This window comes from Hyperolius riggenbachi, chromosome 9 (genome assembly GCF_040937935.1).
Source record: "Hyperolius riggenbachi isolate aHypRig1 chromosome 9, aHypRig1.pri, whole genome shotgun sequence".
Taxonomy (NCBI): Eukaryota; Metazoa; Chordata; class Amphibia; order Anura; family Hyperoliidae; genus Hyperolius; species Hyperolius riggenbachi.
Window position 1 is genome coordinate 19,639,064 of NC_090654.1, and position 132,843 is coordinate 19,771,906.

Below are 132,843 nucleotides of genomic sequence, written 5' to 3' on the forward strand. Positions count from 1 at the left end.
CATGAAATGAAACAAATCTGATTCACTGTTTGTGGCTCTGTCCCCTTTTCTGAATTTGAACGCCAGTGACCCAATGACCAACTGTACCAGGTTTGAGGCTTGTGCCATTAACAGTGCAAGAATGGCAGCAATTTTAATATTCTCCTTGAAAAGTGACATGTGATTTTTGATTGGCATTTTTAGGCTCCACACACTTTTCTGAATATTAATCCCAGTCACCCAGTAACCAGCTAAGTTTGAGAATCCTGCCATTAACAGTGAAGAAGGGCTGCAGTTTACAATTTCCCAGAAAAATCTGTTTTTAACTCCACCCACTTTTTGTAACCTGGACACACAGTCACTACTCAATGACCAAGTTTGTGAGCTTTTGGGTTCCTGGCATCAAAATTGTGCTAATGGAAGCAGTTTATACAGCAAATAAATCTGGCTGTTTTTGGCTCCGCCCCTTTTCTGAATTTGAACCCCAGACACTTAACGACCGACTGCAGCAGGTTTGAGGCCTCTGCTATTAACAGTGTGAGAATGGCTGCAGTTTCAATATTCCCCTTGAAAATCAATAGGTGAATTTTGATTGGCTCTTGTAGGCTCCACCTACTTTTCCGAATATTAATCCTAGTCACCTAGTGACCAACTGTGTGAAGTTTGAGAACCCTGCCATTAACAGTGTAAAAAAAGCTGCAGTTTACATTTTCCCATGTAAAAAGTTAGTTGTTTTTGGCTCCGCCCACTATTTCTAATCTTGACATACAGTCACTTAATGACCAACTTTATGAGCTTTGGTGTCCTTGGCATCAATAAGTTGCATTTTACCACTGAAATTAAACAAATCTGATTGGCTGTTTTTAGCCCGCTTCCTTCAGAATTTAAACCCCAGTCTCCCAGTGACTGACTGTAGCAGATTTTAGGCCTCTGCCATTAAGAGTGCATGAATGGCAGCAATGTAAATATTCCCCTTGAAAATCAAAAGGTGAATTTTGATTGGCTGCTGTAAGCTCCACCCACTTTTCTGAATATTAGTCCCAGTCACCCAGTGGCCAACTGTGTCACGTTTGAGAACCCTGCCAATAACAGAATGGCTGAAATCAATCTAACAAATCTGATTGGCTGTTTGTGGCTCCACCCCTTTAGTGAATTTGGACCCCAGTTACCCAGTGACTGACTGTATCAGGTTTGAGGCCTCTGACACTAACAGTGTAAAAATGGTAGCAGTGTGAATATTCCCCTTGAAAATCAATAGGTACATTTTGATTGGCTGTTGTAGGCTCAACCCACATTTCTGAATATTCATCCCAGTCACCCAGTGGCCAATTGTGTAAAGTTTGGGAACCCTGCCATGTTAAAAATGTAGTTGTTGGCACCGCCCACTTTTTCAAACCTTGACATACAGTCACTCAATTATCAAGTTTATCAGCTTTGGGGTCCTTGGTATCAATACTTTGTATATTCCCATTGAAAAATAAACAAATCTGGCTGTTTGTGGCTCCGGCCCCTTTCTGAATTTGGACCCTAATCACCCAGTGACCAACTGTACCAGGTTTGAGGTGTCTGCTTTTAACAGTAAAAGAGAATGGTAGCAGATGAAATATTCCCTTTGAAAATCAAAAGGTGAATTTTTATTGGCTGTTGTAGGCTCCACCCACCTTCCAAAATCTTAATCTCAGTCACCCAATGACCAACTGTGCAAAGTTTGAGAACCCTGACATTAACGGTGTAAGAATGGCTGCAGTTTATATTATCCCAGTAAAAGTTGTTTTGGCTCCGCCCACTTTTTGTAACATTGACACACAGTCACTCAATGGCCAAGTGTGTGAGCTTTCAGGTTCCTGGCATCAAAAATGTGTGAATGGAAGCAGTTTATCCACCAAGGAAATCTGATTGGCTGTATGTGGCCCCGCCCCTTTAGTGAATTTGGACCCCAGTCACCCAATGACCGACTGTAGCAAGTTTGAAGCCTCTGCCATTAAAAGTGTAAGAAGAGCAGCAATTTAAATATTCCCCTTGAAAATCAATAGGTGAATTTTGATTGGCTGTTGTAGGCTCCACCCATTTTCTTGAATCTTAATCGCATTCACCCAGTGACCAAATGTGCCAAGTTTGAGAACCCTGCGATTAACAATGGCTGCAGTTTACATTTTCCCATTTAAAATGAACGGCTGAAATTTGATTGGCTGATTTATGCTCCGCCCACTTTTCCTGGATTTGTAACCTCGGTCACCAAGTGACCAACTGTGCCAAGTGTGGGGACTCTAGCTTGATTACTGTGAGAATGGCAGCCTTTTACATTTTTTCCATTGACATGAATGGGTGAAATCTGATATGCTGTTTGTAGCTCCGCCCAGGTGTGCAGGGGGGCCGCGAGACCCCCAGAACATATCATCCCAGGTAGTAAGGGATCTGTGTACCAAGTTTCGTTCAAATCGGTCAAGCCGTTTTCGAGTGATCGCGGCACATACATACACACACACACACACACATCCGATTTTATATATATAGATATACGTTTTAATTATTAGATGATCTGACTCAAAACTCGTCTCAGTATCTCTGAATACATTGAGAAGCTGGTTGTCCCCAAAAGCCCTATATGCCAATGTCAAGATTAGCATCTTATGACGGCTAAAAGGGACATACCTATATGTAACCTCATTGGTAGCAGGAAAAAGGGCGCCAGCTGAGGGTGGGCGAAATGGGCGCCCCCATAGACTCCAATATAATTATCGTTAATGCGGCAAAAAAAGCAGAAAAAGGGTGCCAGATAAATATTGTTAATAACATTAGAACATTACAGTTTTTGAAGCATGTTATTGTTTTAGAAGCTTGCAACATTATAGTTTTTGTCAAATTATTTCGCTTGTATGTACAGATTTCACGTTATCAAAGATATATCGTTTTTATGTGTAAAAGGGTGTTTCTGCAGAGGGAGTGGTTAGTGTTAGGCACCACCAGGGGGAGTGGTTAGGGTTAGGCACCACCAGGGGGAGTGGTTAGGGTTAGGCACCACCAGGGGGAGTGGTTAGGGTTAGGCACCACTCGGGCGGAAGTTAGTTTTAGACAACACGGGGGGGGTGATTAGGGTTAGACACCGCCAGGTGGGTGGTTAGGCGCCACTGGGGGGATTAGGGTTAGGTACCATCGGTGGGGTTAAGGTTAGGCACCACCAGGGGAGAGTTCAGTGTGAGGGTAGGGTTGGGTTAAGTTGTATTGTTGAATTATGTAACAATTTTTAACATTAATATCTTCTCGTTATCTCCCATCTGGTTTTAAAACTGTATTTATCGTTAACCAACTTTGACAATGTTTATCGTTATAAGATTTCTTTATCCACCGGCGCCACTTCGTTATCCAGCCAGGCCTTTTTTTTTCTGGCGCTCTTTTTTCATGCATGCACTTCATTGGATAATATTGTTAACTAGGACCTGTTGGTCCATCTGTACTTAGGGCATCTGAATCAGAAAGGATCAATGTGGTTTGAATTATGTGCCTGATATTATTCATTTGTCCTGTTTGAAAGTGGGTGGGTAAAGGATTAGGCATTGGTAAACGGTGGATTAAGCATTGGTAGATGGTGGGTTACTGCGGCTGCGCAGCTCTAGGGCCAACCCTCCGATCCACGCTGCCTGTTACAGTAGCGGCTATGCGGACTGCGCAGCCGTGGCCAGCTCCGGCGGCCATCTTTATGCAGGCTGCAGATACCGACCCGGACCGTGGGGTCGCAGCCTTTCGGGGGGCTATTGAGCAGAGGGGACCAGGCGGAACGGCACGGAGGGCGCGGACGGTGTCCTCCGTGCCTTACAAAGTCATGCAGGTAGTTAACTTTTTTTACGTTTTGGGGGCAGATTTTGGCCTCGGAAGTCCTTTAAGGGTTTGGCATTGGTAGTTGCGGTAGGTGGCGGGTTCTGTGTGAGAGTAGGGTTAGGTTAGGTCATAATAAAAAATTTGTAAAGATTACCAATATTTTACTAGCGGCAATACCCTGTGCCCTTTATTCCAGGGTCATTTATTACATGTGCTCAATTGAACGTTCAACATTTTAAAAGTAATAAATAGCACCATCTAGTGGCTTTCAGACATAATGCATCACGCCATTTCAGAAGCTGTTGACAGACCCGTGGGCATTCAGGCTGTCTGATGTGGCTTCATGGAAATCCCGGCACTGGACACGGCCTGCTTGCAAGTCTTTATACTCTCCCTCCTATAAGGAGGACTCCGGAACCAGTAGTGCAGCAATAAGGGTTGCAGAGGTGGCATCTGCCCCTGGGCCCCTGGAACAGGAGTGTCCAACTAGCAGCAACTGATTGCTCCAGGCTGTGTACAGCCAATTGAATAAAAAGTTCATGAGCTGGAATCTCTCCATTTGAACAAGATGTATTTTGTATGGCTCATTACTATAAAATACTTTTAAAGAGGACCTGTAGTGAAAATGACAAAATTAATAAAACTGCTTAATTTTTTTCACAACATTCATTTATAAATGATTTAGTCAGCGTTTGCCCATTGTAGAATTTTCCTCTCCCCGATTTACATTCTGACAAGTATCGCTGGTGGTGACAACTTTAGTCTGTCAGGTGATCTCTGCGGAAAGTTTGTTTCTGAGAATCCTGAAGCCAGTGAATATAATGCCTGGTCTCCCAGAATGCTCTGGGAGGAGCATTCCAGATAGCTAAACAGCCTAGCCTAAGCATCATGGGGGGCGGGGCTACACACCAATATTCAGCAAAATATAGATATAGGAGGTGTTTTTGATACTGAAACCAGGAAAATTACAGTAAAAGTGGTTACCCTGAATAATTTACTGTATTCTACTGTATATCACTACAGAGCCTCTTTAAATGTCGATCAATTAAAAAAACTCATCAATTTTCTCTTTTCTTTCTTTTTTTTTTTTTTTTGGAGGGACGGTGGGGACACACCCTCAGACGGATCATACAGTGAGATAAAAATGGCAACTGTCCTGTCTCCCTGAGTTCAGGTATCCTTCCTTACATTTAAAAGTAAAAAAACAAACAAAACTTATTACAAACTTTCTCAGCTGTTGCAATTTTTAGAAATCTGATTTCACCAGATGAACAAATCCCGATGAGTTTGTGAAGTGAGGCGCAAGCAGGGGGAGGGGAATAGTTTCTTCATGGGTACCACAAACCAGGGCTCTTGAGTCAGTGGTTTCGATAAAGTAAGGAGTTGGGTGATTTGTAACAACTTCACAGACCTGGCAAGAATTAGACACAGGGCCCTTTCGCACTGTGGCGGTGCAGTAAATTGCCGCACTGCTACCGCAGTGTAGCGTGGCGTCAGAAGTCCTCAATCTGACGTGCTTCCAAAACTACGTTACCGCCCGTGTCGCTCTGCATCAGACTAGAAGTCATGTCAGTCTACAGTGAGTACAAAAAGGGACACCGAGAGCCCAATATAGTGTAGTATGTATAATAAAGAGTATTGGAAAGTAAGTAAAACAATACTCACAAACCAGGGTCACCGTATAGGTAACCACTGTAGAAGCAGGTGAGGAGATTAAGACCTGTCCTCACTCAGGATTAAGATGTCGCTCTCTGTAGATTGGTAGATAAAGGGTATATCACCCCTCCACCCGGGGTGGACACAGGTATCGCAGAAAAGGAAACAGAGGCGCCAGCAGGTTAAAATATGCAAAAAACTTTAACATTTCTTGGGGGGCAGTGGTGGATTTTCAAACAAATTAAATGTATTCACATACTCCAGAATGCAAAGCAGCACGTTTCGCAGGTATATTAGATTGTAAGCCTTTGGGCAGGGTCCTCCTCCTTTTGTGTCCTACCTGATCATGCAGCTCCATTACTGTGCACCTATCCTATGGATCTGAGTGAACCTAACTTGCCTAATCTCTCCATGCTCCCATCCAGTGACTGACTAAGCATTACCTGGTACTCATACTGTGCTGTGTGATTTCCATGCTCCATCTAGTGACTAAGCATTACCTTGTACTCATACTGTGCTGTGTGATCTCCATGCTCCCCTCCAGTGACTAAGCATTACCTTGTACTCATACTGTGCTGTGTGATTTCCATGCTCCATCTAGTGACTAAGCATTACCTTGTACTCATACTGTGCTGTGTGATCTCCATGCTCCCATCCAGTGACTAAGCATTACCTTGTACTCATACTGTGCTGTGTGATCTCCATGCTCCATCCAGTGACTGACTAAGCATTACCTGGTACTCATACTGTGCTGTGTGATCTCCATGCTCCCATCCAGTGACTAAGCATTACCTTGTACTCATACTGTGCTGTGTGATCTCCATGCTCCATCCAGTGACTAAGCATTACCTGGTACTCATACTGTGCTGTGTGATCTCCATGCTCCCATCCAGTGACTAAGCATTACCTTGTACTCATACTGTGCTGTGTGATCTCCATGCTCCATCCAGTGACTAAGCATTACCGTGTACTCATACTGTGCTGTGTGATCTCCATGCTCCATCCAGTGACTAAGCATTACCTTTTACTCATACTGTGCTGTATGATCTCCATGCTCCATCCAGTGACTAAGCATTACCTTGTACTCATACTGTGCTGTGTGATCTCCATGCTCCATCCAGTGACTAAGCATTACCGTGTACTCATACTGTGCTGTGTGATCTCCATGCTCCCATCCAGTGACTAAGCATTACCTTGTACTCATACTGTGCTGTGTGTTCCCCATGCTCCCATCCAGTGACTGACTAAGCATTACCTGGTACTCATACTGTGCTGTGTGATCTCCATGCTCCCCTCCAGTGACTAAGCATTACCTTGTACTCATACTGTGCTGTGTGATCTCCATGCTCCATCCAGTGACTGACTAAGCATTACCTTGTACTCATACTGTGCTGTGTGATCTCCATGCTCCCATCCAGTGACTAAGCATTACCTTGTACTCATACTGTGCTGTGTGATCTCCATGCTCCCATCCAGTGACTAAGCATTACCTTGTACTCATACTGTGCTGTGTGATCTCCATGCTCCCCTCCAGTTACTAAGCATTACCTTGTACTCATACTGTGCTGTGTGATCTCCATGCTCCATCCAGTGACTAAGCATTACCTTGTACTCATACTGTACTGTGTGATCTCCATGCTCCATCCAGTGACTAAGCATTACCTTGTACTCATACTGTGCTGTGTGATCTCCATGCTCCCATCCAGTGACTAAGCATTACCTTGTACTCATACTGTACTGTGTGATCTCCATGCTCCCATCCAGTGACAAAGCATTACCTTGTACTCATACTGTGCTGTGTGTTCCCCATGCTCCCATCCAGTGACTGACTAAGCATTACCTGGTACTCATACTGTGCTGTGTGATCTCCATGCTCCCCTCCAGTGACTAAGCATTACCTTGTACTCATACTGTGCTGTGTGATCTCCATGCTCCATCCAGTGACTGACTAAGCATTACCTTGTACTCATACTGTGCTGTGTGATCTCCATGCTCCCATCCAGTGACTAAGCATTACCTTGTACTCATACTGTGCTGTGTGATCTCCATGCTCCCATCCAGTGACTAAGCATTACCTTGTACTCATACTGTGCTGTGTGATCTCCATGCTCCCATCCAGTGACTAAGCATTACCTTGTACTCATACTGTGCTGTGTGATCTCCATGCTCCCATCCAGTGACTAAGCATTACCTTGTACTCATACTGTGCTGTGTGATCTCCATGCTCCATCCAGTGACTAAGCATTACCTTGTACTCATACTGTACTGTGTGATCTCCATGCTCCATCCAGTGACTAAGCATTACCTTGTACTCATACTGTGCTGTGTGATCTCCATGCTCCCATCCAGTGACTAAGCATTACCTTGTACTCATACTGTACTGTGTGATCTCCATGCTCCATCCAGTGACTGACTAAGCATTACCTTGTACTCATACTGTGCTGTGTGATCTCCATGCTCCCATCCAGTGACTGAGCATTACCTTGTACTCATACTGTGCTGTGTGATCTCCATGCTCCCCTCCAGTGACTAAGCATTACCTTGTACTCATACTGTACTGTGTGATCTCCATGCTCCCCTCCAGTGACTGACTAAGGATTGCCTTGTACTCATACTGTGCTGTGTGATCTCCATGCTCCCCTCCAGTGACTAAGCATTACCTTGTACTCGTGCTGTGTGATCTCCATGCTCCCATCCAGTGACTGAGCATTACCTTGTACTCATACTGTGCTGTGTGATCTCCATGCTCCCCTCCAGTGACTAAGCATTACCTTGTACTCATACTGTACTGTGTGATCTCCATGCTCCATCCAGTGACTAAGCATTACCTTGTACTCATACTGTACTGTGTGATCTCCATGCTCCCCTCCAGTGACTGACTAAGGATTGCCTTGTACTCATACTGTGCTGTGTGATCTCCATGCTCCATCCAGTGACTAAGCATTACCTTGTACTCATACTGTGCTGTGTGATCTCCATGCTCCCCTCCAGTGACTGACTAAGGATTGCCTTGTACTCATACTGTGCTGTGTGATCTGGTCTTTCTTGTATTCAGGTATTGTCATTTTGCTGTGTGTCACTCCTAAATATTGTCTGTAACCCTAACTAATGTCCAGCACTGCGTAATATGTTGGCGCTTTATAAATACAATAAATAAATAAAATAAATAAATAAATATTCTGGCTTCCTCAGACAATAACAAGGAGTAATATAAAACAGTATAGTCTCGGGATAATGCTAGGCGCCTCTGTTATCCCGAGACTACACTGTTTTTTTTTTATTCCTCTTTGTTATTGTCTGAGGAAGCAGAATTATACCTGTGAAATGCGTTGCTTTGTATTCTGGAGTATGTGAATAAATTTAATTTGTTTGAAAATAGACAGTTTCACATCTGCATCGGGGAGGTAAGCCCACCACTGCCCCCCAAGAAATTTTAAGGTTTTTAGCATGTTTTATCCTGTTGGCGCCTCTGTTTCCTTTTCTGCAAGTCTATGGTGAGGTGTGTAAACACCTGCCCAGGTTTTACGCATCACGCATGCACGGAAGCATATTTTTTGCAATGCACTTCCGCGCAAGTGATCGCTTAGCGGGCAGGAAGTGAGCGTCAGTTTCTGCTTGGCCGGATTCCACACAGGGAATACCCCAGAGTAACTCAGTATTCCCTGAAGGCCTATTTCTGGCGGAGGGTGTGGCGTCTCTGCAGCAACGCACCGCCAATATGTAGTGTGAAACCGGCCTAAGGAGTTGGAGCAATTTTGGGTTCCTATATGTACAGTGTGCACACAGTGAACCCCGGACCCTGTCTAACTAAGCTAACTAACTAATATACATACATACATATACACAGGATAATTATACAATCAAGTTCAGGATACAATACAGCAGGCAAGTGGGTAGTCGTACAGGCAGAGATCATATACCAGAAAGTCAAACAGCAGAACGATAAACAAACAAATGATCAGGCAATGCACATGTCATACACAAAGGAATCAGGCAAACAAGAATCAGATACAGGTTACAGGAACAGGAATCAAACAACTAGAGGCAAACAATCAAGAATGACCAGAACACAGGCTCTAGGGCTATCCACATCAATGAACTAGCAACCTTGTACTGCTAGAGCTGGCCTTATATTCTGTGCAGGATGGTCATGTGACAGCCTCTAAGGCTGCAGAGACACAGTTCCACAGTACAGAGACCTCTGCTGGTGGGCAGAGGGAACTTCAGGAGGATTGCAAAATGTTCTTGATGTGAGAGGGGACATCTGCTGGTGAACAGAGGAAGTCCATGCAACAGTTCACAAATGTCACCAGCAGGAACAGATCATGACACGCTGTAAGGCGAGAGCGCTAACCCCTGCACCACCATGCTGCCTGTGTCTTACCCAATATCCTTAGGAGAGTGTGGAGAGCACTTACATCCCTTACGTGACCCCCTTGTCACTTAATGGGAGGGAAGTCCCTTCCTCCTTAAATTGTATGTCTGCCCACCATATCTAATCAATTTCCGCCCACTTGCGCTAGAGTAAACTTCCGCCCTTTGGCGGCACGTATGTGCGTGGCCCTGCACAGGACATCATTGAGCATGCTGTCGTCATATGTGCGCGGTGACGTCATGTGCGTGGCCACACACATGTGCGCTGCTGAAAGGCGGAAGTTTACTAGGTAGCTGCATTGGGCAGGCCCGCCGCTGGGTGGAAAATCAATTAGATATGGTGGGTGGACAAACGATTTTAATCTTTTTTGTTTGTTGTCATGGTATGTTTGGGATACGTTCCGTACGTTATGGACATATTGAGGTTCTGTGAATGTATATTATTGCCTATATGGATATTTTTTCTCTTTGTTATTTGATTAGTTTGTCCATGGCAATCACCCAAGTAAGGTGTCTTTTGCTCTTTCACTTTTTCTGTAAAAAACAATGTAGTATTGATAAAAAGAAAAACGAAACTGCTATGAACCTCAAATGAATTTAGATACATTTTGTTATCAATATTTTATTTACAAATCTGTTTAATTACATGCTACCGGCACATACGTAATTTACATGATTTCTGCTGACAACAAAAAAGTTTTACAGCACCGATGACGTCATTCACAAAAAATCAACACTGACATCAGGTCTGAAAACCAATATATACAATCAATGGATTAGCTAATATAAATTAACAGTGAGTGCAATGCCTGTCTGCAGCCATTGAATACATATACAGCGCCTGTCCTAAAGCAGTGAATACATATACAATGCCTGTCTGAAAGCAGTGAATACATATACATTGCCTTTCCGCAGCCAGTGAATACATATACATTGCCTTTCCGCAGCCAGTGAATACATATACATTGCCTTTCCGCAGCCAGTGAATACATATACAATGCCTGTCCGCAGCCAGTTAATGCATATAAAATGCCTGTCCGCAGCCAGTGAATACATATACAATGCCTGTCCGCAGCCAGTGAATGCATATAAAATGCCTGTCCGCAGCCAGTGAATACATATACAATGCCTGTCCGCAGCCAGTGAATGCATATAAAATGCCTGTCCGCAGCCAGTGAATGCATATGCAATGCCTGTCAGCAGCCAGTGAATACATATACATGTACAGAACTGCGTTTCAGATTTGTGGTACCCCGACAGCTTGGTTGGATTTATTTGCTTCCCTGGCTCCGCCTCCGAGCCGTTGTTGGATGGGGGAGGTGCTCAACGCAAGCTGCGTACGCGTTCTTCAGGATTCATCGGATGATTGGAGCAGAGCGATCGTCGGTTACAGTTGGACGAAGTTTAACAGTTGCAAATGGATTTGTTCCCCTATAAGAAAAAAAAATAAAATTAAATTAATGTGTCATTCACTCATTCCATCAAACTCAGGCACCCAAAATATACACTGGGCAATGCTAATTAATTGCAGGATTAACATTGTATCCACATTATCAGCAGGGCGCAGGAACCCACATTTTCTGCGTCCATTATTTGCATCTTGCTGTTGCAAGAAGCCAACCTTTGGAGCCAATAGGAGCGGTGGCGTAACAAAACTGGCTGCAGCCCCTAGGCCAGGGCCATTTTTGGGGGCAGGAGGGGTCGCAGCATGAGGGGAGCGCATAGCCACCTACATCGGTGGGGAGGGGGGCCACTCCCCCCCTCACCTCGGACTCTCCCCTCAGAGCTCCCCCTCCAGCATTAAATAGGTGGCAGAAGCGCCGTGTAGGAACACAGGCATACCTCTGTGTTCCACCACCGGAGGTTCCACTCTCTAAGCCTCTGACGCTACTTCCTGTTTATCAGGAAGTAGCGTGTGGCACTTAGAGATCGGACCTCCGTGGTGGAACACAGAGGTATGCCTGTGTTCCGGCCCGCAGCTGCTGCCACCTATTAATGCTTGAGGGGAGAGCCTGAGGTGAGGGGGGAGTGGCCTCCCTCTCCGCCGAAATAGGTGGCCATGCTCTCCCCTCATGCTGCGATCCCACCTGCCCCCAAAACGCCCCAGAGCGGGCCCCAGGGGCAATTTTCGAAGGGGAGCCTGTGATTTCTAGTTACGCCCCTGAATAGGAGCCCTTTATCAAGGCAACATGACTAGTAAATTACAGATCCTGGAGGCACCCAGTAGTGGGCACCACCATGCCCCCAAATTCCTCTGCTTTGCTGCAAATTGCAACTTTTCAAATAGGCGCCCATGGCAGTGTCCTTTTTTCGGTAAGCAGTGTACCCCCTCTTTTTCTTATTTGGCCTACTATACCTTATGTGTATACTCTACAATTGAGTTCTTGGTATGATTGCCTACCCACAGCTACTACCTTAAAGTCATAGGGTGGTGACCCTTCCACCAACTATAAAAAAAAATATATACATATATCCAGGCACATCACCTCTAGTTAGGACATTAAATAAGTTATTAAGGAAAGGGAGGTGCTAAAGGGGGTGTGGCTAGAAAACATCTTATGCTGGTGTATGCGCATGGTGCACATGGACACATAACGTTAGCTCCCTTGTGCGATTAATAAGATGCACTGTCTGTCCCAGGAGATGACGTCAGGATGTGTTCTCCTAATCCATTGATAGGTTTGATGCAATGAATGTGTTTGCATGTCTGCACTATGCATGTTACAGGGCCAGAGTTAGGACACCTATGTTTACCTGGGTACTTCTGCGCAGTATAGGTGACTAGGCATAAGAATGCATTCTTCTGTGAACTAAAACCCCGGCTTTTAACTTAGCTGTAGGGATAACAGTTGTGCCTGGATGAGTGAATCTGTGAATGCATTTGTTTGAACATTTGCATGCGAGAGTGCGAAGGGTTAATAGATTTTTGCTTCCACCAACTATGTCCATTGTGCGATATGAGGGTTGCAAACATTAATGGACAATTTTTAATCATTCTAGTCCAGGTCTTTAGCGTCCCCCAATGTTCCCCAACACAAGAAGATCTTAGCAAACCAGGGACATACTTGACACAGCTGAATCTCTAAAATCACTAAAGAGAAATTTCAGTTTGTGAAGTCACAGCTCATCAAGAACTCTACAGAACATTAAAAAAACATTCCCAAGTTATATCAGCTCTTCAAATTCATTTTACTAAAATATTTTTTTTCATAACCCTTTTTAGGAAATGACATACATTTGCCTCATCTGTCCCTGAAAAAAAAATGTATCTGAGACTCAACTTAAATGTCAGAGTCCCACCAGTGCTTTCTGTACGCCTTCGGATCGCCTAAGACGCCTAGGACAGTGAATCCCTATGGGGGTGATTTAACTACAGTTTTGAGATTTGTATTAAAGCGCAAAAGTGCTGCTGCAGCATTTTCTGAGCGATTGCGCTTGAAGAATGCTGCAAATTTGCATATGCCTTTAAAATCGCTCGGAAAACCGTTTTCCAAAATGTGAACAAATCGTAATTACAAATGCTTAGCTAGTTACTTGTTAGTGGGACGCAGTCCAAAGGCTTTACCAGACGGCATTTACATATCTCCTGCTGTGCTAACAAACATAACCACTGTCACACAGTCCATTGTTCCTGAAGGTGTCTCTGTTCACTTTGGATCCGTCAATCAAGCCGTCTGACTCTCCAAACTCATTAACGGCGGACTGAAGACTGAATTACTGTCACAGTCATTTCTGCTACTGAGGCTTGTGGAATCATACTGTAAAAATGCTGGTGGTAGAGTGTGAATATCACCCAGGAGACAATACAATAAAAAGAGAATCTGTAATGAAAAATAACTGCCCCTGGGGGGTACTTACCTCGGGAAGGGGAAGCCTTTTCAGTAGTGGGCGTGGCTAAACAACGAACAAACCCTGCATTTTCTGCCACAAAAGATCAGTTTTTAAACACTTATTCACGCTACCCTCTTATCAGGGCCGTTTCTTGGGCAGTGCAGGCAGGGCGACCGTCAAATAGAAGAAGGGAGGCGCAGGCAGAAGGACATAACCGCTAGGGAGCTGGTCACGCGTGGTGCAGCCAAATGGAAGATTACCAGCACAATCACCTTCCTTGACTCCTCCTACTGCCTGCGTCAGACGTCAAGTCATCATCACGTCACCACCGCGTGATGACCCCTGATGTCCTGTAGCGGTACTGCAGGCTGTCAGTGCGCGGCGCTCATGGAGGAGTCGGCTTTCCGGGCTCTCTTTGCCTGTGTGATTTCCTGGTCCCTGCTTCCTCCTGGATGACCGGCTGGTCTTTAGTAAGTTGGCTGATCTACTTGTGACCTGTGGCTGTGAGACTGTCCCTAACGGGTAAGGGTTCGTGAGTCCACGGGGGTGGAGGGGAAGGGAGCGCAACTTTTACACCCTCGTCCTGGGTGAAATTTAGCCTAGAAACTGCGCCGCCTATTATAACTTCTGTGGACTGTGTAGACAGTGTGGGATTTAGTTCTACACTTTAGGCCCCCTTTAATCAGTACACTACCCTTCCATTTCATTGACTGAGCTTGTTATTTTCTTTTCTGAACAGTGGCTCGGCTGTTATAAATTAATTTTTGTGTACCTGCTGTAGTTCCTGCCCCGTCGCCCTGTATAGACCTGATATTCCATGCTGTACGTGCTGCTGTATAAATTCGGCTCAGTGGCTGGCCCCCCTACAATCAGCATAAATACAAAATCCACCATGGTTGGTTAGTGCTATGTTTGTACCAATTTGTGCTGCAAAAATAAATATTTGTGCTGCTTTTCCTGAAGAAAATAGTCATTTTTTTCCCGACAATAACATCACCCAGCCCCTGTACAGCAGCCTAAGGACATACATCCAGTATGTTTGGGTAGTGCTGTGCTTGTGCCCATTTGAGCTGCAAAAAACAATTTTATCTTTCGTTGTTTCCAAGATATTCAAGTTTGTTTTTGTTTTTACAAAGGTTTAAGGTTCACTCAGCCCCTCTGCAGCAGAGAAAACTCTGAGTGAACTTTTGACCTTTATAGAAACTTGAATCTCTCAAAAATGTTAAAAGCTAGAATGATGATTTTTCCAGCACAAATGAGCACAAACGCAGCACTACCCGACCATACGAGTTTTATGTCCGTAGACTGTTGTACGGTTGCTGGGTGATACAATTGTCTTGAAAGAAATATTATTTTCAAAATGAAAGCAGCACAAACGTTAATTTTTACAGCACAAATGGGCACTAACCAAACATGATGGATTTTTTTTTGTGCTGATTTGGAGGGGGGGGGGGGGGGGGGGGCATCTTGGAGCTATATATTTCCTATGCTGTCCTGCCTTCAGTCATATCGCATCCTCGTGGGTCTGCATAGATAGTCTCAGATCTCAGTCTGGTATATATGTCAGGCCCGGGGCCGAGTACAATCACGTTTGCGGTGTTTGACAATCACCGGCGATCAGCAAAGTGATATGGCAGCGGAACCCTATGAGAGTGGCTCCACTGCCCAAATCTCCAGTGCTTGCGATCACAGCATCGAGTGCATTACATCAAAGGAATGCAGGCAAAATCGCATTCCCACAAAAAATACTCTGGAACTTGCTGCCAAAATCGCATTGTAAAATCATGATCGATTGCGATTTGTAGTGGGCCCCAGTCCTAATGCAAGCTATGTAGCTGAACCAGTATTTTCATAACACATTCAGTAATTGACTCTCACTTTGGGAAGAGCTCTGCTCGCAGTCCGACCGGAGTTCTTTCCTGGAAATAGAAAATAAAGTGTAAATAAACAGGCAAAAGAATGAAGACAAATCACAAACCAAAAAAATTATAAAGTGGAACCCCCTGTACAACATTCACACTTATTAGACACATATGTTCCATCCAATAGGGCTTACAGCAGTGGGTGGTTACTAGATACTCGATATAAAACACAACTTTCACCTATGCAGCTCCAAACGTGCACAATCTCCCCAAAAACCTAGCGTTTAAAGGAACCTCATCATGTACTGAACTTAATTACATTTCGTGATGACACAAGTCTGTCTCAGGTTTCGGGAAGCCCTTTATCAAGCAAAACACTTTAAAGTGGGATTCTACTCCCTAAACTAAAACTTCATTAAACTACTCTTAGTTACATGAAAGGATTTCCAAGTATTCCCTGTGTGTAAAAAAGCTTACTTTTACTGTAGAGAGCAGCAGAAGCCTGCTTATTGCTTGTCATTGGCAAAGCCAAGATTCTCACTGTACCTGTCTCTCCATTCTGTCCCCTTCCTTTTCTGCTGAAGGAATTTCCCTGTTGCCAGGGCAATTTGTCTGTTCAGCAGCAAGGGGGGCAGAGTGAAGACACAGGCACAGGGAGATTCTTGCCTTTGCCAATGACCCAGAGATAAGCAAGCATCTACTGCTTTCTGCAGCAAAAATACACACAGGGAATACTAGGGAATGCTTTCAAATCTTCTTTTATATAACTAAGAGTATTTACTGAAATTTTAGTTTTGGGAGTATAATTCCACTTAAAGTAGGGCCTATACAATGCAATAGCTTTGGAACGATATGCCTAATTTCCAGTGAATATAATTCAAACAGGTTCAAGGGATATTTTGGGGGTGAGGAACGGTTCCAAACACATCAGGGATTTTCCACGTTGTGCACATTTGGAGGTGGTATGATTGGATTTGTTTTTCCTTACAAACAAATAAAGATTTTCAATATATTATATACACTATTTGCTTCATTCTTGTTGATGGTGGGGTGATCATCATTTGAATTTATATCTACAACTCCCATCTTTATTTTACTGGTCTGGTGTCACTGGGACAGAGGGGCGGATAACCATTCTACAGGTAGCCACACACAATACAGTTTTTGAATGTTTATTTTCAATTTGAGAATAACATTCAATGTTTAGGAAAAAAAATTCCACCAATTATGAAAAAAAAGAATTTTTGAAAACTTGGAAAAAATTGCTTGAGGTTATAAATTGGCAATCTATCCTACAACATTCAATTTCATAATAATTGATCAGAAGAATGAGCCGCTCCTGATCGACTTATATGGATAAAAAACTTAAAATTTTATATAAAAAACAGCTTTTTCTGGACAATTGTTTCATCAAATGATTGTTTTATCACATTTCCATGAAATCAAATCTTTTTCTCGTATTCTGTGTGGCCACCTTTAGACAGATGGCAGGAACAACACTCGGGGACAAGATAAAACTTGTGTCAGGGTTTTCTTTACCTGTAGAGTTTTGAGTAGAGTTTCACTTTAATAAAAACACATGCAACTTAGAGAATAGCAGAATGTAAAGAACGCACCACTGCAAATAGCTGTATAGTCCTAGGAAGGTAACAAAGCGTCATGCAGACACAGGAATGTACTTTAAAGGGAACCTAAACGGAGAAGGATATGGATTTTTCCTTTTAAAATAATACCAGTTGCCTGACTCTCCTGCTGATCCTGTGTCTCTAATACACTTAGCAACAGCCCCTGAACAAGCATGCAGATCAGGTGCCCTGACTGAAGTCAGACTGGATTAGCTGCATGCTTGTTTCAGGTATGTGATTCAGCCACTACTGAAGCCAAAGAGATCAGCAGGACTGACTGACCATCAACTGGTACAGTGGCTGGATAGTGTGCTGGTTAAGGGCTCTGCCTCTAACACAGGAGACCAGGGTTCAGTAGGAGACCTTGGGCAAGAATCCCTAACACTGCTACTGCCTATAGAGCGCACCCTAGTGGCTGCAGCTCTGGCGCTTTGAGTCCGCCAGGAAAGAAACAAAACAAGCAAGCAGCGAAAATTGGGTGAAACATCTGATCTGCTGCATGCTTGTTCAGGGCCCATGCATAAAAACATTAGAGGCAGAGGATCAGCAGGACAGCCAGGCAATGTGCATTTTTAAAAGGAAATAAACATGTCAGCCCCATATACCTCTCACTACAGGTGTGCTTTAGCATTATTGATGTATTTAGTGCTATAATCTTCCACTGTGCTGTACAAAGTAAGTATTAGGGATCATTTGACTATCTATATGTATTTGTCTCTTTGTATTTGTCCCAGTGGGAAATACAATAACAAAAGTTTGCTTTCCTAAAACAGAAAGAATTTGCAATAATTCAGGTTGGAGTGAGCTTGAGATGTCTCCCAGGCACCACTGCTGAATATATGCAAATCAACCATTGTTACCCTTAGAAGCTAAACACACCTCCAGAACCGCTGGAATGCAATGATGTGTCAGCTTGTTAATTTGTACAGAGCCATAATAATCCAACATGCATACAGACTGTTTCAGATTGTTTGATCCTCATCAGTGCATAGCATGGATTAATTTGGCTCTATGGAGTAGGGCTTGTAAATCCGAGAGGCACAGACTAACCAGCAAGCTCATGGTGACCCAGAACTCATTGGAGTGTGTAAGGGACTACAATGGTCCTAAAAGCCCCCTTACTAAGATGTTAAGAAAAGCAAAAGTTTGCTTTCCTAAAACAGAAAGAATTTGCGATAATTCAGGTTGGAGTGAGCTTGAGATGTCTCCCAGGCACCACTGCTGAATATATGCAAATTAACCATTGTACCCTTAGAAGCTAAACACAATACAATGGTGGTGAAAAATGCTAAATAAAAATATTGGCATGCTTGGAAGATCAGATTCTATTCTAGTCAGGCCCGGATTTACCTCACAGGAGCCTGTAGGCACAGATGTCCTGGCACCCCAGACTCCGCCCTCCATGTACCTACAGACCACCACCGAACCGCACTGCAAGCGTGCTGGCTGGTCCAGCTGTCACTTCTCCCTTACTTCCCTTGCCCGTCATAGGTAGCTACAGGTGCTTCTTAAAGGATACCCGAAGTGACATGTGACATGATAAGATAGACATGTGTATGTACAGTCCCTAGCACACAAATAACTAGGCTGTGTTCCTTTTTTTCTTTCTCTGCCTGATAGAGTTAAATATCAGGTATGTAAGTGGCTGACTTAGTCCTGACTCAGACAGGAAGTGACTACAGTGTGACCCTCACTGATAAGAAATCCCCTTTTTATCTCTTTCTTGCTCTCAGAAGCCATTTTCTGCTAGGAAAGTGTTTTATAGTTGGAATTTCTTATCAGTGGCGGGGCACACTGTAGTCACTTCCTGTCTGAGTCAGGACTGAGTCAGCCACTTACATACCTGATATTTAACTCTTTCAAGCAGAGAAAGAAAAAAAAGGAACACAGCCTAGTTATTGTTGTGCTAGGCACTGTACATACCCATGTCTATCTCATCATGTCACATGTCACTTCGGGTATCCTTTAATATATAGGGTAGTTCTGGCTACCTAATACTAAGTGGCTGGAGGTGCCCCAACTATAAGGTAGCTAGAGGTACCCCTGACAGAAGGGAGATCTCGTTAGTGGAATGCCGAGAGCTGGGTGAGTAACCCCTCATTTACACTCTTATTAGGACTCTGCATAGGGAAGCAGGAAGGAAGGCACTAGGGGAGGGGAGTGATCCGCCTTTCCATCATCAAGCGCCTGTAGGCACATGCCTACAGTGCCTTAAATCCGTCCCTGATTCTAGTTATGTTTCTTCATCTGTTGCGGTGAAAGTATCGCTGAAATAAAGGATTTATGTGTTATGAAGATGGGACACTCCTCCTCCCTTTTAAAGCCTGGTACACACTTTCTATAATGATTGGCCAATCCCTGACCAATTTTACGACCTCCATCTAGTATGAGGGTCAACAGATACTGAATACTATGAGCAGATTGTGTAGGTAAACCTCTTATACAACCTGAAGGTGGTAAAATTGGTCAGTGATTGAAAGTGTGCTCCAGTCTTTATGTGGGTGTAACACACTACACAGCACTGTTTATGGTGTCTACGCACATCCAATTTTGATTGGCCAATGATTGCCAATGTTACCACTTCTATGTAGAATGAGACTTCACCTACACAATCTGATCATAGTATTCAAACTCTGTTGGGCCTCCTACTACATGGCAGTGGTAAAATTGGCCAATCACTGACCAATCAAAATTGGATGTGTGTATACACCCTTAGATGCAGAGATAGTAAATGAGTTGCTAATTGGTCTGACTTGCATGCACATTTATTGCAAACTGTATGCAGCTTGGAATCTGGCCAATCAGATGCAGCCCCTGACGATTTTGATTGTCCCCGCGTCCAGTCTGCCTACAATCGGCATCAAATTTGCACAACTTAGCATCACGTCGACCATCTCTCGATGGTCCTAAGGCCCTCACACGGCCCTACGTAAAAACACAGCACACAGCTAACGCCCACACTCTGCAGTGAGTTTTTCCATACACTGTGGTCTGTGTTAGTGGCTTGAAGGGTACCTGAAGTGAAATTTATATTAAAGTCTAATAATATGGTGATGTACCCTTGAGGTTAACTTACCTTCCTACGCTCTTGATTTGCTCCAGCGTCACACTGGTTCTCTGTCCTGCACAATTGTCTGAAAGTCCCTCTGTTTTCAGCCTCGTTCCTGCAGCACAGGCTGTGAATGAGCACACTTTTATCGAGCATGCGTGAGATCACATGCCCAGTAAAAGGAATTGCTTGTGCACAAAGGAGAGAAGGCGTGCACGATCAGCTACTGACGTACATGGATCGTGATCTTGCGAATGCTCAGTAAATGTACGCTCATTCACAGCCAAGTCTGTCTGAGTAACTACGCCTGAAGGGGTCCCATGAAACAAATTTGGGGGGCCCCCTTTCTACAATCATACTCCTGTGCCCAGCAAGGAAGAGGGCCCCAGACTTCTCCCTTCTTACACCAGGTCCTCCGTCCTGTGCTTCCCTGGCACTCAGACCTACAGATCAGTGCAACAGCAGTGAAGAAGCTTACCTATTCTCTGTCAGGTCTCTCCAATGCTCCCGCCACTAGGTGTCCTCTCACCCTTCCTCTCAATCAGTATCAGACTGAGAGGAAGGCAGAGAGGATAGTGACATCTAGTGGCTGCAGTGGGAGCGCCGGAGAGATCGGGCAGAGATGCGGCTGCAATGGCATATTTTACCTATGCCCCACAAGTGAGCGGCCCCACCATTGCTGCCTCGCTGATCTCCATCCAGATCTAAGTGGCATAGCCAGGGGACCACAGAAGGTGTAGGAACAAAGGAAGAAGACTGGCCCCCTCCTCCCCACCACACCCCCCTCGGGAATCACAGGTGCTGCTCCCCCATAAGTACCCCAGTGGTGCCTGTGCTGTGGGAGTTTGTCTGAAGACCTAGGGACTTCTGGAATAATAAGTGAGAAATAGTCCAAACAATGGAGAACTGGAGCTACACTGGAGCAATCCAGGAGTGTACGAAGGTAAGTTAATCTGAAGGGGACACCAACATTTTATTAGACTTTGACCTGAATTATCGATGCAGGCTTGTGTTAAAACCACTCAGTTTTGGCCCTGCATGGGACCCCCAAATGTGTATTGGGGTCTTTTTTAGCTGCTCATTTCCTTGCGCCTCATAATATTTGAGCTCATAACATCGACTTCAGAAGAGTGGTTCAGTGCATTTTGACCAACTGGAACCATTTTTTTAGGACATCTTGGTCCTTGAACCTTCCCCCTCCCCCACATCCACAGTGTGAGGATCCACCATGCAGGGCCTGGTAACGAGGATAACACAGGTCATACTGTTCAACAGTCAGAGCTCTCGTTCTGCATCCACCAGAAGGTTGGCTCTGGGGTCATGGACGTGAGAATGGAGCTAAAGGGACCCTGCTGGGGAGAGAGAGAAGAGGGAGGATGAGCAAGTCCTTCTGGCACACAGGAAGGACAGAGGGAAGGAAAAGGAAGTCAAGATAAAAGGGTTAGTTTACTTAGTTTACATCAGGACTATTCAACTCCAGGTCCAGAGGAGCATATCCATGCCAGGGTTTTTCTAGAGGAGCATATCCATGCCAGGGTTTTGGGTTGACAGAAAAACGGAGAAATGTATTCTACTCCAAAACGTACATGTTGTCTAAATGACTATAGGCCAGTTGCCCTGACATCACTGGTCATGAAAGCATTTGAAAAAAAACGATAATGGCTTATCTAAAATCCATCACAGATCCCCTGCTGGACTCTGTAATTTGCCTATCGGTTTAACAGGTCTGCAGACAATGCTGTACACATGTGTATGCATTATGGACTAGAGCCCCTAGACTCCCCGGGAACCTATGCCAGAATTTTATTTGTGGATTTCAGCTCTGCACTCAATACCATAATACCATCGCTGCTACACAGTAAACTCTCCTGATACCATCTACAAATTGATAACCAATTTCTTGACCGACAGGAGACAGCAGGTTAGATTTGGTGAACACACATCAAGCTCTTTGACAGTCAGGGCGGGTGCACCCAAGGGCTGTGTGCTCTCCCCACTGTTCTACTCACTATACACCAATGACTGCATCTCCACAGATCCATCTGTTAAGGTTTTGAAGTTTGCAGATGATACAACAGAAGTTGGTCTCATACAAAATGGGGGCAAGTCAGCCTACAAGATTTCTTCCTGGTGCAGCAACAACAACAACCTGGAACTTAATCCTCTTAAAACCATGGGGATAATAGTAGACTTTAGGAGATCTTCATCCCAGCACCTCCCCCTAATCATAAATGGATCTACAGTGACACAAACAGAGTCATTAACATTTCTTGGGTCCATAATCTCCAACAACCTAAAATGGGTTAACAATACTGTCCCCATCATCAAGAAAGCACAACAGAGGATGTACCACCTACAGCAGCTGAAAAAGTTTGGTCTACCACAAAAATAAATGGTGCAGTTCTATACTGCAATCATCGAATCCATCATGACATCAACTATGACAGCCTGGTTTGGCTCACTCTCCATATGAGAAAAGGTGAGACTGCAGCGCATCATCATATCAGAAGAAAGATTAATTGGCTGTAGCTTAAATTCCCTGCAGGACCTTTACACTAGCAGGTGCAGAAAGAGAGAAACCAAGATTGCCTCTGAGCTCTCTCACCCTGCTCACTCCATCTTCCAGCGCATGCCTTCAGGACTGAGATATTGGTCAGTTGCAACAAAAACTTTCAGGCACAGGAACAGTTTCTTCCCTTCAGTGGTAGTCATGCTTAAAGCAGAACCACGCTAGAGCAGTTAGGACTGGTACTGGGCACTCTAACCAAAACTGGGGGAAGAAGGGGAGGAAGAGGTACCCCACTTGATTACCTGGTCTCTCCCTGATTGGTATCACCCCTTGGGACTTGGTATGATCTGAAAACCATTCCTCATTGTAAAACAAGTTATACCATCTGCTCAGCAAAGTTTTGGCTTTGAGGTGACTCAGAGAGCTCAGACTATGAGTGGTGTGGGATGAATACCATAACAGCTCGAGATAATGATATGCAGTACTCTCCGCTTTTTAAAGAGCAGGCTAATGCATCCTAACAAAAATTAGCAAATCAGCCACATTTTGCTGTTTCTTATCCCATGGCTGGTGGGAACAGTAATCACAACAATGGAGTAGAAGGAACATGCCTAACATAACACAAGTGCCATAACTATAGGAAACAAAGTAGAGAAAGTGGTGGGGGTAAACAGCTGAGTAGTTCGTAATTAGAAAACGTGGACCGGAGACATATTTTAGTGACTACAGTTAGGGATGGTCAATGGCATGCAAATAATTCACTTAGTTTACATTTTGCTTGCAAATTTCAAACAAACTGTTTGCAGCTAGGAAATGGATCACTCAAACTGGACAGAGCGTTCATGTGATTGGAATAATCAGCAACTCACTGGCCATCTCCGGTAATAGGTCATGGTGGATCATCTTAGAAGGGTCAAGGGTCACTTGCTAGTGTTGAGAGACGCATAGTAGACAAACCCAACAAGATGATTTCTTGGAGGCCTACCTTCACGTTGTTGCCGCTGGGTGGAGGAGGTGGAGGGGCTGGAGCTGGGCCATTTCTTCTTTGGCTGTGTCTGTTGGCGGGTGGCTGGGCATTGTCATCCAGAAGGTCGCTGGCGCTGTGGGCACTCCGTAGCGTTCCAGGCCTACTGCGGAAGGAGCCACAAAGAAACCGTCAATTGCCAAACCAATACACAATGCACTAGTGCTGTTTTTTTCTTTAGCCCAACATGTTTAATTTAACAAGGCCCATAACTTGAAGAATTATTATCTACATAATATTAGTCATGAGATTATTACTGAGGCGCCAGGAAGATTAAAATACACTAAAAAAGTTTTAAAATGGGAGGTAGTGGTGGCCTTACCTACCCAGTGAAGACTCGAATTATCTGGGAAAAAAAAAACTTTATTGTAAACTCTGCAAACAATGCGATGCATTTCGCAGGTGTTTCACCTGCTTCCTCGGGTTAATACCAGGAGTAACTAATACGACCTTTCGGCAGCCACAGCACCTCCGTTACTTATTACTGGAGTTTAATCTGCCTTGGTAAGCCCCACATTTACTGAATTAGGTATGTAGTAAGCTGTGTTACCCATATTTGTTACAAATTGTATATGTGGCTACAAATACCGCTAACAACTGACCACATTGATATATCTATTTACAAATCGTTATAACAGCATCCTTCTCTGATTTCCAAAAATAATTTAAATCTTGCCTAGAACTTTGGGTGGCATCGAACGGCACTACATAAGCTTCTGGGAACCAGCCGGTCCTGTGAAGACAATTAAAAATGGAACATTTAAAGATAATTTTTCATAATTTTTCATCTACAAACAGTGGCAATTTTACCTCTGGTTGGTTGGGGGGTGGTTGGTTGGGGGGTGGAGGGGATGGAGCAGGGCTGGAGGGGGTGGAGGAGGGGTTGGAAGGGGTGGAGGAGGGGTTGGAGGGGAGGGCAGGATGAGTAATGTTGAGGTCAATATGTGCTTTTGATTCTCTGGATTTATAGGGGTTAGCAACCCTAGTTTCACCTCTAAATGAGATAGCTTCACTCTGGGGCCCATATGCAATACACTTTTCTCTTGCGTTCTCTCCCAGGAGATAATTTTTCAAGTTCTTTTTCAAAATAACTTTACTACGCTATGTGAAAAAGTACCAAACAGTAGATGAAAAAGTACTATCAAAATTATATTTAGTATTTTCTCGCTTGCTGGTGGTTTAAAGAGAACCCAAGGTGGGTTTGAAGAATGTTATCTGCATACAGAGGCTGGATCTGCCTATACAGCCCAGCCTCTGTTGCTATCCCAAACCCCCCTAAGGTCCCCCTGCACTCTGCAATCCCTCATAAATCACAGCCACGCTGTGCAAGCTGTGTTTACATCTGTAGTGTCAGTCTCAGCTGCTCCCCCGCCTCCTGCATAGCTCCGGTCCCTGCCCCCGTCCCTTCCCTCCAATCAGCAGGGAGGGAAGGGACGCAGGCAGGGACCGGAGTTCTGCAGGAGGCGGGGAGAGCAGCAGACTGACACTATAGAGATAAACACAGCCCGCTCTGACAAGCTGCTTGTCAGCAGCGCTGGCTGTGATTTATGAGGGATTGCAGAGTGCAGGGGGACCTTAGGGGGGTTTGGGATAGCAACAGAGGCTGGGCTGTATAGGCAGATCCAGCCTCTGTATGCAGATAACATTCTTCAAGCCCACCTCGGGTTCTCTTTAAAGAGACACTGAAACAAAAATATGATATAATGATTAGTATGTGTAGTACAGCTAAGAAATAAAACATTAGGACACAAGTTTAATATTGTTTCCAGTACAGGAAGAGTTAAGAAACACCAGTTGTTATCTATGCAAAAGAGCCATTGAGCTCCACGACTTTCAAAGTCACAGAGAGCTCTGTCTTCTGAAGCCTGTTATCTCAGTATTTTCTTTTTCTCTCCAGAAGACAGGTCAATAGTTCACTGGCCTGCTCTGTAAAATCATTTAGAAGGCTGTGTATTATGTAAACTGCAAATATTAGAGAATGACCACTATAACTGAAAATAAAAATATGAGAATATTTTCTTTGCTACTAATGTTCTAGTAATTATCCGTACTACACAACCAATTTATTATATCATATTTTTTTCTCTTCAGTGTCTCTTTAATAGGCATTTTATTGACAAGGTGTAAAATCAGCACCAAGGAGAAAACTCAGGAGAGAAAGTTACCATAATTACATATAGGCCAGGGACCTTGCCTGCTGCTGCTGAATCACCAGGGGCCCATATGCAATTTACTTGTTCTCCTGAGTTTTCGCTTATGAGATCATTTTTCATCTTATATCTATATATATAATAGACTAAGTGCCTCAACCTTCGAGCAAGAAGAAGAAGTACTTTGCATGAGAAAATGTATGCGTGCTCAAACACCAAGTTTAAGGCCTCTTTTCCACGGACTGTTGAGCTGTGTGCTCAGCAAGCAGTTACCAGGCAGCAGCAAGCAGTTACCGAGCAGCAGCAAGCTGTTACCGGGCAGCAGCAAGCTGTTACCGGGCAGCAGCAAGCCGCAAGCTGTTACCGGGCAGCAGCAAGCTGTTACCGGGCAGCAGCAAGCTGTTACCGGGCAGCAGCAAGCTGTTACCGGGCAGCAGCAAGCAGTTACCGGGCAGCAGCAAGCAGTTACCGGGCAGTAGTGAGCAGTTGTAAGAGTTTGAGAGGCATTTTACTGCCTATCAACTGTCCATGGAAAAGAGGCCTACCCTAGCAAGTCTGGCTTTGCAAATCTGACTTAATTGGCTATTCATGAGGCAATGCTGACGCAAATTTGCTTTTGCGTGCCAAACTATGCAGGGTCAAAAAACCAATACCGCAAAGCGGTCGCCCTGCTACATGCCAGTGATGAGCAAAAATGCAAAAATTTGTTCGGACAATTTTTTGCCAAATTTTCCATCTAATTTTTTCGCGTTCATTTTCGCCTAATGCCAGTCATTTTCACGTTACTTGCGTATTATTGCTGACATTTTCCGCATGAGGGCATTAGCGTCCGCATTCAGAGAAGTTTCTTGCGCATTATTGCGGACATTTTTCCGTATAAACGTCCGCATAGACTGAATTTCCATGCGGATTATTGTGGACATTTTTCCGCATAAGGGCATAAGCATCCGCATACAATGAATTTTCAATGCTGGTCAAAAACGCAAATATTTCTGAAGATTTTCGTGAAAATTCGCCAAAAATGAAAATGGGATTTTCGATGCGAAACTGCTACATGCTACATTAGCACTATCCAGGAGCACCACAGGGAGGATTCCCAATGCCCCCCTTTTTATACAACCGGGGGGACCGCGGGTCCCAGGCTCTCTCACTGCCTGGGAACCACAGCGGCACCCCGGAGGGGGAGGCTAGGTAGTGCAGGCGACCCCCCCCCCCAAGCGTGGCCAGCGCCGGGAGAGCCGTCTGCACCCACCTCCCAATATTAGAAACAGGCACTTACCTTAACGTCCATTGCGTTCTGCTACATGCGCATTAACTTGGGGGCACCACATGAGAAAGGAGTGAAGCATGGGTCACCCCGAGCTTTAGAGCTCAGGGCTGGCTCACATACAACACTCCGGGGGGGGGGGGGGGGGGGGAGGACAAGCACAGACAACTAACTCCAGGGCTCACACCGCCGGAGCAAGCCATCCACCACCTGCCTCCAAAGGATACAAACTGCAAAAAATGCTTTCCATGAGAAAATTAATGCGCATGTAGCAGGACGCAATGGACGTTAAGGTAAGTGCCTGTTTTTGGGAGGTGGGTGCGGACGGCTCTCCCTGGCGCTGGCCACACTTGGGGGGAACAGCTGCGCCACCCATCCTCCTCCTCCGGGGTGCCGCTGTGGTTCCTAGGCAGTGAGAGAGCCTGGGACCCTGCGGTCCCCCCGGTTGTATAAAAAGGGGGGCATTGGGAATCCTCCCCGTGGCGCTCCTGGATAGTGCTAATGTAGCATGAACTTATTCCCGCAGGGCGACCGCTTTGCAGTATTGGTTTTTTGACCCTGCATAGTTTGGCATGCGAAAGCAAATGCATATTTGCATGAGCATTGCCTCATGAATAGCCAATTAGGCCAGATTTGGAAAGCCAGACTTGCTAGGGTTAAACTTGGTGTTTGAGCACGCATACATTTTCTAATGGAAAGCCTAAAGGTGGGTACACCCATCAGATAAAAGTCTTTGGAAAATGAAAGATCACAAACCAATGTTACCCCCTTCCATGTAGTATGAGAGCCATACCTACACAGTCTATTCTATTGAGCTGAACTCCCCATCAGATAAATTTTTTTGCAAGATGCTGCACACAAAGATGCTGTACACATGCAACAGATCAGTATCTGCAAAAGATCTGTTCATGCAAAATATCAGTTTCTGCAAAATGCATTCATAGTCTATGATATCTGCAGATCTCATGCTGGGCATACACGGTATGTTTTCTACCATGTAATCGAGCCGCTGATGGCTCGATTGATAATTTCCGGCGTGCCCAATACCCCGCCGGATCGATTCTGCGCTCGATACCGGCGGGCAGGACAAAAGAAGAAACGAGTGGAAAATAAGAAAGTGCTCGCGGGGACGAGCGGGAATTGATCCGGGAGCCCGCGGGGACGAGCGGGAATCGAGCCAGCGGCTCGATTTACACGGTAGAAAACCTACCATGTATGCCCAGCATAATACACACCTTGTTTGACGGACATTCATCTGCAGATCACACAATCATCTGCAGATCCAAAGATCCATCCTGGTTGATCTGATCTGCAGATGATTGTCCGTTAAACAAGGTGTGTATGAGATCTGCAGATATAGACTATGAATGTATTTTGTAGGTACTGATCTTTTGCAGGAACAGATCTTTTGCAGATACTGATCTGTTGCATGTGTGCAGCATCTTTGTGTGCAGCATCTTGCAAAGATTTCTGTCTGATGGGGAGTGCAGCTCCATAGAATAGACTGTGTAGGTATGGCTCTCATACTACATGGAAGGGGGTAACATTGGTCTGTGATCTTTGATTTTCCAAAGACTTTTATCTGATGTGTGTACCCACCTTTATTCTTCTTGCTTCAAGGTTGAGGCACGTACTCTATTAGATAGATAGAAGATGCGGCGTATGCTACGACGCGGGTCGGCTAGTAAATACATAATAATAATATGGTAGGACATTAGACTATGACTATGGTAGGATTAGAGTGTGAGCTCCTCTGGGGACAGTCAGTGACATGACTATGTAATCTGTAATGTGCTGCAGGAGATGTCAGTGCTATATAAATACATAATAATAATATGGTAGGACATTAGACTATGACTATGGTAGGATTAGATTGTGAGCTCCTCTGGGGACAGTCAGTGACATGACTATGTACTCTGTAATGTGCTGCAGATGTAAGTGCTATATAAATACATAATAATAATATGGTAGGACATTAGACTATGACTATGGTAGGATTAGATTGTGAGCTCCTCTGGGGACAGTCAGTGACATGACTATGTACTCTGTAATGTGCTGCAGGAGATGTCAGTGCTATATAAATACATAATAATAATATGGTAGGACATTAGACTATGACTATGGTAGGATTAGAGTGTGAGCTCCTCTGAGGACAGTCAGTGACATTACTATGTGCTCTGTAATGTGCTGCAGAAGATGTCAGTGCTATATAAACACATAATAATAATATGATAGGACATTAGACTATGACTATGGTAGGATTAGAGTGTGAGCTCCTCTGAGGACAGTCAGTGACATTACTATGTGCAATGTGCTGCAGAAGATGTCAGTGCTATATAAATACATAATAATAATAATATGGTAGGACATTAGACTATGACTATGGATTGTGAGCTCCTCTGAGGACAGTCAGTAAAATCACACGCACATTCTCTGTCGCTGTTAATGATGATTCATGACTTATTAGGGTGACAGTTTTGGGGAGGAGCTCTGTACAGACTCTCTCTATAAGTAACATAGAATTACATTGCTAAGCCTCCTGCAGCCAGTATAACTGAGACCCCTGACCGCCTCTCTCCCCACTATTCACACCCTGACAGAAAGCATGGCCAAGCGAGGGGAGGAGGAAGCAAGAGAGAGAATCTCCTACTATATGCTGGTCACTGCAGCCATGGCCTGGGTCATATCCGGACATAGCAAAGGCTGGAGAATGGTGTAACATAACTGACTACACAGCAGTACCTCCTGCTATGTTGTGGTGATAATTGCCTGGGTCACATTATTAAAGGACATCCAAGGTGAAAATAAACTGATGAGAAAAATAATTGTATGTAGCCTCTTTTTTAAGATAGCTCACAGTTTTATTTTATATTTAAATCTGGTTTTTAAGTTTTTACCATTTTATTGTCTCTGCTCAATGACGCCTTCATTGAGCTCAAATATATAAAATATTGACCCTTTTTATCTCTTTTCGGCTCTCAAGATAAGATACACACATCCAACTTTTTCAAACAACTTGTCGTTCGACTCCAACTGTCATTCAGACGACTGTCGTGCTGGGCATACACGGCTCAATTTTGCCGCTCGATTCTCCCGCTCGATCGATTACCCGCTCGATTCCGCAGGCAATTCTCTTATCTTCCCCTCTCCTTTTTCTTATCTTTCAATGCATAGTCGAGCAGCGAAACAATCGGGCGGGAGATCGGATGTGTCGGACATTATCTATTGAGCCATCTAAATGGCACAGAATCGAGCTGTGTATTCCCAGCATTAGGTCCGTACATGTGTACAAACCACTCTTAACCACATAACGACCGCCCCCAGCCGATGGGCGGCGGCAAAGTCTGGGCCCAAACGACCGCAATACGCCCATCGGCGGGGGCGGCTGCGGGAGTGGCTATGCGGCGATCGCGTCATTCGTGACGCGATCAGCCGCCGGGGACTGGCTCCGCCCCCCGTTCGCCGTAACCCGCCGGCCGTTCGGAAGCGCCGGCGGGTTACTGGCATCCGGATCGCCGCTGCAACAGTGTATAATAGGCTTTGTAATGTATACAAAGCCTATTATACTGGCTGCCTCCTGCCCTGGTGGTCCCAGTGTCCGAGGGACCACCAGGGCAGGCTGCAGCCACCCTAGTCTGCACCCAAGCACACTGATTTCCCCCCCCCCTGCCCCCTGATCGCCCACAGCACCCCTCAGACCCCCCCCTGCCCACCCCCCAGACCACTGTTTGCACCCAGTCACCCTCCTAATCACCCATCAATCACTCCCTGTCACTATCTGTCAACGCTATTTTTTTTTTAAGTCCCTAATCTGCCCCCTACTCCCTCCTGATCACCCCCCCACCCCTCAGATTCTCCCCAGACCCCCCCCAGACCCCCCCCCCCCCCGTGTACTGTATGCATCTATCCCCCCTGATCACCTGTCAATCACCTGTCAATCACCTGTCAATCACCTGTCAATCACCCGTCAATCACCCCCTGTCACTGCCACCCATCAATCAGCCCCTGATCTGCCCCTTGCGGGCAATCTGATCACCCCCCCACACCAATAGATCGCCCGCAGATCCGACATCAGATCACCTCCCAAATCCATTGTTTACATCTATTCTCTCCTCTAAACACCCACTAATTACCCATCAATCACCCCCTATCACCACCTGTCACTGTTACCCATCAGATTAGACCCTAATCTGCCCCTTGCGGGCACCCAATCACCTGCCCACACGCTCAGATTGCCCTCAGACCCCCCCCTTATCAATTCGCCCGTGCAATATTTACATCTGTTCTCCCCTGTAATAACCCACTGATTACCTGTCAATCACCCATCAATCACCCCCTGTCACTGCCACCCATCAATCACCCCCTGTCACTGCCACCCATCAATCAGCCCCTAACCTGCCCCTTGCGGGCAATCTGATCACCCACCCACACCAATAGATCGCCCGCAGATCCGACATCAGATCACCTCCCAAATCCATTGTTTACATCTATTCTCTCCTCTAAACACCCACTAATTACCCATCAATCACCCCCTATCACCACCTGTCACTGTTACCCATCAGATTAGACCCTAATCTGCCCCTTGCGGGCACCCAATCACCTGCCCACACGCTCAGATTGCCCTCAGACCCCCCCCTTATCAATTCGCCCGTGCAATATTTACATCTGTTCTCCCCTGTAATAACCCACTGATTACCTGTCAATCACCCATCAATCACCCCCTGTCACTGCCACCCATCAATCACCCCCTGTCACTGCCACCCATCAATCAGCCCCTAACCTGCCCCTTGCGGGCAATCTGATCACCCACCCACACCAATAGATCGCCCGCAGATCCGACATCAGATCACCTCCCAAATCCATTGTTTACATCTATTCTCTCCTCTAAACACCCACTAATTACCCATCAATCACCCCCTATCACCACCTGTCACTGTTACCCATCAGATTAGACCCTAATCTGCCCCTTGCGGGCACCCAATCACCCGCCCACACCTCAGAACGCCCTCAGACCCCAGCCCTGATCACCTCGCCAGTGCATTGCTTGCATCTATTTCCCCCCTCTAATCACACCTTGAGACACCCATCAATCACCTCCTGTCACCCCCTAGCACACCTACCCATCAGATCAGGCCCTAATTTGCCCCGTGTGGGCTCCTGATCACTCGGCCAAACCCTCAGATCCCCCTCAGACCCCCTTCCGATCACCTCCCCAGTGCATTGATTGCATCTATTTTCCCCTCTAACCGCCCCCTGAGACACCCATCAATCACCTCCTGTCACCCCCCTAGCACTCCTATCCATCAGATCAGGCCCAATACATCCTGTCATCTAAGAGGCCACCCTGCTTATGACCGATTCCACAAAATTTGCCCCCTCATAGACCACCTGTCATCAAAATTTGCAGATGCTTATACCCCTGAACAGTCATTTTGAGAAATTTGGTTTCCAGACTACTCACAGTTTTGGGCCCGTAAAATGCCAGGGCAGTATAGGAACCCCACAAGTGACCCCATTTTAGAAAGAAGACACCCCAAGGTATTCTGTTAGGTGTATGATGAGTTCATAGAATATTTTATTTTTTGTCAAAAGTTAGCGGAAATTGGATTGTTATTGTTTTTTTCACAAAGTGTCATTTTTCACTAACTTGTGAGAAAAAATAAAATCTTCTATGAACTCACCATACCCCTAACGGAATACCTTGGGGTGTCTTCTTTCTAAAATGGGGTCACTTGTGGGGTTCCTATACTGCCCTGGCATTTTAGGGGCCCTAAACCGTGAGGAGTAGTCTAGAAAACAAATGCCTCAAAATGACCTGTGAATAGGACGTTGGGCCCCTTAGCGCACCTAGGCTGCAAAAAAGTGTCACACATGTGGTATCGCCATACTCAGGAGAAGTAGTATAATGTGTTTTGTGGTGTATTTTTACACATACCCATGCTGGGTGGGAGAAATCTCTCTGTAAATGGACAATTGTGTGTAAAAAAAATCAAAAATGTGTCATTTACAGAGATATTTCTCCCACCCAGCATGGTTATATGTAAAAATACACCACAAAACACATTATACTACTTCTTCTGAGTACGGCGATACCACATGTGTGACACTTTTTTGCAGCCTAACTGTGCTAAGGGGCCCAAAGTCCAATGAGTACCTTTAGGATTTCACAGGTCATTTTGAGACATTTGGGTTCAAGACTACTCCTCACGGTTTAGGGCCCCTAAAATGCCAGGGCAGTATAGGAACCCCACAAGTGACCCCATTTTAGAAAGAAGACACCCCAAGGTATTCTTTTAGGTGTATGATGAGTTCATAGAAGATTTTATTTTTTGTCACAAGTTAGCGGAAATTGATATGTATTGTTTTTTTTTTCACAAAGTGTCATTTTCCGCTAACTTGTGACAAAAAAAAAATCTTCTATGAACTCACCATACTCCTAACAGAATACCTTGGGGTGTCTTCTTTCTAAAATGGGGTCACTTGTGGGGTTCCTATACTGCCCTGGCATTTTAGGGGCCCTAAACCGTGAGGAGTAGTCTAGAATCCAAATGCCTCAAAATGACCTGTGAATAGGACGTTAGGCCCCTTAGCGCACCTAGGTTGCAAAAAAGTGTCACACATGTGGTATCGCCGTACTCAGAAGAAGTAGTATAATGTGTTTTGGGGTGTATTTTTATACATACCCATGCTGGGTGGGAGAAATCTCTCTGTAAATGGACAATTGTGTGTAAAAAAAATCAAATAATTGTCATTTACAGAGATATTTCTCCCACCCAGCATGGGTATGTGTAAAAATACACCCCAAAACACATTATACTACTTCTCCTGAGTACGGCGGTACCACATGTGTGGCACTTTTTTGCACCCTAAGTGCGCTAAGGGGCCCAAAGTCCAATGAGTACCTTTAGGATTTCACAGGTCATTTTGCCACATTTGGTTTCAAGACTACTCCTCACGGTTTAGGGCCCCTAAAATGCCAGGGCAGTATAGGAACCCCACAAATGACTCCATTTTAGAAAGAAGACACCCCAAGGTATTCCGTTAGGAGAATGGCGAGTTCATAGAAGATTTTATTTTTTGTCACAAGTTAGCGGAAAATGACACTTTGTGAAAAAAAACAATTACAATCAATTTCCGCTAACTTGTGACAAAAAAAAAAAATCTTCTATGAACTCACCATACATCTAACGGAATACCTTGGGGTGTCTTCTTTCTAAAATGGGGTAATTTGTGGGGTTCCTATACTGTCCTGGCATTTTAGGGGCCCTAAACCGTGAGGAGTAGTCTTGAAACGAAATTTCTCAAAATGACCTGTGAAATCCTAAAGGTACTCATTGGACTTTGGGCCCCTTAGCGCAGTTAGGGTGCAAAAAAGTGCCACACATGTGGTATCGCCGTACTCAGGAGAAGTAGTATAATGTGTTTTGGGGTGTATTTTTCCACATACCCATGCTGAGTGGGAGAAATATCTCTATAAATAGACAATTGTGTGTAAAAAAAATAAAAAAATTGTCATTTACGGAGATATTTCTCCCACCCAGCATGTGTATGTGTAAAAATACACCCCAAAACACATTATACTACTTTTCCTGAGTACGGCAATACCACATGTGTGGCACTTTTTTGCGGCCTAACTGCGCTAAGGGGCCCAAAGTCCAATGAGCATCTTTAGGCTTTACAGGGGTGCTTACAATTAGGCACCCCCCAAATGCCAGGACAGTAAACACACCCCACAAATGACCCCATTCTGGAAAGTAGACACTTCAAGGTATTCAGAGAGGAGCATAGTGAGTCCGTGGCAGATTTCATTTTTTTTTGTCGCAAGTTAGAAGAAATGGAAACTTTTTTTTTTTTTTTTTTTGTCACAAACTGTCATTTTCCGCTAACTTGTGACAAAAAATAAAATCTTCTATGAACTCACCATGCCTCTCACTGAATACTTTGGGATGTCTTCTTTCCAAAATGGGGTCATTTGGGGGGTATTTGTACTATCCTGGAATTTTAGCCCCTCATGAAACATGACAGGTGCGCAGAAAAGTCAGAGATGCTTGAAAATGGGAAAATTCACTTTTGGCACCATAGTTTGTAAACGCTATAACTTTTACCCAATCCAATAAATATACACTGAATGTTTTTTTTTTTATCAAAGACATGTAGCAGAATAACTTTCGCGCTCAAATGTATAGGAAATTTTACTTTATTTGAAAAATGTCAGCACAGAAAGTTAAAAAAGTCATTTTTTTGACAAAATTCATGTCTTTTTTGATGAATATAATAAAAAGTAAAACTCGCAGCAGCAATCAAATAGCATCAAAAGAAAGCTGTATTAGTGACAAGAAAAGGAGGTAAAATTCATTTAGGTGGTAGGTTTTATGACCGAGCAATAAACCGTGAAAGCTGCAGTGGTCTGAATGGAGAAAAAGGCTCTGGTCCTTAAGGGGCGAAAAGACTGTGGTCCCGAAGTGGTTAAGGTGCGTACACATGCACTACTGCCGCCAATGACGGGTTCGCCAGATTTACACGGTAGAAAACGTACCATGTATGCCCAGCATAATACACACCTTGTTTGACGGACATTCATCTGCAGACAGGGCCGGATTTGCCATTAGGCACTGTAGGCACGTGCCTAGGGGCGGGTCGTTTGCTAGGGGCGGGTCACTAGCTGCCCTAGACTAGAGGCAGAAAGCCAAACAGCCATACAGCGGCTGGAGATGTGCAGCGCTCAGGGCTGTACATTCCTCTCCGCTCTACCCGCCCACCAACCCAGCCTCCTGAATTTACTGTCTTGGCCAGCTCTCTGTTCCTACATTGCCAGGCCTGCGCCGCTCTGTCGATCAGACCCGCAGCGGCGCCCTCCCAGTCACACGTCACACTCTGCTGCCTGCACTGTCATCAAAGAGATGACAGACGTGGGCCGTCTGGTGTGTTAGTGTTGCTAGGCAACACCGCAAAAAACCGGCGCCGGATAGGATAGAGAAAAACACGCTTCCTGCTGGAGGAGGAACTCTCCTAGCGTGCGAGGATGGGAGGAGCAGACTTGCTCTCTGGATGTGCAGGTAGCAAATACTTGCAAATGAACGGAATTTTGGGGAGGGGGCGGAAGAAGGTTTAACAGTGTAGCCCCCTGGCCCTGCAGCACCTGTGCAACTGTGTGTGTATCTTTCCCACCCCCATCAGGTGTGTGTGTCTTCCCCCCCCATCACTTGTGTGTGCATGTCTGCATGTTTAGTGTGAGTATGTGTGTGTGTGTCTTCCCCCCCATCACTTGTGTGTGTGTGTGTGTCTGCATGTTTAGTGTGAGTATGTGTGTGTGTCTTCCCCCCCCCCCCCATCACTTGTGTGTGTGTGTGTCTGCATGCTTAGTGTGAGTATGTGTGTGTCTTTCCCCCCTCATCACACGCGTGTGTGTTTGTGTGCATGCTTAGTGTGAGTCTCACCCCCCCCCCCCCTCAGTGTGTGTGTGTGTGTGTGTGTGTGTGTGTCTCATCACATGCGTGTGCGTCTTCCCCCTCATCACATGCATGTGTGTGTGCGTGTCTCCCCCCCCCTCATCACATGCATGTGTGTGTGCGTGTCTCCCCCCCCCTCATCACATACATGTGTGTGTGCATGTCTACCCCCCCCCACCTCATCATATGCATGTGTGTGTGCGTTTCTCCCCCCCTCATCACATGCATGTGTGTGTGCGTGTCTCCCCCCCCCTCATCACATGCATGTGTGTGTGCGTGTCTCCCCCCCCCTCATCACATGCATGTGTGTGTGTCTCCCCCCCCTCATCACATGCATGTGTGTGTGCGTGTCTCTCCCTCCCCCCCTCATCACATGCATGTGTGTGTGCGTGTCTCCCCCCCTCATCACATGCATGTGTGTGTGCGTGTCTCCCGCCCTCATCACATGCATGTGTGTGTGCGTGTCTCTCCCTCCCCCCCTCATCACATGCATGTGTGTGTGCGTGTGTCCCCCCCCCTCATCACATGCATGTGTGTGTGTCTCCCCCCCCCTCATCACATGCATGTGTGTGTGCGTGTCTCCCCCCCTCATCACATGCATGTGTGTGTGCGTGTCTCCCCCCCCCCTCATCACATGCATGTGTGTGTGTCTCCCCCCCCCCTCATCACATGCATGTGTGTGTGCGTGTCTCCCCCCTCATCACATGCATGTGTGTGTGCGTGTCTCCCCCCCCCCTCATCACATGCATGTGTGTGTGCGTGTCTCTCCCCCCCCCCTCATCACATGCATGTGTGTGTGCGTGTCTCCCCCCCTCATCACATGCATGTGTGTGTGCGTGTCTCTCCCCCCCCCCCTCATCACATGCATGTGTGTGTGCGTGTCTCCCCCCCTCATCACATGCATGTGTGTGTGCGTGTCCCCCCCCCCTCATCACATGCGTGTGTGTGTTTCCCCACTTATCACATGCGTGTGTGTGTGTTTCCCTCCTTATCACATGCATGTGTGTGTGCGTGTCTTCCCCCCCCCCTCATCACATGCATGTGTGTGCGTGTTTTCCCCCTTATCACATGCATGTGTGTGTGCTTGTCTCCCCCTCCCCACCACCACCTTATCACGTGCGCGTGCATAATTAGTGGCAGTTCCCCTTATCCCATCCTCCCATCACATGGCAGTCAAGAAGATAAACCGTCTTCTCAGTATTGTAGAACCTTTCTGTATAAGGTGGGAAGGAGGGGAGGTCATTAGATGGCACTACAGTACTGAGCAGACATCTAGTCACCTTGATGTCATGGGGGTAGGTACACTGAGCGTGAGCCTGAAGACCGCCACACTTTCTCTCAACATGCCCAAAAGATTGTTCCCTCTCTAATCGACATCTGATCAGAGAGGGATCTATCATTGACACACATTACGTATCGATTTTTAATAGATTTCAGCATGAAATCTTTTAAAGATTAATTACTGCCACTCCTCCAGGTGTCCTACCTGCTATACTGCTCTTATGCTATACTGCTCTACCCTGGTCCCTGCAGAGTATTAGTGCAGTGAAGCTCTCTGCCTACCTCTTCAACCTGTGTGCTCCTTCCTCTGTGTTGCTGTCATCTCCCGCTGCCCGTAGTGATCCGGCAGCATGTACAGGATGCACTCATGTACCCTATCAGTTCATGGGGTAACTCTGTGATCCGGGAGATGATGGCAGCATAGAGGAAGAAGCACGCCAGCTGGAGAGGTGAGTGAGAGCAAGCCGCTTCGGTATTACTCTGCAATGCATAAAGTCCAGGGAAGACCAGCATTAGGAGGAAAGATGTATAACCAGCAATATTCCCCCACCCCCTGCACAAATATGGTTGCACCTGATCTACCATCAAAGAACCATTCTGCACGGGCAGCATGTTGCATAACGTGTACTTAAATGATTTCCGAGATGAGGGGGGCTTAAAAGTTTTTTACTCACCTGAGGCTTCTTCCAGCCCATAAAAGCCATCTCATGCCCTTGCTGCAGCCCAGTCCTTTGCGTTGCGTACGTTAAAAAAGGGCGCCGGGAAAAAAGGGCGCAGGGTTTTAAAAGATAATCATGAATAACGTTTAAAAAAAATTGTGTTATATTTCGTTTAAAAATAATGTTTTATAAAGTTATAAATCATTAAATAATGTGTATAAAATCGGCAATTTTAAAAACGTTAATCTTCCCTGTTTAAAAATTGAAATTTATAATAACGTTTTATAAAACATTAATAAGAATTTTACTAAAGCTATACCTAACCCTACTCTCACACAGAACCCTCCCTGTACCTATCCCTAACACCTAGACCCCCCTGTTGGTGCCTAACCCTAAGACCCCCCTGTTGGTGCCTAAACCTAAGACCCCCCTGTTGGTGCCTAACCCTAAGACCCCCGTGTTGATGCCTAACCCTAAGACCCCCCTGTTGGTGCCTAACCCTAAGACCCCCCTGTTGGTGCCTAACCCTAAGACCCCCCTGTTGGTGCCTAACCCTAAGACCCCCCTGTTGGTGCCTAAACCTAAGACCCCCCTGTGATAATCATTAATAACGTTTTAAAAAAAATATGGTGCGGTTTTTCGTTTAAAAATGCAAAAAAAAAAAAAAAATTGTACGGTTTTTCGTTTAAAAGTAATGTTTTAAAAAATATTGTACTGTTTTTCGTTTAAAAATAATGTTTTAAAAATTATAAATCATTAAATAATGTGTAATCATGAGAAACAGTTATAAAACATTAAAAGTCTCCGGGCGCCGCTTTTAAAACGTTATTTTTCTCCGGCGCCCTTTTTTCCTGTTGGGCGCCGATTTAAACGATATTTATTATGGGAGTGAATGGCGGCGCCCTTTTTGTCCACCTGCCTCATGCGCCCAAATTTCCTGCTTCCCTTTGCGTTGTCCCGCTGGCCGCCGGTGAAGATCGCAATCCCGCTGGCGAGGTTGCGGCAAGGGCATGAGACGGCTGCTATGGGCTGGAAGAAGCCCCAGGTGAGTAAAACATTTTTTAAAGAGACTCAGAGACAAAGTAATGTAAAGCCCTTATACTTACCCGGTGCTTCCTCCCGCCCCATAAACACGTCTGAGTCCCACACCATCCTCCTGAAGTCTGCCGTTCAGCTGCGGTGAGCCCCAGTAACAGGCTGAGTGATGTCACTCCAGGTCTACTGCGCGTGCGCAGTAGACCCAGGCTGGCATCAACTGAACCTGTTAACGGGGCTCACCGCGGCTGAACAGCAAACCGCGGGAGGAGGGTATGGGACTTAGATGTGTTTATGGGGCGGGAGGAAACACCGGGTAAGTATAATGGCTTTACATTACTTTGTCTCTGAGTCTCTTTAAGCCCCCTTGCTTCAGAAATCCTTTAAAGTGTACCCAATGTGGTACTTGAAAAAATGAAATACTTACCTAAGAAGGGGGAAGCCTCTGGATCCAGTGGAGGCTTCCCAAGTCCTTTGGCCCTCATTGTTGCTGCACACGGACCTATGGAACATATCTGACAAGAGCATGTGTATGCTTGTCCAAGAGCAGCTCTATGTGCAGGGGCAGCCATACTTGCGTGGGTGCATGATGAGAAGTGCGGACACGGTCTTAGAGAAAGTTCTGGTTTTGAAGGGGTGTGGCTTGTGTTATGGGGCGGAGCTTAGGGCGCCAGACCTTATGTGCCTATAGGCTCCTGAGCTCTAAATCCGGCCCTGTCTGCAGATCACACAATCATCTGCAGATCCAAAGATCCATCCTGGTTGATCTGATCTGCAGATGATTGTCCGTTAAACAAGGTGTGTATGAGATCTGCAGATATAGACTATGAATGTATTTTGTAGGTACTGATCTTTTGCAGATACTGATCTGTTGCATGTGTACAGCATCTTTGTGTGCAGCATCTTGCAAAGATTTCTGTCTGATGGGGAGTTCAGCTCCATAGAATAGACTGTGTAGGTGTGGCTCTCATACTACATGGAAGGGTGGTAAGATTTCTATCTGATGGGGAGTGCAGCTCCATAGAATAGACTGTGTAGGTGTGGCTCTCATACTACATGGAAGGGTGGTAAGATTTCTATCTGATGGGGAGTGCAGCTCCATAGAATAGACTGTGTAGGTGTGGCTCTCATACTACATGGAAGGGTGGTAAGATTTCTGTCTGATGGGGAGTGCAGCTCCATAGAATAGACTGTGTAGGTGTGGCTCTCATACTACATGGAAGGGTGGTAAGATTTCTGTCTGATGGGGAGTGCAGCTCCATAGAATAGACTGTGTAGGTATGGCTCTCATACTACATGGAAGGGGGTAAGATTTCTATCTGATGGGGAGTGCAGCTCCATAGAATAGACTGTGTAGGTGTGGCTCTCATACTACATGGAAGGGGGTAAGATTTCTATCTGATGGGGAGTGCAGCTCCATAGAATAGACTGTGTAGGTGTGGCTCTCATACTACATGGAAGGGTGGTAAGATTTCTATCTGATGGGGAGTGCAGCTCCATAGAATAGACTGTGTAGGTGTGGCTCTCATACTACATGGAAGGGTGGTAAGATTTCTGTCTGATGGGGAGTGCAGCTCCATAGAATAGACTGTGTAGGTGTGGCTCTCATACATGGAAGGGGGTAAGATTTCTGTCTGATGGGGAGTTCAGCTCCATAGAATAGACTGTGTAGGTGTGGCTCTCATACTACATGGAAGGGTGGTAAGATTTCTGTCTGATGGGGAGTGCAGCTCCATAGAATAGACTGTGTAGGTATGGCTCTCATACTACATGGAAGGGGGTAAGATTTCTATCTGATGGGGAGTGCAGCTCCATAGAATAGACTGTGTAGGTGTGGCTCTCATACTACATGGAAGGGGGTAAGATTTCTATCTGATGGGGAGTGCAGCTCCATAGAATAGACTGTGTAGGTGTGGCTCTCATGCTACATGGAAGGGTGGTAAGATTTCTATCTGATGGGGAGTGCAGCTCCATAGAATAGACTGTGTAGGTGTGGCTCTCATACTACATGGAAGGGTGGTAAGATTTCTGTCTGATGGGGAGTGCAGCTCCATAGAATAGACTGTGTAGGTGTGGCTCTCATACATGGAAGGGGGTAAGATTTCTGTCTGATGGGGAGTTCAGCTCCATAGAATAGACAGTGTAGGTATGGCTCTCATACTACATGGAAGGGGGTAAGATTTCTGTCTGATGGGGAGTGCAGCTCCATAGAATAGACTGTGTAGGCGTGGCTCTCATACTACATGGAGGGTGGTAAGATTTCTGTCTGATGGGGAGTTCAGCTCCATAGAATAGACTGTGTAGGTATGGCTCTCATACTACATGGAAGGGGGGTAAGATTTCTGTCTGATGGGGAGTTCAGCTCCATAGAAAATACTGTGTAGGTGTGGCTCTCATACTACATGGAAGGGGGTAAAATTTCTGTCTGATGGGGAGTTCAGCTCCATAGAATAGACAGTGTAGGTATGGCTCTCATACTACATGGAAGGGGGTAAGATTTCTGTCTGATGGGGAGTTCAGCTCCATAGAATAGACTGTGTAGGTGTGGCTCTCATACTACATGGAAGGGTGGTAAGATTTCTGTCTGATGGGGAGTGCAGCTCCATAGAATAGACTGTGTAGGTATGGCTCTCATACTAGATGGAAGGGGGTAAGATTTCTATCTGATGGGGAGTGCAGCTCCATAGAATAGACTGTGTAGGTGTGGCTCTCATACTACATGGAAGGGGGTAAGATTTCTATCTGATGGGGAGTGCAGCTCCATAGAATAGACTGTGTAGGTGTGGCTCTCATACTACATGGAAGGGTGGTAAGATTTCTATCTGATGGGGAGTGCAGCTCCATAGAATAGACTGTGTAGGTGTGGCTCTCATACTACATGGAAGGGTGGTAAGATTTCTGTCTGATGGGGAGTGCAGCTCCATAGAATAGACTGTGTAGGTGTGGCTCTCATACATGGAAGGGGGTAAGATTTCTGTCTGATGGGGAGTTCAGCTCCATAGAATAGACAGTGTAGGTATGGCTCTCATACTACATGGAAGGGGGTAAGATTTCTGTCTGATGGGGAGTGCAGCTCCATAGAATAGACTGTGTAGGCGTGGCTCTCATACTACATGGAGGGTGGTAAGATTTCTGTCTGATGGGGAGTTCAGCTCCATAGAATAGACTGTGTAGGTATGGCTCTCATACTACATGGAAGGGGGGTAAGATTTCTGTCTGATGGGGAGTTCAGCTCCATAGAAAATACTGTGTAGGTGTGGCTCTCATACTACATGGAAGGGGGTAACATTGGTCTGTGATCTTTCATTTTCCAAAGACTTTTATCTGATGTGTGTACCCACCTTTATTCTTCTTGCTTCAAGGTTGAGGCACGTACTCTATTAGATAGATAGAAGATGCGGCGTATGCTACGACGCGGGTCGGCTAGTTTAGAATAACTTTTTAGCACTTTGGAATTAAGGCCTCTTTCACACCAAGACGTTGCGTTTTAGGGGACGTTAAGGTCGCATAATGTGCCCCTAACGCAACACATGGTGGTGTTGAAGTTAAATGTCAGATTGAGCAGCGCTAGGCTCTTGGTGCGCCGTTTATGTTCTATCCTGGGAAGTCCGGATCTTTTCAATGATTCGAATCGGATCATTGAAAAGATCCGGATCTTTGAATCATTTTACTAGGGAAGCATTCTGGGGGTGCAGCAGAGTGAGAGGTGCTGGAGAATGAGGGCACATTGAGGGTGCTAATGGGGAAGGGAGAGATGCAGCAGGAAGATTGTGTTTGTGTACAGAAGCTGCAGTTCCTGTTTCTTCCAGACATCCACTGTGAACCGAATCCTTCATTGTGATGATCCGACTCACAAAAAAGATCGGATCAAAGATCCGAATCGTTCATGATCTGAACAACACTACAGTGCAGTGAATATTAATTAGCAATGTGGCTAGGAACAATAGCAGACTCTCCCCTTACTGAGCATGTGCAAGCAGTGTAACGCAGCTAAAACCACGTATAACGCACAGCATGCTGCACTTTCATAGAACGTCCAGCGTTACACTGTAACGCAACGTGGGCACTGTGAACAGCCCATTGATTTTTCATTGCTGTGCGGTGGGCTGCGTTACAGGCTGCTCTAACGTGCGTCTGTAATGTCCCACTGTGAAAGCAGCCTGAAAGTACCAAAAAGTAAGTGGAAAAGTACTGTCAAAACGACTGTAAGTATTTTCTTGCTTGCTGATGATTTAACCATTTGAGGACCCACCCTTTACCCCCCCTTAAGGACCAGCGCTGTTTTAGCTGATCTGTGCTGGGTGGGCTGCGCAGCCCCCAGCGCAGATCAGGGTGCAGGCAGAGCGACCAGATCGCCCCCCTTTTTTCCCCACTAGGGGGATGATGTGCTGGCGGGGTCTGATCGTTCCTGCCTGCCTGGGTGTTGCGGGGGGGGGGGGGGGGGCACCTCAAAGCCTCAAATTCCCATTCACTGATCGGGGGGCTAGCGGCTGGCGGGGGGAGCGCGCCCGATTGCGCGCACCATGCGGCGGCAGCAGCAGTGCCTATCTGAAAGAGGAAGCTCGTCCAGATAGGCCGAACTGGTTAGAAGGAATAATCTCGTTTAAGATAAGTGTACTGCTTTTGACCTCAGTCGGCAGACCTCGTTGTGCTGTAAGTTCTTGGAATGCATTGATCTCTCCCTACTAGCAGAAAATATAGAAACTGAAAGCAGAAATCCTCTGTTATTGTCTCACACCGCCCCCTAGTGACAAGTGGCCATAAATACACACTACAGTAGTACTAATTAGTAGCAAGGAAATGTGACAAATAAGAAATAAAAATGTGCTGAAATAAATTGGCCTGGAGCACTTCCAAGCCTCTAAATAAATTGGCTGCTAAAAGGTTAAAATAACTACGGAATATTTGCTGTTAACACTTTCCCACTTTTATACCTCTAGCTTTTCAATACTTTTCCTATACATGCAATTCAAGTCAGTTCTCTTTTTTTTTTCACTTTACGGTAACTATGGCACTAGGGTCCTGATGCACAAAGCAGCTGTGAAATTGCCATGCTCAGGCAGTGTACGGTATTTTTACAGATACTAATGGCAGGGGGGGGGGGGGGGGGGGCGGATATTTCCCCATTAGCATAACACACGCTTGCTGTTGACTTCAAAGGCATTCTACTGGATGTGGCTGGATGGTGTAATGCAGGGCCGGCGCTACCATTAAGGCAAAGGAGGCAGCTGCCCCAGGGCCCCAGAGCTTGTAGGGGCCCCCAGTGGCTACAAGAGGAAAACAAATTCAAATTGGCCTTATAGTTTTTGAGAAAATCGATTTTAAAGTTTCAAAGGAAAAAAAAACACATTTAAAAACCTGCCGACTTTAATGGTTAATAGCAAATCTACCTTAAATGCTAGAAACCCTAAATTCGCAGGATATGTTAAGGAGATCATTAGGAATAAGAGGAAAAAACATTTTTTCAAAAAGACCTTATAGTTTTTGAGAAAATAGATTTTAAAATTTAGAAGGAAAAAAGTATAGTTTTAAATGCGGTAAATGTCACTTTTAGTAGCAAACCTAACGGTAGTGTAATTTTACATGCATCAAACAAAAGCGCAATAAATTTCCTGACGGGGTTTCCAGGGGGTCTATACGCAGCCGCAGCGCTTTGGCCAGGGATCGCTATACAGCCGCAATATGGCTGTATGAAGATCCCTGGCATTTTTTCCTATTTTCCCAATTTTTTTTTTATGTTTAGAGTTTGGGAATTTTTTTAAAAAAAAATTATGTGGGGTCCCCCCTCCTAAAACTTTTTAACCCCTTGTACCCCATGCAGGCTGGGATAGCCAGAATGTGGAGCTCTGACCGATTGGGACTTCACACCCTGACTATACCAGCTGCAAAAAAGGTCCCCTAATGCCGATTTTTGTTCCGGGGTATATGTTGGGGGGCCCCCAGGTTTATTTTGCCCTGGGGCCCCATTGTTGCTTAAACCGGCCCTGGTGTAATGGTTAAGGGCGCTGCCTCTGACACAGGAGACCAGGGTTCAAATCTCAGCTCTGCCTGTTCAGTAAGCCAGCACCTATTCAGTAGGAGACCTTGGGCAAGTCTCCCTAACACTGCTATTGCCTATAGAGCATGTCCTAGTGGCTGCAGCTCTGGCGCTTTGAGTCCGCCAGGAGAAAAGCGCGATATAAATGTTATTTGTCTTGTCTGTCTTTACTGACAAGTTGTAAAAATATCACCGACAGGAAAACTCTTGCATTTGCATGTGGGCCAAGAAGAGATAATTTATGATAAAAAAAACAGACGAGATAAACTGTGAGCTAAGATAGATAAGGAGAGAATTTATGACATAAGACGGATAAGGAGAGATATGTTATGCTTCGTTAATCAACCCCATAATCTCTTAAAGCAAACCTCTGAGGAAAAATCTTTAAAACGTAGATACTTACCTCAGCAGTGGGAAACCTCTAGTTGGTCTAGAACAAGGGTGTCAAACTCAAATACAATGTGGGCCAAAATTGTACACTGGGACCAAGTAGAGGGCTAACCTCAATATCTTCTGGCCACCTTCCCCCATTATAAAGTTCCCTGGTGTCTAGTAGTCTTCCCTTCCCTATACAGTTCCCTGGTGTCTAGAGGCCACCATCCTCCCCTATACAGTTCCCTAGTGTTTAGTGCTGTTCCCCTACCTCACCCATATGGCTTCTCTGGTGTTCTAGGGATTCACCTCCAGTATAGCTTCCCTGGTGGTCTAGAGTGGGCCAAACATAATGAAAAGTGGGGAAACCACTTGAGGGCCAAATTGAATGGCTCTGAGGGCCAGATTTGGCCCATGGACCAGAGTTTGACATGTATGCTCTAGAAGGTTCCTGGACCCTCCTTGAGCTACCTGCTGCTTCCCAGGATCCTCTTCTTTTTGTGGCCTGCTCCCCTCCAAGTATGAGCTTCTCCATACTGGGCATGAGCAAGTGTGGTGTGCTGCGTTAGCATGTCTGGTAGAACGAAGTCACTCTTGCATGAAGGAAAAAGACGGGCGTGAGCAGCTTTGTTCTACGGGTCATGCGCATTCCATACTCACACATGCCCCGTACGGAGAGGCTTGATGGGAGTGTGGCCACGAAATTATTCTCAACAAGCCCTTTATAAATATGCTTAGAGGGACCTAGGGTTGGAACGGATTCCTGAGGTTTTTTGAGGTAAGTATCTAATTTTTATTGTTAATTATGCTTCAGGTACACTTTAAAGAGAATCTGAAGTCTGAGTAAAAAAACAAAAACAAACAGATACTTACCTAAGGGGAAGGAAGGCTTTGGGTCCTGTACAGTCTCTCTATTCCTCTCCTCATCCCCTTGTTTCCCCGCATGCTCCTCCTTCTAAATCTCCTGCCACGGGAGGCTTTGGAAGTCTATGGGAGCCCGGGTGCTCCCAAAGACAGGCAGTTTTGTACTGTGCATGCGTAAATGCGCAAGAGAGGCACTTGGGCATGTGCAGTATGGAGCGGTCCATCTTCAGGAGCCCGAATGCTCCTGAAGACTTCCGAAGCCCACCCAAAGGGGAAGAAAGCAGTCTCTATGATCGATCATTCGGAGACTGCTAATGGGGGAGCAAGTGCAGAAACGATGGAACAAGGAGAGGAATGGGGAGACTCTATAGGACCCAAAGCCTTCCCTATCCATAGGTAGGTATCTATGTTTTGGTTTTCATTTTCGCTTCAGACTCCCTTTTTAAAGATCCGTGGACAAAGCCCATTGGTAATACTGTGATAATGCTGACTTCATCCATTCACATTTTTGAACAGTTTATTGAAGGTCATTATAGAGAATTATTCTTGGTCATCACAGAATATGAGAGGACTTACCCAGACATGGTGTCATGTTTCCCGTAGAGCCAGCCATTGCGGGCTTCCGGCACCAAGATCGTGATCGTATCTCCTTTAGAAAATGGCAGCATGGTGGGGTTTCCTCCCGGTCTGTGATCTACCACAGCTTGGACCTTCTTATTTCCTCCACCAGCGGCAGCTGCCACCACGGCTGCCACTGCCACCTCACCGAAGGAGCTAGATCGAGCGCGATAATTGCCTGTGGATCCTGTAATGTAGATATAGAATGAACGGTGAGAATGTTAACAGTTGTGGAATGGCAGTAATAGACATGCGTAGGAAGAAAAGACTACACTGTTAAGTACCATGAGACAGATCTCTCTCTGATCAAATTGGATCAGCACGAAATCTATCAGGAATCAGCCTAGCGACACCTGCCTGCCCACCCCTTAAGTGCTAAATGTCTTCCCCCCGTGCCCTGTAAATTCTCACGTGTCTGCTGGCACATTTCCTGGCCTCCTCCGCCATCACTGCGAACACTTATACCCACTTACACATGTACATTCATGTCACACAGATGCACTTGGTGCCATGTTCCAAAAGTGACAGCGCTCCACCTCAGTGTGGGTTCTGGGGATGGTAACTGGGTAGGTAACGCCAATCAGCAAGCTCCACCACTTGTGGGACAGATGATCTGATGAAGGTGTACGCTCGTCAAAACGCCAAATGTGTCATGATGCTGCCGGCACTGTGAAATAGGACCCCAATCCATCACTCCACCCCTACTTCCCATTTACACCAGGATGCCTCTGCTGCTAGCCACAGCTACGATGGTATTCGGAGGGAGGAGACGCGAAAGGGCACTCTGACCACTCACATGTTGGGTTACATGCTTTCACATTACCTACATCTTGTAAGTGCATTTTTAAATCCTTTTATCTATCCAATAAACAGTAACGTACCATAGAGCGCTCCTTGTTTATCCTTTCCTAGTGCTTTGTGCCATATGATACAGGCACCCGCAGTAACAGGGGTGATGGTGGAGTAGACCGGGAGTTGCGCCAGCGGACAGGTGAGAATTTACAGAGGTTGGCAACCTTTACCTTCAAAATTGTTCTTGCATGGATGTTTGGTAATTACTAAAGTGTTACAAAGAGATAAAACCCACCCAATGGCCTCAATTCACTAAGCTTATCTCCTGTCTTTAATAACGTTTCTAGAGCTTTCACCATGGTGATAAGGCATGTAGTATTCAGGAAACATTTTACCTCAGGCAAACCTAAAGTTAACTCTTCTGCCTTTAAGTTAACCCTTCAATCCTTAAAATAACTGCAGAAGTCTAACGTTAAAGACAATTAACTGCGTGTGAAAATAACTACAGAGGAGGTAACTTAAAGAAAACCTGAACTGAAAATTAAAAGTGAAAATCAACATACACAGTTGATACGTACCTCCCATGTAGTCTACTCCTTAATCTCTTTCTCCTCTCCTGCGTCCTGTTTGTCCACTGTGATCAAGGGAATTCTCTGTCCTCCATTTTGAAAATGGCCATTACACCATAACAGCTTCCTGGTCAGCACACAGTTAGACTGTAACATCGCCCACTTGAGCCATAGGGAGACATGGACACATCAGCTCTCCTCTCAGCTGTAACTGACAGCAACTGATATATTTCAGTTCTGACAAAATGTTGTCAGAACTGGAAGGGATCATTGTCAGAAGAAAATGGTGAGCTTCTGAGAGGAACTGATGGCAAGATAACTATGTAATGTTCAATTGAAGTTACCTCATGTGTTTATTTTAAATAATTTTACTCAGTACAGGTTCTGTTTAAGGAAGGAAGAGATAAGATAACTCTCTCACTGTTCAGTGGTAAGTTTTCTCTTGCCTTATTATCTCCAGCATGATCTTAGTGAATTGAGGCCAATGTCTTTCATGCTTAGGAATGAAGCCTGGACTAGAAGCATCCTAAATCCAGAATTTAATAAATATATTTTTGTTATAAAGGAAATATGTGCTGAGAGAAGTATGTAGGTGGCCATTGCTGAATCTCTACTAAAAATATGACTTTGCTGATAGTCGTGCTGGTTGATTTGTCCTCTTTATTGTGAGTCACAAAATCAGAGTCGTTTTAGGATATCTAATCTGCATGTTTTGTCTGGATCAGTAGCGCCAAATAGAATGGTTCCCTAAAGATCAACATGGTAGCTAGGCAACCAGCAACTTTAGAAAAAGTTCTCCAACATCCGCCTACCACGGTGGTTAAAAGTTTGTGAAGTCATTAGCTTTTCAATATTTCCACACATATGGAAAATGAGAGCCAAAAATGATAATACTTGTATTATGTTATTTTTTTTTTACTGTGTGTATCACTAAAGAAGTACGGTAAATAAAAAATAGCAACATGATATATACCGTATACTGTACAGTATAACAGGAAAATAGTTTTTTCTCGGAAGTCTTTCTGAACCTCCATCTGGTAAAATTTTGGGAGCAGAAGAGAGAATTGCTTTATCGCAGCAGTGAAAAATCTCATGGCATTAAAACTGCAAAGTCCCCAGACTTGGTGCCTTTGTTTGGGCCCTTTTGTTTTGTATTTTATTATGAAAAGGATGCCTCTCCTGTTCTTACAAAGCCTGACAGTCTACAGGTGAAACTCAAAAAATTAGAATATCGTGCTAAAGTCCATTTATTTCAGTAATTTAAAAAGGTGAAACTAATATATGAAAGAGACTCATTACATGTAAAGCGACATAGTTCAAGCCTGTATTTGTTATCATTTTGATGATTAGAGCTTATAGCTTATGAGAACCCCAAAATATAAATCTCAGCCCATTAGGGCCTGTACACACTGAAAAACGCAAGCAAAATGCGTTTTAAAAATCGCAAGTGCATGTAGTTTTAAAAACGCATCGCATGCGATTTTGCCTGCGTTTTTGATGCGTTTGCGTTTTTCTTGTAATTACTGATTGGCTAAAGAATCCTTTGTTTTTTTTCTAGTTTACATTTCAACAGGAATCAGGAAATTGCAGCGGCTTCTGGGATACTGACTTCTGAAAGACGCAGGCAAAAATGCAAGCGCATGCGTTTTTTAATACGTTTTTCAAGCGCTGCGCTTATAAAAGCACAGCAGGCACTGCGATTGCGTTTTTCTAAAAACGCATCACACCAGTGTGTACAAGTCATCACGATTTTCATTCTTTTTCAAAAGACCTTGCGATTTTAAAAACGCATGCGTTTTTAAAAACGCAGCGCAAGCGCAGCAGTGTGTACAGGCCCTTAAACTGTTGTGAAAATGTTCAATATTCTCGGCTCAAAGTGTCAGACTCCAATCAGTGAATTCATCCCAAACACCTGCAAAGGGTTCTTATCTTCTATATATATAATAGACTAAGTGCCTCAACCTTCAAACAAGAAGAAGAAGTAGTGCCCTGCCCCCAGGGCGTGCCTCAACCTTCAAGCCAGAAGAAGTACTTTGCATGAGAAAATTTATGCGTGCTCAAACACCAAGTTTAAGGCCTCTTTTCCACGGACTGTTGAGCTGTGTGCGCAGCAGCAAGCAGTTACCAGGCAGCAGCAAGCAGTTACCAGGCAGCAGCAAGCAGTTACCAGGCAGCAGCAAGCAGTTACCAGGCAGCAGCAAGCAGTTACCAGGCAGCAGCAAGCAGTTACCAGGCAGCAGCAAGCAGTTACCAGGCAGCAGCAAGCAGTTACCAGGCAGCAGCAAGCAGTTACCAGGCAGCAGCAAGCAGTTACCAGGCAGCAGCGAGCAGTTGTGAGAGTTTGAGAGGCATTTCACTGCCTATCAACAGTCCATGGAAAAGAGGCCTTACCCTAGCAAGTCTGACATTGCAAATCTGGCCTAATTGGCTATTCATGAGGCAATGCTCATGCAAATGCATGCACAAACCAATACCACAAAGCAGTCACCCTGCTACATTAGCACTATCCGGCTTAGTGCACACCAGAGCGGTTCGGCAGCGTTTTGCGATCCGCTTGCGGCTGCGGATACGCTAGGGTAATGTATCTCAATGGGCTGGTGCACACCAGAGCGGGAGGCGTTTTGCTGAAACGCATACTCCCGAGGTGAGGCATTTTTTGGATTGCGGAGGCGTTTCTGCCTCCAATGTAAAATATAGGAAAAACGCAAACCGCTCTAAAAAACGGCAGTTCAGAGCGGTTTTGCAGGCGTTTTTGTTACAGAAGCTGTTCAGTAACAGCTTTACTGTAACAATATATGAAATCTACTACACCAAAAACGCTTTACAAAACCGCAAAATGCTAGGTGAAATGCTACAGAAAAATAAGAAAAAGCGTTTCAAAATCTGCTAGCATTTTGCGCATCTGCTAGCAGTTTTTGGTGTGCTCCAGGCCTCCAGGAGCGCCACGGGGAGGATTCCCAATGCCCCCTTTTTATACAACTGGGGGGACCGCAGGGTACCAGGCTCTCTCACTGCCTGGAAACCACAGCGGCACCCCGGAGGGGGAGGCTGGGTGGCGCAGATGACCCCCCCCCCCAAGTGTGGCCAGCGCCGGGGAGAGCCGTCTGCACCCACCTCCCAATATTAGAAACAGGCACTTACCTTAACGTCCATTGCGTTCTGCTACATGCGCATTAATTTGGGGACACCACATGAGAAAGGAGAGAAGCATGGGTCACCCCGAGCTTTAGAGCTCAGGGCTGGCTCACATTCAGCACTCCAGGGGGGGGGGGGGGGGAGAGGACAGGCGCACTCACTCCAGGGTTCACACCACCGGAGCAAGCCATCCACCACCTGCCTCCAAAGGATACAAACTGCACAAAATGCTTTCCATGAGAAAATTAATGCGCATGTAGCAGAACCCAATGGACGTTAAGGTAAGTGGCTGTTTTTAATATTAGGAGGTGGGTGCGGACGGCTCTCCCCAGCGCTGGCCACGCTTGGGGGGGGGGGCGATTGCGCCACCCAGCCTCCCACTCCGGGGTGCCGCTGTGGTTCCCAGGCAGCGAGAGAGCACTTTGCGGTATTGGTTTTTTGACCCTGCATAGTTTGGCATGTGAAAGCAAATGCATATTTGCATGAGCATTGCCTCATGAATAGCCAATTAGGCCAGATTTGGAAAGCCAGACTTGCTAGGGTTAAACTTGGTGTTTGAGCACGCAAAATTTTTCTCATGGAAAGCATTTTTTGCAGTTGTATCCTTTGGAGGCAGGTGGTGGATGGCTTGCTCTGGTGGTGTGAACCCTGGAGTGAGTTGTCTGCGCCTGTCCTCACCCCACCCCGGAGTGTTGTATGTGAGCCAGCCCTGAGCGCTAAAGCTCGGGGTGACCCATGCTTCACTCCTTTCTCATGTGGTGCCCCCAAGTTAATGCGCATGTAGCAGAATGCAATGGACGTTAAGGTAAGTGCCTGTTTTTAATATTGGGAGGTGGGTGCAGATGGCTCTCCCCGGCGCTGACCACACTTGGGGGGGGGCAGCTGCGCCACCCAGCCTCCCCCTCCGGGGTGCCGCTGTGGTTCCCAGGCAGTGAAAGTGCCCGGGACCCCGCGGTCCCGCCGGTTGTATGGGGGCATTGGAAATCCTCCCCGTAGCGCTCCTGGATAGTGCTAATGTAGCATGAACTAATTCCTGCAGGGCGATCGCTTTGCGGTATTGGTTTTTGGACCCTGCATAGTTTGGCATGCGAAAGCAAATGCATATTTGCATGAGTATTGCCTCATGAATAGCTAATTAGGCCAGATTTGCAAAGCCAGACTTGCTAGGGTTAAACTTGGTGTTTGAGCACGCATACATTTTCTCATGGAAAGCCTACTTCTTCTTGCTTCAAGGTTGAGGCACGTACTCTATTAGATAGATAGATGCGGCGTATGCTACGACGCGGGTTGGCTAGTTTCATATATTAGTTTTCCCCTTCCTAACCTGTTCTAAGGAATTATCCCGCACACACACACACACACACACACACACACACACACACACACACACACACACACACACACACACACACACACACACACACACACACACACACTCACTCACTCACTCACTCACTCACTCACTCACTCACTCACGCACGCACGCACGCACGCATGCACACACACACACGTACACGCACACACCACTACACACACAAGCACACACGTCAGGGCCGGGCCGAGGCATAGGCTGGAGAGGCTCCAGCCTCAGGGCGCAGTGTAGGAGGGGGCGCAGAATTCATTCAGCTGTCATTCCTAATTGTGTTTGAAGCAGAAAGAAATAAGAAAAGGGGATACATAGCAGTGACTGCAAGCCAGATAACTAGATATTAAGGTGTTGGGGAGGTTGTGGGCCCTGTGGAACCTCTTAGTCTAATAGCAATCAGTGTGTGATGGCTGGGGTGGGAGGGATGGAGGGGCCTCTTAGTCTAATAGCAATCAGTGTGTGACGGCTGGGAGGGGAGGGATGGAGGGGCGCACTTTGGTGTCTCAGCCTCGGGTGCTGGAGGACCTTGTCCCGCCTCTGACACACGTAAACACACACACACCACAACACACACACACACACACACACACACACACACACACACACACACACACACACACACACACACACACACACACACACACACACACTTTCTTTCTGTCTCTCTCTCTCTCCCTCTTTATTTTAGGCAGGCTTTCCTGCGCTCTGCTGTACATGAGATGCTATAATAAGACTGACAGAGTTTATGCTCACCACCAGAGGAAGTCCTTTGGAGCCCCCTCTTGGACGTGTCAGTTCCAGCTCGGCCAGAATTCTGCTCAGCCCGGTTCACCATAGAAAGAACGTCTGCCACAGATCTCGGCGTCTAAGGGACAAATACAGAGATATTCAATGAAGTAACTCATATCCAAACTCCTATGCCTGTGGCTACAGTGACTGGTGTATGAGGAGTGGTGACCTAAAATACTCAAGAACGGTTCTAAAGACCTCACAGGTGAATTGGGGTGCGGCAAGCTAACCTGGTGGGCTTGTTACAATCAATGCTGGTATTGTTGGAAAAGATAATAAATATGGCAGCCTCCATAATCTTTTCACTTCAGTTGTCCATACACCTGAACTTAGAGGTATATGGTGGCTGCCATATATTGTCACCATAAAAATCAAATTTCAACAGCAACTGGTCTGAGTGTATTAAGTGATAAAGATGCTAATCCTGCATTCAAAACTTTTTCTGCTGTTATGGTTTGGAGTTATCACATACTTTAGGAGCACTGGCCCTAGTGCCAAACAGTGCCAAACAGTTGCATGCTGGGAGTTCTTTTGAATGCTGGGAGTTCTTTTTATCTATAATATATTCCTCCTCTTCCATTTATTTCCCTGCCTAGCTGATCACTTGTGTTTACAAGCAAGGCTGAGGTGACTCAGTGATTGGATGTGTAAATAAAAAAAAGACTGTGGGAGGAGGGCAGCTAATGAATACACAATGAGCAAGAGAAGGGAGGGGGGAAAACAAGAGTCAGGGAGGAAATGATGTCAGCATTAGCTTGGCAAGATGGCCACTGCCTAGAATAGGATTTTCTGCTTTTCCTTTATAAAATTCACAGGAATCGTTACGTGGATAGCACAATACATCTGTTATGTAAGTAGAAGTAGTATTTATCTACTTATATATGTGTTCTTTATTTCTAGGTTAGCATGGGTGTCGCTTGTTCTTTAAGCAATACCAGTTGCTTGGCAGTCCTGCTCATCTCTTTGGCTACAATAGCGTCTGAATCACACACCTGAAAAAGGCACGTGGCTAATCCACTCACACTTAAAGGGACTCAGAGCTCACTAAAACATAAAGATGGTGGACCCAGAACCAGAGCTGCAGACATGGGAGGACGGCGGCATGGGAGCGATCCAAGCGGATGGGGCTGGAGGAAGCCCCAGGTATGTATAACATCTTTTTGTTTTTTGTGAGCTCTGATACACTTTAAGTCAGAGCACCTGATATGTTGCATGCTTGTTCAGGGGCTATGGCTAAATGTATTAGAGGCAGAGGATCAGCAGGACAGCCAGGCAATACGCATTGTTTGAAAGGAAATAAATATATCAGCCTCCGTATACCTCTTACTTCAGATGTGCTGTAATAATTGCCATTTTTTTCTGCCACACATAAAACTATGCAGAGTGATACAAGTCAATGTAGAAATGTCTCTCATAGCATGCTAACAGTGTTTTCTTACCATACTCATAGAATCCCTCTGATTTGTGGTGGAGTGACTGAATGGATAGTTCTGACCCTGGCTGGGGGGTGCTGCCTGCGCTCTGCTGGCCTCGATCTGCTCCTTCCATACCGGTACTCGTGCACTCAGGACTCCCTGGGCCTGCAGGATGATAATTCATGGTTAGATTGTGAGCTCCTCTGAGGACAGTCAGTGACATGACTATGCACTCTGTAAAGTGCTGCAGAAGATGTCAGTGCTATATAAATACATAATAATAATAATATGGTAGGACATTAGACTATGGCTATGGTAGGATTAGAGTGTGAGCTCCTCTGAGGACAGTCAGTGACATGACTACCGTATATACTCGCATACAAGCCGAATTTTTGACCCCCAAAAAGGGGGTCAAAAGTTGGGGGTCGGCTTGTATGCGAGTCTCTATTGTGGTGGTGGTGGTCCGCGGCGTCCCCCGCCCGCTCGCTCCCTCCCTCCCGCTCGCTCCCTCTCTCCGCGGCCGCCGCTGCTATTACCTCTTCAGCCGGCGGCCGCTTCCTCTACTGCGGGTGCCCCTCTCGCTCTGCTCGCCGTGTATCACAGCAGCGCGCCCGGCGCTGCTGCTGTGACGAGGCAGGAGAGAGCGGTTCCCCTGGTCAATAGCAACGGCGGCCGCGGAGGGAGGGAGCGAGCGGGCGCGCGGGCGGACGGGGGATCACTATACTTGCTATACTGGGCATTATACTGGCTAAACTGGGCACTATACTGGCTAAACTGGGCACTATACTTGCTATACTGGACACTTTACTGGCTATACTGGGCAGTTTACTAGCTATACTGGGCATTATACTGGCTATACTGGGCACTATACTGGCTATACTGGGCACTTTACTAGCTATACTGGGCACTATACTAGCTCTACTGGGGCACTACCTACCAATACTGGGGCACTACCTACCAATACTGGGGCACTACCTACCAATACTGGGGCAATATACTAGCTATACTGGGCACTATGCTAGCAATACTGGGCACTTTACTAGCTATACTGGGGCACTACCTACCCATACTGGGCACTATACTAGCTATACTGAGGCACTACCTACCCATACTGGGCACTATACTAGCTATACTGGGACACACTGGGGGGGATCACGCGGCCTGCACCAATCCAGCATTTCCTACCCCCGGCTTATATGGGGGTCAATCATTTTTCCCGGGTATTTTAGGTAAAAGTTGGGGGGTCGGCTTATATGCGGGCCGGCTTATATGCGGGTGTATACGGTATGTACTCTGTAAAGTGCTGCAGAAGATGTCAGTGCTATATAAATACATAATAATAATAATAATAATAATAATAATAATATGGTAGGACATTAGACTATGACTATGTTAGGATTAGATTGTGAGCCCCTCTGAGGACAGTCAGTGACATGACTATGTACTCTGTACAGTGCTGCAGAAGATGTCAGTGCTATATAAATACGTAATAATAATAATATAGTAGGACATATGACTATGGCAGGATTAGAGTGTGAGCTCCTCTGAGGACAGTCAGTGACATGACTATGCACTCTGTAAAGTGTTGCAGAAGATGTCAGTGCTATATAAATACATAATAATAATATGGTAGGACATTAGACTATGGCTATGGTAGGATTAGATTGTGAGCTCCTCTGAGGACATTCAGTGACATGACTATGTATTCTATAAAGTGCTGCAGAAGATGCCAGTGCTATATAAATACATAATAATATGGTAGACCATTATGCTATGACTATGGTAGGATTAGATTGTGAGCTCCTCTGAGGACAGTCAGTGACATGACTATGTACTCTGTAAAGTGCTGCAGGAGATGTCAGTTCTATATAAATTCATAATAATAATACGGTAGGTCGTTAGACTAGGACTATGGTAGAGATTAGATTGTGAGCTCCTGAGGACAGACAGTGACATGACTATGTACTCTATAAAGTGCTGCAGAATGTCAGTGCTATATAAATGCATAATAATAATATGGGAGGACATTAGACTAGGACTATGGCAGAGATTAGATTGTGAGCTCTTCTGAGGACAGTCAGTGACATGACTATGTACTCTGTACAGTGCTGCAGAAGAGGTCAGTGCTATATAAATACATAATAATACTATGGTAGGACATTAGACTATGACTATGGTAGGATTAGATTGTGAGCTCCTCTGAGGACAGTCAGTGACATGACTATGTACTCTGTAATATGCTGCAGAAGATGTCAGTGCTATATAAATACATAATAATAATATGGTAGGACATTACACTATGGCTATGGTAGGATTAGATTGTGAGCTCCTCTGAGGACAGTCAGTGACATTTTTTTTCCAGTCTGCAATCATTTTATTTGTCCTTTACACTTCCGGTCCCTTTCACACTGGGACGTTCTCAATGTGCTGTATTACCCGTTTTTACCGCAGGGTAACGCTAAAGCAATGAAAGTCAATCAGACATTTCCGATCAGATGTGACTCCATGTGCTGGAAGCATCCAATCTGACGCAAACCATCAGTGCGCCACCGCTCAACATCTGCGGCGACGTGCGGTGTCTGGAAGTTATGGCGACACATATTTTAACATTTTCCATGTGCAAAAGTGTATTTTATTCAATACATCATACAATTTGTCTTTCCGCCACAGGAAGGGAGCGCTCAAGAGCCTCACTTATAGTTTGGCTTGCTGCCATAAAGTACATCCCCGCACATTGCCGCTGGTATCTCAGAAGGCTATTTTAACCACTTCACCTTTTCCAGAGCAATTTTCACCTGTCAGCGCTCCTCCCATTCATTCGCCAATAACATTATTACTATTTATCACAACGAAACAATCTATATCTTGTTTTTTTGCGCTGCCAATTAGGCTTTCTTTGGGGGGTACTTTTTGCTAAGAATTATTTTATTCTAAAAGTGTTTTATCAGGAAAAAGAAGAAAAAATTGAAAAAGTTCATTATTTCTCAGTTTTCGGCCATTATATTTTTAAAATAATACATGCTAACATAATTAAATCACACACATTTTATTTGCCCATTTGTCCTGATTATTGCAACGTTTAAAAATTTCCCCCAGTACAATGTGTATGGCGCCAATATTTCATTTGGAAATAAAGGTGCATTTTTTCAGTTTTGCGCCCATCCCTGATTACAAACCCATCATTTTTAAAGTAATAGTAATATACCCTATTGACATACATTTTAACAAAGTTCAGTCCCTAAGGTAACTATTTATGTATTTTTTTTTGTAAAAAAGTTTTTTTTATTTATTTCAATAAATAAATAAATTGCCAACTATTGCGGAGCATGGAAGGTCAGGGGTTAATTTAAAAAGGAAAATAGGGTATAATAAGGTATTTTATTGAGAAAAAAATTGCAGATGTAATTTTACTATTTGGCCACAAGATGCCCTCGCAGGTGTCTTCTGTATGCGTGGATGGGTTTTCTGAATGACGGCTGAGGTCTTTCACCTGGGGAACCCCCTATGGACCAGGCCATTTTTCACAAAATAGGCCACTGCAGCTTTAAGGCCTTGTTGCAGGGCCATACAACCCCTCCCCCCCCCCCCCCCCCCCACACACACCTTTTCTGCCCACCAACAGAGCTTTTTGTTGGTGGGCGAGGATTGCTCCCAGGATGTTTATTTATTTATATATATTTTTGTGTTTATTTTTATAATAAATTTGTTATTTTATTTAGTTATTTTTTTTATTAGCCAATCTTTCCCTCCCCTAGCCTGCCTATGACAGTGATCGGCTGTCATAGGCTTCAGCCAATGAGAGCTGATCGCTCTCCTGCGTCCCAGGAGGACAGCCGTGTCACATGGCTATCCCCAGTACAGCACTGCCGTAGATCGCAGTGCTGTACATACTAAATACATGTCGGTTTCGCCGTCTAACAGTCTCCTAGCCGCGATCGTTGCTGGGAGGAGACTACAAGCGGAAAGCATAGTGAGCAATCAGTGAAAGTGAGGGAGCAATCAGTGGTGATAAGGGAGTGTGGTCAGGCCAGAGCATTATTGTTAGCTGGAGGTATGAGTTAATAATTATGTTCGAGACATTCATTAAGTCCCTCTGGTTTAAGGGTTCTAAGTCTGAAAATCCAAAACATCTCCCTTGCCCGCAACCGAGCGCACAGATCTGCGGCCGCTGCATTCAATACAGAAGTTATATAATGTAGCTCTGCAGAGTCCCCTACAGAGGCTCCCTTTGTCAGACTGATCTTATTCTGTTGGTAAGTGAGTTCCTATGTAATGCCTGCTCCCATTGACTGTATATGACTAAGCGCTCCTCCAGCTGTTTACTTATTATACTCAGCACAATTGCTTCTTTCTTCTATCTTATTGGTGACCAGCCTATCTTTTAGCTATCAGCTAATGCTGTATTATGAAACTAGCATTACCTGAGAAATGTGATGTTTGATAACTGGCCAAGTCTTATATGATTTTTGTGTATTTATTTATTTATGTCATACGCACAGAAGATAATGCGCAAACTAATACTGATAATGATTTCTAATCATTTTTATTTTATTCCTTATCCAACGCTTATTAACCCATTCGCGTTCCGTCGTTTTCACTTGAGAAATGTTCACCTCCCATTCATTAGCCTATAACTTTATCACTACTTATCACAATGAACTGATCTATATCTTGTTTTTTCCGCCACCAATTAGGCTTTCTTTGGGGGGTACATTTTGCTAAGAGCCACTTTACTGTAAATGTATTTTAACAGGAAGAATAAGAAAAAAACGGAAAAAATTCATTATTTCTCAGTTTTCAGCCATTATAGTATTAAAATAATACATGCCGCCATAATTAAAACTCACGTATTGTATTTGCCCATATGTCCCGGTTATTACACCGTTAAAATTATGTCCCTATAACAATGTATGGCGACAATATTTTATTTGGAAATAAAGGTGCATTTTTTCCGTTTTGCATCACTATTTACAAGTTTAAAATAAAAAAATATAGAAGTATTTCATCTTTACATTGATATTTAAAAAGTTTAGACCCTTATGTAAATATTTACATGTTTTTTTTTTATTATTGTAATTTTTTTTATTTTTTTATATTAAACATTTTATTTGGGTAGTTTTGGGAGGGTGGGATGTAAACATGTGATTTATAATGTAAATGTGTTTGAATTTAATTTTTTTTACTTTTAGTTGTAGTTTTTAACATGAGTTTGTTTACATGACGTCACTCTAAGCGTAACACATGCTTAGAGCGACGTATGGGGTACGTTACAGCCAGAAAAAGCGAAGCTTCCGAGAGAAGCTGTCGCTTTTTCAGCGGGGGAGAGGAATCAGTGATCGGGCACCATAGCCCGATACACTGATTGCCTGGCTAACGAACCGCGGGCCGGGAGCACGCGTGCACGAGCGCGATCGGCGGCGGGAGCGCGCGGTAGCGTGTATGGTTCCTGGACGTAGTTTCTACGTCCAGAAACCAAAATAGGTCAATAATTTTTATCCATTTATTAATCTATACTTCATATCTTTATATGGATTTTTCAAGAAATCTAATACAGATTAAAATTATCACTAGATTTTTTTTGAAGTTTTATATCATCCTTTTAAACATTATTTCGGCATTTAAAAGAAAAAATAGCCTTATCTCCTTTAAGATGATATATATATATATATATATATATATATATATATATATATATATATATATATATATATATATATATATATATATATATATATACACAATTTTTCCTCATGAACATCAGGAGGTTAACTAGGACTATTATGTCTCTCTTGTTTTTATAATCTGTTGTATAACTCTAATATAAATGTAAATCTATTATCATGTTTGACCAACCTATGGGATATGCAACACTTATTGTTTTATTGTGTTGGCTATATGTATATGGCTGTACTGAGGATTTCTTTCACTGTTGTAGGTACTGCTATTACCCTGAGGAAGCGGGCTTGGACCCACGAAACGCGTTGCCTGTGCTAAAATAAAACATCTTTTGTAAAATTACAGAGATTTCCTCACTGAGGTAAGCTACTTCATATTACTTTTTGTTTTTAAGCTGTTTTTAGACGCTTTTATCCAACCAGGGTGCCTCTTCTCCCAATTGAGCTAAAAATGAGGCTTGGTTAAGAAAAACGAAGTTCTGATGCTGTGAAACTGTTAAAGAAACACCAAGCCTTTTCAGTTCTGCTGGGTAGATTTTTAGTCTAGAGGTTCACTTTAACTACCAAGGGAGCAAGTCATCCAAGGGCATGGGGCAGCCTTGGGTTAGGAAGGGTCAGATTTTTTTCCCCTGCTCACTTTACGTCAGGAACATCCCTTTTGGTACTTGCCTGGTGGCCACTGCTGCCCGGTGCAGAGTTCTGCAATGGTGGTGGAAGTATTTTACCTCCTCCAGCATTGGGTCCTCCTCTTCGGTGCAACCGCCTGCTGTATTTCACCTCTGTGTGCATTCTGGGTCTCCTCACAAGCTGCGTGATGTCACAAGATGGAGGTGTGAGATGAAAAGAATCCAGTGCTGGAGGAGGTAAATTACTTCCAACGCCACTAAAGGCTAAATGGCCACATGGACAGTTCTCACCTAGTTTTGGTGGGCTGTTTAACCACTTGAGGACCACTGTGACTAACCCCCCCCCCCCCCTAAAGACCACGCCATATGTACTGAAATGGGCCACTGCAGCTTTAAGGCCGCACAACACACCACACAAGTGAATCCCCCCCCTCTTTTCTTCCCACCACCAGAGCTTTCTGTTGGTGGGGTCTAATCGCCCCCCCCCCCCCCGTTTTTTTTTGTTTACAAATATTTATTGTAATTTTTTTTAACATAAACAAACATTTTTTTCTCCCTCTTTCCCCCGGCCAGCCTATCACAGCGATCGCTCTCTTGTGCCCCAGGGGGACAGCCGTGTCACACGGCTGTCCCTAGTACAGCGCTGCCTCAGATCGCAGCGCTGTACCCAGTAAATAGACGGCAGTTTCACCGTCTAACAGTCTCCCGAGTGGCGATCGCCGCTCAGAGACTGAAGGCAGGGCGGAACTCCGCCTCCCAAGCAGGAGATGCGTGGGCAGCCTACGCGCGATCTCCTGCAGTAGCCGGCCCCAGGACTTGACCCCAATTGCCGTTAGGCGGTATTGGGGCTGCCGCCGCGGTCTTCAGGTAGTTAATTAGGAATTAGCCATTTACCACGTGTGTCCATCTTGTGGCCAGGGACCTGTCACTCGATGCTCCGTGGACCAGATGGTATAGCGATCAGGATTTTGCTTGTTATGAAGTGCAGATGATGAAGTGCAGATGCAAGTAATTACTGGTGCAGCGTGTAAGAGTGCACAAGTCTGAATTTTAAAGTCATATTTTAATTGTGTAAAGATACATCTCTTCATACAATTAAAATAGCTATGGAGTTAGTCACCTGATCGATGCAGAACAGCAGAGGGAGATCCCACCCTCACCAAGGATAGAAGAACTGCAGAGTCACGCTTACTTACCCGACTGTGGTACTGCATGAAGGAGGTGCAGAGCATCAAGTGTTTCTCCGCCAGAAATCTATACCTGCGCTTTTCTTCCAGATCCGCTGCCCTCTGACTGTCTCTGACAAAGGATAACATGTCCGAGTGAAGCATGTTTACTTTCTCCTGGGGAACGATTAATGAAGAAAAGAGTGTAAGCAGACCTACAGCCGTGGACATGTATAACAAATACGGCAAACCACAAGTACGAGCCAACCCTCTGAATAAAATACATCTCAGTAATCGCAAGCAGGCATATGCACAGGGGCGGACCCTTTGTTTGCCACCGACATATGGACCCCTTTCCTCCAAGACTGCCTCCTTCTCTCCTCACTGGGGCGCTATCACAGCCTATGGAGAGGGGTAGTTCAGAGAAGTCATCCGGAAACAGAACCGGGAAGCTTGCTGTCTCCATGGCATGTCATGTGACTGGCCGACGTTCAGAAGAGGTGTGGCTGCCAGAGAGTATGGAGAAGAGGCGCTCTGTTCCCACACACTGCTGGACTGGAGGACAGAGGAAGGAGGGTGCAGTAGCTGAAGACAGGTGACTACAACGCACCTTCCAGAGTCCAGGCTGTGTCCTCCGTGACGTGACGTGAGTGATGGGGCAATCCTCGTGCTAGGAGGCAAGGGCCATGCATTACTGCTCTGTATGGGGAGGGGGGTGAAGCAGGGAGGAGCCTATTGTTGCTGTGGGAAGGCAGAGGAGTAGCTATGGGTGGTCAAGGGAGGACATAAGTCCCTGGGCGCAGCACTGTGAGGGTGCTCAGCATGGCCATTGCACCCCACGTGCATGAGAGGCAGCTTGCTGGCTGCCCGAAGTGCCCCTGCTTCTCTCCCTTCCTCTGCAGAAGCGTTAACAGATGTAGAATAAGGCTATTTAAAGGGGGCACATGTGGATATCTAAAGGGGCACACATTTGGCAATTTAAAGGGGGGCACATCTGGCTATCTGAATGGGGTGAGGGGGCACATATAGCTATCTAAATAACTTTTGACTCCACCCATGACCACATTTTGATGTGTGGCCAAGCCCATTTTGTCCAGGGGGAGGGGGGGGGGGACAAAAACTGTCCTTGTACCTGGGTGCTGAAACCCTGGATACGCCTCTGTGGTAAGGGAGGGGTGTAGGGATAGGCCACTTATTGCTGATGTCTGGGGAGGGGGGGGGGGGGGTGGAGCAGGTAGAGTCGAATCTACCTATTGCAGTGAGGGGGGGGGGAGGCAGGGTGAGACCATCCACTGCTGCTGTGGGGGGCAAGAATAGTCTACCAATTGCTGATGGAGGGCCCCATTTTTAAGTTTGAGCACCGCCCCTTCAAGGATCCTATGCACGGCCCTGATTGCATGAACCAAATCATGTGTTCTTCTGACCTGATCTATTGTATCTGCTTGTATTCTGACCCTTACCTTCATATTGTGTAGGTTGCGATCCCTCTGTCTCTCCATTCTCCAGGCCTCAGACATACACTTGTCGAGAGTGGCTGCTCTCTGTCGATACTCCATTTCGTATCGGTTTTGGCTGTCCTATTGATATACAATTAGGAAAGACGAGACACCTCAATTCTTCCATCGTATAACAATGTCTAGAATGGGAGCTATAGCAGTGCCTGGCTAAAACACAAACTGTACTGGGAAAAGCTTCTGCGTCTCCCCAGACAAGATGGCGCCAACGCTGCACAGTCACAAATAAAAATGTCACTACAGCGTCCAGAAGTGAGCAGGTTGCCCACACTCATAATGGCTTGAACGCATTTGATGTTGGGGCACAGCTCACAAGATACCGGCACAGAAAGATGACATAAGGGAATAGGCAGGCAGAGCCGGGACAAGGTCCTCCAGCGCCCAAGGCTGAGACACCAAAGTGCGCCCTTCCATCCCTCCCACCCCAGCTGTCACACACTGATTGCTATTAGACTAAGAGGCCCCTCCTCCATCCCTGCCACCCCAGCCGTCACACACTGATTGCTATTACACTAAGAGGCCCCTCCCCATCCCTCCCACCCCAGCCGTCACACACTGATTGCTATTAGACTAAGAGGTTCCACAGGGCCCACAACCTCCCCAACACCTTAATATTTAGTTATCTGGCTTGCAGTCACTGCTATGTATCCCCTTTTCTTATTTATTTCTGCTTCATACACAATTAGGAATGACAGCTGAATGAATTCTGCGCCCCCTCCTACACTCCGCCCTGAGGCAGGAGCCTCTCCAGCCTATGCCTCGGCCCGACCCTGTAGGCAGGTACAATACACTGTAGATCATACAGGTTTACTTACGTGTATAAACTGCATGTCTAATTTTGTGTTCTTATCCATTTGCTGTACAATGTCGCTGTGTAACGTCTGAAACTAGGAAAAGGATAAGAAAAAAAACATGAAAAAAGAAAATGTGCTCCCTGTGATCAACAGAACAAGGACTCTGCATTTGCACTTCCTCATCAGATGAGAACATACCATATATACTCGACTACAAGTCTATAAATGTAGGTCTGACTCACATAGTAAAGTATATGGGTCGACTTATACACGAGTCATGGGCATCACTGAGTGATGTGTGTACTATTAATGACATTCCAATTTGTAGCAATTTACCCATAAGTGATAAGTGACATTCTCTTGATAAAGGAAATGCCAAAAAAACTCAGGTGTGAAATGCCGGCCACAACAATTAACAAGGAAAGGGGCAGGGGGGAAATACTGGGCTGCATAAAAGGAAGTGAGTAATTGCAGCACTTGGGGGCCTGGAGTAGTTATTGGCTGCACTGTAAGGACAGAAGGGGTTAATGGCTGCAATACTGTATGCAGTGCAGTCATTAACCCCTCCTGAGCCCCAAGTGCAGCCAATAACTTTGCTAGGTAGACTTATACTTGAGTCAATAAAAAAAATCCAACTTAAGAGTGTCAAATAATGGAGTTGACTTATACATGGGGTTTACTTATATTTGAGGATACAGTATATGGGTACTTCCTTATGAACTGAATACTTTTTATACATCGATAATCAGTAGGCGTAAGCGAGCCACCTACGTAATTATTTCCAGAATTCAGCTGATTTGGACAATGTTCATGAGATGCCTCCCATCATTTCTGAAGCATATAGAGCCTTGGTCACTTCAATCCTAACCACAGCCAAACCGGCCAATCAGAGCTGCATTTACTCAAAAGCACTCCAAATAAGCTTGTTTTCTACTGGCCCCTGGTGATGAGCGCACATTTCACATAACTGTAATTTCGGGAAAATTTTTAATTAATTTTGCATGTAAACGTAATCAGAATTTCACAGTTTCGCCTAATTTTTGCGTAATTTAGTGCCGACTTTATTGGTTAAAAGCAAAGCCTCCATACAAGCTATTGTCACCAAAATTGCTAGGTGTGTTAAAGGATACCTGAAGTGACATGTGACATGATGAGATAGAATGTACAGTGTATGTACAGTGCCTAGCACACAAATAACTAGGCTGTATTCCTTTTTTTCTCTCTCTGGCTGAAAGACTTAAATATCAAGTATATATGTATGAGCACCTCTTTAGATACTAGTTGCATACTCCGCCCCCATCTATTTATTTGTTTTATGAGTGTAAACTGGCTATAGACGATACTCACCTTATTTGATGGACACCAAGCGGTGATATTTTCTACTCGGTAGCCACGTTAGCTTTGCCCTACTTCCTTATCTAGCCAGCCCACTACTTTACAGCGTGTGGTGTTATTGAGGTACCTGGGGGATAGTTACACCCCATTCTGTGTACTGTATTCCTACAGGAGTGGTGGGGGATAAACAAACAGCCTCCTAAGGTATCCTTTCAAACACTTTATACACCCATGCTGCAACATGAGTTTTTACTAATAAAGTGATCTACTGTACCATTTGAGTCCGTGTCCTGTAGGATCTTATACTGTATATTACTGACCAGTCCAACCACTATGGCACTATGACGAAAAATTGTAAAATGTAAAATGTGTGCAAATAGACAAATAACGTTTTTTCCAGAGTAAAATGAGCCATAAATTACTTTTCTCCTATGTTGCTGTCACTTACAGTAGGTAGTAGAAATCTGACAGAAGTGACAGGTTTTGGACTAGCCCATCTCTTCATAGGGGATTCTCAGCAAGGCTTTGATTCTTTATAAAGATATTCCCTAAAAAGGATTTACAGTAAACAATAATGCTGGCCAGCTTCCCTGCTCGCTACACAGTTATTTGGCAGTTGGACAGAGCAACTGCCATTCACTAAGTGCTTTTGAAAATAAATAAATCCCTGAGAATCCCCTATGAAGAGATGGACTAGTCCAAAACCTGTCACTTCTGTCAGTTTTCTACTACCTACTCTAAGTAACAGCAACATAGGAGAAAAGTCATTTATGGCTCATTTTACTCTGGAAAAAAACGTACTTCTTATTTGTATATGTTTGCACATATTTAAAATTTTACAATTTTTCGCCATAGTGACCTATTGATCTGAGAATCTTTGCTTGATGGTTGCTCTGGATCTATGGAAAAGCATTAATCGTGTTCAAATATATCCATAAAGAAGGGAACTCTATGCCTTGAATAATTTTCCAACAGTCATAATATATCAGAAAAAAATCTTACTACTGAACTAAGTCCAGCGCTGGTGTTTTTGCAGCTTTCGGCCATTTGAATCAGCACCTGACCTGTGGGGGTAATACAATACATGTTAGCCTGATTAGAAGACTTAAAGGGGAACTGAAAAGAGAGGTATATGGAGGCTGCCATGTTTATTTCCTTTTAAGGCTCTCCTGCTGATCCTCTGCCTCTAATACTATTAGCCATAGCCCCTGAACAAGCATGCAGCAGATCAGGTGTTTCAGACTTTCAGACTTTAAAGTCAGATCTGACAAGACTAGCTGCATGCTTGTTTCTGGTGTTATTCAGATACTACTGCAGAGAAATAGACCAGCAGGGCTGCCAGGCAACTGGTATTGATTAAAAGGAAATAAATATGGCAGCCTCCGTATACCTCTTACTTCAGTTCCCCTTTAAAAAAATCCAACTACCCCATTGTTATATTTCCAGCAAAGCAGCCTAGTGTCAGCAGGCCAATGTACAGAGAGCCACCATCAGAAAAAACATGGTCCAACACATGAGGGCTAAAGGTGGCCATACACATCGATTTTGCTGTACGATCGACCTTTGTTTTGATAATTTTATCGAATTGAGAGAAAATTAAGTGTGTTTCAGTATTCCAAATCGATGAAAAGTGGCTGATTTCATGTCGAATCGACCAGCTTAGTCGATAGAGCAGGATGGAAGATATCGGTCAATCGCACAGGAAACGGCTACTATTCATATGTCATTCGATCAACTCTGAATCGATTTTCGCACGTAGACACAACTATTAGAAAGAACAATTGGTTAAGGTGAATCGCTTAGGATATCACTTGTAGTGTGTGGGCTGTTTGATGATCGACTTGCGATCAACCATACCGAAGTCGATCGCCCAATAAAGTCGATCGCTTTGTTGATGGAATCAGAATCACTGGATGTGTGGCTACCTTAAAGAAGAACTCCAGTGAAAATACTGAAATAAAAAAAAGTGCTTAATTTTTACAATAATTATGTATAAATGATTTAGTCAGTGTTTGCCCATTGTAAAATCTTTCCTCTCCCTGACTTACATTCTGACATTTATCACATGGTGACATTTTTACTGCTGGCAGGTGATGTAGCTGCTGAATGCTTTTTTGGCAGTTGGAAACAGCTGTAAACAGCTATTTCCCACAATGCAACAAGGTTCACAGACAGGAAACTGCCAGGAATACCACGGTCCTCAGAGCTTCTTGTGGGAGAGGTTTCACCACAATATCAGCCATACAGCACCCCCTGATGGTCTGTTTGTGAAAAGGAATAGATTTCTCATGTAAAAGGGGGTATCAGCTACTGATTGGGATAAAGTTCAATTCTTGGTCGGAGTTTCTCTTTAACTCAGCCACACATGCGGAAGCCGCGCTATACAGGAGGCAGGGGAGCGGTGGTGACTGACAGGCTGAGGTAAATAGCAGGCTAGTGACAATCTGCTTGTCGCTAGCCTGGCACTTTTTTAAAGGGGGGGGGGGGGCAGCAGAGCCCGGGGGTGGGTGGGGGGGGGGGGGGGCTGGAGGCACAATGAAAGGACACAGAGGCAGGTCATTGTACACAGAACATGCCTCTGTATCCTAATATGATTTGACAAACACGCCTCAGGTTCTAGGTAATGTAACAGACAATGCAAGATTTTAAAGGGAACCTGAACCAAGTAAAATTACTGTATTTTAAAATAAACACATGACGTAGCTGCAAATGAATATTACATACTTACCTCACCGTCAGTTCCTCTCAGAAGCTCACCATTTTCTTCTTACAGTGATCCCTTCCAGTTCTGACAAGATTTTGTCAGAACTGAAATATACCAGTTGCTGTCAGTTAAAGAGACTCTGAAGTCTCATAAAATTCTCCTTTTTATTTTAAAAATCTCTGTAACATCACTGCCCTAACTAAAACGCTGCATCCCTGCGGCTGAACACTAAGTAAATCCCCCCTAACTCTCCCCCCCCCCCCCCCCCAAAATCCACAACTTTCTTGGTCGTTGATTTTGCTGCTGTAGGAGGCAGAGCTTTCAGCTGCAGCTCTGCCTCAATTCCCGTCTATCAGCGCGTAGCTCCGACTCTCCCCGCCCCCTCTCAGTGAAGGAAGACTGAGAGGGGCGGGGAGAGGCGGCGATTCGCACTGATAGATGCGTGGAGAGGCAAAGCTACAGCCAAAAGCTCTGCCTCTCACAGAAGCACTCCCCGCAGTGTGCTCCGGGGAGTTTCGGGGGGTTTAGTTAGTGTTCAGCCGCGGGGATGCGTCGTTTTAGTTAGGGCAGTGATGTAAGAGAGATTTTTAAAATAAAAAGGTGAATTTTATGAGACTTCAGAGTCTCTTTAAATATCAGTTGCTGACAGTTATAACTGAAAGGACAATTGATGAGCAAGGTAATGTCCATGTTTCCCTATGGCCCCAAGTGGGCGATATTAAAGTTTAATGGTGTGCTGACCCGGAAGCTGTTATGGGGTAACGGTCATTTTCAAGATGGAGGATGGAGACTTCCATTGATCACAGTGGACAAACAGGACACAAGAGAGGAGAAAGAGATTGAGGAGTAGACTACACGGGAGGTAAGTATGACCTGTGTGGTTATTCAATTCTGGGTTGCTTTAATGTAATAGCATTTTTATGAGCAATTGATAAAATCCTGGGAAAAAAAACACGCAACCTTCTACCATGTTCTGAAATCACAGCAGTCTGTCACAGTCCAGATGAACGCACAAATCTGCTGCTGCTGATGTCATTCAGGAACAGGAGATAAGATTTATGTGTGTTTGATGTCAGTGGGGAGGACCCCTGTATGGTAATTTGTTTAATGAGCTCAAAGTGCGGCCCTTCCCAAGATAATGCACACATATTGCGGGTAACTACGGACACCTCTGTACCATCTGCTCTGACCCCATCGCACTCTGTCATTCAGCCATTGGACGGCTTCTGACAGCCCCGCCCCCAGCAGGAAATCTCAGCTTTATGTGTGTGTAAACACAAAACTACCATGGCAACCCTGTATGATAAAATCCTGCCGCATGTTCTGATTCAACCGGCAAACATGCAGACAAATCAGCCAGAATGACGGACAGGGGACAAAAATTATGAGGATTTTAAAGTACAGGTGAAACTCGAAAAAATTACAATATTGTTAAAAAGTCCATTTATTTCAGTCATTCAACTTAAAGAGGAACTGCAGTGAATATAACGTAATGAAAAGTTCTTCATTTTTACAACAATCATTTAGGGTCCTTTTCCACTGCAATACGCAAACACATTTTTGTGCGTTTTTTATGTGTTTGCGTTTCCCTTTTTCTGATTGCCAAGTGTTGTCTTGATTTTTTAAAATAGATACTAATAGTTAAATCAATACAAAACGCAAAATGCATTTCTATGTGTTTCCCAGGCGTTTTTCATGCGCTCCTATACTTTACATTGAAACGCAAAATGCATCATAATTGCACAGTCATGCGTCTGCGTTTTTTTTTTTATCGGAACGCAGCAGTGGAAAAGGCCACACAAGATTCTTATTTTAAACATGTTGTACTTAAGAATCAGCAAACGCATGCGTTTTGCGTTTTTGACAAAATGCAGCTAGTGGAAAAGGGCCCTTATAAATGATTTAGTCAGTGTTTGCCCATTGTAAAATCTTTCCTCTCCCTGATTTACATTCTGACATTGATCACATGGCGGCATCTTTACTGCTGGCAGGTGATGTCACTGGAAGGAGATGCTGCTTGCTTGGCAGTTGGAAACAGCTGTTATTTCCCACAATGCAACAAGGCTCCCACAGTGTGATGTCAGTACCTAGGTGCTGACATCACACTGTGGGTGGGGCTTCACCACAGTATTAGCCATACAGACGCCCCCTGATGATCCGTGTGAGAAAAGGAAAAAATGTCTCATGTAAAAGGGGGTATCAGCCACTGATTGGGATGAAGTTCAATGCTTGGTTACAGTTTCTCTTTAAAAGGTGAAACTGATATAGGAAATAGACTCATTACATGCAAAGCGAAATAGTTCAAGCCTTTATTTGTTATCATTTTTAGGATTATGGCTTTTGCACGATATTCTAATTTTGCAGGTTTCACCTGTAGAGGATGAACAAATTCACCATTGATATCATTTTACCCTTTAGATGCTGCAGTGTCACACGATTAGTGACATGAGCAGAATTCTATGTGATCGCTGTACTTGCTGAACGTTAGTAACCAGCATTATCAGTCTTGTGAGTGACACACCTCTGTGACATTACATAAGCAGGCACACCTGTTTTATACCATTATACTGTTCTTTCTACATACAGTCACCATTTCTGTGACATTACATAAGCAGGCACGCCTGTTTTATACCATTATACTGTTCTTTCTACATACAGTCACCATTTCACTGTTCTTTCGCTATATAAATGGGTGCGTGTGTGTTTTCTAGCTATAAGAACATACAGTCATTATTTCACCCTGAAAAAGGGACGTGTTGTGGCCCCGAAACTTTGGTGTGTTTACCACTGATCCATAATTTAACCACTTCACCACTGAGGGCCCCTTGAGCACCAGAGCAATTTTCACCTTTCAGCACTTCTTCCATTCATTCGTCTATAACTTTATCATTACTTATCACAATGAAATGAACTATATCTTGTTTTTTTCGCCACCAATTAGGCTTTCTTTAGGTGGGACATTATGCCAAGAATTATTTTATTCTAAATATGTTTTCATGGGAAAATAGGAAAAAATGTGGGGAAAATTCATTATTTTTCATTTTTCGGCCATTATAGTTTTTAAATAATGCATGCTACTGTAGTTAAAACCCATGACATTTATTTGCCCATTTGTCCCGGTTATAAAACCATTTAAATTATGTCCCTATCACAATGTTTGGAGCCAATATTGTATTTGGAAATAAAGGTGCATTTTTTTTTCAGTTTTGCGTCCATCCCTAATTACAAGCCCATAGTTTATAAAGTAACAGTGTTATACCCTCTTGAAATAAATATTTAACAAGTTCAGTCCCTAAGGTAACTATTTATGTATTTTTTTTATTGTAATTTTTTTTTAATTACAAAAAATAAATAAATTGGGGAGTGTGGGAGGTAATGAGTTAATTTATTGTGTAAAACTAATGTATTTGAATATGAAAAATGCTTTAGGGTGTAGTTTTACTATTTGGCCACAAGATGACCACAGTAACTTTTTGTTTATGCGACCTGCAAGCGTCGGAAGGACGCTTACAGGAAGAGCAATGAGGCTGGGATTTTTTTTTCCCACAATGATCGCTGCTTCTCATAGAAGCAGTGGATCATTGCGGGACTTAGATCAACGAACGGGAACGGTTTTTCCCGTTCATTGATCTCCGGGCGAGCGGGCAGCAGCGTGCACGAGAGCGGGAGTGCACGCACGAGGGAGCGCGGGCAGCGGTGGGAGGTGAGGGTATCTCCGTCCCTGGGGGTGAAAGGATGGAAAAAGGGATGGAGATATCAGTACAGCTGGGGGTAAAGTGGTTAAAGGGGAATGCTTACCAAGGATTTAACTTCCTCCCAAACAGTAGCTGATACCCCCTTTCCCATAAGAAAACTTTACATTTTCTCAAGTCGGGTCCGTATTGCTGATATTGTGGTGAAATTGTACTGACATCACACTGTGGGAGCCTTGTTGCATTGTGGGAAACAACAGCTGTTTCCAACTGCCAAAAACAGGAGCACCTCCTTCCACAGACATCACCTGCCAGCAGTAAAGATGTCACCATGTGATAAATGTAGATCAGGGAGAGGAAAGATTTTACAATGGGCAAACACTGACTAGATCATTTATACATAATTATTGTAAAATGTATTTGCTGAAACGGAAAACCACCAGGGTGCGCAGGGCCGCGACCCCTGCGCATGTGCACACACAGCTGCTTAAACACTGGACTTTTGGACACCTTTCCTATGACATACTATTATAATGCCCTCGGTTCCCATTTGTCCCCATCACTTACCCAGTCCGTGACACGAGGAGCTCTGTACCGCCTGCTCACCGATCTTCTTAATTGAGTTGAAGTAGACTTCAGCCACATCAGAAAGCGCTGAGGAAAAAACAAAAACAATGAGCTCATCAGAAGAAATGATTGCATATCTACTTCAAATTAAACCCGTGAGAACTAAAATAAAGAAATGGGATACTTACCTCGGAAGAGGGACGCCTCTGGATCCTCTGTCCCACTGCACCGCTCCATTCCACCGCTAAGACCCTCGAAGATCGCAGGCGTGCAGCTGCACAGTAGCACAGACCCGTGCATGTGATGACGAGAGATCTTTCAGAGGGGACAGCGCTGAAACGAGCCGGTGGAGAGGGACGGGAGGAGCCCCTGGAGGACTCCCAAGGTGAGTATCTCTTTGAGGCACTTTTTTCACTTCAGAAGCATCCCTTGCTGAGGTGAGTACCCCATAGGGGCCTTTTTTGGTTTTCTAACAGGTACACTTTAACACTGGTAAATTACAAATTATTGATGCCAAGGACCCCAGAGCTCACAAACTTGATCATTGAGTGACTGTGTGTCAAGGGGGGAGCCAAAAACCAATTTCACTAGGAAAATATAAACTGCAGCCATTCTTACAGTTAATGTCAAGGGTTCTCAAACTTTGCCCAGATGGTCACTGGGTGACTGAGATTAATATTATGGGAAGTGGGTGGAGCCTATAATAGCCAATCAAAATTCACCTGTTCATTTTCAAGGGGAATATTTAAATTGCTTCCATTTTTGCTCTGTTAATAACAGATGCCTCAAACCTGCTACAGTTGGTCATTGGGTGACTGGGATTCAAATGCCGGAGAGGGGCAGAGCCACAAACAGCCAATCTGATTTGTTTAATTTCTATGGGAATATACAAATTATTGATGACAAAGACCCCAAAGCTCACAAACTTGGTCATTGAGTATTTGTGGGTTAGGGTTAGAAAAAGTGGCCGGAGCTAACACCAGCCAAATACATACCCGGGTAACGCCGGGTCATCAGCTATTATTCATAAAAGTGGATGGAGCCTACAAAAGCCAATCAAAATTCATCTATTGATTTTCAAGGAGAATATTTCATTACTGCCATTCTTGGCGCAAGCTCCAAACTGGGTTACAGTTATTTATTGGGTGACTGGGGTTCAAATTCAGAAAAGGGGTGGAGACACAAACAGCCCATCAGATTTGTTTCATTTCAATGCAAATTATTGATGCCAAAGACTGCAAAGCTCACAAATTTGGTAATTGAGTAATTAAGTAATTGTCTGTTACTGTTAGAAAAAGTGGGAATAGCCAACACCAGCCAAATACATATCCAGGCAATGCTGGGTCATCAGTGGCTGGAGACAAATACATATTTCACTGGGAAAATGTAAACTGCAGCCATTCTTACACTGTTAACGGCAGGGTTCTCAAACTTTGCACAGTTGGTCACTGGGTGACTAGGATTAATATTCATAAAAGAGGGTGGAGCCTACAAAAGCCAATCCAAATTCATTTATTGCTTTTCAAGGGGAATATTCAATTGCTGCCATTCTTGCACTGTTAAGGGCACAAGCTTAAAACCTGTTACAGTTGGTCATTGGGTGACTGGGGTTCCAATTCAGAAAAGAGGGTGGAGCCACAGCCAATCAGATTTGTTTCATTTCAATGCAAATTATTGATGCCAAACAATGCAAAGCTCACAAACTAGGTCATTGAGTGTTTGTGTGTTAGGGTTAAGAAAAGTGGGCGGAGCCAACACCAGCCAAATACATACCCGGGCAACGCCGGGCAATCAGCTAGTAATATCAATATAAGAGTAATAACTTTTTAAACCTGTGCACAGAAATTAAGTTGATTACGGTGATTTATGTGGATTTCCATATCGATCCTGTAAACCCTCAGGGCTGGAACCCACTAGAGCGATTTCCTGAGCATTTAGGGAGCGATTCAAACCGCTAGCGATTTCCCTAAATGCTCAACTAATGTCAATGGATGGGCCAAATTCCACTGGAGCGATTGCGATGACCAAAATCGCTAACGCAGGACATGCAGCAGTTTAGCGTTTAGCTTTAGCGTTTCTGCAATGTAAAGTATATAAACGCTGGCATAATCGCTCATCAAAACCTGCACAGAGCGATTTTGCTAGTGTTTTGAAAAGACTGCACACTGTAACAAAATTAAAATTCATTGAAAGGACCAATCAGAATTTAAAACGCTAATCGCTACACAACCGCTGGCAAAAAGCTGACACTTTAAAAACGCTACGGCAGTCGTTAATGAAATCTCTTACAAAACGCTCGTCAAAAAAGCTAGCGATTGCGATTAGCAATAGCGATTTGTAGTGGGTTCTAGGCCTTAAACTGGCTTCACTCCGCAGATTGGCTGTGAGGCCACTGCCCCGCCAAAACCAAACTTTCGGGGGTTACCGCCAGAGAGATACGTAGACAGCGCACTTCTCTTGCTCAGACAGGCCACGACTGACGTTACAGCACCCGGTACCGGCGATTGAGAAGGCGCAGGACGGCGGCGTGGGAGCAATCCGTGCGCATGGGGCTGGAGGAAGCCCCAGGTATGCATAAATCCTTTATGTTATCTGGTCTCTGGTACACTTTCATGCAACGTTTTTCGTCTACTCAATCGCGACATTATTGAAAAATTGTTTGCTGTAGTTCTGAACATTACTCGCACATTTTAAAGTATACCTGAGACGACATGTGACATGATGAGATAAACGTGTATGTACAGTGCAAGACATATTAATAACCAGGCTGTTTTACTTTATTTTGCTGCCAGAAAGCGTTAATTTCCAGGCATGGAAGTGACAGCTTCTGTCTTGTTGTTACCTTGTTGGGAATATAGTAAACATCACTGATAAGCAGACTACAGCCATAAAAGTTTTCCTGGCAGAATACAACTTCTGAGGGCGGGGAAACATAAAATACATGAACTATTGACCTTTTTCTAACTCTGGGACACTTAATAGGCTGCGATGAATTGGAGACCATAAAACATTCAACTTACTTTGTAAATGTTAAAATATAAAATAATCCCTGAGATATTTAAAAAAGGTCATTTTTAGAAGTAGGAGGATGAATATAATTGTTTATCTCATCATTTTTTTTTCATCTCTGGGTCACTTTAAGGTCATTAAATTGATTGTTATATTAATCAAATAAAGATCGAATATTGAACTCTTGTGATGCAGCTCATGAATACTTCTCTTTATCAGATCAAAAATTGCTGACAAATCACACTGCAAAATTGCAATTGTAACCCATTCAGTTGTGTACATACCCATAGAAGAAAAGGGAGGTCCAAACTTACGTGACTATCAAAGGCAGTACCAAGTACTGAACTAATGAAATGCAATAGTGATGCTCTATGCATGTGGTTTATATAGGGAGTAAAAATAATTTGTGAGATTTATGCTGCATACACACTTGAGATAAAAGTCTTTGGAAAATGAAAGATCACAGACCAATTTTACCCCCTTCCATGTAGTATGAGAGCCATACCTACACAGTCTATTCTATTGAGCTGCACTCCCCATCAGACAGAGATCTTACCCCCTTCCATGTAGTATGAGAGCCATACCTACACAGTCTATTCTATGGAGCTGCACTCCCCATCAGACAGAAATCTTACCCCCTTCCATGTAGTATGAGAGCCACACCTACACAGTCTATTCTATGGAGCTGCATTCCCCATCAGACAGAAATCTTACCCCCTTCCATGTAGTATGAGAGCCATACCTACACAGTCTATTCTATGGAGCTGCACTCCCCATCAGACAGAAATCTTACCCCCTTCCATGTAGTATGAGAGCCATACTCTACACAGTCTATTCTATGGAGCTGCATTCCCCATCAGACAGAAATCTTACCCCCTTCCATGTAGTATGAGAGCCATACCTACACAGTCTATTCTATGGAGCTGCACTCCCCATCAGACAGAAATCTTACCCCCTTCCATGTAGTATGAGAGCCACACCTACACAGTCTATTCTATGGAGCTGCACTCCCCATCAGACAGAAATCTTACCCCCTTCCATGTAGTATGAGAGCCATACCTACACAGTCTATTCTATTGAGCTGCACTCCTCATCAGACAGAGATCTTACCCCCTTCCATGTAGTATGAGAGCCATACCTACACAGTCTATTCTATGGCGCTGCACTCCCCATCAGACAGAGATCTTACCCCCTTCCATGTAGTATGAGAGCCACACCTACACAGTCTATTCTATGGAGCTGCACTCCCCATCAGACAGAAATCTTACCCCCTTCCATGTAGTATGAGAGCCACACCTACACAGTCTATTCTATGGAGCTGCACTCCCCATCAGACAGAAATCTTACCCCCTTCCATGTAGTATGAGAGCCATACCTACACAGTCTATTCTATGGAGCTGCACTCCCCATCAGACAGAAATCTTACCACCCTTCCATGTAGTATGAGAGCCATACCTACACAGTCTATTCTATGGAGCTGCACTCCCCATCAGACAGAAATCTTACCCCCTTCCATGTAGTATGAGAGCCATACCTACACAGTCTATTCTATGGAGCTGCACTCCCCATCAGACAGAAATCTTACCCCCTTCCATGTAGTATGAGAGCCACACCTACACAGTCTATTCTATGGAGCTGCACTCCCCATCAGACAGACATCTTACCCCCTTCCATGTAGTATGAGAGCCATACTCTACACAGTCTATTCTATGGAGCTGAACTCCCCATCAGACAGAAATCTTTGCAAGATGCTGCACACAAAGATGCTGTACACATGCAACAGATCAGTATCTGCAAATTGCAAAAGATCTGTTCCTGCAAAAGATCCATTCCTGCAAAATGCATTCATAGCCTATGAGATCTGCAGATCATCATACACACCTTATTTAACTGACATTCATCTGCAGATCAGATCCACCAGGATGGATTTTCAGATCTGCAGATGAATGTCAGTTAAACAAGGTGTGTATGAGGATCTGCAGATCCCATAGACTATGAATGCATTTTGCAGTGTGTGTGTGTGCAGCATCTTGCAAAGATTTTATCTAATGGGGAGTTCAGCTCCATAGAATAGACTGTGTAGGTATGGCTCTCATACTACATGGAAGGGGGTACAATTGGTCTGTGATCTTTCATTTTCCAAAGACTTTTATCTCAAGTGTGTATGCAGCATTAAAGGTAGCCATACACTGGTCGATTTGCCATCAGATTCGACCAACAGATAGATCCCTCTCTGGTTGAATCTGATCAGAGAGGGATCGTATGGCTGCCTTTACTGCAAACAGATTGTGAATCGATTTCAGCATGAGACCGATCACAATCTGTGGTGGTGGTGGTGCCGCCGCAGTTCCCCTGGCCAGCTATACATTACCTGCTCCCAGAGCCGGGACAAGGTCCTCCAGCACCCAAGGCTGAGATACCAAAGTGCGCCCCTCCATCCCTGCCACCCCAGCCGTCACACACTGATTGCTATTAGACTAACAGGCCCCCATGGGCCCACAACCTCCCCAACACCTTAATATCTAGTTATCTGGTTTGCAGTCACTGCCATGTATCCCCTTTTCTTATTTCTTTCTGCTTCAAACACAATTAGGAATGACAGCTGAATGAATTCTGCGCCCCTTCCTACACTGCGCCCTGAGGCTGGAGCCTCTCCAGCCTATGCCTCGGCCCGGCCCTGCCTGCTCCGGCCGACGCGTTTCCCCGCTGTCACCGATGTCTTCTTCTCCGCTGGGTTCCGCGTTCCGGTCCGGCTGCCTTCACTTCTTTCTGTCCGGGGAAGTTTAAACAGTAGAGGGCGCTCTACTGTTTAAACTTCCTGCTGACACAGGAAGTGAAGGCAGCCGGACCGAAACGCGGAACCCAGCGGAGAAGAAGACATCGGTGACAGCGGGAATACGCGCCGGCCGGAGCAGGTAATGTATTGCCGCTAGCGTCGGTCGTCGGGCATTCGAACGCCGCTATCGACGCACTCCCGACCCGCCGGAGATCGAGAAAAATCTTCTGCACGGACGGCTTGACGGGAACGATTGATTTCGGACGGAAATCGATCGTTCTGTCAGCGTTTGCGCAACAATTTCACAGCAGATTCGATCACAGTGATCGAATCTGCTGTATATCAGCGGGAAAATCGTTAGGTGTATGGGCCCCTTTACTCTCCTAAGAATTAATTGGGTTCACTTCTCAATGAATCAAAATGTATTTAAAAATCTAAGTTTAAAGGGAATCTGAAGTGAAAATAAACTCACGATATAATGATTTGTATGTGTAGTACAGCTAAGAAATAAAACATTAGGAGCAGAGACATAAGTCTAATATTGTTTCCAGTACAGGAAGAGATAAGAAACTCCAGTTGCTATCTATGCAAAAGAGCTTCTCTGTTTTTTTTTTTGCTTCAGTGTCAGTGGTGTGTGTATTGACTTTGATCTTTAATATACTTATATGGTACCATATAAGTTCTTGGTATTTTCATATCTTATCAAAAAATGCCTTTTAAAGGACAACTGAAGTGAGAGGGATATGGAGGCTGCCATATTTATTTCCTTTTAGGCTACTTACACACCAGGACGTTGCGTTTAGGGGACGCTATAATAACGTGCCCCTAACGCAACGCCTGGTGGTGTTGGAGCAGGACGCTACCAAGAGCCGCGTTACAAGCAGCTCTTGGTGCGCCTGCTCTGTCAGAGGCGCTGCGGAGACCACGTGAGCGGAGCTCTCCGCATCACATGGTCCCGCCAGCCAATCCGCGGCCGCTCTAGGATGTAAACACTGCAAGTGCAGTGAATAATAAGTAGCCATGTGCCTGGCTACGTAGCGGCCTCTCCCCGCCTCCTCTCCGCCCCTAAAATAAAAAAAAACACCCGTACTGAGCATGTGCAAACAGTCTAACGCGGCTTAGCCGCGTATAAAGTACTGCATGCAGTATGTTGTCTTGACGTGAAGCGTTACTGTGTAACGCAACGTGGGCACTGTGAACAGCCCATTGATTTTTCATTGCTGTGCGGTGGGGGTGCGTTACAGGCTGCTCTAACGTGCGCCTGTAACGTCCCAATGTGAAAGCAGCCTTAAAGAGACTCCGTAACAAAAATTGCATCCTGTTTTTTATCATCCTACAAGTTCCAAAAGCTATTCTAATGTGTTCTTGCACTTTCTACTATGACAGTCTCTGTAATAAATCAATGTATCTTTCCCCTGTCAGACTTGTCGGCCTGTGTCTGGAAGGCTGCCAAGTTCTTCAGTGTTGTGGTTCTGTGATGCATCTCCCCCTTCCAGGCCCCTCTCTGCACACTGCCTGTGTATTATTTAGATTAGAGCAGCTTCTCTCTTCTCTCTTATCTTTTACAAGCTGGATAAATCGGAGCTGGCCGGGCTTTCACATACTTAGGAATTACAGACAAGGGCAAAGCTGTTTGCAGGAAGAAACGAGCAGCCTGAAACTTCAATGCATGAGAACAGGGGGAAAGAAACACACAAATGATCTCTTGAGATTCAAAAGGAAGGGTGTATACAGCCTGCTTGTGTATGGATGTATTTTCTATGTGTGGACATACTGTACATCAACCTACTTCCTGTTTTGGTGGCCATTTTGTTTGTTTATAAACAAACTTTTTAAAACTGTTTTTAACCACTTTTAATGCGGCGAGGAGCGGCGAAATTGTAACAGAGGGTAATAGGAGATGTCCCCTAACGCACTGGTATGTTTACTTTTGTGCGATTTTAACAATACAGATTCTCTTTAAGCAATACCAGTTGTCTGGCAGCCCTGCTGATCCTCTGCCTCTAATACCTTTAGGCCTCTTTCACAGTGGGACGTTGCGTTTGATGCGACGTTAAGGTCGCATAACGTGCCCCTAATGCAACGCATTGAAAGACTATAACTTGGACGTTATTTAGCCCTGCGTTTGGTGCGCCGTTTTTTGTCGCACAGTGATGGAACGAAAACGGTGCATGCGTTAAATTTAATTAAAAAAAAAAAACCTTACTGAGCATGTGCAACACACATAACGCAGCAAGTGTATTGCTAAACGCACAGCATGCAGCACTTTCTAAATATTGCTACACGTTACACACAACAATGCAACGTGTGCACTGTGAATGTGGCACAGACTTACTATTGCTGTGCGTTAGTCTGCGTTATAAAATTTTCTAACATGCGACTTTAACGTCGCACTGTGAAAGAGGCCTTAGCCATTAACCCTGAACAAGCATGCAGCAGACCAGGTGTTTCTAACATTATTGTCAGATCTGACAAGATTAGCTGCATGCTTGTTTCTGATGTGATTCAGACACTACTGCAGCCAAATAGATCAGCATGGCTGCCAGGCAACTGGTATTGCTTAACAGGAAATAAATATGGCAGTTGCCCTTTAATATGGAAATGCTAACTTATTCTGAAGTGAACAGTAGTATTCAGAAGGTTAAGTGAGTTTGTTGTAACTGGTCGCACCCATTATATATATCAGCTCAATCACATACATGTGGTTTCAGCGTGAGCTCACAGCACTTTCCTCTGGATTTAGCTCATGTGGTCATGTGTCCCGGCCTGGCCATGACGAGCTCCTGCTTAGTTGTGTTACAGTCAGTAATACTCACAAGTTAGAGTACAGAGCAATGCAGACATAAAAGTATGAAATCATTTGCTGGTAGTATAGATCTGCCCATATAAAGGATCATTTCAACACCCCTGGCCAGCGAAAACACACACAAGAGTGCAAATGAGGAATTTTTATTTATAAAAGCAGGGGAATAACTAGGCCCCACCGGGCCCCCTGCAGAATTTCAGAGCGGGCCCCCCCCCCTCTCCCTGGGGCCCGCTCAGGGCCGTTTTGTGGGGGCTGGAGGGGTGGCAGCATGAGGGGAAAGCCTTGGCCACAGTCGGCAGGGAAAGGGGAAGTTCCCCCCTCTCCCTCACCTCTGGGCTCTCCCCTCTGTGCTCCCCTCCAGCTAGTTACAGTGTGTGGGCAGCGGGCAGTGGCGGGCAGATACATACCTTCTTCCATGCGTTCCACCGCATACTCCTCGCTCTAGCGTCTGTTGTCACTTCCGGAAGTGACGTCACTCCCGGAAGTGACGTCATACGCTAGAGCGAGGAGTATGCGGTGGAACGCACAGAAGGTATGTATCTGCCCGCTGCCCACACTGTAACTAGCTGAAGGGGAGCGCAGAGGGGAGAGCCCCGAGGTGAGGGAGAGGGGGGGAACTTCCCATTTCCCTGCCGACTGTGGCCAAGGCTTTCCCCTCATGCTGCCAACCCTCCAGCCCCCACAAAACGGCCCTGAGCGGGCCCCAGGGGGGGGGGGGGGGCGCGGGCCCCCCCGCGGGAGCAAGGTGTGCAGGCCCTATTGTTACGCCAGTGTATAAAAGCTTGTACAGTACAACCACGGAATATGTTGCCCCTTAATAAATTAATAATAATAATAATAATACAGCATAGGGAACTGAATAATATTTTGCAGATTTTCCATTCTTAAAGCAGCAGGGACAGCCATACTATCCTAGGAAAAACAAACACATACCTGTTCTCAGGGCCGGATTTACCATAAGGCATTGTAGGCACCTGCCTACAGGCTCCTTGTGTAGCAGAGGCGGCTCCCCCCAAGTGTCTCCCTACCCATTGGGGAGGGCTACTTAATACTGAGGTGGGGGGCACATCTAGCTCCCTATACTTGTGGTGGGGACACATCTACTGCCTAGATTAATGGGGTTACCTAATAGGGGAGGAGGGATGCCTACCTAATATGCTGGTGTGGCCTGAAGTGAGGGGTGGAGTTTAGGGCACCAGAATGCCGGTGCCTACATGCTCCTGATCTGTTAATCCGGCGCTGCCTGTTCTACTTACATAACATGTATTCCACTGTCCACATTTGATTTCAGTGAAATTTATGTAGTAAATAAAGAAAAAAACTGTTCCAGGCATTTTCCATCCTTACTGTCTCGGACTGAAGCCAATCTTGTTGTCATTTCCTCCATTACTCATTTTTTTCTCCTGGCTGAAATGGTGTATGTATTGCCAGCCCTCCTCCACACTGAGCTCTGTACTAGAAAGTGCACTGTCATATCTAGCTTGCTTTGTAAAAACACATGCGAGCACAGCTAATGTCGTAGTTCAGCAGCTTCTGCAGAGGGGTGAGGTGTATTTCCCTTCTCAGCCTCGTGTCACACTGATCTGCCCTCAGCCAATCAGTGAGGAGCAGGAATAAGGGAGGGTAGATAACAATCTTCCCTCTCCCGACAATGTGCCAAATATAGCCAGACTGACTGAGATAAGAATTATTATAGCAAAAACATTTATGATTATATTGGAAATCATTGCAATGCAGACTACATAATAAACACAGAGCAGTGGGTAAATGATTTGATTTTTGGCTGACAATTCTAATCTTGTCTTGTGAGTTACAGCCGATCTCTGACGGAGGATAAACTGCTTAAAGACACCATGCTTTGCTTTCTCTCAGGAACACACACTGGTCTGTTTTTCTTTTTGACTTTTCTGCTCTCTGAGTAAACTTTATTTAACACTTCCTGGTTAACAAGCAGACAACATTGTCATATGACTCAGTGGTCTCTGATTTCAGCCTTTCACGTCAGGTGTGCATTAACTAGTCCAAACCCCCCCCCCCTCCCCACCCACACAAAATATCCATAAACAGTCCAAACACAGGTCACCTCTACAGCTACAACATGAAGCGCAATCTCTGGCCAGTGTTACCAACATCTGTGTAGCATGCAGGGCTTTCTATTAAATCTTAGAGAGGAACTTTAGAGTGCTCAGATTTTTCTGGGTTCAACCTTGGATTGGGGGGGGGGGGGGGGGGGCGGGCGGGCGCCACGTCAAAAAAAGGTGGGGGGGGGCGAAAATGGGGGTATTTGCGCCGCGCCGAAAAATGAGCGTGGCCATGACATTGTATGGGCGTAGCTAACATAATGATGTAACAGCGAGGCATAAGAAAGCAGTGTTTCCGCCATGATGTGGTGAAACGAGGATTCGCATCATGGGTGTGCAGAAACTGTGTGATGCTAATAGTATACCGTAACCCCAAAGCAGCAAACATAGCCATCTATGACCATTAAATAATAAATGCAGCAACAGCTAACCCAGACACCAGAAAATAAACGCAATGTGGGCAACATTTCAGCAGAAAATAAACGCAATGTGGGCAGAATTTCAGCAGAAAATAAATGCAATGTGGGAAACATGTCACCAGGAAATAAACGCAATGTGGGCAACATGTCACCAGAAAATAAATGCAATGTGGGCAACATGTCACCAGAAAATAAACGCAATGTGGGCAACATTTCAGCAGTAAATAAATGCAATGTGGGCAACATGTCACCAGAAAATAAATGCAATTTGGGCAACATTTCACCAGAAAATAAAACGCAATGTGGGCAACATTTCACTAGAAAATAAAACGCAATGTGGGCAACATTTCAGCAGTAAATAAATGCAATGTGGGCAACATTTCAGCAGTAAATAACGCAATGTGGGCAACATGTCAGCAGGAAATAAGGCAATGTGGGCAACATTTCACCAGAAAATAAACACAATGGGCTTGATTCACAAAAGAGTGCTAACTGTTTGCACGGCCGTTTTCGCGCGAATTTTCGCATTGCGTGCGCTCGTGAATTTTTGCGCGAAACGATAACGTTTTCGCGCGCAAACACGAATTTTACCGCAAAATCGATATCGTTTGCGCGCGAAAATACGCGTTTGCGCGCGAAAACGTTATCATTTAGCGCGGAAATTCACGAGCGAGCGCAATGCGAAAATTCACGCGAAAACGGCCGTGCTAACAGTTACCACTCTTTTGTGAATCAAGCCCAATGTGTGCAACATTTCAGCAGTAAATAAATGCAATGTGGGCAACATGCCAGCAGGAAATAATGCAATGTGGGAAACATTTCACCAGAAAATAAACGCAATGTGGGCAACATTTCACCAGAAAATAAACGCAATATGGGCAACATGCCAGCAGGAAATAATGCAATGTGGGCAACATGTCACCAGAAAATAAACGCAATGTGTGCAACAATTCACCAGAAAATAAACGCAATGTGTGCAACATTTCAGCAGAAAATAAACGCAATGTGTGCAACATTTCAGCAGTAAATAAATGCAATGTGTGCAACATTTCAGCAGTAAATAAATGCAATGTGTGCAACATGTCACCAGAAAATAAACGCAATGTGTGCAACATTTCAGCAGAAAATAAACGCAATGTGTGCAACATTTCAGCAGAAAATAAACGCAATGTGTGCAACATTTCAGCAGTAAATAAACGCAATGTGTGCAACATTTCAGCAGTAAATAAACGCAATGTGGGCAACATTTCAGCAGGAAATAACGCAATGTGTGCAGCATAACACCTGCAAAAAAATAATAATTTACTCACCTGACAGAAGACCCCTCACGCGGCCGGCCTCTGGCGCACAGCTCCTCCGAGATCTTCCTCCTGCAGTCTCCCGTGCTGATGGAGTAGCAGGGCTACGGGAAGATTGAGCCCGAAGCCCTGTACTGGAGACACAAATAGTCTCCAGTACACGGCTTCGGACCCCATCTTCCCGTAGCCCTGCTCGCCTGCCGAACACTATGCAGACTGGAGCGGGGCTGCGGGCTATGAACTGGCGCGGCATCTAATAGACGCCGTTGCCAGTTGTAATTACGGTGGCCAGAGTCCCGAGGCCGGGACGTCCCGCTGCTTAAAGTGGGATGTTTCCCGGGACGCAAGGCATCCTGGGACAGCGGACCCCGAAGGCGGGGCGCATTCCGGGTAAAGCGGGACGTCTGGTCACCATAACTTTATCCAAGGATTGAACTTCATCCCAATCAGTAGCTGCTACCCCCTTTCCCATGAGAAATCTATTCCTTTTCTCCAATGGATTATCAGGGAGGTCTGTATGGCTGATATTGTGGTTAAACCCCTCCCACAGCGTGATGTCATGACCATGGTTCTGACAGTTTGCTGTCTGTGACCCTAGTTGCATTGTGGGAAATAACGAGTGTTCCCAACTGCCACGCATGCATTTTTCAGTAAATTGCCATTTTGAAGAGATCACCTGCCAGTACTAAAGATGTTGCCACCTGTGCAGGGGCATAACTACAGGGGGGCAACCTCTGCCACCGAAAGGGGGCCCAGTGCTGTGAGGGGGCCCTAAAACTGCACTCACTCTAATAAAGGGGTCTATGCCTCAGATCCGGTGTTTTTGTGGTTGCACTTGCTTTGGGTATGGAGATTATGATGTCCACACTTGTTTTATGACCCGTGTGAGATGGGAACTCAGGCCGTGAGGGTCACCAGGGGGAGGCAAGGGAAGGGGTGGGAACACTGGGGGGCCCCATCCAAGTTTTGCTGGGGGGCCCCATGATTTGTATTAATGCCCCTGCACCTGTGATAAATGTCAGAATGTAAATCAGGGAGAGGAAAGATTTGTACAATGGGCAAACACTGACTAAATCATTCAGAAATTAATATTGTAAAAAAAAAAAAAAGCAATTTTATTCAGTATGTTTTTTTCACTACAGTTCCTCTTTAACCACCTCGGCCTATGGGTGTTTTCACCTTCAGCGCGGAAGCAATTTTCCCCGTCAGCACTCCTCCCTTTTTTTTTGCCAATAACTTTATCACTACTTATCACACGTAAATGATCTTGTGTTTTTTTTTTTGCCACAAATTAGGCTTTTTGTGGATGATGCTTGTTTTCAGTAATTACTTTATTATCTATGCATTTTATAGGGAAAGACAGGAAAACAATTTTATCCCCTATAGTTTTAAAATAAGTAATGCTACTATAAATAAAACCCAACATTTTATTTGCTCGCTAGTCCCGGCCATCACAACATTTAAATTATGTTCCTAGTACAATGTATGGAGACAATATATTATTTGGAAATAACGGTGTATTTAAAAAAAAAAAAATTGTGTCTGATCAATAATTACAAACCTTTATTTACTAAAATAACAGTAATATACCCTCGTGACATAGATATTAAAAAAGCTGAGTCCCTCGGACAACTCTCTAGTAAATTACATTTTTAAACTGTTTTTTTTTTTACAAATGTTTGTTTGCAGGGCCGGTCCTAGACTTTTTGCCACTTGAGGCAAACTTGTTAGACCCCCCCTCCCTCACCTGGGTCCCCCGATCTGCACTCCCCCTCTAGCTTTTAAGTGCAGCAGCGAGCGTATTAATAAGAGACAGTGGGTGGGGATGACTCACCTCTTCTGCGTTCCAGCGTGCGTTCCTCTCTCATCACTTCCTGCAATGCCGCCCACTGTATTGTAAGTGGACGGCATTGCAGGAAGTGACGAAAGTGGAACGCACGCTGGAACGCGGAAGAGGTGAGTCATCTCCACCTGCTGCCTGATATTAATACACTCGCTGCTGCACTTAAAAGCTAGCGGGAGAGTGCAGATCGAGGGACCCAGGTGAGGGAGTGGAGGGGTCCGAAGCCCCTCCCCGCCGCTGTGGTCAATACCACCTTCCTGCTCGCTACCCCCTCCAGCTCGGCGGCCCCCACAACCACGGCCAGGTGGGTGCCACCCCCCGATCTTTGCCACCTGAGGAACCCGCCTCACCCTGCCCAAACCGGCCCTGTTTGTTTGTTAATGGGGGGGGGGGGGGAGGAGTCTTTGGAAAGGATTAATTTAATTAATTCTGGAGTGTTAAATTTTCTATTTTTTTTTCACTCTACTTTACCTTCTTTATTATGAATGGACATGCACCCGACACAGCAACACTGGGCGCAGATACGTGTTCAGTTAGACTTGTCTGTTTTTGGGCTGGTGCACACCGAGCGGCTTTTTGGGCGTTTTCAGATCCGCTTGCGGCTGCGGATCTGCTTGGTCAATGTATCTCAATGGGGTGGTGCACACTAGAGCGGGAGGCGTTTTGCAGAAACGAAAAATGCCTGGGTGAGGCATTTTTTGGATTTCGGATGCGTTTCTGCCTCAATGTTAAGTATAGGAAAAACGCAAACCGCTCTGAAAAACGCCTGTTCAGAGCGGTTTTGCAGGCGTTTTTGTTACAGAAGCTGTTCAGTAACAGCTTTACTGTAACAATATATGAAATCTACTATACTGAAAACCGCAGCAGCAATCCGCAAAACGCTAGCAAAACGCCTCATAAAAATAAAAAAAAGCGTTTAAAAATCTGCTAGCATTTTGCGGATCTGCTAGCGGGTTTTGGTGTGCACCAGCCCTTTCTGAGCATCATTTTCTCTGCATAAGGCTGTATTCACAGTGGTCAGTTGCACAACACACGCATTATGAGTGTGAATGGAAACTGGACATAGACTTTAGTAATTGCCTGCAAGCAGCGAGTTAGACTAACGACACCAGTTACAACACCGTACTGTGAACAGCCTGATAGAATTGTATGGGCAGTGTGCTGACATGCAGAATTATTCTGTAACGCAACTGATGCAGTGTGAACCTAGCCCTCATTATCTGACAGTTTGGCATTGCTGTCAATTGTTCTTCTGCATGTGAAAATTGCTTTCAAGTGTGAACTAGGCCAATGATTAACATTGGTTGGAGTTTTCCTGTGCAGAAAATACACAGAAAAACTGACCAGTGGAGACGGGCCCTCAAGTGGTTAAAGGATATTGAACACGGCTGACTCACTGCACAGCTGATGATAAGAATGACCAAATATTGCTCAGTGGCCAGGATAACAACTGGAGCCAGGCCAACAATAAGCTGTCAGAAGTGCAGGCACTGCAGCTACTTAGTGCCCGTTTCCCTTGAGTGTGAATGTGCATTAGTACTGAAAGCAATGCAATTTCAATGAAATAGTTTCCACTGAATTCATTTTTGTAGTCTGGTCTGTCTCCCATCCCCCCCCCCCCCCAAAAAAAGGAAAGCTTGCCGCAGATTTTAATATCACGCATCGATTTTCCATGTAAGGACTATAATTATGATAGTTGGATGTAAAGCTTTGCAAAAAAAAAAAGAGTTGCATATGAAAAAAGCATGCAAAATATTATATCTTTGTGGAAATGGGGCCTTACATATGGAGGAGTTTACATGTCATACCCGCTGTCATCACACAATACTTAGCAAAGGGTCATTTTAGCCAACGGGTTAAATACTTAACTGATGTCTTGGAATTATTATGAATTATACAGGTTCTGAGGCTACTCCTACATAATCGTTGCCTAAACAGCATTTAACTAGCCACAAGGGATGAGGTGGCAACAATAAGGTGGGCATACTCCCTTTAACCCTCATCGCCATTTCACTCATCCATAATCGGTAAATGGGAACAGCTGTTCCCAAAGCCTATCAAAGTGCCTGTAATGAATGAAAGCCGGCATCAGTGAAATGCGCGTGTTCATTGTCAAAGTGAAAAACATACACATAACATTTCCTGTGTACTGTTCTAAATCTAGTGGTCAAAAAGTAAAATACACAATATTACATCAAAATAAATAAATACATAACCCACTATTTAATAACCCATTATTCCTCTCTCTATAGTTCCCACCATAACACACTTGTAAAACAAACAAAAAAAACCAAAACAACAACAAAGATACAAGGCAACAGCATTAAAAAAATACATAAATAGTTACCTCAGGGACTCAGCTTTTTTTATATGTACTACATATCATGAGGGTGTATTACTATTATTTTTGCAAATAATGGCTTGTAATTATTGTTATAATATACAGAAACACAAAATGGAAAAAATACATTTCTTTTGAAATAAAATATTGTCACCATATATTGTACTAGCGACATCATTTAAATGTTGTAATAATCTGGACAAATGGGCAAATAAAATGTGTGGATTTTATCTACAGTAGAACTTTTTATTTTTAAAGTATGATGGCTGAAAACTGAGAAGTTACTTTTTTCAATTTTTAACTTGTTCTTCCCTGTAAAATGCATATAAAATATTTCTTAGCAAAAGTACTGCCCAAAGAAATAAATATAGATCATTTTAGTGTAATAAATAGCGATAAAGTTATTGGCGATTCAATGGGAGGAGCCAGATGTGAAAATCGCTGTGGTTATTAACGGGAAATAACCTGTGGTATGGAAGTAGTTAATCTTTTGTGTAAAGTATTACATGAGTTAGGCTGCATTTCACCACTTGTGTGGTGTGAATCGCCGTGGCAAAAATTCGCATGCGAGTCCATGCGAATTTTCATGCGAATTTTATGCGAATTCGCATGAATGATGATGCATGCGCATTTAACCATGGCAGTGCTGGTGTGTTTTTCCTTTTTTTTCTATGCGAATTCGCATACTCAAACCAAATGCGAATTTCCTATTAAATACATTGTATGCGATTCGCATAGCTGTATGCGGTATGCGAAATCTGATGGCTCTGCCATGCGAATTTTTTCTGCACAGAAAAACGCAAAGCAATCCTGACAAGTGGAAACAGTCCCATTCACTTGTATTGCTATGCGAATTTGCATGCGAAAACCGCATAATGGAAATGGGCCCTGAAGCAATTCACCTGCTAATCCTTTCCCAGCTATTTGATAAGAAACAAGCTGAGGTGTGTAGCTTCAGATTATGCCACAGCTCCAGATACAGTATGCTGGGTCTTTGTGCACTTGGGAGTGTTTCATGCTTTGTGCCTCAGCTGAACTTGGAGGTAGTGGACGCCTGAATGTTATTATTACACATTGTTGCATAAAAGTGAAAATGATTCTGGACTCCTCCACAGAGTGCTGCTGTAACCAAAGCAAATTCACAGTAATCACTTTTTTTAATGGAATCACTCAAATTCCAGCACTAGTTAAAGCAAATCTGAAGCGAAAAGAAACAGTGGGCTCGATTCACCATCCGGCGCTAAGCTGGTTAGCAGGTCTAAAGCCCTTGTGCACGCAAAGTAGGGCGCTAGGTACTTTGAGCCTGCCTTTGAGCGCGCAGCATGGTGCGCCGATAACGTTGCACCAAGTGAGACCTTTTAGGGGCACCCAATGCAACTTTATAGGCTGATTAGTGCGTGAACGGTGCGACGATAACATCGCATCGCGCGACGTTATTGGCGCACCGTGCTGCTTGCGCAAAGGTGTTTGCGCGCACATTAGTGTGCGAACAGCTGCTTAGTGCTTACAAACCCTCTTTTCACTCCGGCGCTAACACTTAGCGAATTGAAGCCAATATGAGATAATGGGCCTGATTCACTATTCGGTGCTAACCTAGTTAGCACGCCTTAAAGAGACTCTGTAACATTTTCATCCTTATTTCTTCTATCCTTTAAGTTCCTACACCTGTTCTAATGTGCTCCGTCTAACTGCAGCCTTTTCTAGTTGCACAGTGGCTGTATTATTTTTGTTATATGATCTAATCTTCTCTCCTCTGTCGGGTCTGTCGGATTCAGGCAGTCAGGCTGGAATGTGCTGTGCTGCTTGTGATTGGATAGAAGCTATACACACCCTCTCCAGGCCCCCTGCACACTCTGTATGACTCACACACTAAGCTACTCTTTTGTTTGTAAACACTGCCTAGAAATGGCAATTACAAGTCAGGATTGCAGCAGGGAGTGGCAGAAACAGCACAGAGGGGCCCAGGAGAACATAATGAATAGAATGGTATGCTTTTTATTGTAAGAATTTTAGAGTACAGATTCTCTTTAAGGCTTTGGGCGTGTTAACTAGGGTGTTAAGTAGTTAGCACGCACCAAACTAAATAAGCTCGCGTGCAAAGTCTCGCGTGCAAAACTGCACGCGCAAAGGTCGGCGAGACAAAAACGCTGCACGCGCAAAGAGGTTTTAGGCGTGATAAACAGTTTGCACCGCTTTGTGAATCAAGCCCAATGAGTTGTATGTGTAATACAGCTAACAAATAGAAAATAAGTAGCAAAGAAAACAGTCTTATGTGGTTTTCCGGTACAGAAAGAGTTAAAAGTTGAATTGTTCTCTATGCATCAAGCTTCTCTGAGCTATCTGGTGGAACACAGTCCTGTTTTCTGAAGCACTTAAACAGCCAATAAACAGTGAGAGAAAGGTTGAGATTAAGTTTTACAGCTGGAAAGTTCAAAGGGTCATTATTTTTTCTGGTTCAGGCCCGGTGCACACCAAAACCCGCTAGCAGATCCGCAAAATGCTAGCAGATTTTGAAACGCTTTTTCTTATTTTTCTGTAGCAATTTACCTAGCATTTTGCGGTTTTGGGAAGCGGTTTTGGTGTAGTAGATTTCAGATATTGTTACAGTAAAGCTGTTACTGAACAGCTTCTGTAACAAAAACGCCTGGAAAACCGCTCTGAACTGCCGTTTTTCAGAGCGGTTTGCGGTTTTCCTATACTTTACATTGGAGGCAGAAAGGCCTCCGCAATCCAAAAAATGCCACACCCCAGGAATATGCGTTTCTGCAAAACGCCTCCCGCTCTGGTGTGCACCAGCCCATTGAGATACATTGACCAAGCGTATCCGAGAACGCTGAAAAACCCGCTCGGTGTGCACCAGCCCTTACAGCTTAAAATACAGAGTGTGGTTTCCCAACTGCAAATAATACAGAATGATGCAATTATAACATTACTTTCCTCTCCCTGATTTACATAACATTCTGCAATTTTTATCACAGGTGACCAAATCTTTGGTCCTGGCAGGTGATCTCTGCGGAATGTTAGTTTACTGGGAGTTCTAAAGCCAGTAGAAAATATCTTTGGTCTACCGGAATGCTTTCAGGAGGAAAGTTACGCATAATAAATAGCCTGAGCTAAGCCTCAGTGGGAGAGCGGGGCTGCATACCAATACCAATGTTGCTGAAACCAGGATTTTTAATGTAAAAGTGAATATTCTTAATAATTTACTGCATCCCACTTATGTCACTACACTGCCTCTTTAACCACTTGAGGACCGTAGGCTTACAGCTGTTTTTCAGTAATTAGGCCACTGCAGCTTTACGGCCTCAATGCAGGGCCACACAACTCAGCACACAAGTGATCCCCCCCTTTTTCTGCCCACCAACACAGCTTTCTTCCTTCCTCTTTTTTTTTTTTTTTTTTTTGTAATACATATTTATTGTATTTTTTTTAAATAAATAAACCTATTTTATTGAAAAGGAATAGAAAAACCCATTTTTGCAAAAGTATAAACCAATTTATTAATAATCTTAAAAAAGACACGCAGTGTTTGTCCCTAAAGTGCAAATCCCCATAAGTTAAAAAGACCCAGGAAACATGTCCTAATCACCAACTGCATGTAATAACCCTGGCAGAGGAGAGAGACCACCCCAGGTAACGCTCCCTGCCTAATGCTACGTACACACATGCGACATTTGATGAAAGAACGACCTGAGTAAAGTTAGTTTTTAAAGGTGTGTAACGATCAGATCGTTAGAACGAATGTTACATCACGTAAAAGTAACTATTGCGCCTGCGCATAAAAATGAAAAGTTTCATGGAGAAATAGCGAAATGCGCATGTCAAGCCTAGTACGAACGACCGTTTCCAACGATGTACTACTTTTGCAAACGATCGTCGTTAGAAAAAATCCGCCAAGCTAGATCGTTTGTTTTTAACTATAGTCGCATGCGTGTACGCTCCCTTAACCCTAAGTGCACTTTGTAAAGCAGGCCTGCAAATAAAGTTCCTGTTGCTGTGAATAACACTGGTGCTGTGAACAATAAGCAGGATAAGTTCAACATGCAGCAAATCAACTGCGTTCACACTATAAATGGCAAGCACAAAGTGCATCCAGTCCAATATGCAAATCCAAGCTGCTCCAGTAGGAATCTTGTATATAGTATTATCCAGCACAAGCAAAGCTGCAAAGCATAGGCGGCAAACGGCAGTTTACAATGCAAATATATGCTTCAGGATGATGAATACATCCAACCTAATATGCAAGTTCAAGCTACTCCAGCAGCAGGCTTGTGTATAGTATAATCCAGCACAAACAGGGATGCAGAGCATATGCGGCAGGTAGCAGTTCACAATGCAAATATATGCATCAGGATGATGGATGCATCCAATCTAATATGCAAGTCCAAGCTACTCCAGCAGCAAGCTTGTGTATAATATTATGCAGCACAAACAGGGATGCAGAGCATATGCGGTAGGTATCAGAGCATATGCGGCAGGTAGCAGTTCACAGTGCAAATATATGCTTCAGGATGATGGATGCATCTATCGTTACCTGGAGTGGTCTCTCTCCTCTGCCAGGGTTATTACATGCAGTTGGTGATTAGGACATGTTTCCTGGGTCTTTTTAACTTATGCGGATTTGCACTTTAGGGACAAACACTGCGTGTCTTTTTTAAGATTATTAATAAATTGGTTTATACTTTTGCAAAAATGGGTTTTTCTATTCCTTTCCATTTGTTTATTGGTGTGCTATGCACACAATATGTGCTCTATTTTTGATAGAAACCTATTTTATTATTATTTTACTAACCCTCCCTCCCACCGCCAGCCTATGACAGCGATCGGCTTTCATAGGCATCAGCCTTGTCTCCCCCAGGAGGACAGCCGTGTGCCTTAGATCGCAGTGCTGTACACTGTAAATAGATGGCGGTTTCGCCGTCTAACAGTCTCCTAGCAGTGATTGCCGCTGGGAGACTGATGACGGAGTGGAGCTCTTTCATTCTTGCGGAGATGTGAGTGCATCGGCGCGCACAATCTCCTGCAAAACCCCGCCCCAGTCCTGGGGCTGCCGCCGCGCTCACACCCATTGGCGTGATGCGGTCGTTGGGGGTTAAAGCAACTAGGGATGGCAATGCTTGGCAAACTCATGGAGAAGCATGTGATCAGTTTGATCAACTGATAGACTTCCTGGTTTAGCACATGATCATGACCAGCAAATCAGAGCCTTACAAATCTATCAGCTGATCAAACTGATCACATGATTCTCCATGAGTTCCTCCAAGCATTGCCATCCCTAAAAGCAACATGACAAAGGTTTTGAGTCACTCGCCAGTCCATCTAAACACATTTTTATTTTCACCTGTCTCACAAAGGTGAATATCTAGAAAGATTTTTATCAAACTTTCTTGTCACTTGGGAAGGGATAAATCCAAAGCAGTGACACAAACAGTCAAAAACAAGACACAGAACATTTATATCGCGCTTTTCTCATGGCGGACTCAAAGGTGCAACCAATAGGGTGAGCTCAGTAGGCAGTAGCAGTGTTATGGAGTCTTGACCAAGGTCTCCTTACTGAATAGGTGCTGGCTTACTGAACAGGAAGAGTTGAGTTCCGAACCCTGCTCTCCTGTGTCAGAGGCAGGGACTTTAACTATTACAATATCCTGCCAACAGTAATAAAAAGCAAAACTTCCCCATTCTATCCAAAATATAGTTTGGGCAAATGTATTGTTTAAATGTACAGATATAGAAGCTCTATACTAGCCAAATGGCTAATGCTCTTGTCTCGCTCCAGAATTTGAACCTCACCTGGGCCACTATCTGATTATATTTCTATATGTCATTGTGATGGTTCTTATGTCTCCAGGTAATGGTTCTGCATAATCAAAAAATAAGGTAATTTTAGCTTGTCACTATCACAAGCAACTTCCTCCTTTCAAATGAGGTGAATAGAGTTAGTGAATAGAGTCCAGACACATATTTACACAAGATCTGCTCAGTCTGACAGCTGGATAGATGCGTACATGTAAAAAATCTGCCCGGTAAAAAAGACAACGGATATAGCCACTAGTGACTGAATATCTGTAAATTTACCAATATTCTCCTGGTTAATTCTGATAGTGAAATATAGGTAACCTGTACCGATATTTCACTATGACCTAACCCTACTCTTACACAGGACACTACCGATGCTCAATCCTAACCCCTCCCCCTTCCCCAGTGGTACCTTAACTACCCATGGTGCTGCCTATTCTTAACACCTCCCGGTGGGGTCTAACCTTAACCCCCTATGGTGGTGCCTAACCTCATCCCCCCCCCCCCCCCCCCCGTGGAGTCTACCCTCAACACCCCCTGGGGGCACCTAAAATTCACTCCCCCCCTCTTCCCGGTGGAGTGGTGCCTATTAGTGGTTATCCCAGCTCTTCGTTACGGCAATCGCTGCAACGCCGCTATAGACATTAATCAGGGACGTTGCTAGGATTCTAATAGAGCCAGGGCATTTTTGGGCACTCGAGCCGAAAAGTGTGGGGCCGTGCACCAGAATGTGGGTGTGGTCATGGGTGGAGCCACATTTACATAAAGTTAACAGCGGTCTAAGTAGGCCTGCCCAGCAAAATGTTGGATGAAGCCTCCCTCTCCAAGACAAAAAATAAATAAATAAATAAATGCAGCATATCACATAAATAGGCAGTGCCACTTAAAGAAAACCTGAACTGAAAATTAAAGGGATACTGTAGGAGGGTCGGGGGAAAATGAGCTGAACTTACCCGGGGCTTCTAATGGTCCCGCGCAGACATCCTGTGCCCGCGCAGCCGCTCACCGATGCTTCGGCCCCGCCTCCGGTTCACTTCTGGAATTTCTGACTTTAAAGTCAGAAAACCACTGCGCCTGCGTTGCTGTGTCCTCGATCCCGCTGATGTCATTAAGATCGCACAGCGCAGGCCCAGTATGGTCTGTGTCTGCGCAGTACACTCCTGGTGACATCAGCGGGAGTGAGGACACGGCAACGCAGGCGCAGTGGTTTTCTGACTTTAAAGTCAGAAATTCCAGAAGTGAACCGGAGGCGTGGCCGGAGCATTGGGGAGTGGCTGCGCGGGCACAGGATGTCTGTGGGGGACCATTAGAAGCCCCGGGTAAGATCAGCTCATTTTCCCCCAACCCCCCTACAGTATCCCTTTAAACGTCAAAATAAACATACACAAGTCATACTTGCCTCCTGTGTAGTCTACTCCTCAATCTCTCTCTCCTCTCCTGCGTCCTGTTTGTCCACTGTGATCAAGAGAATTATCCGTCCTCCATTTTGAAAATGGCCATTACTCCATAACAGCTTCCTGGTCAGCACACAGTTACACTGTAACATCGCCCACTTGAGCCATAGGGAAACATGGACATTACCTGGTACATCAGTTCTCCTCTCAGCTGTAACTGACAGCAACTGATATATTTCAGATCTGACAAAATGTTGTCAGAACTGGAAGGGATCACTGGAAGTAGAAAATGGTGAGCTTCTGAGAGGAACTGATGGCAAGGTAACTATGTAATGTTCATTTGAAGTTACCTCATGTGTTTATTTTAAATAATTTTACTCAGTACAGGTTCCCTTTAAACATAACTAGGCAGAGTTACCTGGCTTCTGTGCTGGCTGGCCTGGCGTTCTGCTGGGTGGGCTGGCCTGCTGTCAGGTTATCTGGCAGTTCCCCTATAGCATTCCCTGACCTAGTGGACCCCCCCACCATGCTTCCATTGAGGCACCACAACTCCCAGCATGCCCCCAAAAGAAAAACCACAGCTCCCTCCATGCCCCCATAAAGGCACCACAGCAACCAGAATACCCCCCATTGATGCATCACATCTCCCAGCATTCACACCATTGAGGTACCACAGCTCCCAGCATGCACTTAAAGAGGCTCCGAAGCTAGTTTAGATTGGAGCTTTCTGTCCGCGTTCCGCTCAGAAAAGCCGTGCATTGGCCATTTTTTAAGCGATTTTGCCTCAATGGAAGGTATAGGAAAAACTTAAATGCTCACAAAATCGCTTTGTGCAGCGATTGCGTTCGCGTTTTTTAAGAATAAATACATTGTATTTATTCTTTTCCAGATCAAAGAGTTCACTTCCTGACTGACATCAGGAAGGGAAAAATTGCAATCGCTCGGCAAAACTGCTTAGAAGAGCGGTTCCCCCCCGAAAAAGCGCGCAATAAATCGCCAGAAAACGCTTTACAAAAACGCATCAAAAACCACCAAACAAGGACGGACATGCAGACGGAACGCAATGTGAACAAGGCCTGAGAGAGTATTTTCGTCATTAGAACTGTTGTTGTTCTGAACTGGTCATCAGAATACATCACATATCCTAGCAGGGTTGGGTTTGTAGCCATTAAAATGGTTTAATCTAAAGATCACTACATATTGAAATGTACCAGGAGAATGATGCAGTCACCACAAAGTCCTAAAAAAAGAAAGTAAATTCTGAAGGAAATAAGAGAAAAGCTATAGAAATATATGGATCTACAAAGATAACCATTTCAAAAACTCAACAACTCCAATGAAGTCCACCAAGTTCCAGCATGGTTAATTCACAAGGTTTTTCTCCTGAATTATCTCCTTACTTATTTTTCTACTAATTTATAAAATAACTTTTCAGCACTTTTCCAGGAAAAAGAATCACTTGGGATAAACTGATTTTTATTTACTTAACTTCAATAATACTGTTTGCTCCTTATTTCTACTACTGTTTTCATTTTTGTTAAGTGTTTCAAAGGTTTTATACAATTAAGGCAAAAAAAAGATGAGGGCCTTTTCCTAATTAAAGAGTACCCAAGGCGAACTTCGGGTCAAATGTTAAATACTTACCTAAGAAGAGGGAAGCCCCTGGATCCAGTAGAAATTTCCCACACCATCCTCTGGTCCTCCTAAGCCGAGAGCAAACTCCTCAAAGGAATCCGTCAAGTTCCAGTTGGATTCCACGCTCGCAAGCTCGCTCCTCTTCAAGCACAGCATACTGCACCTGCGCAAGCACGGTCATGCCTGGGCAGTAAGTCGGAGCTGTTTGAGCGGTTCTGTGCTTCTGGGCAGGCACAGCCATGCTGGCAGGGGTGCAGTGTGGCGGTACCCATGCATGAAGAGAAGCACGGTCCAGATTTGCAGGAGAGTCACGGCGGAGGACCTGAGGACCTGGTACCTGTGGGAAGCCTTCGGAGGTAAGTATTTAACTTTTGACCCAAAGTGAACCCGGGTTCCCATTAATAATTCTCCTTACCCACAAAATACCTTTTAGGCATTGACCTACAGAACATTTATGTTTTGGGCATATTAATATACATTTTTGTTCAAGCAGAATGATAATGTAGTTACAATATCTAAACAACGTAGGGCATCTACATAACAGATGGATTAATTTGCCCTGATTATTATGGCACGTTGGACGCTGAGCATCGGGTCTAACAGCCATGGAGTGTACACGTATCGGGGTGAGATAGGTTCTATGGATGATATTGAGCTGGGTTGATTTCAGGAAGGCTTGAAGCGAGAGTAACATTCCTAATTGTCTCACACTTTCAAAAAATAACGTTTATGGAGAAACTTGCAAAGTGGAACTCTTGACAACGCAAGTCCCATCATCTCTGGTGTAACAAAAATATGACAGCTCACAGGAAGAACACCGATCTGGTGGTAATGTCACAACACGGAAATGCTCTGCTGCTGTCTCAGAATTCAGGAACCATGCAAATATTGAAGGAACCATGAATTTCTGTGAAAAGCATACCTGTAGACATACAGTGATTATGGATGAGTTCTCGGAATCAGAACAGTTCCGAGTTCAGATTATTGCATCGAAATCTCGCCGTTCTGAGCAAAATCACAAATATTGGAAATGACATTTTGAGTATTGCTTTCTGTTCTGGCAATGTGAAAATTGGATTTGGGAACTAGAATTTTCAGCAAACACGGCATTAACACAAAGGCTAGGAAAGTGAAAATTGGCTTCCAAAACAAAAATGTTCTGTTCATATTGATGTCAACAAAATGGCCACCAGAGATTCCCTGGTCCCCAGAGGCCACACTAAAGTCATAGAATAAGCATTTTTTCACATGATTGGTGGTCCAGGGCATCCCAGCCCTGGCCCATTGGACCCCCGATCCATGTGGAAAACCTCTCGCTCTGCCACTCTAACATGGCCTCTAGGGACTGGGGATTCCTGGCAACCATCTTGTTGGTGTCACTGTTTGCCAAAAATTCTTTCAGAAGCCAGTTCTCACTTTCCTAGCCATTGTGTTAAAGGTGTGCTTGCTTAAAATTCTTTCTTCCGAATACAATTTTCGAATTAGCGGAACTATTGACCACATTGACTTCAACAGAAAATGCCAAAAAAAACCCACCAAATTTGGTATTTGCCTGTGAAACTGTTCTGTTCTGAATGCCCAACAAGAATCAAAATAAAGTTTTTGATTGGCCTAATAAAAGTTCTAAATTTGGCCCAAATGGGGTTTCAGTGAAAGGTCCCAAAAAAGCAAAACCTTCCAGCATGTCTGAACTCCAGTAGCTCTGTTTTGGAGATGGTGTTAAAGGCCCTCAAAAGTGATGTGAAAGATTGATATCACATTATAGGAAGTGTTTGGTTAACTGTTCCTGTAACCGTGGTGCAACCATTTACTGATAAACACAGCCAATGAGTGATGTATTAGTGGCTTTCTTGGCCTATTAGGGTGCTCCTCTGCCCATAAAACCTGAATTAATGTCCCAAAACAAGTATAAGGTTCAGCTGCTTTGTCTTCAGTCTGTAGCTATGTACACAATTTGGATCATCGTTTCTCAAGAATCAGAATTAGAACTGTATTTCTTTTGCCAAGTACAGTGGGGGATGTACCTGGAATTATTTCTGGCATGTAGATGGTCGGTAATGGTACAGAAAATATTCAGAGAGTAAGCATATATATAATGCATAGAACATTTGTGGTGAAGGTCTAGAGCATACATGTCAAACTCCGGCCTGCTGGCCAAATCTGGCCCTCAGAGCCATTACATTTGACCCCCAGGTGGTTTACCCACTTTGCATTATGTTTGGCCCACTCTAGACCACCAGGGAAGCTATATTGGAGGTGAAGCCCTAGATCACCAGGGAAGCCATATGGGGGAGGTAGGGGGAAAGCGCTAAACACTGGGGAACTGTATGGGGGAGGTTGGGGGCAACTAAACACCAGGAAACTGTATAGGGGAGGGAGGAGGGCCACTAGACATCAGAAAATTGTATCGGGGTTGGAGGGAAGCCATTAGACACCAGGGAACTTTATGAAGGGAGGAAGGTGGCCAGTAGACACTGAAGTCGGCCTGCGACTAGGTCCCAAGTGTTCAATTTCAGCCAACTTTGTATTTGAGTTTGACACCCCTGGTCTAGAGGGGTCATCTGATTGCTATGTGAGCTGAGCCGCCTCTGTGGCGCTCAACAGCTCTGCAGTGATGCGGATGCCCTGCAAGAACGTTCTTTGAAAGATTAGTGCAGAGAGAGATCCTTGAAGAGAGAGAGAGAGGAAGGAAAAAGAGAGAAGAGGAAGAGATAGCGATAGAGAGTCCCCTGGGGTTTCGGCGGTGCCATACCTGGCAAGTGGTCTGGTTAAATGTCCTATTGACATGCTTAAAAAGAAAATTTAGCTCCGGGCTGTGGCCTAGCCTGGAGCGGTCTGTCTGCCTAGGGTCCGATGAATTGCGGCTGCAGGTGGAGGACCTGGCATGGTGAAGGAAACTTCTAAGGTTGTGTTAGATTGCAGAGCTCCTTGTGGTGGACGAGGCTCTAGCAGCGGTGGAGGAGAGTTTGCTGGGCTGCTGGAGGGTGAGCTGTGGCTGGTGACCCCAGCTGTCCTGCATTCCTGTGGACCCTAGTATGCAGAAGCTGATTGAAGCTGCAGTATCCTGCCAGTGGAGAGGCCCGGCACCTGATGTGTGATGTTGTGTGATGGTCTGGGTGACAGTTTGGGAGTGTTTAATCTGCATAAACACAGCTCAGTTATCTGCTAAGCAGCCTGTTCTGTCCTGGGGAGGAGGACAAGCTGGTGGCAACCAGAGTGTCGGCCCAGAAAACTACCACTTCAACCAATCAATAGAAAGAAAACGGTCAACTTTGGGAAGAGAGAGGGAATCTGAAGCGAGAAGCATCTGCAGGCTGCCATATTTATTTTCTTTTAAACAATGCTAGTTGCCTGGCAGTCCTGCTTATTTATTTGGCTGCAGTAGTGTCTGAATCACACCTGAAACAAGCATGCAGTTAATCCTGTCAGATCTGACAATAATGTCAGAAACACCTGATCTGCTGCATGCTTGTTCAGGGTGTATGGCTGAAAGTATTAAAGGCAGAGGATCAGCAGGATGGCCAGGTAACTGGTATTGCTTAAAAGGAAATGAATATGGCAGCCTCCATGTGTCTCTCACTTCAGTGAATTCATTTAAAACTGACATGTTTGCTGAGGCTTCCTTGTGTAGCTCCAATTCGATTTTGGTTTGTAATATTTAAAGCCAGTTATAACCATGAACAACACAGATTATACCAGGCAAACTGTTGCTGCCTTCGCTATAGAGAAGATATACCACCGTCCAGCCACATACAGGCAAACGACCAGCAAGAAATGTTAAAAAGTAACTGAAGAGCAGACTTACCTCTCAACGCTCTAAGGTAATCATTCCCAAGATAGACCAAGTTCTCTAAGGCGGGGTTAAACTGACCTAAAATTTTCTGCAAGAATAAAATTCAGGAGTTAGTTATGACTGTAAGGTCACAAGGCCAGGCTCCTCCCCCTAGTGTTTCTCCTCTCTGCAGTATAAGCCCCAGTTAAGTATAAATATAGCCTGGAGTCCCATCTCAGGTTCTCACCACTAAGGGATTTTCCCCCTTAAAGGGAACCAGAGAGGAATGGGGGGTGAAAATAGCAAAAGATTTTATACATACCTGGGGCTTCTTCCAGCCCCATAAGCCTGGATCGCTCCTACGCCGCCATCCTACGCTTCCTGGATCCGCCGGTACCGGGCCCGTCACTTCCGGTGGACGCGGCCAATTGTCCGCATCACAGGGGCTCCCTCCATACATGTACGCATGCGGCTGCGCAGTAGGCGGCCACATGCGTATGTGTATGGAGAGAGCACCCTGTGATGCGGAGAATTGGCCGCGTCCGCCGGCCGACTCGCCGACTCTCGGCAATGACGGGACCCGGTGGCGGCGGATCCAGGCAGCGGAGGACGGCGGCGTGGGAGCGATCCATGCGTATGGGGCTGGAGGAAGCCCCAGGTATGTATATTGCATCTTCTCTGGTTCCCTTTAAAATCCAGAGAAAATTTCCCCTTTCAGCACTGCTTCCATTCATTTGCCAATAACTTATCACTGCTGTTAAAAACAAAAAAAACCTCTGAGAATCCCCCATGAGGAGATGGACTGGCCCAAAACCTGTCGGTTCTGTCAGATTTTAACTGCCTACTTTTTTTTCGCAATAGTGGTCCTTTAAAGTCAATATCGCATGCAGAAACACACAAAGCCTTTTCTGCCACACCTTGCAGCTATAAGTAATGATGTTCTACTCTGCTCTACACCTACATCACAGAATCAAAACTACAAATCAGCCGATTAGTACATTACATAATAAACGTATCTTCCACTTTACTTCCTACAGGTGAAATTCCCTCTCCTCTTTCTAAGGCACATAACATCCTACAGACACGGTTTAAATTCATCAAAGTCGCATCCCAAGAAACGCCAACACACGGCGGACAAGTTAGGTGGGCTCACCTTGTAAGATCCTATGGTGGAGGTATAAACGGTCTCCATTTCTCGAGCCATAGCTGCGCTCCTACAGCCAGCGAGGAAGAAGAAACGCTATCTCTGCCTGAGAGCTTGGACGTTGATCACAGGGTGCAGGGAAGAGAGGGCCGGATTAATAATTCACCAAGTACAGTGATACCTGATCATTCAGGTAACACTACACCCGAGAACCTAATAAGTGCTTCACTAAAGGCTGCGCCATTTGATGATCTGGAAATAACTGACAGCAGAATAGTCAGTCTCCGCGTACCTCCCACTATAGCATGGCATGTGAAAACGCATACCACCCATCCCGAGCTAAACAATAACCCGCCTGCAGTCCGTTACCTGCAGCTCCACCAGTCCGCTGAAAGGGATATGCTAGACTCAGAGCACAAAGCAATAAAAATAGATGTGACAGTGTAATGTGCAACGGGTAAGCTCACAAACATGGCAAGCTACAGAATGTGGCTACTTTACATATAGGCTGCTGCTTTACCCGACAGGTTGTCATTTTGTGATAGGATGTGAAATGTTTAATGTTATGTAGATTATTGCAATTTAGTACTAGGCACTCTAACACTGAACACTGTTCTGTAGCCCTGATGAAGCCCCCATTTAAGCGGCTGAAACATGTAGGATTTTTAATGTAGGGAGATGTTTTTTGTTTACATAGCATTGTGAGTTGATGTGGATTCCGGTATTGATATTTTTGTTGTATACTACCCCTCCTCTTGTTTCCCCCCATTCCCTTTAGAGTGTAAGCTCACAAGGGCAGGGCTCTCTCTCCACCTTTTGTGTCTTGGAAATCATTATATATTTTATTTATCTTGTTACTTTTATCACTGTCATTACCAATTCTGTATTTTGTATTCTGTATTTTGACACCAATTATGTATCTTGTATATTGCTGTACATGTCATGATTCTGATGCATTGGTGTGCAATGCATGGGAATCGCAAGGAAGATTGTTCTGTCAGTATGCAAGAAACACTGAGAATGGAATTAAAGGAATAAACATAAAGATTTATTGTAAACAGTCTCAAGAGATAAACAGCATAAATGTTGTACATTAAGTTCATGTACAGAATTTAAGCAACTAAACTGTTAAACAGCTTACACAAACAATCAGCATTAAGATCATGCAGAGAATCAAATAAACAGGACGCATAAACAATTGAGATTAAGTTTATACAGAGAATCTGACCATCAGGATGCATACACAATTAGCATTAAGTTTATGCAGAGAATTATACTATCAGGATGCATAAACAATTAGCATTAAGTTTATGCAGAGAATTATACAGACGTCAGGCTATTAGTATAAACAATGGTGCAACTGGAAACTAACACATAAGCAGAATCTATCAGGTATTGCAGATGCTATGGACTCCCTGCATATAGGATAATATGCAAAGGTATCCAAGCATAACAATATGTTTCTGGTGTGGAGGTGGCACACCTTGCCCAAACTGCGGGTGCTGTGGCCTGTAGATGCTGAGCCCCAGCATCAATAATTCAACAGCAAAGTAGAAAAGTCCAGGTCAGCACACCTCTTCAAATTACAATTTTTTCAATTTATTGCTTCATAAGCACGTGAAATTGACAATTGTTTCGGGGCCACGGCGGGTCCCCTTCATCAGACAGTTTGTTTGCACTGTCTGATGAAGGGGACCCGCCGTGGCCCCGAAACAATTGTCAATTTCACGTGCTTATGAAGCAATAAATTGAAAAAATTGTAATTTGAAGAGGTGTGCTGACCTGGACTTTTCTACTTTGCTAAGCATAACAATAGTGTGCACACTGAACCCCAACCTGACTATTATATACACATGAGAATCATATACATTATATACAAAGGCAGAGCATCTGAATTATAATCGGCAGGCAACGGAACGTCATACATGCAGGGTCAGACCAGAGATACAAACAAGATATAATCGCTTAGGCAGAGGGTTAGTCAAATACAGCAAACAGGTCAAACACGATAATACAGATACAAGGCTGAGCAAGACAAGAAGGCTAGGACTCAGGATCAGGAACAGACATTGATGAGCTAGCACAGGGTGGTCTGTTAAAGCAGCTTATATAGTGTGCAAGAAAGTCAGATGACAAAGTCCAGGTGATCACAGACCTGCCCTCATTAAAACTGCAATAACAGTTCTTGTGAGTGAGACCTCTGCTGGTGGCAGAGAATAGTTCAAGCAGTTTCAAACACTGAGGACACAGAGGACATCTGCTGGCGAAATGGAGGAAGTTCATCAATAGTTCAGGAGATTTTGCAGCAGATGCATTTTGTGACAGTACACCATTGTTTGTATTATTATGTACTCCATGTTTGTTTCTTACTTTGTACAGCGCCATGGAATATGTTGGCGCTTTATAAATCAATAATAATAATAATTTTTGGGATTACCTACACAAACCGCACCCCAACCCACCATTCACTCGCTTCACAATTGAGTTTTTCAGCACAACCAATGTTTTTATCCCAAATTAATTAGAAGATACGTTTTATGGTCTAGTCTCCTCCAATTAAAGGTGCCTGGCTCTTCTACTGACCACATATGCTATTGCTCCGTTGTTATTGCCCGATGAAGCGGGATCAAACCTGCGAAACGCGTTGCATATTTGCGAAAGTTTGGGCAACCTTGTTGATTTTCATTATTTTCCTATATAAATCAGTGGTTGTTACGATAAAAAATGTCAGTTAAATATATTATATAGGATACACACACAATGGGATGAGATGGCCATTCCAGAACGTTGTACTTGTTCCTCTGCATGAATGCCTTTGTGGATTTTGAGCAGTGTTTAGGGTTGTTGTCTTCTTGAAAGATCCAGCCCTGAGGCAGCTTCAGCTTTGTCACTGATTCCTGGACATTGGTCTCCACAGTCTGCTGATACTGAGTGGAATCCATGCGTCCCTCAACTTTGATAAGATTCACAGTCCCTGCACTGGCCCCACAGCGCCACAGCATTATGGAACCACCACCATATTTTACTGTAGGTAGCAGGTGTGTTTTTTTTAGAATGTTATGTTGTTTTTCCTCCATGCATAACGCTCCTTGTTATGCCCAAATAACTCAATTTTAGTTTCATCAGTCCACAGCACCTTATTCCAAAATGAAGCTGGCTTGTCCAAATGTGCTTTAGCATACCTTAAGCAGTTCTGTTTGTGCCGTGGGTGGAAAAAAGGCTTCCTCTGCATCACTCTCGCGTACAGCATCTCGTGTAAAATGCGCCGAATTGTTGAACGATGCACAGTGACTCCATCTGCAGCAAGATGATGTTGTAGATCTTTGGGGCTGGTCTGTGGGTTGACTCTGACTGTTCTCACCATTTGTCGCTTCTGTTTATCCAAGATTTTTCTTGGTCTGCCACTTCAAGCCTTAACTTGAACTGAGCCTGTGGTCTTCCACTTTCTCAGTATGTTCCTAACTGTGGAAACAGACAGATGAAAACTCTGAGACAGCTTTCTGTATCCTTCCCCTAAACCATGATGGTGAAGAATCTTTATCTTCAGGTCATTTGAAAGTTGTTTTGAGACCCCCATGTTGCTACTCTTAAGAGAAACTTAAAAGAGGAGGGAAACTTGCAATTGACCCCCTTAAATACTCTTTCTCATAATTGGATTCACCTGTGTATGTAGGTAGGGGGTCACTGAGCTTCCCAAGACAATTTGAGTTCCAAGAATTAGTTCTAAAGGTTTTGGAATCAATAAAATTACATTTTATGCACCTGCCTAATTTTATTAAAACAATTTTTGTGCACTTTCTGTAAATCCAATAAACTTAATTTCACTTCTCAAATATCACTGTGTGTGTCTCCTATATGATATATTTAATTATTATTATTTATTGTATTTATAAAGCGCCAACATATTACGCAGCGCTGGACAATAAATATATACAATGATACAAGCAGGGGCGTAGCAATAGGGGTTGCAGAGGTAGCCACCGCATCGGGGCCCTTGGACCAGAAGGGCCCCAAAGGGCCATCCCTCAACTACAGTATTAGCTCTCTATTGGTCCTGTGCTCATAATAATCACTTCTATGGATACTATGAATAGTGGTAATTAATAACAAACTGTTCCCCATCCCCTGCTTGCACCTCTGACACTGTAGTTGCCATTGGCAGGTTTTGGTGCGCCGTATCAATTGCTATGTATAGACTGCTTGGGGGGCCCCATTGTAAAACTTGCATCGGGGCCCACAACTCCTTAGCTACGCCACTGGATACAAGGATGACATACATAGGGTTATACACATAGAACAAAGTTATACATACAAATTGTACAAAATACATGATCACGCAATATGGGCTGGTTAGGTAGGCCCAGTAATACAAGTACAGGCTGTCATAGGACAGGAGCACATGATCCTGTAGATTACACTAGGGAGTGGAGGACCCTGCCAGAGGCTTACAATCTAAAGGGAGGGGTGGAAACACTAGGGGGGGCTGTTAAATATTCCTTAGAGAGTTACTGTGTGGTAGGAGGTGGGTAGGCCATCATAAAGAGGTGGGTTTTGAGGGCTTGCTTGAATGTGTTGAAAGAGGGAGCAAGTCTGATGGGTAGTGGAAGGGCATTCCAGAGGGTGGGGGCAGCTCTTGAGAAATCCTGCAGGCGGGCATGGGAGTGTGAAATGCGCGGGGTGGTGAGGCGAAGGTCGTTGGAGGAACGGAGGGGGCGACCTGGTGTATACTTGTGAACAAGCTCCGAGATGTAGGTAGGGCATGTTTTGTGCACAGATTTATACGCCAGGCATAGAATCTTGAAACTTATCCTGAGACGGATAGGGAGCCAGTGCAGGGATTCACAAAGGGGAGATGTGGATGCAGAGCGGTGCGAAGAATGGATGAGTCTTGCAGCCGCGTTCATCACTGATTGAAGGGGGGCAGTGCGTTTCAGGGGGAGGCCAGAAAGGAGTGAGTTACAGTAATCAAGGCGGGAGATGATGAGGGCATGGATGAGCAGTTTGGTCGTGTCCGGGGTTAAGAATGGGCGGATCTTGGAGATAATTGACATTTTTTATCGTAACAACCAACGTTTTATACAGGAAAATCATGAAAAATAACAAGGTTGCCCAAACTTTCGCATCCCACTCTATAAACTGCAGCCATTCTTACACTGTTAATGGAAGGGTTCTCAAACTTGAATCAGTTGGTCACTGGGATTAATATTCAGAAAAGTGGGTGAAGCCTACAATAGGCAATGGCAGAAGCCTCAAACCTGCTACGGTTATTAAGTGACTGGGGTTCAAATTCACTAAAAAAGGCGGAGCCACAAACAGCCAATCAGATTTCTTTGCTGGATATACTGCCTCCATTCCTACAGTTTTGACGCCAGGAACCTAAAAGCTCACAAACTTGGTCATTAAGTGACTGTATGTCAAGGTTACAAAAAGTGGACAGAGACAAATACAAATTTCACTTGTAAAATGAAAACTGCAGCCATTCTTGCATTGTTAATGGCAGGGTTCTCAAACTTTGCACAGTTGGATACTGGGTGACTGGGATTAATATTCAGGAAAGTGAGTGGAGCCTACAAAAGCCAATCAAAATTCGCCTATTGATTTTCAAGGTGAATATTTAAATTGCTGCCATTCTTGCACTGTTAATGGCACAAGCCTCAAGCCTGGTACATTTAGTCATTGGGTGACAGGGGTTCAAATTCAGAAAAGGTGTTGGAGCCACAAACAGCCAATCAGATTTATTTCATTTTAATGGAAAATACAAATTATGGTTGCCAAGGACCCCAAAGCTCACAAACTTGGTCACTGAGTGTTTGTATGTTAGGGTTAGAAAAAGTGGGCAGAACCAACATCAGCCAAACACAAACCGGCCAGCGTGGGGTCATCAGCTAGTATATAATAATAATAATAATAATATGGTAGCACATTAGAACATTAGATTATGACTATGATTGGATTCGATTGTGAGCTCCTCTGAGGACAGTCAGTGACATGACAATGTACTCTGTAAAGTGCTGCAGAAGATGTCAGTGCTATATAAATACATAATAATAATAATATGGTAAGACATTAGACTATGACTTTGGTAGGTGTAATGAATAGTGACATGTCAGCTGCGGTGGATAGCAGTACCACCGCAGCTGCTTCTGGTTCTCTGCCTGCCAGTCTCCCTGCGCCTCGGGCGTCTAGCACGCCGAGGACGGGTGTGGGGAGTAATCGCATGTCAGCTGCGGTGGACGGTGGGTGCACCGTGGTCATTGCTGGGTCCCTGCCTGCTGATTTTCCCAGGCGTCTAGTACGCCGAGGACGCGTGTCTCTGCTAGGCTCAGGGGTACATTAGCACGTGCGCGCGCTCACTGTCAGGATCTTTATGCCAGGAGGAGGCGCTTCAGCTGACCGGCTGGTCGGCTGACGTCAGAGGGCACGCTCGCCGCTCGTGATTGGCTGAGGCTGGTGGGCGTGCCTTGGGGGTCTCCTCTGCTTCTTAAAGCGGTATTGTCACCATAAAAATCAAATTTCAACAGCAACTGGTCTGAGTGTATTAAGTGATAAAGATGCTAATCCTGCATTCAAAACGTTTTCTGCTGTTATGGTTTGAAGTTATCACATACTTTAGGAGCACTGGCCCTAGTGCCAAAAAGTTGAATGCTGGGAGTTCTTTTGAATGCTGGGAGTTCTTTTTATCTATAATATATTCCTCCTCTTCCATTTATTTCCCTGCCTAGCTGATCACTTGTGTTTACAAGCAAGGCTGAGGTGACTCAGTGATTGGATGTGTAAATAAAAAAAAGACTCTGGGAGGAGGGCAGCTAATGAATACACAATGAGCAAGAGAAGGGAGGGGGGGAAACAAGAGTCAGGGAGGATATGATGTCAGCATTAGCTTGGCAAGATGGCCACGGCCTAGAATAGGATTTTCTGCTTTTCCTTTATAAAATTCACAGGAATCAGTACATGGATAGCACAATACATCTGTTAAGTAAGTAGAAGTAGTATTTATCTACTTATATATGTGTTTTTTATTTCTAGGTTAGCATGGGTGTCGCTTGATCTTTAAGCCTCTCGGCTTCACTTGCTAGTTGTCTGCTGTCGTGAATACTTTGTGTGAGCGCTCAGACCTTAGAGCATAGGTCCTCAAACTACGGCCCGCGGGCCACATCCGGCCCGCCTTCCCTTGCTTACCGGCCCGCCACCTCTCTTGTGCTTACCGGCCTGCCACCTCCACATCAAACCGCCGCTGGCCCGAGTTCTACCGCCCGCCAGATCACCGCTACATCAAACCGCCGCTGGCCCGAGTTCTACCGCCCGCCAGATCACCGCTACATCAGACCGCCGCTGGCCGGAGTTCTAAGATCCAATCCCGGCCTCTGCATCCAGCGTCTGGTCGGGTACCCATGGTGACCAAGCGGGCGATACGCAATGACGTGAGCCGTTCAGCATCCTCTGCGCTGGGCTCTGGTTACCATGGTAGCCAAAGGGGCGGTGACGTGCGCAGGATTGTGACGTGCTGGCGCCATTCATAGCACGCTGTGGCACGATCGAGCAGTGTGTTCCACAGCAGCGTGTGTGTGTGTGTGTCTTATCTCGGACATTATTAATGCCTTCTTCATACTAGCAGCCTGGAATCTGCTAGTACAGTACCATATTTTTTTTACTGTCTGCCAAAGCTTCAATTACTGAGCCCTGGTAGTTTGCAGAGGCCTCCACTACACCAGCAGGTCCAGCTGCAATACAGCAAGCCTGCCAGACCAGCAGCAGCTCTTGGCAGCCCAAGTGCAGGGTTAGCAGCACAGTACCAGGCCAGTTGCCCAAATCTTGCCCAGCAGCAGCTACCATCCGCCAGCTAGTGCCAGGCCTGCTGAAACTCCTGCCAGCGAGTACCAGTTTAACAGCAGCTTCCGTAAGCCAGTACCAGGCCAGCAGCCAGTACCAGACCACCAGCCAGTACCAAGCCAGCAGCTTCCACCAGCCAGTACCAAGCCAGCAGCTCCCACCAGCCAGTACCAAGCCAGCAGCTCCCACCAGCCAGTACCAGGCCAGCAGCTACCACCAGCCAGTACCAAGCCAGCATCTCCCACCAGCCAGTACCAGGCCGTCAGCTCCCACCAGCCAGTACCAAGCCAGCAGCTACCCCCAGCCAGTACCAGGCCACCAGCCAGTACCAGGCCACCAGCCAGTACCAAGCCAGCAGCTCCCACCAGCCAGTACCAAGCCAGCAGCTACCACCAGACAGTACCAGGCCGGCAGCTCCCACCAGCCAGTACCAAGCCAGCAGCTCCCACCAGCCAGTACCAAACCAGCAGCTCCCACCAGCCAGTACCAAAGCCAGCAGCTCTCACCAGCCAGTACCAAGCCAGCAGCTACCACCAGACAGTACCAGGCCGGCAGCTCCCACCAGCCAGTACCAAGCCAGCAGCTCCCACCAGCCAGTACCAAGCTAGCAGCTCCCACCAGCCAGTACCAAAGCCAGCAGCTCCCACCAGCCAGTACAAAGCCAGCAGCTACCACCAGCCAGTACCAGGTCAGCAGCTACCACCAGCCAGTACCAAGCCAGCAGCTCCCACCAGCCAGTACCAGGCCGGCAGCTCCCACCAGACAGTACCAGGCCACCAGCTAGCAGCTACCACCAGATAGTACCAGGCCGGCAGCTCCCACCAGCCAGTACCAAGCCAGCAGCTCCCACCAGCCAGTACCAAGCCACCAGCTCCCACCAGCCAGTACCAAGCCAGCAGCTCCCACCAGCCAGTACCAAGCCAGCAGCTCCCACCAGCCAGTACCAAAGCCAGCAGCTCCCACCAGCCAGTACAAAGCCAGCAGCTCCCACCAGCCAGTACCAAGCCAGCAGCTCCCACCAGCCAGTACCAAAGCCAGCAGCTCCCACCAGCCAGTACCAAGGCACCAGCTCTCACCAGCCAGTACCAGGCCGGCAGCCAGTACCAGACCACCAGCCAGTACCAAGCCAGCAGCTCCCACCAGCCAGTACCAAGCCAGAAGCTACCACCAGCCAGTACCAGGCCAGCAGCTACCACCAGCCAGTACCAAGCCAGCAGCTCCCACCAGCCAGTACCAGGCCAGCAGCTACCACCAGCCAGTAGCAAGCCAGCAGCTACCACCAGACAGTACCAGGCCACCAGCCAGTACCAAGCCAGCAGCTACCACCAGACAGTACCAGGCCGGCAGCTCCCACCAGCCAGTACCAAGCTAGCAGCTCCCACCAGCCAGTACCAAGCCAGCAGCTCCCATCAGCCAGTACCAAGCCAGCAGCTCCCACCAGCCAGTACCAGGCCAGCAGCTACCACCAGCAAGTACCAGGCCAGCAGCTACCACCAGCCAGTACCAAGCCAGCAGCTCCCACCAGCCAGTATTAAGCCAGCAGCTCCCACCAGCCAGTACCAAAGCCAGCAGCTCCCACCAGCCAGTACAAAGCCAGCAGCTCCCACCAGCCAGTACCAAGCCAGAAGCTCCCACCAGCCAGTACCAAAGCCAGCCGCTCCCACCAGCCAGTACCAAGCCAGCAGCTCCCACCAGTCAGTACCAAGCCAGCAGCTACCACCAGCCAGTACCAGGCCACCAGCCAGTACCAAGCCAACAGCTCCCACTAGCCAGTACCAAGCCAGCAGCTACCACCAGCCAGTACCAGGCCAGCAGCTACCACCAGCCAGTACCAAGCCAGCAGCTCCCACCAGCCAGTACCAGGCCAGCAGCTACCACCAGCCAGTACCAAGCCAGCAGCTACCACCAGACAGTACCAGGCCACCAGCCAGTACCAAGCCAGCAGCTACCACCAGACAGTACCAGGCCGGCAGCTCCCACCAGCCAGTACCAAGCTAGCAGCTCCCACCAGCCAGTACCAAGCCAGCAGCTCCCACCAGCCAGTACCAAGCCAGCAGCTCCCACCAGCCAGTACCAGGCCAGCAGCTACCATCAGCCAGTACCAGGCCAGCAGCTACCACCAGCCAGTACCAAGCCAGCAGCTCCCACCAGCCAGTATTAAGCCAGCAGCTCCCACCAGCCAGTACCAAAGCCAGCAGCTCCCACCAGCCAGTACAAAGCCAGCAGCTCCCACCAGCCAGTACCAAGCCAGAAGCTCCCACCAGCCAGTACCAAAGCCAGCCGCTCCCACCAGCCAGTACCAAGCCAGCAGCTCCCACCAGTCAGTACCAAGCCAGCAGCTACCACCAGCCAGTACCAGGCCACCAGCCAGTACCAAGCCAACAGCTCCCACTAGCCAGTACCAAGCCAGCAGCTACCACCAGCCAGTACCAGGCCAGCAGCTACCACCAGCCAGTACCAAGCCACCAGCTCCCACCACCCAGTACCAGGTCGGCAGCCAGTACCAGACCACCCAGCAACCCAGGCCAGCTGCATCACCTGCTACCCAGACACCCAGACCAGCTGCATTGCCTGCCACCCAGAAACCCAGACCAGCTGCATCACTTGCCACCCAGCAACCCAGACCAGCTGCATCACCTGCCACCCATCAACCCAGACCAGCTGCATTGCCGGCCACCCAGAAACCCAGACCAGCTGCATCACCTGCCACCCAGACCAGCTGCATTTCTGGTCACCCAGAACCCCAGACCAGCTGCATTGCCTGCCACCCAGAACCCCAGACCAGCTGCGTCACCTGCCACCCAGCAACCCAGACCAGCTGCATTGCCTGACACCCAGAATCCCAGACCAGCTGCATCACCTGCCACCCAGCAACCCAGGTCAGCTGCATCACCTGCCACCCAGACACCTAGACGAGCTGCATTGCCGGCCACCCAGAAACCCAGACCAGCTGCATCACCTGCCACCCAGCAACCCAGACCAGCTGCATCACCTGCCACCCAGACCAGCTGCATTGCCTGACACCCAGAATCCCAGACCAGCTGCATCACCTGCCACCCAGCAACCCAGGTCAGCTGCATCACCTGCCACCCAGACACCCAGACGAGCTGCATTGCCTACCACCCAGAAACAGGTACTTTCTTTGATGTTTTATTTTCACTACAAATAATAGTTCCGGCCCCCCAACAGTCTGAGTGACCGTGACCTGGCCCCCTGTATAAAAAGTTTGAGGACCCCTGATTTAGAGTATGTGGAAAAATATTGATGTTAGAGAACCCAGAAAATATGCCATCAATATCATTCTTAAATATGTATGTCATTGAAAGGTTTCTGCATTTGAGCTCAGTTATAAATGGAATAGGATATATAAATAAACGGGCTAGTAGTTAAAAGTTTACAATTATTACTCTTTATCCCAGTCAATGATTTACAGGCCAGTAAAACCTGCGTAGTGAATAACACTAATGCTGCCTGTGCGTAGCAGAACCAAAGGGAAAACCTCACTGGTCTGATCATGTGACAGGTTTGTAGGGCAACAATTATGGATCGTTAAAGAGGCCCTGTAGTGACATATAGCAGAATGCAGTAAAGAGGCCCTGTAGTGACATATAGCAGAATGCAGTAAAGAGGCCCTGTAGTGACATATAGCGGAATGCAGTAAAGAGGCCCTGTAGTGACATATAGCAGAATGCAGTAAAGAGGCCCTGTAGTGACATATAGCAGAATGCAGTATAGAGGCCCTGTAGTGACATATAGCAGAATGCAGTAAAGAGGCCCTGTAGTGACATATAGCGGAATGCAGTAAAGAGGCCCTGTAGTGACATATAGCAGAATGCAGTAAAGAGGCCCTGTAGTGACATATAGCAGAATGCAGTAAAGAGGCCCTGTAGTGACATATAGCAGAATGCAGTATAGAGGCCCTGTAGTGACATATAGCAGAATGCAGTAAAGAGGCCCTGTAGTGACATATAGCAGAATGCAGTAAAGAGGCCCTGTAGTGACATCTAGCAGAATGCAGTAAAGAGGCCCTGTAGTGACATATAGCAGAATGCAGTAAAGAGGCCTTGTAGTGACATATAGAAGAATGCAGTAAAGAGGCCCTGTTGTGACATATAGCAGAATGCAGTAAAGGGGCCCTGTTGTGACATATAGTAGAAGGGCAGTAACATATTCAGGGTACCCACTTTTAGGTAGAAACACTTCCGATAGCTGTATATTGCTATATATTAGTGTAAAGCCCTGCCCTCCCACTGAAGCTTAGCCTAAGCTGTTTATTATTATTATTTATTGAATTTATAAAGCGCCAACATATTACGCAGCGCTGGACATTAGTTTAGGTTACAGACAATATTTAGGGGTGACATACAGCAATATGACCATACAGGAATACAAGAAAAACTGATCACACAGCACAGTATGAGTACAAGGTAATGCTTAGTCACTGGATGGGAGCATGGAGATCACACAGCACAGTATGAGTACAAGGTAATGCTTAGTCACTGGATGGGAGCATGGAGATCACACAGCACAGTATGAGTACAAGGTAATGCTTAGTCACTGGATGGAGCATGGAGATCACACAGCACAGTATGAGTACAAGGTAATGCTTAGTCACTGGATGGGAGCATGGAGATCACACAGCACAGTATGAGTACAAGGTAATGCTTAGTCACTGGATGGGAGCATGGAGATCACACAGCACAGTATGAGTACAAGGTAATGCTTAGTCACTGGATGGAGCATGGAGATCACACAGCACAGTATGAGTACAAGGTAATGCTTAGTCAGTCACTGGATGGAGCATGGAGATTAGGCAAGTTAGGTTCACTCAGATGCATAGCATGGGTGCACAGTAATGGAGGTGCATGATCAGGTAGGACACAAAAGGAGGAGGACCCTGCCCAAAGGCTTACAATCTGGAGGGAGAGGTAAGGACACGAATGGTAGGGGACCAGAGTTCAGCTGTAGGTTTAGAGCACTTATGAGGGGTAGTAGGCCAGAGTGAAAAGGTGAGTTTTGAGGGCTTTCTTGAAGATGTTGAAGGAGGGGGCTGCCCTAATGGGTGAAGGTAGGGAGTTCCATAGTGTTGGAGCAGCTCTTGAGAAGTCCTGGAGGTGTGCATGGGACTGGGTGATGCAGGGGGCGGTTAGGCGAAGTTCATTGGAGTAAGATCGGAAATGTAGGTTGGACAGGTTTTGTGGACAGATTTGTAGGTCAGACACAGTATCTTGAATCTGATTCTGGACTGGATAGGAAGCCAGTGGAGGGATTCTAGGAGGGGATCTGCCGTGGTGAAGCGATGGGAGCAGTGGATAATTCTGGCTGCCGCATTCATGATGGACTGCAGTGGGGCTGTTCGGGTCATAGGGAGACCAGACAGCAGGGAATTGCTGTAGTCAAGGCGGGAGATTATGAGGGCATGGATGAGGAGTTTGGTGGTGGCAGAGGTCAGGAAAGGGAGAATTTTACAGATGTTACGAAGGTGGAAGTTGCAGGACTTTGTGAGGTTTTGGATGTGGGAAGTGAAGGAGAGTGCGGAGTCCAGGGTGACACCCAGACAGCGGGTTGAGAGGTAGGGCGAATAGTAGTGTGGTTAACAGTGACATGCACATCTGGGAGGTTCGTGCATGGCCGTGGTGGGAAGATCATAAATTCCGTTTTGTCTAGATTTAGTTTCAGGAACCTAGCGGACATCCAGGTGGAGATGGCTGATAGGCAGGAGGAGACCTTGTCCATGGTAGTGGTGGATATGTCAGGGGTGTGGAGGTAGACCTGGGTGTCATCTGCATACAGATGATAGTTAAAACCCATGGAGGAGATAACCTTGCCAATGGAGGATGTGTATAGGGTGAACAGTAGGGGACCAAGGACCGAACCTTGGGGGACTCCCACCGAGAGGTGGTTGGGGGTGGACGAGGACTCATTGAAGGCGGTCGTGAAGGAGCGGTTGGAGAGGAAGGATGAAAGCCAGGACAGGGCGAGATCGTGAATGCCCAAGGACTGGAGGGACTGGAGGAGTAGGGGATGATCTACTGTGTCAAAAGCTGCTGACAGGTCAAGGAGGAGGAAAATGGAGTATTTACCTTCAGCTTTAGCTAAGGCAAGGTCGTTGACCACTTTGGTGAGAGCAGTTTCGGTTGAGTGGGCAGGCCGAAATCCAGATTGCAGTGGGTCTAGCAGTGAGTTGGCATTGAGGTACTGGGTCAGGCGTTTGTGAACCCGAGGCTCAAGAAGTTTTGAGGCAAAGGGGAGGAGGTAGATAGGACGGTAGTTGGAGGGTAGCGAGGGGTCGAGGGAGGGCTTCTTGAGCAGGGGTAGTACAGTGGCCTGCTTGAAGTCTGAGGGGAAGGTGCCTGTGGATAGGGAGAGGTTGAACAGGGTAGTGAGGACTGGGGCCAATTCTGTGAAGTGAGGCTGGAGTAAATCAGAAGGGATGGGGTCAAGGGGGGGAAGTAGTGGTATGGGAAGTCTGCAGTAGGTGGTTGACTTTCTCCTATTATCCTGATTTCTGGATTTAGAACTCTCAGTAAACGAACATTCTGCAGAGATCAACTGACAGCGGTAAAGATATTACCGCCCATGATAAATTTCAGAACTTAAATCAGGGCGAGGAAAGATTTTACAAAGGGCAAACATTGACTAAATAATTATAAAGTAAAGTGGGATATAACATTAAATAACTGTGTTTTCCTACTTTTTGTTACTCATACAGTTATCATATTTGCTTTTGTGTACAAGTAATATTGTCTGTTTACAAATTACAAGGTCCCAAAGTGCAGTTTATCTGCTCGAAAAAGCTGCCATTGCATTTTATTGCATAGCTGCTGTATTTGCATATTAAAATCTACCTTGTGATCATTTCTCAGCTCTTTGCTTCTACAGCAGAGAGAGCTAATTTTCAGCACAGCTAGGGATTGTAGAAGACTGAAGGAATGTAAACAAAAGATAACATTATTACCTCTTCGGATGTGGCAGCAAGCTTTCCACTGAAGAAGAAAGTGCTGTGTTTAACTGTTTGAATGCTGTTCTGCTACTTTTTCTGAGGTAGTAGGTTTTATGCTGTAAATAGCTTTTTAGAGTAAAGAAAAAATGTTGAGTTTTATACCACTTTAACATTGTAAAAAAAAAAAAAAAAGCAATTTTACTCATTACATCATTTTGACAATGGTTCCTCTTTATCCCTTTAGCAGCAAATGTATTTATAGGCTTGCAAGTGCTCAAAGTTAGTTATTTTTTTTATTATTTGTTATATTTGCATGCTACTAATTAGTACTGCTGTAATGTGTATTCATGGCCACTTGTCACTAGGGGGCAGTGTGAGACAATAATAGAGGACTTCTGCTTTCAGTTTCTGTATTTTCTGTTAGCAGGGAGAGATCAAAGCATTCCAAGAATTTACAGCACGAGTTCGGAGGTCCAAAGCAGTGCACAAACGGGTTAAAGCAGACTGGAAATGAGGAACCTCACGTCAGGTTAGAGACTCACCCATGCAGAGGGAAGGCTCTGGATACCATAGAGCTTTACGTTCTGTCTCTTGGTTTCTGTGCTGTGCCTGGTTAAAGTTATTCATCCTGCTCGGTCTTCAGCACTCATCGGGCAACCTGGAGAACTACTCACATTCCGAGCATTTATAAAGGACAAACGCATCCACACTGCTCTGAACTCGCACGTGTGCAATACGAATAGACTAGTCTTCAGAAATACTTGGGGATGCACATAGTTCCACACTGCCCAAAGGTTGCCGAAGAGCTATACAACCTAGCGGTTCAAACAACGTCAACTGTGTACGGCAAAAAAAAACGACCAAGAAATGGAAAGGCTCTGTTTCCGGGGTAGGGAACCTATGACTCGGGAGCCAGATGTGGCTCTATTGATGGCTACATCTGGCTCACAGACAAATCAGTAGAGGTTGATTCACTAAGCTACACAGCTCAAGCAGCACAGCTAAGTGTGGCAGCACAAGTAACATTTTCAAAGTAGTCCATGCTACTGCTATAGGATGTACTACTAACTGACTGGTGCTACCCCAAAACGAATGGCTGCTCCAATTGTCCCACTCTGCACCCTATCAGGTCCAGTGACTTTGTAGGATGAGATCCCCGCACTTTGATTGGCCCAATTGATGTTGCTGACACCCAAGAGAAGCTGAAGACGTGTCTGACACTTCCGCTGCCCAGCGGATCAACTGTATACATATCACCATGGCAACAGGAACGTGAGCCCTACCTTCCTAGTTTGAAACATATTGTATGGCTCTCACGGAATTACATTTTAAAATATCTGGCATTTATGGCTCTTTCAGCCAAAAAGCTTCCTGACCCCCGCTCTCTGTGATACAGAACCTTTCCTCTACTGAGGTAAGTATTCCATCCAGCCTAAAGTGATTTTCCTCACTTCAAGTACCCTTTAATGGGATTGGGGGGGGGTGGGGGGGGGGGGGCTATCAAGCAACCTTGATAAAACAAAAACAAGAGAAGGGCAGGAGCCCATTATGGTGTAGTAGGTCTGCCAATAGGGACACAGTAGATTAGAAGGAAGGTTACTCACAAACCAGGGTTGCCCAAACAGCAACCGCTCTCAGCGCATGTTTGGAACACCTGTCCCGCGCTTGGGGTGTGGATTGGCTTCCCGGAAATGTGGTCACTTTCTTGTCTCTTCCCTCCTAGGGGGTGAACATATGCTCTAGAGGGGCTCAGAGCTCAGTCACTACTGCCACTAGGCACATTATTGACCTGAAGAAGTGGGAATATAGCCCACAAAACGCGTTGTCTTTTTTGTGCAATACATTTTCCTGCTTACACAGGCCTAGACCTTCACATGTGGGGGTTAGCGAACCTTACCCCATTTCCTTTATTATTATTGCTTCAAGCATCTACATACATTGGGCATCACTTGTCTCTTGTACCTTTAACAGGATGCTAATTATTCTGTGTTGATGCAAATTTTATGCAGAATGGAAAAGGACCAAATGCAGCAGCTGCATCCCCAGAGGAATACCAGTCTTAAAGCAGCATTCCCATTTAATTCCAAGTGAAGAAGGAAAAATGACATCATCGCTCATGTTTGCCTAACGCTGGAGAGCCCAGGACTTGGTGTATTCTGCTGGGTGCGGGGTTCCTCTAGATCACAGGTGTCAAACACAAGGCCCGTGGGCAGAATATGGCCCTCCTTGCCAGTTTATGTGGCTCTCGAGAGCCTCCTATGTCCATCATTGTAAGCAGCAAAACAAAGATAGCAGACAGCCTTCCAGTGTAAAGGAGCACACCGGTGACAGTGTTTCTAACTGAAATATTGTCAATTTAAGCTGGGGTGCAGCAACAACCCAAGAGAAATCCCCAAAAGTATCTAGCGGGGAGCCTCCCCCAGCATAACTGGTAACACATACACACCTCCCCCTTCCCTGGCACCATCTCCCCACATAGCAGAGGAGCGCAGCGGAACCGTGTAATGTTCCAGCTATACATTATCTCTTCTGTTCTTTGTGGCAGTCGCACGCTCTGTGCTGCCAACCTCTTCCCGATCATGTGACCTTCCTCAGGAGGCAGAGGTAAGCAGCATAGAGCGTGCAGCTTCCAGGAAGACCAGAGGAGACCCAAAGCAGCAATGGGGCAGGTAAGTATTAAACTGCTATGCAGAAGGGGGAGGACCAGGCCCCCATCTGTTCAATGGGCCAGATTGATCAAAGCATTACAGACAGTTTTTTCTTCTAAAACAGTTGTAACCAGCAGAAGAACAGTTCTGCATGATAGTAAGAACCTTCCCAAAGCCTATGCAATAGCGGCAGTTTAGCGTGGATTTCTAGAGCTACACTACAGTTAAGAAAAGTGCAAATCCATCCCTAAACTGCTGCAGATTAAGAAGTGCTCATTAGCAGTTCTACAGATAGTACAGGCTAGATGTGATTTGTGAAGGGCTCCTCCCCCCTCACTCAGAGCTTGCTGACAGCAGGTGTGTTGGTTACCTCAGCAACAGCAATTCCCCCTCACACACTGCACTGCCTGAGAGACCTTCCTAACTCCTTCTATTCCTTACAGTTTAAGAAGGAATCTGCACTTTCTTAGGATGTGCTTGGAAGAACAAAGAGAAATCGAGAGCCCAATATGGTGTAGTATTGTTAAGTTGGTTGTGGTTTAAAGCAAAATATTAAGAAATACTCACAAACATGGGTTACCCATAGGCAACCACTTCAAATGCAGGTGGGGAGTATTAGAACCTGACCCCACTCAGGTTATTAAGATGTCGCTCTCTGTAGATAGGAAACGGGGTAGCACCCCTCCACCGAGGGTGGAATCAAGATTTCAGCAAGGCTTGGTGTACAGAGGCGCCAGAGTAGAATAAAAACGTTTAAAAACCGTCTAAAAGAGGGGGATGTTCAGGTGGACTTACCTCCCTCAAAAATATAGAACTCAATTGAGTCACAATATATCAATACAAAAAACGTTTTATTTAACTCCACTTAGTGCAACGCGTTTCGCAGGTGTGGTCCTGCTTCATCAGGCAAACAGGAGTATAACTCAATGGGTCTAGATGCAGAAGTGAGCGCCTCTGTGGATGTCTGAGACAGTTCTGCACGCAGTTCTAAAAACCTACTAATATTTTGTTTCAGACACTCTTGATAAATCTGGCCCAATAAATGTTAAATCTTAATAAACAATATCCCCCGTGACTTTGGCTATGTTTTAACAGTAACAATAACATTTCTACAGGGCTTTTCTCCCATAGGACTCAAAGCGCTTAGATTTTGGCTCCTTATGTTACGGAGTTTGACATCCCTGCCCTACGTGTTACAGTAGACGCATTTCAGAAAACATCTTGTTTTTTTTTTTTTTAAATGTAATGTTTATATTTATTACTATAATTCTATACTGTATTTTTTTTCATTGACAATGATAATATTTAATGATGCCTATTAGCAACACTAAAACCTCCAAAGTCCAAGAGCGAACCGACGACAAAGTTCAGAAATGTCAGGAACATGAAAGGATTTCCCTATTGCTTCAATGATAGAGATATCTGTTTACACAAGTATCTGTTAGAGCATTTGCATTATTTCGGTAGGTGAATCCTATCGTTGGCCAATTTTAAAGGCACAATTCAACAATTTAAAGGAAACCTGAAGGGAAAAACAAACTTGTGTTGGCCCACATGCAATTCCCTTTTTCTCCTATGTTTTCTCCTAGGTGATCATTTTGAATTTTCTCCAAGGGCGTTGCTAGCCCCAAAGACCCTTATCTATTCTGGGGTGAACCACATGCCCCCCAGGGAGAGTAGAGACACCACAGCAGCCAGCATGGCACCACAGAACCCAGGGGGGGATGCTGGGTGCTATGGTACCTCTATGTGGACATACTGGGTGCTGTGATGGCCTGCTAGGTGCTGTGATGCCTTCATGGAGGCATGCAGGGACCTGTGGTTGTCCTATGGGGGCATGCTGGGAGTTGTGATGGGAGGCTCGTGGGAGCATGGGTGGGGGTCCACTAGAAGGCTAGGGAATGCTATGGGGGGACTGCCAGACAACCTGGCAGCAGGCCAGACCAGCAAGCAGGCCTACTTAGACTGCTGTTTAGTTAAAGGATACTGCAGCCGAAAGGCTGCTGAGAGATAAAACCTGCAATGTGTAGGGAAAGAAAAAGTACATACTCACCGCTCCCCTCGCTCCCTGCCGTCGGGTCCCGCTCATCAGCCACAGTTCCCGGTACTGGCCGACTCTCCTGACCCCTGACCCGGACATACTGCACAGCGCATGCGCAGTATGTCCTGTAATCTTCGCTTCTGGCGTTGCATCATGACCCCAGAAGTACGGACACTCCCCCGCGTCCTGCGTGTGCGCTCCAGCGGCTCCACTATAAAGCTTTATAGTGGAGCCGCTGGAGCGCACACGCAGGAGGCGGGGGAGTGTCCGTACTTCTGGCGTCTTGATGCAACGCCAGAAGCGAAGATTACAGGACATACTGCGCATGCGCGGCGCAGTATGTCCGGGTCAGGAGACTCGGCCAGTACCGGGAGCTGTGGCAGACGAGCGGGACCCGACGGCAGGGAGCGAGGGGAGCGGTGAGTATGTACTTTTCTTTCCCTACACATTGCAGGTTTTATCTCTCAGCAGCCTTTCGGCTGCAGTATCCTTTAATGTCATTTTGGCTCCACCCATGGCCACACCCACATTCCAGTGTATGGCCACACCCATTTTTCATCTGGAGTGCCCAAAAGTGCCCCAGAGCTCTTAGGATCCTAGCAACGCCCCTGATTTTCTCTTTTTCATAACTTTTCATGAAGGCCGACTTAGGTATCGAGCTTGGTTAAGCGACGTCTGGATATGATTTTGCTAATGGACAAAGTCTTTTATAAGTGTATAGACAATTTAGACCGTTATAGCGGTATTTGGGATAAATAGGGGTATGCAGTCATAGGTCTCTCCGATTTACTCCCCTACCCTGGGTTTGGATACCTCTGATAGCTCCCAGAAGGATCTAATGATCATCTTTAGTGATAAAGGTCAGTGATAAAGGTCATTTCAGCTTGCCATGCGGCAACAGCCTTACTGAATTGACATTTCACTATATGTTCAATAAAATCAGCTGTAGCATGCCTTATCAGTTATTTTGCCTTATCAGAGTTAGCGTGCCTTATCAGAGTAGCATAGCGAGCGCTACGAACTTATGCCTGCTAATTGGTAATGACGAGAGCTCCACTCGTCCTGCCCTGAGCCCCTGAGGGTCCAATCACTTTAAAGGACATTATCCCCGCACTTTGATTGGTCCAATAGGCTGCCTGTCAAGTTTCCTGCGACAAAGCCTGTGGTAGAGCTGGCAGGCACTCGGGGTAAAAAGCTGATAGCAGATGATACACCCAAACAACTATGTGCTCATGACTAATAAAGGAGAGAATTCTACATGAACCATCAGGCATAGGAAAAAAGTCTGGCACTATAGTGTTTATTGTGCAGAAAAATGACACAAAAATGCAAGATTCAAGGCATCAGCAGGGTATGTCAATCATTCAATATATGACAGTTCAAAGAATCATACCGGTAGTGTCTTTGATGACGTCTGGGTGTGGGTGGGAGGCAGCGATGGTGGGTGCCAGAGGGTGCACGGCCAACGAACGTTTTGCGTGGCTTGCGCCAAGCTTTTTCCACCTTGAATGCACATCACGCATGCCAACTCTGATAAGGCATGTTAACTCTGATAAGGCACGTTATTTGTTAACCCATTCGCGTTCCGTCGTTTTCACTTGAGAAATGTTCACCTCCCATTCATTAGCCTATAAGTTTATCACTACTTATCACAATGAACTGATCTATATTCAGTTCGGCCTATCTGGACGAGCTTCCTCGTCCAGATGTCCAGGTAGGCACTGCTGCTGCGCGCGATCGGGCGCGCCCCTGCGCGCGCTCCCGCTGCTAGCCCCCCGATCAGTGAATGGGAATATAATTCCCATTCACCGATCTAACTTCCCCGCAGAAATACCGACGCTTTCTCTCTCGAGAGCGCGGTATTTCTGCCCCCAGGAAACTTCTCCCCAGCATTTTAGTTCCTGGATGCGAGATCGTTCGCATCCAGGACTTTTTTCACTGTGGCCATCTTGCGGCCAAATAGTAAACTGCACCCACATACATTTTTTATAAAAAAATAAATATTACTTTACATTTAAAATTAGCAGTTTCCCTCCCACACCAAAAATTACCCACATACACTTTTTTTTAAATAAAAAATACAATTAAAAAAAACAAAAACAACATAAATAGTTACCCAAGGGTCTAAACTTTTTAAATATGCATGTCAAGAGAATATGTTATATTATTTAAAATTATAAGCTTATAATTAGTGATGTACGCAAATTGAAAAAATGTACCTTTATTTCTAAATGAAATATCGGCACCATAAATTGTGATAGGGACATCGTTTAAACGGTGTAATAACCGGGACAGAAGGGAAAATAAAATACATGAGTTTTAATTACGGTAGCATATATTAATTTCAAACTATAATGGCCAAAAACTAAGAAATAATGAATTTTTTTCATTTCTTTCTTAATCTTCCTGTTAAAATAGATTTAGAAAAAAATAATTCTTAGCAAAATGTACTACCCAAAGAAAGCCTAATTAGTGGCGGAAAAAACAAGATATAGATCAATTCATTGTGATAAGTAGCAATAAAGTTATAGGCGAATAAATGGGAGGTGAACGTTGCTCGGATGCATGAGATTTTCGGACTGCGGTGCTGAACCGGATATCTTGTTTTTTCCGCCACCAATTAGGCTTTCTTGGGGGGAGTACATTTTGCTAAGAGCCACTTTACTGTAAATGCATTTTAACAGTAAAAATAAGAAAAAAAACTGAAAAAATGTATTATTTCTCAGTTTTCAGCCATTATAGTTTTAAAATAATACATGCCTCCATAATTAAAACTCACGTATTGTATTTGCCCATATGTCTCGGTTATTACACCGTTAAAATTATGTTCCTATCACAATGTATGGCGACAATACTTTATTTGGAAATAAAGGTGCATTTTTTCCGTTTTGCATCTATCACTATTTACAAGTTTAAAATAAAAAAAATATAGAAATATTTCATCTTTACATTGATATTTAAAAAGTTTAGACCCTTAGGTAAATATTTACATGTTTTTTTTTTATTGTAATGGTTTTTTTTTTTTTTTATATTAAACATTTTATTTGGGTAGTTTTGGGAGGGTGGGAGGTAAACAATAGGTTTATAATGTAAATGTGTGTTGATTTTTTTTTTTTTTTTTACTTTTACCGGTAGTTGTAGTATTACGTTTTGGCCACAAGATGGCGGCCATGAGTTTGTTTACATGACGTCACTCTAAGCGTAACATACGCTTAGAGAGACGCATGGGGGAGGTAACAGCCAGAAAAGGCGCAGCTTCTGAGAGAACCTGTTGCTTTTTCAGCGGGGGAGAGGAATCAGTGATCGGGCACCATAGCCCGATTCACTGATTGCCTGGCTAAAGAACCACGGGCTGGGAGAAACTACGTCCAGGAACTAAAATAGGTTAAAGTGAATAAACCTCATTGTGTCTCTACTGCGCAGGCGCAAAAGGACTTGCGCCTGCGCAGTAGAGCGCATCAATCAGGTTTGGCTATGTCCAACTTAAACCGAATGAAGAGCAGCTAGTACACCTGCGCAGGATCACGGTAGGTAAATATTTACCTCGCTGCACCCTCGGGGGGTCCCGTCACTCGAACGGAGGGACGGAGGAGGCCTCGTTGGGATCCAGAGGCTTCCCACTTCCAAGGTAAGTATCCCCCAGAGGTTTTTTTTTTAAATTACAGGTTTTCTTTAAATTCAAAAATCCACCGAGTTGCTCCTTCGTAGAATTGCTCACCACCTACTTCCTGAGAATGTTGAAAAGAGTCTGAAGCCATAAATAAATACCTTCTTTTTATTGGGCAGTCCTGTTAAGCAATTAGATCATAACTGATACCCCGCATCAGAACGAGGTATTTATATCCCCGGGTCAAAATTTGATGATCCTTCCGAGTAGAGGCAGAGCTTTGCGCAGAAGTTCTGCCTCTGCTCGAGTCAATCTCTGCCTCTCCCCACCCCTCTCTGTCTTCTTTCACTGAGAGGGGCGGGGAGAGGCGGAGATTGACTCCAGCAGAGGCAGAGCTACAGGGCAAAGCTCTGCCTCCCCCGGGCAGCAAAATTCACAACCTGGAAAGTCGTGGAACCTTGCCCTGGGTTTTTTTTAGGTATAAATACCTCGTTCTGCCGCGGGGATGCGGCGTATCAGCTATGATCCTAATGTTTAATAGAACTGCCCAATAAAAATAGGTATTTTTTATGGCTTCCGACTAAGTTTCGCCTCCACGTGGAGACCTGATGCTTATTTTACCACAGAGATGCTGGAATAGACGTCTGGAATCTGTTCTCCACCTTGAGAGTTGCATGGTCACACCGGACCGACCTGCTGAATCCAGAGTGTAGAGGAAACATGTAGCAATGTGAGAATAAGGCAATTTGACTCAAAGAAACTGGTATCCTGTGCACCAGTTAGCATTTTACCGTAACTCTTGCGCAGGACAGAAGGAAAACAAGAGAAAAATACACCCTGTATGTATTTAGAGAGTTTAGCCTGTCTAATTCCCCTCATCTGTGACTAAGCACAAGTTGTAATTTGCTCTCTCAGCTGTGTCAGCACAGAAATTCGGCAGTCCTTGGCAGAAAAAGCTAAAATGTAAACACAGGATGTTTACCCTGTGTCTGCTTCTATGAAAGCAGAAAGTAGACTGCAGATTGATTGCAGGATTTGTAACAGCTGCAACAAAGAAATGTTTTTCTGTAAAGGTTATTATGCTGTTGCTTATCTTTTAGATCAGAGAGGAAGTTCTGAGTTCAGGTCCGCTTTAATCCTGTTATGCTGCCTTAAAGGGAATGTCCAAGCAAAATAAAAAAATGAGTTTCACTTACCTGGGGCTTCTACCAGCCCCATGCAGCCATCCTGTGCCCTCGTAGTCACTCACTGCTGCTCCAGTCCCCCGCCACCAGCTAGTTCTGCTTCTACCAGCCCCATGCAGCCATCCTGTGCCCTCGTAGTCACTCACTGCTGCTCCAGTCCCCCGCTGGCAGCTAGTTCTGCTTCTACCAGCCCCATGCAGCCATCCTGTGCCCTCGTAGTCACTCACTGCTGCTCCAGTCCCCCGCTGGCAGCTAGTTCTGCTTCTACCAAACCCATGCAGCTATCCTGTGCCCTCGTAGTCACTCATTGCTGCTCCAGTCCCCCTATACCAGCTAGTTCTGCTTCTACCAGACCCATGCAGCCATCCTGTGCCCTCGTAGTCACTCACTGCTGCTCCAGTCCCACGCCGCCAGCTAGTTCTGCTTCTACCAGCCCCATGCAGCCATCCTGTGCCCTCGTAGTCACTCACTGCTGCTCCAGTCCCCCGCCACCAGCTAGTTCTGCTTCTACCAGCCCCATGCAGCCATCCTGTGCCCTCGTAGTCACTCACTGCTGCTCCAGTCCCCCGCCGCCAGCTAGTTCTGCTTCTACCAGCCCCATGCAGCCATCCTGTGCCCTCGTAGTCACTCACTGCTGCTCCAGTCCCCCGCTGGCAGCTAGTTCTGCTTCTCCCAGCCCCATGCAGCCATCCTGTGCCCTCGTAGTCACTCACTGCTGCTCCAGTCCCCCGCCACCAGCTAGTTCTGCTTCTACCAGCCCCATGCAGCCATCCTGTGCCCTCGTAGTCACTCACTGCTGCTCCAGTCCCCCGCTGGCAGCTTGCCGACCTCGGAGGTCGGCAGGACGCATTGCGTACATTTTTACGCATTCCCGCTAGTGCAGGAACATTAACACATACATTTTTACGTGTTACTGGTTCAATGCGTAAATTTTTACGCATTGAACCAGTAATGCGTAAAAATGTATGTGTTAATGTACGCAATGCGGCCCGCCGACCTCCGAGGTCGGCATACTGCCAGCGGGGGACTGGAGCAGCAGTGAGTGACAACGAGGGCACAGGATGGCTGCATGGGGCTGGTAGAAGCCCCAGGTAAGTGAAACTCATTTTTTTATTTTCCTTGAACCTTCCCTTTAATTAAATAACCAAATCAGTATCACTCATATAAATAAAACAAAACATCTAAAGCAAGTCAATTTGTTTATTATACACATGGTTTAAGTGCAACAATATAAACAGACAATACAGCATTGCAATATGCAATTGAACCGTACATTATAATCAAAGTTATTAAAGTCACATGTCAGGTGTCCTAAAATTCAGCCCATACTCTACCCCTTCCCATTGATCCAGGCCCATCATCAGTAACTGATTAAAATAAAAGCATTGTGATAAATACCCTTCCTTGTGATGAACAGCTGTGGCCACCTGCTTCTGTCTCCTATTCAGAAAAACAGATACTCACCTAAGGAGAGGGAAGGCTCTGAGTCCTAGAGCTTTCCCGTTCCTCTCCTTATTCCCTTGTTCCCCCACAGGACTCTCCATTTGAGTCTTTTGAAGCATTCGGGCTCCCGAAGACCGGCAGCCCTTTGCCAGAGCGCTCGTGCGTGCGCAGTACGGACCGACCTGTCTTTGGAAACCTGAGTGCTTCAGAAGACTCCCGAAGCCAGCCCAACGTGGAGCAGAGAGCAGTCTCCAACCGATGGGGAGACTGCTAATGGGGGAATGCAGGGATCCGGAGGAGACGGGGAAAGCTCTATAGGACCCAGAGCCTTCCCTCTCCTTAGGTATCGTTTTTTTATATTTCTTAACGCTTCCGACTCCCTTTAAGGTGGGCATACTTGTAGCGATTTTGCGGCCCAATGGACCACCCGATTCGATATTATACAGAGAAAAAAAAAATTGGTGCCACAACAAGCACCCCTGAACGATGATTCGACCCAAAATCGGTTGAATCTGTCGATCGAGCAAGCTGGAAAATCTTGGGCCAATGTGATCGATCAGGTACACTGCTGTAACGGTGTGCGATATCGGGAAGAGTGACGACCGTGTCAGAACCCACAGCTACTGACCCCCCCAAATGTTAATGTGCCCCCCCCCCCCCCCCGATGCTTGTGCATCAAAATCTCTTACCAGTCTGGGCGCCACGACTGTCCAGCTGCTCATGCTTCTTCCACTCGTGTCCCAAGTGGCCCCGCATAGAATACTGGGGCTTGAGTGATGTCACACATGCGCCACATGCTATGCGGCCACGGGGGACGAGAACAGGGAAGAAGAAGCTGTTGGACACTTGCGGAGGCCAGACAGGTGGGAGATTTAAATGCATGTGCATCGAGGGGGGTTGGGGCACAATAACATTTGCGGGGACATCGGCGGAGGTTGCAAAATTTGGGGTCTTAAAGAGGAACTGTAACGACAAAACGGCCCCTGGGGGGTACTCACCTCGGGTGGGGGAAGCCTCAGGATCCTAATGAGGCTTCCCACGCCGTCCTGCGTCCCTCGGGGGTCTCGCTGTAGCCCTCCGTGCAGCGGTGACGCAATATTTACCTTCCTGGCTCCTGCGCAGGCGCTCTGATGCCTCTCGGCGCCGAAGTAGGCGGAAATACCCGATCGCCGTCGGGTCTGCTCTACTGCGCAGGCGCAAGTTTCCGGCGCCTGCGCAGTAGAGCGGACCCGACGGAGATCGGGTATTTCCGTCTATTTCCGTGCCGAAAGTCGCCACAGCGCCCCCGCTGGAGCCTGCAAAGGTAAATATTGAACTGACAGTCGGGTCTGTCGCCGGCTGTTCGGAGGGCTGCGGCGAGACCCCCGTGGGACAGAGGACGGCGTGGGAAGCCTCATTAGGATCCGGAGGCTTCCCCCACCCGAGGTGAGTACCCCCCAGGGGAGGTTTTTGTTGTTACAGAGTCTCTTTAAGGCCGATTCTGTGATCAGAAAATTCTGTCTTTTCTTTGATCAGCCCGTACATCGAAAGAGTGCATTCAGTTGACTAGATAATCTCTAGTGAAGCTTGACAGTCTGGGCCACACCCTCTTTCATAAGGCAATACAGGAAGAGGGGATATGAGGCTTTGTATTATGAACCTTGGATGCAGTGCCCAGTCATGTGACTGCTGTTCTCCATTGTGATTGAAGGTATTTATGATTGATTTTACATTAAACAATTACAATCGCTGGGCTGTTGGTGTAAAAGCTGAATTTCAGGAGTCCTGGTGTTCGTCTCACACATCTGTGCATAGCAATAACAGAGCAGCAATACTGAAGTGCATAGAATTCCACACCTATCTTAGCGGTAACCCCAAGTCAGGCTCGGGCCGGAAATTTAAAGGGTCAGAGTAGTAACCCCGAGCCTGACTGGTAGCTGGCGGGAGGTATGGAGAGACAGTGCAGCGTTTCAACTCCCCTTCCATGGGATCCAGATGCTAGCAGACATTCTTGTTCCGGACCTCGGAGGCTCTCGATCCATCTGAGGAGATCGCCGTCTGACATCGTGATGCCAGATGGCGATCTCACCAATGGGGGTAGAGCGCCACCCAGTGGACGGAGGGAGAATTGCAGCACTGGATCCCAGTGGGCTGCTGCAGATCTCTCTACCGGCATGATTTCTTCCTGCTTTTAGGGTCTAAAAGTGTGAGAAAAAATTGTACTGCTTTTAGACCCTGCAATCCTGAAGTAATCATACCGCCAAGTAGGTTAATAATCGAGACACAAAAACCGAAACGCAGATCATGACTGAAAAAGTTGTATGATTAGAACAAAATGGGAACACAAAATCCAGATACAATCTTCCAACAAAGCGAACCTAACAACCATGGATTAGCCAAGGAGTAACAAGTAACACAAGTTATCAACTTTATTTTTTGAATCTTCTGCTGTTATGGTGAAAACCCACAGGTTTAGGTTAAAGCTGAACTCTAATAATTTTTTTTTTTTTTGTAATATTTTCCTCATGACCTCGTGCTTCACCGGCAGAGGTAGTACTGCAGGAAAACCTCAACTGGCTTTTTTTTGTAATTTTTTCCTCATGAGCTCGTGCTTCACAGGCAGAGGTAGTACTGCAGGACCTCAACTGGCTTTTTTTTTTAATTTTGGATAGAAGGGAGGAGGGATATAGCTACTGCCATATTTTTGTTGTTTTTTAAGTTCTGATCGGAGGCATTTCACCTTACTTCCTGTTCTCTTGATGGGGCACAGGAAATGAGGTCATGTTTCCATAAATGACATGTATGACTAACGTGTTCAATCGGGAACATACATATCAACCTTAACAGCAGTTCTTATTTTTCAAACACATCTTCCATTAAACAGGAACTGTCGTTAAAATAGGAAAAAATGTTTTGTTTTACTAATAAAAAGGAATTTTATTATAACTGCATTTAGATGGTGGCAATCCATGTTGATATCCCTACAAGCCTATGTCCAAGGTTCCATAAAGAGGAACGATGGTCCCACCTACTTCAGCAGATAAACCACACCTTAAGAACTTCTAGGCATGAACAATTATATGATAACAAGGTAAAGGGTTAATAGACTGTGTTTTACTTTTCTAGATAGGCTTATCAATTGAATGCAAATCAAAAGCAACCCAGAAGATACAGATGAGCTAACATCGCAGATAGAATGTTTCTGCAAGATTCTGTGAAGAGATAATTTCTCTCCTTGAACTTGAATGAACTTGATAT

The 132,843-nt window shown here is 45.4% G+C and overlaps 1 protein-coding gene across 3 annotated transcripts; it reads right to left on the minus strand.

Annotated features, from left to right (window-relative positions):
• Nucleotides 1–10,482: 10,482 nt before the first annotated feature.
• On the minus strand, nucleotides 10,483–103,988 carry BAIAP2L2 (BAR/IMD domain containing adaptor protein 2 like 2). Of its 3 annotated transcripts, XM_068251404.1 has the most exons (14): nucleotides 103,920–103,988; nucleotides 102,800–102,875; nucleotides 73,597–73,683; nucleotides 67,636–67,697; nucleotides 65,320–65,391; nucleotides 64,451–64,567; nucleotides 63,021–63,167; nucleotides 55,548–55,688; nucleotides 54,073–54,184; nucleotides 47,416–47,644; nucleotides 24,402–24,458; nucleotides 23,687–23,831; nucleotides 15,535–15,575; nucleotides 10,483–11,256 (listed from the first exon to the last, which is right to left on the minus strand). In XM_068251404.1, the coding sequence occupies exons 1-14, from the start codon at nucleotides 103,968–103,970 to the stop codon at nucleotides 11,181–11,183; spliced, it is 1,413 nt and encodes a 470-aa protein (XP_068107505.1). In that variant the 5' UTR covers nucleotides 103,971–103,988; the 3' UTR covers nucleotides 10,483–11,180. The 3 variants fall into 3 exon arrangements, with proteins under 3 accessions (XP_068107505.1, XP_068107504.1, XP_068107503.1); XM_068251403.1 differs by lacking the exons at nucleotides 102,800–102,875; nucleotides 103,920–103,988 and adding an exon at nucleotides 83,976–84,041; XM_068251402.1 differs by lacking the exons at nucleotides 67,636–67,697; nucleotides 73,597–73,683; nucleotides 102,800–102,875; nucleotides 103,920–103,988 and adding an exon at nucleotides 67,082–67,217.
• Between the last annotated feature and the right edge of the window lie 28,855 nt (nucleotides 103,989–132,843).

Excerpts from the sequence above, each read along its gene's own strand:
- BAIAP2L2 (XM_068251404.1), bottom strand. The coding sequence starts at position 103,970 with ATGGCTCGAGAAATGGAGACCGTTTATACCTCCACCATAGGATCTTAC. Across the intron at positions 55,689-63,020 it reads TCATGCAGTACCACAGTCGG|GCCCAGGGAGTCCTGAGTGC; the intron begins GTAAGTAAGCGT and ends ATCATCCTGCAG. Across the intron at positions 47,645-54,072 it reads CCAAAGGACTTCCTCTGGTG|GATCCACAGGCAATTATCGC; the intron begins GTGAGCATAAAC and ends TCTACATTACAG.